The following is a 123,414-nucleotide window of genomic DNA, read 5'->3' as shown; positions in this document are numbered from 1 at the left end:
AGATTGAATACTGTGCAATGGCAACTTTTATTTAATATTTTTTAGGAGAGTCCATTCTGGGGGCAAAAAATGGATGCTTTCCATCGAGGGCAGAGTTCTCCTCCAATTGAGTGACCGTTGTGATTTCACTTCTGCTCTAGCCATGTATGATGCAGCCACTACATTGGAATTTATCCAGAGGTAAGCACTTATTTGTTTTTTATATAGTTTTGACTAGGAATGGGAACAAATATTTGAGTACTCATTCTTTAACCAACTACCCGATAAGTAAAATACTTTTTAAAGTGTTTATTTTTGTTTATCAACTGTTGTGCTATTGTTAAACATCAAACGTTTAATTTAACTCACCATGCAAATGGTAGAAAAGCAGCACAGCTAGTCTAATGCAGTGGCGGCCGGTGACTTCTTTTTTCGAGGGCGCACGATGCAAAGTTTGTCACAACATGTATGTAGCCCGTCATGTGTGTGGTTCGTCATTTCAAAATATGTGTTTGGCGCGTCGAGTGAAACAATACTTTTCCATTCACAAATCAACAAATATTTACCATAAATTTCACTGTTGTATCACTAACTGTAAACATGGTATTGTGGCAGAAATGTGGGATATTTATGTATAATTTTATAATAGTATTAAAGGCGGAGTGCACAATGTTTGAAAGCCATTGTTGATATTTGAAATCACCTAAACAAACACGCCCCTACCCCAATAGAATCTGGACCTTCTTTGAAAAGACCCGCCTCACACATACGCAACCCAGCAAGGATGTCGGTTAGTAGACACGCTCCTTACTGCTGATTGGCTTTAAGTGTGTTTTGGTAGTCGGCCCGTCTCCTTTTCCAAAGGGTTTTTCAAACATTATGCACTCCGCCTTTAATGTAGACAGTTATTAAATAATAAATATTAGATTTTACTCCACAAACCACCAACAGAGCATATAAAAAAATAAAAATTGTTTATTTAAAGGTGCAGTGTGTAAATTTTAGCGGCATCTAGTGGTGAAGTTGTGAATTGCAACCAACTGCTCAGTCCACTGCTCACCTCTTGCTTTTGAAACACATAGAGAAGCTACGGTAGCTGCCACCGGACAAACATGTCATAGTTGGAGACAACTTAGTAAAAAAGTTTGTCCGTTAAGGGCTTCTGTAGAAACATGGCTGCACAAAATGGCGGCTTCCATGTAAGGGGACCCTCTGTGTATGTAGTTAAAACGTCTCATTCTAAGGCAATAAACACATAACGGTTCATTATGAAAGGTCTTTATACACCCCTGATAATTAAGTTTTGTATATTATTTTGCATTTCTGTCAAGAGATCCTTCTTGAAATTACACACCGCACCTTTAAAACACTGTGAAGTAAACTTTTATGTATATGTCATCAACCCATCTGTCTTGCTTATAAACTTTTACATTAATAGTCAATTTCTTTCACTACAGGGTAGAGTCCAGCCCAGGAAGTCAACTAGTTCAGGTCCAGTTTTAAAAGAATAATAGTTCTGAAAAAAAAAACGTCTTGGAGAAAAACAATATTCAGGTTTGAAATCCTGCTGTAAATGTAAATCATTTAATTTTTATGCATTTGTAATTTACCAGAAACATTTTAATACATATTGATTGTTTTGTGTGTTCAGAAAAGTGTTTTTGTATGAAGTGTTGAAATTAAATGAAATATTCACAGAAAAATGTTAACATATTAAAAAAAATGTATGTGTTCAAAATAGTTTTGAGATGTTCACAGAAAAAATTTAACATGTTGAAAAAAATGTATGCTATGCTATTTTTAATTTATGAATTTTTGTAATTTAAAGTGAGAAAATAAATGGCATTTTTGTGACAAACAGTGTCTTCATTTTACAGTACACAAAATAAATGCAGTAATCCCTATTACAGTAGTAGTTATGAAATACAGTACTGTGATTATTACTGTAAAAGAGTTCACAGTAATTTTAATTTTACTGCAGTTACATTTACAGTAAGAATACTGTGAAATGAAATACAGCAACTTACTAGCTAATTGCTGCCAGCAAGTTACTGTATTTTTCACAGTATTCTTTTTACAGTGTGGGTTTACTAAATACGTTTGAATGTTATTGCATTAATGGAAAGCCTGCAACATATTACAACTTAGAAAAAAGCGTGAGCTCCGATTAGCATTGAGGGACGCCCTATAAAGCACAAAATATAAATTAGGGGGGGGGGGGGTCTCCTGGTTTTTATTAAAATTTAAATACTACATGAATTTAAAATGCTTCTGTTCGCTGCCACAAAGCGATACTGTACATTTTTTACCCAATTTCGCAATAAACTAATCCAAATTATTGGGGTGCTGATACATTTTTAAGTGCTGCCTTCTTGGCCATGGATCAATTGAAAAAGAGACTATAAGTCTCAGAATGACTTTCCATGGTTAAATAAATAAATAATAAAAAAATAAAATAAAAGATTTATTTCTGAAAAAAAAAAATGCAAACTTTCAAGTGCGGCTCACCCTGTTTTCTGGAGGAATTGACAAATTGTTAGATTTAGGATTGGGTTAGGACTTTTAAAAAAATCTCAAACTATTATTTCACACTAAAGTTTGAGTTAAAGGTAATTTGTGGTTTCTTTAATTAAAACGTTAATCCAGGACCAACCAAAATGTTGATCCCGGATAACATCTTACTTTGTGAAATCACAGTGACCCGTCATTATAAGGTACCCCATAATTTTTGACATATTTCGAACATTGGAGATGACCACAACTTTCTGCCGCTTTCAGGTGATGTCATCATTTGCCACCCAATGGAGATCGCCCATTCATGTCTAACTGTTTAGGCTACTGTTAAAGGGCACATTTCACAAGACTTTTTTAAGATTTCAAATTAATCTCTTGTGTCCTCAGAGTACGTATGTGAAGTTTTAGCTCAAAATACCAATATTAATTAATTAATTTATTATAGCATGTTAAAATTGCCACTTTGTAGGTGTGAACAAAAAGGTGCTGTTTTTGGGTGTGTCCTTTAAAATGCAAATGAGCTGACGGCAGTGCCGTGGTTGGATAGTCCAGAATAAGGGGCGATATTATCCCCTTCTGACATCACAAGGGGAGCCAAATTTAAATGACCTATTTTTTTCACATGCTTGCAGAGTATGGTTTACTAAAACTTAAGTTGCTGGGTTGATCTTTTTCACATTTCTAGGTTGATAAAAGCACTGGGGACCCAATTATAGCACTTGGAAAAAGTCAGATTTTCATGAAATGTTCCCTTTAAAAACAAACACTAAATAGTCTAGTACATTCAGAATACAGATATGTTTATGAAGGACTAAAATAACTAGATTTTGATTTTGATAATTAAAAAAGACAAGTTATAATTTAATTAGTGACTTAAATATATTTTTAATCTTATTTATTTGTACTGTTTCTATGTTTTTACATGCATTTAAAATGCATTTATTTATATCTTTATTATTTATGTTCTTCTTCACTAATTTCTATGTATGTGTTTCTGCGTTTATTTATAAGTCATTTTAAGTCCATCATAGACTTTAATTTACTTTAGGCCTACATTATTCTTTAATCAATATCAATAGGCTATATATTATCACCAATATGGATTTCCATTTAGCTATTGACTTTACGCGAGTACGGGACACGTTTTCCTGATGTGTCTAAACAGAAACTGTAAAGACTAAATATTCAGTAGCCTAAAAATATGTGTGACTCTATCCCATGTTTCCTGCTCTCACCTGTCTCGATTCAAAGACGTGAGTTATGCTTCGTTTTCATCAAGCACTTAAGATGCAGTTTATGGGCGGAGACTCGAATGAGTGAAAGCGCGCTCCGCTGTATCACACTCGCTCTCACTCACTGCACGCGCTCTGTCCAGCACACGCGCATCGATTGCGTCTCGTTTTTAAAACACACCAGGATTATCTATCTCACCGCTTTTCACGCACGAGTGACAGGAGCCAATAACAGACTTCAAAAGACCTCGACAAAGGACAGGACAACTGAAGGAATTTAGGGCTTGTTTTCTGTTCGCATGCGCTCACCGTTCAGCGGACAAACTTTATCATTTCTCGGTCCGGTGAAGCCAGAGCTGAATTTGCATTGAGACATCACCCACAACGTATCGTGGTAAGTTATTAATTATGCACGATATTTCTGTTATGGTGACATGGATTACATGACTCTCCTGTAGTTTGCAGGGTGTTTTTCAGTGACTAAAATAGATAATCAGATTGTTTATGCTTTGGTTGATGAATTTCTTTTATTTTCCAGTACCTTTTAGTAGTATGATGTGCGTGTAGGATATGTAAGAACCCCTTGCTACCTTTTTCAAAGTCTAGAGTGATGTGCGCTTTTTAGGATCCGTTCACACATGCGCGTTCTTTTCATCAGCGCTGTCTCGCGCTTGGGACCCTGCGCTCATTTGTTTCATTATGCAACGGTCCATATAAACTTTTTTTACTTGGTTTACATAACCATCTGTGTAATTTGCAATAGTATGTGTTAGATTTTAGGTCCCTTCTCTAAATCAAACTCATTTTTGGAGACTTTGCACTTAAGTATACAACAAACACTAATAAATGCATATTTATAAATCAACATACATCTTAATATTATAAACCTAATATTTTTTAAAGGTTTATCAGTGTTGCTGATTCAGGTGACAGTTCTGTTTCTTTGACAGGTGACGCAGAACCATGGTGAAGATTTTATGGAGATAGACATCCTATGTCCAATCAGGGAAAGGGAATTATTTTGTGACACCTTTGTTTGTCATCCACCTTTCTGGAAGTGATATTTATGAACATTTCTCCAGCATGGCATCAAGTCTTACGTGTACAGGGATGATCTGGGCTCTGGTGTCCCTGCTGAGTGCAGCTGCCTCATGTGTGGGCTTCTTCATGCCTTACTGGCTCCTGGGATCACAGATGGATAAGCCGGTGTCTTTCGGAACTTTCCGACGCTGCTCGTATCCCATCAGGGATGAGGAGAGGCAGGCCACGGTCATGCTGGAGCAGTGCGGGCGCTACGCGAGCTTCCAGGGCATCCCGAGCGTGGAGTGGCGGATCTGTACGGTGGTTACAGGGATTGGATGTGGGCTGCTGCTGCTGGTGGCTCTGACGGCGATCATGGGCTGCTGCATATCAGACCTCATCTCCAGAACCATTGGACGCGCAGCTGGAGGGATGCAGTTTGTTGGGGGTGAGTAATAGACGGTCGAGATGAAAGTATTAGATTTGTATGCAAGTCTGGAGCTTTTATAACCACACACATAAACACACACACACACGTGCCAGTTGTCGTTACCGCTGAACTCCTATGTTGGTTTATTTTATTCCTGTTACTCTTAATGCAGATTCTCATTAGATTCAACAAGTACTACCACACCTTTACCCTTTGAACATTATGTATTTACTTTAAACGGTAATGAGGTTGTGGCACAGTAATGAGTGGTGGGGGGCACAATGTAAGTTAAAGAGGCCATATAACAGAGCTTCCTTGTTTGAATGCCAATCCCGATCGCCAGCAACAGTGATGCTGATCGAGTTGACAGATTAAGTCCTGGCTACAGTGGTGCCATGACCCGGATGGATGTGAAGTTCAAGAGGCTGAGTATGATGGAGACCAGCTGCTGTTTAATGCACCTCCACAATCTTACAAGAGGCATTATGAACACACAAAATGTATATCTTGTAATACACGTCCGCCCAATGCATAACCATTAGCAAAGAGGTCATGAGTTCAAACCTCTTTTTTCATTTTCATTGTAGTTCAGCAATTTCAGCCAGTGTAATTCAGGGTGCCTTTGCCTCAGAACCTGATTGAGTTTAGGCTGAAAGCTCGGGGCTGTAATTCCAAACGCAGCTTGTTTAGGCACCCACAAGGTGCCTTTTATTCGCTGATCTGATAGCCTTGCGGGCTTTCGACACACAACAGAGAGGACGAAACAAATACTTCAGGGGCATTTGAGAGAAATTAAGTTTATTTTCTCTTTCAGTGCAAGTCTAGGTCAAGTCTTGGATTTGTGGTGTAAGGATACTTTATCTTCATTAACTCAACCCATTTATCTCCATCCTGCTGTGGAGACACTGGCTCATCTTCATTCTCATTAGCTCAGCGTGCTACAAACATACAAACTGTGAATCAAGTTATATTTATATCCGTTTAAAAGTTCGGCCTCATAACTGTCCTGACAACAGTTTTGCACTAAAGCCAAAAGTGTCAGGGTAAATCTTACCTGATCTCAGGTGTGTCATTATTTGTGTGGGTCAGACGGCTGAGGTGTCCACAGTTCCATCTCAATGAGAGAGATGGAGAGAGACAGAGAAAGAGGAATGGCTTTAGTGAGAGAGACACAAGGAGGTTACAGGACTTCAGGACTGCTGAACGCATCACTTCCTGTTACGCTGCCCATAGCAGAGAGAGTGGAGAAGACACTTAATGTTGTGTAGTTTGTGGCTGATGTAAACAAACGTTATGATCCTTATCAGCAGTTTTATGATTACAATTAACAGCAAGTCGACGATTAGTCACTTGTTGTTATCCTGAACCTGACAAAGCATTTTTTGTAGTGCTTACAATAATTAAGAACAACTAAAGAATATATATATATTTTTTTTTTAGTCTATTTGATTGATTTTTTGCTTTTAGTTTTTCACACACATGCACACACACACTGCATCTTATTTGTTATTCTAACACAGAAACGAGTGCTGATTCGAGTGCAAAAATCTTACAGCTGGATTTACCTGTGATTCAATAAATGTTTGTATGGCGCCAGTCCCATCGGAAAAATAATCGGACGTCAATGTCATGGCTGATGACAATCGTCATTTAAATATTACATTCTTGTTCATGGTTAAAACTTTGCCCCTAGAGTTTACTAAAATGAGAAACGTAACCCATCCAAGATTGGAGATTGAGGGCCCTATCTTGCACCCAGCGCAATTGACTTTGTCAGTGACGCATGTATCATTCGTATTTTGCGCCGGCGCACAGCGGGGTTTTTCCCTCCACAGATGCACGTCAGCAAACTAGGGAATAAACTTGTGCTCCCTGGGCGGTTCAGCGCAAAAAGGAGGCGTGTTGCGGCGCAAACCATCTCTTATGCTATTTTGCAGTTTCAAAAAACAATTGCGCTACTAACCAAAAAAAACTAGTCTAAAGTCAGTGGCGCGTTGCGCGTGGTTCATTATGCTATTTTAAGGGCGCATGCTTGACCATAATGTATAGCGTGAACAACGCGCATACACTTTGCTTATCTAATCTACACAGATGCAACAGTTATTTTTGCAAATCATAAATTGTTACACTTAAAAATATTAATACACGAGATAAGGGGAATCATAGTGGTGAGCATGTGGTGATCGTTTTTATTTATTCTCATGCAAATAACGATTAAAATATTTTCATAACTTTGTTGTGTGGCTGTATTACGTTTATTTTATGTAAATAATAGTTAAAATGTTTTCATAAGAAACCTTAATGTATATGAACTTGATTTGTAAGAGTACTTTGGGGTTGGACCTTGCTTGCGTTTCTTGGGTCCGATTTCAAAGCCCCCAAACCCTTTCAGCGGTGAGGGTGGACGCAGCGATGTCCTCTGCTGGCGTCAAGTCCTGAGGCAGATCCACCTCCCGTAAGACGGTGTGCCCGATTTATGCTGGCAAGCGTGGGATTCCCCCGTACAAGGACGTCGGTCTCCTCGGCTGTGAACCGCTCCTGGCGTGCGCCTGGTAAATCCGTCATAATAATAGCAACCCGCCATGGAACTTGCGCCCTTGCGTTTAAAGGGAATGTTGGCTAGCGTTCTGATTGGTTTATTTGACGTTACGCCCAAACCACACCTATGAATAATGAACCTACTTCAGACCAACCCCTTATTGATTTGCGCCCGGCGCAAGAGTTATTTCTCACGCCGGGAAAATAGCAACAGCGCCCAAGATCCGCCCACAAACTCACTTGCGCGTTGCGCTTCGCACTTGCGTTTCAGATCGTTAAAATAGAGCCCTGAATCTTGTAAATTCAAATTTACGAATTTAAGAATTTAAAGAGCAACTATTGTCTGATTCACGATTTTACATTTCCTTTGGTGTGTAAGTGTGTGTTATTACATGTTAACAATATGCAAAAGGTACAAACCCCAAAGTAATCAATGACACGATTTATCGTCTCCACCGTAAATCTCTTTTCTTGGACTACAACAAACACACAGATTGTAGGCAACAGTTTACTTCCTGGGATTGGTGATGTAGACAAGACCGACATTATCATAAATCCTTCCGCTTTGACTCACAGCCTGTAAGTTTTTAATTCCTGTTAGCATTGCATTGTGAGCGAATCTTTCAAACATGGTAAAAAGCGTCACAATTCCAGCTGACATCATAGGTATTCAAGCCAATCACAATGAGACCTCTTTAAAGACGGTACTTTTTCAAACGATCTCTGTAGCAGTTTGTTTGTGGTGAGAACACAGCAGCAGCGGGTGATGTGCAGCCAAAAAGTGTACTAATGACTAAACCGAGCATCGCTGTGCAAATTACTTTAGTCACTGTAAAACTAAAGTGTTAAGGAGTTGTGTTATATACGGAAAACACTGCCACCTTAATGCGTGACGTAGAGGCGAAGAACCACCCGACGCGTAGCGTCTGCAAAGTGCATTAAAACCCTTTAATGCATGGCTAGCCGTGGATTATCCCGCTTATACCTTGGTTATTTGCCAAGTTAAAGCTGTAATTAATGTTCACAGTGTAATTTTTTAACAGACGGGAAAAATGACGGTAATTTTATTAAGTTAAGGCTCGCACTCCGTCTAGTGCCATTGTATTGCCTTTATTTAAATGAATTATCACATTTATTTAAATTCATTATTAAAAGAGAGAGACAGAAAACTGTATGAGAGAGAGAGAGAGAGAGAGAGAGAGAGAGAGAGATGTGGCTGTGTGCGTCTCTTCTTAAAAGTCTATACCCTCGTTGCTTAAGCATATAGCTAACTTAATGATTCTTTAATTGATTTATTAAAATAATTTATGAATGACAGGCAACACTGACAGTGACAAAGCAATCTTTATTTGAACTAATCATGTAATTTATTTAAATGAATTATGTAAAGTGTGAATTAAAACTGGTGTCTCTAACCACGATTAGTATATAAGGACACATTGAAATGCATTACATTAAATGAAAACAAAAATCTAAAAGTTGGAAATTTCGAAGCGATGTTTTAAAAGAGATAGACAGAGAACTGTTTATAGTAGCGGATTAATTTCTAACTGTAATCAAACTGACTGGAACTACCTGTGCATTAAACGGTTTTAATGCACACCTTCCAGCCAATCAGAATTGAGTATTTAAACAGACCATGGTATAAGTAACACTATAATAGATAGATCCACACATTCATCCACCCATGATCCTTCACCTAACCATCCTTGTACTATGCATCAATACATATAAATAGATTTTTCAAAGGGCTGCACAGTTAAGATAATTTATATCATGGGTCTGTTGAATGCTGTCATCTGATTGGCTGAGTAATGTTCTGTGGGTATGCATTAATATCTGATAACCGCACACCTAACTTGTCAAATGTCTTAAAAATAGGCACCAGAGCAATGTTTGTGGTAACCGTGGTATAAGAGGAATAATTGACTCCGGTCCTTTGAATTATTTGAAAATAATAGCCACTCCGCTTCGCATCGTGCTGCATTGCACCTTGGGTGTGCATTATTTTCTTATACTGTAATTCAATGGCCCATCATCAATTATTCCTTACAAAATGATGATAGTTGTGAGTTATTTCACTTGATATTGTATTAACAGTTATTACTTTGATGAATAGTATTTAAATTGTTTTCATTTCATTATCATTGTATACTGGAGGCTTAATTGTAACACCGTGTGACAACTAACCCCGCTGTGTAAAAATGTTTTCAATCCCAGCTATCAATTACTAAGAGTTGCTGACATGTTTCAAAATGGTTTAGGTGACAAGAAAGTGATTAAAATAATATAAGGTTGGATTTGGTGACTTACAAACCCAAGTCAGCAATTGAAATATAAACTAAGATGAAAAATTTTATAATAATCTTTTAACAGTTAGAGAAAAAGACCAAAAGCACAGATTGCTCGGCCCTGTAGAAATATGTAAAGTAGCCGTGTTACAATTAACCTTGCGTTAATTTGTGCCCACTCACCCCTACTATGTGGCATTTGAACCTAAGCAATAAATGGGTGCAGTTCAGGTGAAGCTAGGTGACGTTCAAATCTATTCGGGTGTTAATGAGAATTAACAAGGAGTGATTTAGGGTCCAAAATTAACTTGGTTTTCATTTAGATAGTAATGAAAGTAAAATGGTATACATATGTGTATATAGTATATATACTTGGTACATATTAGGACCTTTTTAAAGGGTACTGCCCCAGTGGCAGCTTTTGTAACTTTATTTCCAAGAGTGTACTTTTGAGGGAGAGAGCGGTCAGGGTTCAAAAATATTGTGTGCATGTTAAGAGTTTTAGGAAGTTAATAGAGCATGTGAGAGCGGGGCTTTAACTCTTCACACTGAAATAGCTGCATGGGTTGAAGCGTAACTTTAAATTGAAATACGCGGGACAGAACAAAAGTGAAAAAAGAGACCATTGAAAAGCCCCAGACGGAGGTTAATAGAAAAAAATGCCATGGACCCAAAGAGAGAGCGAGGAAAAGGAGAGGAACATTACACTGATGTTAAATCACTGGACCGCGGCTGTCCCCGCCTATTGAGTCCCTTTCATTTCTATTGTGGTGTGTTAATGAGAGCTGTCTGGCAGCGAGGTCTGTGAGGAACGGGGCTTTGGCACAGGCGGCACCTCCCCGTGGTTCACATTGACTCATCTGCTGCCCATTTCACTGATAACGAGACAGATAAGCCCTTTATGTGTCACCAAGACATCTTTCATTAGAAACTCTTGTTCTGAAGCCTGTCTTTGTTCTTTCAAACGTGAATGATGTTTCGCTTTGTCTTGAAGCCCCTAGCAGAGTTATGAATGTAATCTCAACCTTTCATTAAAAATTAATCAAAGGATCCTTGGTGGTTAGAAAATGTGATGCTATTTATAAACGGAAAATGTACTCAAACATAAGATTCAAATGGGGAGAAGGGTCATTGTAAAGTAGTCAGATAATCAATTATCAGTTTATATTAATGGCGTGTTCAAAAGGCGTCTCCTAAAAGTTGTTGAAAGTTTATTACCTGCTTTCATGTGTCAGATTTGTGTGATTGATTCATAGTCATTCTTTATAATGTCTTTGGATTATGACTGTACCAGCAATGTGTTTTTTTTTTTTTGTACGAGGCAAAGAGAATCAGCCACAAATAATTGCATTGTTCAGTCTAGGGGTGCTAAACAATTAATTGCGATTAATCGTTAGCAGAATAAAAGTTTTTGTTTACATTACATATGTGTGTAAACTGTGTATAATAAATATATATATATAAATATGAACACATTCATGTATAATTTTAAGAAAAAAATATGTATATATTAAGTATTTATATTTATATATAATATAAATTATACATAAATATACAAATGTATATACACATGTAAACATTTCTAAAACATATACATGCATGTGTGTACATTTATTTATACAAAGTTATTATACACAGTTCACACACACATATATGATGTAAACAAAAACTTTTATTCTGCTAACGATTAATCGCGATTAATCGTTAAGCATCCCTAGTTGGGTGTGTTAATATGTTTACATGTGTGTACTGTTATAAATTAAGATTGATTTATATTTCACTTACCATGATTGCAGCACCGTATACAGAACAGGTTTGTCCTGCTCTGTTGTTCAGTCAGAAGTTAAAATACTTTTCTATGACAGATGAATCATTGGGATCCTAATCTTTTATGTTCCTCTTAAAGATTTGTCTGGACTATACATTTAACATCACGTTTTGACATTCTCGGTCATCATGCTGAATAACATCAAGTGATTCATTGTTGAGTGCTTTCAAGATTGGTAAATGATGAATTGCTTATTGTGTACAGTATGAATAATGCTGAATAACTTCTATTGAATGGCTGATTTGTTTGGTGTAATGGTTGATTCATATAGTGTTTCACACTGGAAGAAAATGTTTTTGAATGTGATAGTTTTGTTTTTAAGAAGGCTGTTTTGTTAGGTGGAAATTTAAGCCCACGATTTTGGGTCTCAAAAAAAAAATGATTTTTTTTTGTGTTTGCCTAAGGAGTCCTGAAAGATGTCTTTGTTCAAACTTCCACTAATAGAGTTTTGCCATTGAAACAAACATACAAAAAACTTTGCCTCTCTATTGCCATCTGTGTTTGAAACATGAAATTACTGTTTACTTGCTTTTTACGTTTGTCACAATTACATTCAACTTGACAGCTCAACGTATAATCATTATTATAAGCTTATTGTTGTGAATCAGTGCCCGGTTGCATGAAAGTCCTTAAGCTAAGAAATCCCTTAAATATAAGGTTAAGGGTACCCTTCATAAAAAAATGGGTTTCAAGAAAAACCCTTAAGTGAACCATAAGGCTGTCAATAAGTATTTACCCTTAAATGCTAAAGTATTACCTTAAGTTCTGCTATGCGTTGCAACAAAGTCCCTAAGTCCCTTTTTCACTTAAAAACTTAAGGGACTATAACAGGTCCCTTAACGTCACACACGATGGCTGATTTTATGGTTATTTAAGAAAACTAAGTACCAACGCGCATTTCTAACGATCAAAATAATCCCTAGAGAAAAGTGATGCGCATTTATTAGGAGAATAGCGGTTTAATTGTCCGTCAAACTAAAGTGCCTCAAGTTTTAATTACTTTGAGGTTTTATAATTCGGTTCTTTACAGTTTGTTATTTGCGATGTTTCATTGCGTTGATTTGTTTACGCTGTGAGATTTTGTAACTATAGCAACCGCTTCTCCTGCTGTGTTTTGGCAGAGACTACCGTAAAATACTCAGTATAAACACCTACGGTACATTCACACGGGCGTAAGCATTAACGCTTAACGGAAGGCTTGTCTGAAGCGTGGCCAACAGCCAATCACAGTGGCCGCAACACATTCTCCGGTCTTGAATAAATGTAATTAGCTGACTCTGCACTAGGTTATTTGAATAAGGTGGTTTGATTGGCTGACGCCTGCATTGGCGCTTGAAAAGTTGAGAAATGTTCAACTTCTACCACGAGCAATGCCAGTGACGAGACACAGACGGATCAACAATTCAGTTCGGCAATGCATGACATCACCCATTCAAAGTAAATGAGAAACGCTTACACCCCGTGTGTATGTACCGTCAGGAAACCACACATCTGATTCAAACATCAGATCCCTGGCCATCATGGCATTCATCATCTTCAAAAAATGACGAACTTGATGCCATGCGAAGCTTACCAAGAGGTGGATGCAACAAGACAATGACGAAAAGCACAGATGCTTCAACAGAAAAAAATAAATGCTTTTAAGAGTGAACCAGTGACTTAAATCCAGTTAAGATGCTTTAAATGACCTCAAGAGAGAGATTAACACCTGAAATCTCAAGAATCCAGCTGATCTGTGAAGAGGAATGCTTGGTGCAAAATTCCACATTGTCTGCAAAAACAGGAAGCGTCTGAAAACGAGTTCATTGCTGCCAAAACTAAGCCAAACAGTTATGAAATCCAAAGGTTTACATAGAAAACCCATAAAGGTGCAAAGATTAAGGTCTCAAACCCAAAGAGAAATAGTTTTTTAAAATCAAGGCTCAACCACACCTTCCTAAAATGCCTCATCCACATATATCCCCACATATCTACGTCACTGTGTGGGAAGATTTGCACAACATGTTCTTTTTAGAACCCCTTTAATCTCAAGATTTACTCTCAAAATTACGGTTTAAATTATAGACCAGTGTTACACAGAACTCATAGTAAATCTTGGGTCTTCCTGCAACTGTAATCCAACAGTGTTTGGTCACCCATAAGAATAGATATAAAGGAAGAGCTTTTGAGACCAATGAGAGAGAGAGAGAGGAATAACCCGAGCTTGTGGTTGAATGTTCAGCTTCAGCAGAGATTTGCTTTAGTCAACCAGGAAGTCTGGGCTGCTGAAGGAAAGACAGGAAGTGTTATTTCAGCACTGTGGCTTGTTAAGTCCTTGTTTTCAGCAACGTGGGGCCGAACACGTCGCACCACTGTACCACCATACACTCAGCACTCCACAAAAAATGAAGCACGCTGACATAAGGGATTTGTTATTGCACAGCCAACCTTAAAATGAAAGAAGCAGCAGTGGAGAAAATTTGTTTCGTAGTTGATTTATGGACCGTGGTTTCACGTTTTTCTCTTGTGGAAGTAAAGCGTTAGAGGAAATGAGAATATTTAAGGTTAAGCTGAATCATTAAAACAATTCCAAGCTCTTTAAGATGAATTAAATAGAAAGATTTACCTTTTAATAGTAAATATGTCGATGAAATCACAGCGGGCAGAGCAATTCGGGACCAGTGGGAATCTAGGCAGTAGCAATAAGTGGCTGTACACTATACTGATTTTACCATAGTTTACACATAGCTTTGCATGCCTAATTGCTTTTAATAATTGCAACTCATCATTTTTGGCATCCCTTTGTGCCCCCCCAAAGAAAATTCATGACATAAAAAATAAACAAAACAAACATATTATACAATGTAGTACTGTTGGTTAGTAGCATTAGTTTTCTGAGGTTTTATTGCAGAGAATTTATGATAAAAATGACCCTGTAACAGACTACTAGATAAGAATTCTACAGTATAAAACTTAGGGCAGAGGTTCTCAAACTGCCCCCCCCGCCCTATAAATAATATAGTCTTTCTTAGTCTGTTATCTACTTCTTGACTCACCTTTGGTGGGACAAATTCAGATTAATTTGCATCATTTCTGAGTTGAATTTGATAAAATTGGTTTGACTGAGTCCCTCAATTTTTTATGTAAAAAGATTACATAAAATGTCACAACAACATTGAGTGTTTTTTTAGTATTGTCTTCGTGTGTTATGCTGTTCTTTTAAACATTACAAAAGTGAAAGGATTTGCAGAACTTTGAAAAATACACTGAAAAAACAAACTTTTTGGTTTACTAAAATATATTAAATTAACCCTCATAATTTCTACATAGTAATATTAACTCTTTCCAGCGTTTTTCATGATTTTCACCAAAGTTTAATGCCTTCCAGAAAATGTTCTTCTTTAAATATATAAACATACAGTATCCCAAATGAAAGAACAGACCCTCTGCTTTCAAAAAAAAAAAAAAAACATTTAATCCTATGAATGCGTTTGAAGAAGGCAGGATATCTGGAGCTACAAAAATGTACGGTATGTGGAAAATAATGTTTGTATTGATCATAATACAAAAAAATTACGTAGTTTTAGCAATTAAATATATGCACTTTAAACTAATAATCCATTAACTAAAACATTCAAGTGAAATGAACTTAAAATTACGATTGAAGAAAATAAATTGTAAGGAATATCCACAATCCTTTGTGCTAGAATATTTGGATTATTTGTGCTTTTTTACAGAATAAGAACTGATGACAACTTCAACTGCTTAAATATTTGTTAATAAAATGTCATAGAGGTTTAAGCTATTATATATATGTTATAGGACTGGGCAAAAAAATTAATTTTTCGATTAATAATTTTTTTAAAGTAGTCGATTCAAAAATCGATTCTCAAAGAGCAGAATCGATTTTTTTCTTATTTATTTCCGCAAACATTGAACGTAAGATTATCGTTTATCTTATTACTAGTCTTCTTCACTAGATGTCACCCTCTTTTTTGCCTTGCACGATGTTACCAAGGAGCGAGAGGCAAGCCTGTCATTCATTCATTCAGTGCTTAAAATGGCGGTTTCTGGTTCTTCATTGACGTTGATGCCACCTTCACATAAAAAGTAAGAAGTATGGAAGCATTTTAGATTTCGCAAGCAAGACGACGACGAGTGTTATGGCATTTCATTTCTTTTAATTAATTACCCACTTCACTTGTAAACTGCTGTTCAATGTTCTTTTTTATTAATGTAGTATTTGTATTAAATCTATATTCATTGAGTTGAATTGAGAATCGAGTATAAAAACCGACCCGAGAACTGGAATCGAAAATTTAACCAAGAATCGAAATCGAACCGACAGCTTGAGAATCGAAATCGAATCGATCTGGAACATCTGAATCGATACCCAGCCCTAATAGAGAATCGAGTAAAAAAACCGACCCGAGAACTGGAATCGAAAATTGAACCGAGAATCGAATCGATTTGATAGCTTGTGAATCGAAATCGAATCGATCTGGAACATTTGAATCGATAACCAGCCCTAATATGTAATATTGTTTTATTGTAAATGATAATTTTATGAAGTCAGCGTTCAGGTGATCAGTGTTTACATGAACCCATTTTATTGTATTTCTCTCCACAGTACTGATAATGCATGTCAAAAATGCACTTTTTTGTGGAGAATCAAGTACTGACTTATAGTACAATTTACCATAAAACAGTAAATAAGATTTATTTAATATTTTAAGGACAGCAATGCTTCAGTATTTAAACAAGTAAAATAATTAAGTGACGTTTACTTGAATACCTATTAAGTATATTTTATTTACTTAAATTTTACAAGTTGTGTTTATGTGCAACTGTATGACTGAAGTGATATAAAATATCAATATTAGGGCTGGGTATCGATTCAAACAGTGAACATAAGTTTACAAGTGGCCCACTTGTGAAGGTGGCATCAACGTCGATGAAGCACCTGGAACCGCCATTTTAAGCACTGAACAATGAATGACAGGCTCGCCTCTCACTCCTTGGTAACATAGCGCAAGGCAAAAAAGAGGGTGAGTGGAGAAGACTAGTAATTAGATTAACGTTAATCTTACGTTCAATGTTTGCAGAAATAAATATGAAAAAAAAAAGATTTGTGGCCTTTGAGAATCGATTTTGATTTGACCACGTAAAAAAAATTGATTATTTGAAAAATCTGTTTTTTTTTGCCCAGCCCTAATCAATATGATATAATTTTTTTTTACCAAATTTTACAATTCTTATGAACTAAAAATCTTGTGTTAGGTTGGCCATAAAAGACAATCAGTCACAATCGTCATTGCCATGTTTAGCCTGTTTATGGGTTCAAATGCTATGGAATATAATCATATACTGCTGTTTTTTATCATTGTAAAAGGTTGACAGCCCCAGTCCCCATTAACTTTCATTGTATGGAAAACAACTTCTCATTTTTGTGTTCAACTGAATAAAATCCATCTAGTTACATATACATTAATCTGTCCCTTTAATTTTAACTTACCATACTTGAAAATGACAAACTGCAGAATGACATTAAGTAAATACAGTAGATTATGTAAACTGACAGACGCTACAGTACACACAGCTCTAGTGAAATACAGTCCTGTCAGCAACCATCCGGAGATCCCCACGGTTCAGTCATCTGTCACAGCACAGAGGGAGGAAGAGACTTTTCCCACAACAATACCTCTCTCTATTTATTTACTCTCTCTGTCTCTTCACCACAGCCCCCTCATCCAAACATCCTAACAGTCCCTTAAACAACCCAGTGTTGGACTGAAAAGTTTGGAGTGGCATACATAGCTGAAGAAAATATTGGTCATGTAATCACAATATATGGACCCGAAAGGCATTTCTCTATAGAGGCATGCAAAATTAGCTTTTGCCTTTGACATCACAGCTTAGATCATTGTCACTGTTTGAATTCTGCACTTTCTTGAGGTGTAATGACAACATTTATATGTCACTTTAGATCATTATGGGGCGGTTTCACAGACAGGAATTAGACTAGTCCTAGACTAAAGTAATTGTAAGGGCTGTCCAAACTGAAAACAACCGTCACTGACATATCTTAAAATACATCAATGCCCTTTGTTTTGCCTCAAAATGCACACAAGTAATGTTTTTAGTAAGACATGTTTGTTCAAACTTGTTATATTTCCTAATTAAACTAAGGACTAGTCCTGGCTTAAGCTAATCCCTGTCCAGGAAACCACCCCTAAGTCACAGGTAGGGATGCACCGATACCACTTTTTTGGAATACGAGTACGAGTACTTGCATTTCAGCACTTGCCGATACCAATACCGAGTACTTAATAAAAAACATGATTTAAATTTACAGGTAACAGCTTTAGTCATATAATTTAACAAAAAAACAAAGGACTAGTTTTCCAGTTTGTTGTAAACTCTGCCTCTTTGGACAACACAAGAGGCATTAACCCCTTACACGCCGCTCAAACATAGACATTTCTCAGACCGTGGTATCGATCCCTGGTATCGGGGGACTTTTAACGAGTACGAGTACTTTAGAAAATGTAGTATCGAGGCCGATACCCCATACCAGTATCGGTGCATCCCTAGTCACAGGCATTTAGGCCTCAGTTGATTATTCAAAATGTTTAGTGGTCCCAAGAGCAATTATGGTAGATATCAAATAGTATATTTTTATGTGTTGATACAGTCCTGAGCAATGAAAATTATACATGAAATCTCTTTAATAACTAGACAGCAATTAAATTAAATGGAGTTAAGACAAATTATTAACATCTTCTCCAAAATAAAACTTCTTAATTTTTTTTCAAAAACAAAATGGTTAATCTCATGACACTTCTAGAATATCAAAAGTAAACTCAACAATATGTCAAGCATCAGATAAAAGTCAGTGATCTTAATATGGACTCAAATATTTCTCATTAAATTCTTCCAAAAAACAAATGATTTGAGTTATGAGAACCACATAAGAACTGTTTTCTAACTGTATGTGAATACAGTTTCCTCACTGTCGGTTTTCAGTCTAAATAATTTATGAGAGACATCTGAAACAAAGACGTAAGCAAAGACTCTACACTGTAAAAAATCCAATTAATGAAATGTTGGACGGGCAAAAATATATAAGTTAAACCAATTTTTTTGTTTGAGCTAGTTGAGAAGACATATTATTTTAAGTCTAGATAAATCTGTGTTTAAAACATTAAATGAATGGTTATTTTCAAATCCAGTCAACATTCAGAATGGCTAGTGTTGACTGAACTAATTAATACAAATCAGGCAAATATGTGGAGTTATGACAGCTATTTTTCCAGACAACAAAATGCTCAAAATATTACTGTTATTTGGTCACAAAATGTAATTGTAAGAGTTGTTCAGGCGTGAATGTATGTGGTTAAAGTTTAAATATGCGGTCAGTTAATAAAGATAGCGTCTTTTAGAAAGTGTGCTCGGACACTTTCGGACGAAGATGAGCTCCAGAAGAGCTCCAGAAAATCACCGGCGCTTAAGCGCTCACACCCCGCCCAGCGCAGCCTCGCCTCGGCAAGCGCATCAGAAATCGACTGCTGGCTCTGATATCTCTGGGGCGTTTAAAAGTGATTTAATTCATTTTAATTTCTCATACTTAACAATGAAAGGGTTATGTTTTAAATCATATTTTAGGATTGCACTTAATTGATATGGCTGTTGAGTGATGTTTCATATCTTTTACATTTGTTATAACCGGACAGCATGCGAATTTGAACTTCAGAGCTGAAGGAGCGGATGGAGAAATAGTCCCAATATCATAACAATCTTAAATAAAACTTCTAAATATACCCGTGTGTGTACCCGTGTGCGCGCGACCCGCTCGCGCGCGCGTGTGTATGTATGTACAGTATGTGCGTGAGTTTTTAATTTAAAATGTCTTAACTCGGAAGGATCTGGATCACAGGTCATTTCATCTGAGATCAATCCGCACGCAACAGCTGGAATCACTTACTGATTCACAGGACACAAGTCATCAGCCGTTTCCTCAAGTTCACGTCAGGTAAGTGTTTGTAATTAAATGTTAATTTTAGAATATATTAATCGGCAAAAGACGCAAATACTCAACGTTTTTGTAATGATATTTTTGTAAAGATATATTTAAAAGTGTGTTATGTTATGTGTCCGAAGTAAAGTGGAGCTATTTTAGTAAAGATAGCCTGGATATAGGTGGTTTACCGGAAAGCGTTTAGAACTCGGTCTTTATTATAATTGGGACAGTTTTACAAACACATCCTTATAAAATACAATACTGGCGTGCATTTTGAGACAAAACAATAGTACGTTACTCATATGTTAAGTGATGTCAGTTATTTTAGTCAGTGATAAGCCCTGTCCGAGAAAACCGCCCAATAGTGTTTAATTATGTGTGATGTCTGAGGGAAATTTGGCCTAACGTTAACGTTATTTTAGGGAATAAAGTATTTCACAATCAAGCTTTATTATATTAAACATGTTATTTATGTATGTGTGTGTGTTTATATTCCTCTGTTTATCAAACCAGAGCGGTGATGAGGCGGAGAGGCAGACCAGAGGGCTGAAGAAAGTCTCCTAAATGGCCCTGGAGATGTTCTGACTGACTTTGGAGGCTTTTTGGACTGTTTTATGCCCTCTATTTAGAGAAGACTTAATTCTGTATGTTCAGTTTGTATGATAAGTGAAAAAAGCTTTTGTTTTCATGTGACTAAAGTTAATTATTTTGTTAACAACACCAGCATAAATTATTTGATAAATAATTTTAAAAGGTTATAAAAAAAATCCCAAATAATAAATATTAATTGAAGTAACACATAAAACATTGAGTGAATACTTAAATTTTAATTGACAGAGTATTTGCTGTAAGTTTTTAAAGATTCAACTGATTAAAACATTTTAGTTGAATGAACTATAAAGCTAGTTGAGCAAACATACTTTTTTATATTTGAGTCAAGTTTGGGCCAACTAAAAAACATCAATCCAGGTAACACTTTGGAGACAGAAATTGAGTGAACGTAAAATTTCTGTGGAACTAGTTACTAAAAAATAATTCATTGAGCCAACAATTTATTTTTTACAGTGTAAACTGTTTTGAGTAATAAGAATGAACAATAAAATGTAAAAACCGGGAGAAGCCATTTTGGCAGCAAATCCTATGAAGTTTGGCCAGAGCCCAGCGATATGTTGAGGAATAAACTCTGCTTGTGTTATTATCCATTTTTTCTCTTTCCTTATAATGGAGCGTGTAGCGTGCTGTTCTAGTATGCTGGAGAATGATCTCAGCTTCAGAGTGATATTTGACGAACTCCCTGATCTCTGCTTCAGTCCAGTTTGCAGACATTTCTCACTGTGAATGTTATGTTGATGTGCATTTAAAACACCAGTTTAAAAGAGCTGAATGATCTTGTTGCGATGACGTGTGTGCATTTTTGTTTATGAAAAAGATCATAAAGAGCGCGTGATGCGCTGTTCTGTCATGCTGGTGAATGATCTCAGCTTCAGCGCTGATAGCGACCAACTCCAGTCCAGTTCGCTGAAATTTCTCATCATGAATGTTAATCTGCATCTAAATCCCTCGTTTTAAAAAGCTGAACCATAACTTCATGTTGCCATGACTTCACATCCTCACCACTGCACGCTCCTTGCCGCATTGTTTCTGCGTCTTGTTCACACAGAGTGCTTTCCGGGAATGTTGCGAGGTCCTCGATCCCAGAACATTTACGGGATGCGTTTGTGTCCAGCCTCTATGCCAATTTTACGGACATTTTCTGGGACCAAAGTGCTGTGTGAATGAGGTTTTAGTATATAATACTGAAGTGTTGTAAAGCATGCACAATACACACATATTTTCAAAAGAAATAACTGCACACTCACTGTTTGCCTGTGAAAGCATCATTCAGTGCCGAGTGGGATGCTAAACTTATTGAACCTCACCCTCACATCTACAGCACCCCATACAGTATCTATTATAAAACCTGTGTTTGGAGATTGAGTGTAATCAGTTCAAATGTATTATGTATTCATGGATTGGGGGTGGTATAACATTCAGTCATCATCTATGTGGAAGAAAGTCTGTTTATAGCTCACCTTTGATGACAGAGGTGTGTTGCAAAGAGGAGGGGTTTAGAGCTAGCTGCCACTGAATGTATAAATATAAAAATGTATTGCTTGAATGCTCTGTAAGTCACATAAGATGGGTTAATTTGAAAGTCTTATCGTCTTAGATGCACAGCATATAGTAGTTGACTGCAGCTTGTGTGAGATATTGCATACTTGGGCTGCATAACGATTAATCGCGATTAATAATTTGCAATAAAAAAGTTTTTATGTATATATAAATATAGACACATGCATGTAGAACTTTAAGAAAAAAATCTATATTTATATATTTAGTATTTATATATAATATACATGTACAAATGTATATACACATGTAAACATTTCATAAATATGCATGCATATGTGCAGGGGCGCTGCCAAGGATTTTGGGCCCCATGAAAAGAATCTTGACAGGGCCCCCAACACAGCTGAGACATTTTTCATATTAAGTTACATAAAATCATGCGCTTTTATGGTATGTTGATTACCCTTGGGGTGAGAAAATTTTACTTGAATTAATTGTTTAAGAAAAAAAATCTTATTTCAAAAAAAAAATCTCACCCCATTGGCAGATAATTTAGCTTGTTTTAAGGACAATTTCACTTAAATTGTATATTCATGACTTATTTTCTTAGGTCATTTTGCTCATCAAGAAAAAAGCATCTTAATTTAAGAATTTATAGATATTTCTTCTGAAAACAAGACAAAAATACGAAGTAAGAAGGTCATTTTTTTGCAGTGTTTTACTATTAAATATTTTTTAGCACCACAATTTTGGGGGCTTCTCTGGGCCCCCTCTTACTCGTGGGCCCCGAGAATCGTCATTGTTTACCCCCCCTTTAGAGCCCCCATGCATATGTATGTGTGTGTGTGTGTATTTATATATACATAATTATTATACACAGTACACAAACATATATGATGTAAACAAAAAACTTTTATTCTGCAAACGATTAATCGCGATTAATCGTTATGCAGCCCTGATGTTCTGACCCTTTAAGTATGCATATTGTAGACCACTGTATATAAAATGGTTAATTCCAGTCCGCGATTCTGATTGACTAATAGCTGTGTTTTATAAATGAGCGAGGTCAGGTCACCAATTGACATCTGGTCAATAAACACATACTTGTACATCATCAACATCACAACCCTTGTCAGTTTTCACTTAACACAAGAAAGATTTGATGTGTACTGGTGTAACAGATGTGCTTACTTGATGCTGCTCTTGTATGGGGGTAATTTTAGGCCAATATTATTGAAAATGGACAGAGTAAAAGTCATAAATAGATATTACAACTTGTAAACACAAAACGCAATCTACAAATAGATTAAAAATCCACAAACACAGTCCTTGTGATCCGCAAATGTAAAACAAGATCTACGAATCGTCTTTGTGATCCACAAATATAAAGCATGATTTACAAAAAGAAATCAGTGACTTGTACTTGAAAACCAGAATTTGAATGAATGTAAAGTGACTTCTTTGCAGATGAATATCATTTTCTATTTGTAGATTGTGTCACATTTGTTTTCAGAATTCTGACACTATTGTTTCGCTTTGGTGACAAAATAATGCCATAATCGTTGAAAATGAAGAGACTACAATTTGTAAACACGAAACAAATCTGCAAATAGGTTCCAAATCTGCAAACAAACTCCTCATGATCCGCAAATGTAAAACGAGATCTACAAATATATAAAAATCCACGAACAGACTCTTCATGACATACAAATATAAAATGCGATTTACAAATAGATTTAAAATCCGCAAACCAACTCTTTATGATTCACAAATAGAAATCATCGACTTGTACTTGACAAACAGAATTTAAATGAATGCAAAGTGATTTGTCTGCGCATGAGGGTCATTATTTGTTTGTAGATTGTGTTGCATTTGTTTTCAGAATTTTGGCACAACTGTTTCGCTGTTTTCCATTAAAAAAATCTACAAATGCCCTCCTCACAATTTGCAAACAAACACAGTCTAACTTGTATTTTCCAACCATTGTAAAAAGACATTCTTACACATTCTGTGCAAAGTTCAGCGTGCAAGTGTTGAATCTGTGTTTGCAGATCACAGGGCATTCACGAATCCTTCTGCACAAGTCTACAGATCTTTTTGGCACTATCTTTCCGCAGAGTTTGTCACTACGATCCACGCGTGTAGTCAGCCAATCAGGGGTATTGCTTCAAAGTAATGCCACGCCCCCTCAATAAGCTCTTTTCAAAATAAAAGCTGGGCTCACTGCCATTTACCGTTGCCGGTGTTACAGCGCTGAAAGGCGGCCAGACCGCGTTATCGATATTATATTAAGGATATTAAAGCATTTATGTATAGCATGGCAAATATGTAGCATTAACGTGAACTAGAACAACCCCTCGTTTAAGTTATTATCAGTGCCTGACAATTCAGCCGAGGTCATTAAATCGTTAAAAACACTGCATGAAGCGGTTTTATCATTAAAACATCAGTGTCTCTTCAACGAACATTTGCCGAATGTCAGCGAGCCAGCTGGATGGAGTGGAGCTGCTTAGGTGACGCAGCTAAAATAAAGCAAGCGGGTGCAACGATAATATTGGATGTAACTTGCCGTAATTAACAAAAACATGAGCCTTATTTGACAGCAGCACTAATTGAACTATTTGACCATATGCATTTGATATACATACCGTGACCGGAATGCACTTACAAATCGCGCTGTTATTAGAAACATTTAACTGTTTCCAGACTGAGCATGGAGACAAACAAGCCGTTTATAGAAGCAGCTGCCTGTCAGCGTGTACGGAATGAAGTCAAAACGGTCTCGGTTTTTAGACCGGCAGTCTGGCTGTGCCATTCCACCTTAATCCGGACTGCAAATTACATGTTAATATTATATCCACCATTTACAATCCTTCCTTTAAGGTCTGTTCTGCTTTTAACAGCTCAAAGCTATTACTCTCTGTAGCTTTCGAGTCCGTTGTAGGCTACAGGTAAATTTTGCAGTTGTTTTAGTTAACTTTGCAGAGCATTTTATTGTCGGAAATGGTCCTGGGCTGGGTTTTCCTATAACGATTGAACTTAGCACTCAAGAGTGCTTTCTACAAGGTAAAACGATCGCTCGCAGCTGGGTTTTAAGTGCTACTAACGAGTCGCTATCCCTTTGTCAAGTGCTGAAATGTCACTTACTGAATGACTCGTAATTGTAGCAGAAGCTTGTTTAGGCTAATGATCTTCAGCCGATGTGCACTAATATTTTTTAAAATATGATTAATTATTGTTCAATGACTTATTAAATGTTTTAATAATTTGTGCATCATGAAATATTCTTTTTTCATATTTAGTTAGGACTCGTCCCACTGCGCAATGCCTTCTGCATTTTATAATATAGTTTAGATTTTTCTTTTTATTTGTTGTTTATTATCTATGTTTATTTATTATTAAGGATTATTGCATTGTACCGTAAATATTTATTTGGTTTCTTTAATCAGATGCCATACCCTTCAAAAAAATATTTTTTTACTGTAGCCTAGATGAATTATAGCAGCAATTGGTAGGAACCATTTATCAATTTGCTAGTACCAACTTTTACCAAAATTGTACCAAATACGTTTTCCTTCTTAATTAATTTATGTTTAGTAATTTAAATTTCATTTCTCGTTTGAATTTTAAATATATTATATTAAAGTAATTTAAACAAATAAACAAAGAAAAAAAACCCAATAAATAAATATAGCCTACATTTAAAACATTACATTATCGTTATTGCAGGAGTGCAATTTGCTGGTTGTCCTGCAGGTGACCTTGTAACACTGCTGTCTTACGATGCACTTATAAATTAACGATTACTCCAGAGCACTCGTAGATCTACGATGATTTTCGAGTGCTACTTAAGCTACAAAGCTTTTGGGAAACGGCCCATAATTCTAAGATGAATTTTAAGATTGTTTTTACGATCTACTTACTTAGCGATGCTTTTGGGAAACCCAGCCCTGCTCGTTTGGAATTTGCCTGGCGCACAGCTCTAGTCAGAAAGATTAAAAGGCGGGCTTTGTTTTTAAAAAATGTAATGCATTTCTTGATACTACAATAATGAACAAGTCACCCATTTATCAAGTATCGATTCATTATTTTCACTTAATCCTTTTTGCTTTTTTCAAAAAGTAGAATAGGCACGCATATTCTGCATTTAGCCAAAATTATGACTGTGGCATGAAGAAACTTTCCTATTTTAGTGAAAAATAAATAAGTTCTTTTGCTATTATTACGTAGCATATATTGATGATTTTTAATAACAAATATGACCGTTTTAAACAAACTAAGTACACTGATAAAAATAATATGAAAAAAATTATACGCTGGATTTACTAAAAAAAAAAATACAGTGCATCATTTTTACATACACTTTTTAAAAGTAAGTTTTACATTGAATTTAAGCCTTTGCAATTTAAGCAATTGCAATGTTTAAGTAAGTTTTACATGGAGAAGCAATTAGGCCTACTAAAAATTCCATGTAAAATTTACTTTAAAAAGTGGATGCAAAAATGATGCACTATATTTTTAAGTTAATACAGCCTATTATTTTTTTTATAATTATTTAATTTCCTTCTCACAAATTTTACATGATAAAATTTAGGAATTAACTAAATAATGTGTTAATCTAGAATTACTCACATTTTTGCATTATTTTCTACTCAAAAATAGTTTTTCTTTTAACCTATTTTTTATATAATTGACTAATTTTATTTAGTTAAATTTACTAAGCCACAAAACATTTTTTACAGTGTAAAATAAGAAAAACGAAGTAGATAAAACCGCATACCCAGCTAGACACTCAAATCGAGCTAGGCACTCAAATCGAGTCAAAACAGTCTTGGCTTTTAGACCCGCAGTCTGCAATCCACCCTCACCCGGACTGCAGGTGACATGTTAAAATTATTCCACCCGTTACATCAAATTATTCCCCCCCTCCCCTTCATTGTCCCCCAACCCTACCACCAGTGAATAAATAAATACATTAAATAAAAACAAGCACTTTAAACAAAAAGCACACAGAATTCTTTTTTTGGTTTTTAACTGAATTCTAAACACTAAAGTTAATTCCTTAAAGTTAATTAATGGTTAATCCCTAGTCCTCCCCTCGCGAGTTGTTTTTTGTTCAGGGCCTAAATGTGCATTGAAATATAGTTGATGTATTTCATAAAATTAATAAAAGATATACAATTATAAATTATTGTTGAATTATCCCTTTTTCCAAGTATGTCATTATGCACAATGTATCAAACTTTGAAAATGAAACAAAAACAATAACTTAAAAGTCCTTTTAAAAGCAGTAGTTATTAATGACATAACTGTATATACACATTGTATATTTTGCACGTTTCTCATCCTCTTTTTAATCCTGCTTGACTGAAGGCTTCCGTTAGAACGTTTCTCGTTTGTCGTAAGGTTTTTGTACATTAAAGCTGTTGAGTTTCTCCCGCGGACTTTTCCCCCTCGCGCTCGGGCACGCTGTCTGCACGCTGTATATGAACTTGAACGCACCGCCTAAAGTCGAGGGCAGGGCGAACACTTCTAGTTCTAAACAGGTTAACTGAAAGCACAATGACATTAAATGAGCTGACGCCTATTTCGTTTTTTTTTTTTTGCAGACGCGCACAGCTCCAGTCAGGACATATTAGCCAGTTTTGTATATCAGTAGGTTCCAAACTATTGCAACCCCATACGTATTTACAAGACCTACATTTTTTTATAGAAATATAGGGAAAAACACATTTGTTCCCTTTTAGTAGTTTTTTAACAAGTTTACTTAAATAATATTAAAATATAGGGTTGCACAATTATGGCAAAATCATAATTGTTTAGGCTACTGTATTTGCACTGAATTGGAAATGATATATTAGAAAAATACAATGAATTTTCAAGGCTGCAGAGAACATTATAGCAGATATGGCTACTGAGGATTTAATTATATTATTTTAATAGTCAGCGAGTCCCACTCCGGCCCTCATTTTGAGTGTCTAGCTGGGTGCACATTTTTACCGACTTTCTTTTTCTTATTTTGGTAAAAAATTAACAAGTTCTATTATTATGTAGCATACATTGATTTTTTTTATAACAAATATGACTGACTTATTCATTGGCAAATGCAGAACAATGAGGAGAAAGCAAAGGTAGGCTACACGCCTTTCTCCCTTATATGATTAAAGGCTTAACTGTCATTTTTAAAACGAAAGCACATGCTTGTCAAATTTATGCTGGGCTGGATAAATGCAGAATCAACAATATCTTAATTTTTTTTCGATTTATTTGTTCGTATTTATTGACCCTTTTTTTTCTTGTGCCAATAGCACGGTTGTCTTTTTCCTGTCACTCAGCACGAATTTCTATAGCCTATATTGTTTGCCATGAACACAAATACATATATCAAATACTGCCTGACGAAATTTTTTGACCGAGCCAGCATAAATTTGACAAGCATAAACAGTCCGCTTTCGGTTAAAATTTGTTTTTAAATTAAATACATTTTAAAATTACATTTAGCTTATGTTCCCCATGATTAATCTTCTCATCGCAAGGTAGAGGCGTGTCGCCTATGTTCTACATGTTCCTTGTTGTTCTGCATTTGCCAATAAATAAATAAATAAATAGGCTACTTAGTTTGTTTAAAACTGTCATATTTGCTAGATAATAATAGCAAAATAACTTATTTATTTATCACTAAAGGAAGGTTCCTTCAACGCCACAGTCATAATTTTGATTAAATTCAGAATATGCCTGCCTATTCTACTTTTTGTAAAATGCAAAAGGGATTAAGTGAAAATAATTAATCAATACTTGATAAATGGATAGCCTAATCAGTCCTGACTAGAGCTGTGTGCCAGTCACATTCCAAACGAACAGGGCTGGGTTTCCCGATAACGATTAAACTTAGCACTTAAGAGCGCTTTCTACGAGCTACTTAACGAACATTCGTTGTTCATTTACGTGCGTTTCCCAAAGATACACGTATAACGATCGCTCGCAACTGGGTAATGCAATAATCCTTAATAATAAATAAACATAGATAATAAACAACAAATAAAAAGAAAAATCTAAACTATATTATAAAATGCAGAAAGCATTGCGCAGTGGGACGAGTCCTAACTAAATATGAAAAAAGAATATTTCATGATGCACAAATTATTAAAACATTTAATAAGTCATTGAACAATAATTAATCATATTTTAAAAAATATTAGTGCACATCGGCTGAAGATCATTAGCCTAAACAAGCTTCTGCTACAATTACGAGTCATTCAGTAAGTGACATTTCAGCACTTGACAAAGGGATAGCGACTCGTTAGTAGCACTTAAAACCCAGCTGCGAGCGATCGTTTTACCTTGTAGAAAGCACTCTTGAGTGCTAAGTTCAATCGTTATAGGAAAACCCAGCCCAGGACCATTTCCGACAATAAAATGCTCTGCAAAGTTAACTAAAACAACTGCAAAATTTACCTGTAGCCTACAACGGACTCGAAAGCTACAGAGAGTAATAGCTTTGAGCTGTTAAAAGCAGAACAGACCTTAAAGGAAGGATTGTAAATGGTGGATATAATATTAACATGTAATTTGCAGTCCGGATTAGGGTGGAATGGCACAGGCAGACTGCCGGTCTAAAAACCGAGACCGTTTTGACTTCATTCCGTACACGCTGACAGGCAGCTGCTTCTATAAACGGCTTGTTTGTCTCCATGCTCAGTCTGGAAACAGTTAAATGTTTCTAATAACAGCGCGATTTGTAAGTGCATTCCGGTCACGGTATGTATATCAAATGCATATGGTCAAATAGTTCAATTAGTGCTGCTGTCAAATAAGGCTCATGTTTTTGTTAATTACGGCAAGTTACATCCAATATTATCGTTGCACCCGCTTGCTATATTTTAGCTGCGTCACCTTAGCAGCTCCACTTCATCCAGCTGGCTCGCTGACATTCGGCAAATGTTCGTTGAAGAGACACTGATGTTTTAATGATAAAACCGCTTCATGCAGTGTTTTTAACGATTTAATGACCTCGGCTGAATTGTCAGGCACTGATAATAACCTAAACGAGGGGTTGTTCTAGTTCACGTTAATGCTACATATTTGCCATGCTATACATAAATGCTTTAATATCATTAATATAATATCGATAACGCGGTCTGGCCGCCTTTCAGCGCTGTAACACCGGCAACGGTAAATGGCAGTGAGCCCAGCTTTTATTTTGAAAAGAGCTTATTGAGGGGGCGTGGCATTACTTTGAAGCAATACCCCTGATTGGCTGACTACACGCGTGGATCGTAGTGACAAACTCTGCGGAAAGATAGTGCCAAAAAGATCTGTAGACTTGTGCAGAAGGATTCGTGAATGCCCTGTGATTTGCAAACACAGATTCAACACTTGCATGCTAAACTTTGCACAGAATGTGTAAGAATGTCTTTTTACAATGGTTGGAAAATACAAGTTAGACTGTGTTTGTTTGCTAATTGTGAGGAGGGCATTTGTAGATTTTTTTAATGGAAAACAGCGAAACAGTTGTGCCAAAATTCTGAAAACAAATGCAACACAATCTACAAACAAATAATGACCCTCATGCGCAGACAAATCACTTTGCATTCATTTAAATTCTGTTTGTCAAGTACAAGTCGATGATTTCTATTTGTGAATCATAAAGAGTTGGTTTGCGGATTTTAAATCTATTTGTAAATCGCATTTTATATTTGTATGTCATGAAGAGTCTGTTCGTGGATTTTTATATATTTGTAGATCTCGTTTTACATTTGCGGATCATGAGGAGTTTGTTTGCAGATTTGGAACCTATTTGCAGATTTGTTTCGTGTTTACAAATTGTAGTCTCTTCATTTTCAACGATTATGGCATTATTTTGTCACCAAAGCGAAACAATAGTGTCAGAATTCTGAAAACAAATGTGACACAATCTACAAATAGAAAATGATATTCATCTGCAAAGAAGTCACTTTACATTCATTCAAATTCTGGTTTTCAAGTACAAGTCACTGATTTCTTTTTGTAAATCATGCTTTATATTTGTGGATCACAAAGACGATTCGTAGATCTTGTTTTACATTTGCGGATCACAAGGACTGTGTTTGTGGATTTTTAATCTATTTGTAGATTGCGTTTTGTGTTTACAAGTTGTAATATCTATTTGTGACTTTTACTCTGTCCATTTTCAATAATATTGGCATCATATTACCCCCATACTCTTGAACGGCTACCTGCTTTCCATCGGCCTGCAGGAAGTCACGGCTGAAGGGCTTGCAGTTACTCCGCCTCGTGTTGTCCCTGACAACGCCCTTTAGCCAAGACTTATTCACGATACAGCACAGCATCTTGCACATGGCATACCTCTCAAATTGCTTATGTATAAAACCAAAAGTTTAATATAAGTGACTTACTCATATATGAATACAATATAATATCACTTAAAATCTCTCTGTGTGCGTAAAATTGTTAATAATTTGCTTTTAAATCCACAATTTGTGCAGTATTGGATCTCCAAATCAGCAGTTGGGTGGGCTTGTGATATTATGGGATCTTGTTTCCATGACAGCAGGACACAGATGTCTAGTGGGTGATCAACAGTTGGAGTGAACAGATATTTGATAATGTCCAGCAACCTGTCAATTCTTACATCAGAAGACTTTTTAAAATCTTTTAAAAATGTCATGATGCAAACCTTAAGCCTCTGCTTTGGTACTACCTACGTCGACACCAGCCTTGTAAAGTAAGGCGCCATCCAAACTGTGTTATAATGTAATGTAGGTTACTCAACTAAAATGCACTGATGCCCAATTCATGGACAACAACTCTCTTAATTAACTAAATTATCAGCTATTTCCAATCCTTTGCATATAGTAAATGATGGCAAAAATGTTTTAAAGAGCAACTATGGTCCGATTCACCATAAAAAACACTTTGGTGTATAAGTGTGTATTAGTACATGTTATTGATATGCAAAAGGTACAAACCCCAAAGTAAACAATGACGCGAGTAATCGTCTCTAATGCAAATCGCTTTTCTTGGACTACAACAAGCACACGAATTGTAGGCAACAGTTTACTTCCTGGGATTGGTGATGTGGACAAGACCGATATTATCATAATTCCTCCAGCCTGGACTCTCAGCCTGTAAGTTAACTCCTATTAGCATTGCATTGTGAGCGAATCTTTCAAACATGGTAAGGAGCACCCCATTCCGGCTGACGTAAGAGGTATTTAAGCCAATCACAACGTACAGATTAGCTGGCCAATAAGGGACACGGCGCTTTTCAGATCGATGAGCTTTGTACAAAATCAATGCGTTTGTGGAAGACAGGGATATCTGGAGCTACAAAAATGTACGGTATGTAGAAAATAATGTGTTTTTTAACCATACACCAAATACACAAAATAACCCTAACCCTGTATGGTGCAGGTGCACTTAGGGCAAGTCCACATCCACTTTTGCTAGTTTAACTCTTTCCCCGCCATTGACGAGTTATCTCGTCAATCCGCAATACCGCTATTATCCACCAGGCGCACTTCCGCAACTTATAAAACCCGGAAGTATCGCCCTAGGGAAAACAGCTGTATGTCCGTGTAAGTTTTAAGGATAGTTGTGTGAAATTGTGTGTTTTTGAAAAAAAAAACTATCCATATTTGAGAGGTGATAAAGGTAGGATGAAACATTTTTGTTTTTTTAAGCAGAGGGTCTGTTCTTTCATTTGATATATTGTATGTTTACATATTTAAAGAAGAGCATTTTTTGGGAGGCATTAAACGTTTGTGAAAATTATAAAAAATGCTTGCGGGGAAAGAGTTAATAATGTAAAAATGTTTCAAAAAGGTTGTACCTGTTCTCTTAATAAGTCATGGGTGTGTTTTGGGTGTAATATGCAATAAACCAATCACAGTCTCATTTTCAATTTTTTTGCGGATTTGCCATTTACATGGTGGAATTTTCAAGAGCAAAGACTGTACCTACCTCGCTTTCAGACCATGGGAAAACAGATGGGAACAAGTGCATTTAAAATTTAAACACTGTGGCGCTGCACGTGGCTAAAACTAGCAAGAAATAGGATAGATCCTTTAATCTTTAAAGTTTTATTTAGAATGAATCCTTACTGCCATCCTGAATGAATATTTTTCACTGAGATTGTTGCAGTGCATTCTAGGATTCTGGGATTGACAGATTGTCTTTACAATGAATACGAAATTTTGCTTAGAAAAAAGCACTTTTGCTTTGTTTTTCTCTTTACCCTGAGCTGACGATTTTTTTTCTTTTTCAATTCTTTTGGTAGGGAACAAATTGTATCTAAAATGCTCCCAATGTTCAATGTCCCAATGTGCATGTGCAAGGCAGTAGCTGGCCACAGAGCTGTCTTTCTGAGAAGACATGTACACGACTGATTTTCCAAGTAATACATGCTGAGGCTGTGACCCTGCCCTGACCACCCACAGCGGGTGAACATGATGATATTTAAAACCAACATCTGAACCCCAACCCTGCCTGAAATCCATGAATCTGTAATGCACTTATAGCATCCTCCATGAGGAGCTTCAGCTTTCTATTAATAGTGTACTGTTTACATTACTTGTTTATGTAACAAACTTGTTTAAACGAGATGATCTGTCGAATATTTGAGATTTATGATGGACTATGAAGTAGACCAAATTATCTGAACTTTAAGCTCAAGCTATTCATATTGGCAAATTGTCTCATTTGTGTTTATCTCACAGGGAACTTAAAAGAACAAAATGAGAGTTGGTAGTTAAATATAAATGTTAAAGTCAAGCTTTTCCTTCTGTGAGAGAAACAGGATATTTAATTGGAAAAAAAATGTAGGATGCGATTTGATTTTCTATTAGTAAATTAATTAGATTGTGTAAAGCGTTTTTTTTTTATTTGCATGGAGGTTATTAAATGAGCCAGCGTTTTGGTCCTGAAATTTGGAAATGGAGGCTTTGATTTCATTCGCTCATTGTCCTGGAGAGTGTTTTTGAAAGCTTTTATTAATAGTGTGAGTGGAAGACGAAACACAAGAACTTTGTCTTTCCTTTCCTTTCTTACAGGTCTAAACTGATAAGCACTGAATGTATCAGTTTCTGACCACGAGTAAACAGTAAATGAGAGGCATGTAGCAGGTACATTCACTGTCCATTTGAGAGCACTATTAGTAAACACTTCACCAGGTGCTTTTCAGTTTGGTTTATCCATGAACTGTCAATCAAATCTAATAACTGCCCCAAGATTGCTCTTGGCAACCAATGGTTATTGATTTATGACAATACCAAACTGCCAGTCATGTTTGATGCCCCAGAGACAGAAGATGTGTTTGTGACAGTGAAGTTTGTCACAAACAGACAGAAATGCACCCACTGCACATTTGTGTTAAACCCTGAGGAGTCATTCGGGGTTGTCTGTTTGTATGCTTGTAACTGCAGCGTTTTAAACCTGAATTGCTGAAATTGCTCATCGCTGTATTAGAGGTGTTTGTGAGAAACTGTAGCCCTTATTATCATGCACGTGTCTCAGATACATGCCAAAACATGTTGATTTCGCATTTTGTATTTGCAAATAAGAGATAAACCCTTTAGAAAGTGTTATAAGACCAAGTTGTACACTGCCTACATAGACATCTGCCATCTCACACGCTTAGTTTCATTATAAGTTTCAGCCCGTTTGTAGCAACTTGTATGTGACTTATGTTTGCCCATAAGTAATCCACTATGGAACCTATGGTCCAAATATGAGAGGGTTTAAGGACCAAATAATGTACAGTTGAATTGCCCACATGCTCCACCAATAGGCACACCCTTTATCGTTGACATTTTACGTTAACTTTACGTCTCATAAGCTATTGCTGGGCTCATCACATTTACTTTTATTCTCTTCAGGTCTTTGTATATACTGTGTTAACGCAGTTCTTCATTACAACACTTACTCCATAAAATGCACTGCACAAGTAGCAATCCTTTAAGTCGGCATAATTATTAGCATGATTATAGAACAGCTTTCATGTCAAAAGCGCATCTATAATGTTTTAAAATGCTATATAGTTATGCAGCTTACAAGTTTATGGACCAGAGCTCAAATGTCAAATTTTTGTGAAGGTTTCCGTGATTACAATGCAAATTTTAGATCAGGTTCAGAGTCTGATTTAACAAGCGACACTCAAGTGCTTTTTACTCGAGATAAAATGTTTTTGTCTGTCATAACTTGGTACTTGCGTTTTATGGTTCATGTGTTTATTGCACTTACTAACAGTTTATTGTCGCTGCTGAAACAAACCACTGCCATTTCTTCATCGTATCTTGCATTTTACATCTAAAGGCACTTTTGAAAATTACACATCTCATACTGTAGGAATCTTTGATATTAAATGAAACCTCTGATCTACTGTATAACTAAAAGATGTAACACTAAAAGCTTTCGGAAGTTGATGAATCAGCAAATGTTGGCTTCTGTAGGTATTATGGAAGTAAGTCATTAACAAAGCTGTCGTTATATGGTCTGGAGGAGTTTGAAGCTCTTATACTTTGGGTGAAGATATGATCATTAGCCAGTCTGTCACTCCAAAGAGAAATCCATTAGCCTTACTTTAACATGCTAACCTTTCTGCTTAAGTCTGCCAGACGGGTTACACCCATCTCAAACCTGAGACTAGCACTCATCTATCACTGACAAACAGCTTGACACTTCAGAATGGAAATCAGGTTTGAAATGGATGCTGGAAATGTGAAACGTACAACCTAGTTGTTCTGGACCAAAGAGGTCAAGACTGGTCAACAATAAATGGGAAATTCTTTGTTTTATTTCTGTTTTAATCTTTAAATTGTATTATAATTTTAAAATTAACAGCAGATATAATGATGTTAATGGGGTTGACATTTGGGTCAATGACGTGATGCTATTTTGTGCCATATGGTTCAATTAAATGTACAACGGTTAAAATTTCTAAATAAATTTGCAGATTACTTGCATACATTCTCTTCTTTGAGGACCAAGTCAAAAATTTCTGGTTTTATATTATTTTAAAAGAATATTTGGGGGATAATTGCAAAAATGTCAATGTGGTGTCTGTGTCAATTGGTCAACTAGTATTTTTTTAATTGAAATATAAATATTTTAAAAAATGTGGAATAAAATATAATCATCTAGTTTAGTGTAATATGTTTTTACATACATTTTTACATAATTTGTCAAAGATTATTTAGAAAACACAGCTGTTTTCAGCATATGTCAGGACAAATATTACAAAAACGCGGTAAAATTACATTTAGAAATAACTAATAAAATGATATTTAAAAATTTTTTTTATGATTACACTTACATGCCTTTAAGGTGGATAAAATATTTAATATTTCTCATTCTTTGGCGCAATTGGCAGTTACACCATTTGACATTTTCAGGTCCATTCAGTCTAAACTTTCATAAAAATGGTGCAAATGTAATTTTTTATTGCATAAAATTAATATAAATACACTATGTGCATTGAAATATACCTGATGCTACTTTTAAATCAAGTTTTTTAAAAAGATTTTTGAATTTCTCATCTTGCCAAACCATTTTTGTCACTGACCCATTTAAATAACCAAACTGTTTTAACATTATTTTTTATGTCCATTTAAATAATGCTGCTGTTAAATTTCAACTATCCATGACGTTCTTCCGCCATATTGGATTGAACAGAAAAACAACAAAAGATTTACAGGTCACAAATTTTGTCCGAACTTCACAAAACTGGACGTACATGACCCTTGGACCGAGCCTTACAAAAGTTACTAAAAGGATTTTTGATTTTCGGAAGCGTTTGTCCGTCACAGCCTAAACGAACTCTGCGCCGTAGCCGGCTAGCCGCCAAAACAGGAAGTCGTTCATATCTCAGAAACGCTTTTACTTATTGAAACCACACTTTGTACGTGAACTTGAGTCTCCAATGTGAGGATGCACAACATAATTTTTTTATTTATTTTACGCCGCCAAACAGGAAGTCATTTATATCTCAGGAATGCTTTCACGTATTGAAACCAAATTTTGTACATGAACTTGGGACTCCAATGTGAAGATGCACAAAATAAAAAACTAAATCTGTTTCACCAGAGCAAGCACACTTTCGCAGTTCCTCCGGAAATGCATTTTCTAGTTGGTCAGTATAATTCATTTCAGATGTGCTACAATACACAATATTAACAACTTTCATGTAAAACACTTATTTATTACTGTACAGCGTCCTTAGAGGCCAACTTATATCTGCCCATTATAACCCTTATCTTTTCCCCTACATATTATATCATTAGTAAACATAGCAAGCAATTTAACAAAGTTATTTCGTACGCATGCATAGTAAAGTTACTTTGTGCAAGTTTTCATATCTCTAACTTGTTGAAAAAAGTGAAAAGGATGCTTTTATATTTCAACTCCAACTGAGCAGATTTATACCAGATGCCAATAGCAACGACCCTTGTCCCGGCATAATAGGCATTTACACCGCTGCGCCTCTGGATTTGGCCTCGGTGATAATAGCTCTCTTCTCTGAGACAGAGAGATAACCATGAGGTGGGATGCAGTTGGGGAGGCTGGGGGTTCTTATAGAAGAACCATGATGCACTCAATCATCGTAGGCGACTGAAGCCTTAATAGGAAGTTTGGTGCTAAGGGACTGATAATAAGAAAAAGGACATTTGGGGCCTTAGAGCCCTCCATAATGCCTGGGGCTGGCCTCTCGGCCATTGTGAACACAGATCTCCAATCATTATGGGCTTTGCGATCCACTGAGCCATATTTCATTCATTTCCAGCCATTCAGTTTGCCCTATTGAGAGTGTTTGAGGAGGCCACAGCTTGGGTCAGTTTCTTTTGGGTTGGGGTGGGGGGTGAAAAATCACAACGGAAAATAGAGTTAATATTCATTCGGTATTAGCGTGCTGACGTAAACACTTCTGGCACACGCGTATCAATGTGTTTTAAATATGTTGATAGCGTTCGCTTGTCTGCATTATAGAGCCGAGCTTTGAGAATGAACAGCGGTTTGTACTTAGATATTTACTTGGTAACCAGGAGACATTCACAAGCCTTTCAGCAGGTCAGAAGACAAAAATCGCTGAAGTCGATCACAGAAGAGTTGAATTTATGTAGACCGGCACCCAGGCAAGGTCACCTTAAATTATCCCAACAGAGCGAAAAGGCACGGACCATGAAAGCCTGTAACAGTCACTGACCCTTTCTGGTACTCTCAAAGTTCTCCTTCATGATGTAGTCGACGTATATTCCTTTAAAAGATAGCTTGGAAGAGGAGTGAACAACAAAGAGTGTAAAACATGAATAATCACATACATTCCCAAGGCAAAGTTACTCTATAAATTGTATACAGCAGTCCTATTCATATTTCACTGTGACTGGCCTACATTAGAATTTACATAGATAAGATAAATGGAAGAGCAATGTTGAAGCAATGCTATGACCTTTCTCAGCTTTGAGATGTCGTGTCTAATGAGCGGGTAAGTCTTCAGCCACAAAGCCAAATGAAATGTCAAAGGCTTATGTGAAAGTCTGGCAGCTTATTACAGTACGTCGGCTTTGCCGTCTAGTCTGAGCTCCGCAAATGACTGTGTTTGGATTTAAGATTCCTGTCATTCTTAAGAGTTGAGAAAGTGTTTATATAATGAGCGCTGATGGACTCACAGAGAACTAAATATGCTCTGGCACGTGGGAAAGACATTCCCCCCTCTTGCTAAATTCTTGGGACACTTTGGCACACGTTAAGGTCTATTAAACACAGTGCATGCATAAGCTGTGCCAATATTAACAGGTTTGTGTGTAAGCAGTGATGTGCTGTGCACACAGATGCATAGATGCGAGTTCACAGCTGCTTCTGCTGTATGTAGCGCTTTAAAATCAGCAGGAAATTTTTAATGTGGATATTTGTAAAGTACACACAACATGTAATAAGTTTTGCAAGCAACAACAGTGGTCATAACTTATTTTTAAAGAGCACCTATTTCATTGATAAAAATGATGTTATTTTGTGTATTTGGTAAATACATCTAATCTGTACCTTGTGATTGGCCTACAACCCTTTGACGTCAGCCAGAAATGTGACGCTCTTTGCCATGTTTGAAAGATTCACCCACAATGCAATGCTAACAGGAGTTAACACTCTGGGATTGAACTCTTTATTTTTCAATCTCTCCGCAAAGAGACTTAGATTACTCTGCTGATTTTTGAACATACAGATATAATTTACAAATCATTTAAAACGTTAAAGTGTCTAGTTTTTTTGTATCCACTTTCAATAAAAACAAAATGTTGTGCTTTTCTCAAAATTATGAAATAAAACTGCATTATCTATAATGAGCCACGTCCGGATCCATTGAAGAGAAGAGCAGAGATCATCCATATTCATTCAACCCCACAGTCAAACGACTCCAAAAAACCAACGTTTAATGACAAAAAAGTGGGAACAGGCAACTTTTCATAGTACAACTATTATGAAATAAGATGCCAGAAATGACAAGGAGGCAGCCTCTCGCAATACAAAGTCAATGGAGACGATTGGATTGTTTTTCCCCACGGTGGGCGTGGTTTTCACATTTGCATAACTGTGCTCTGTCTCTATGGACACTCCATCTGATCTCTGCATTCAGTGCTGTGTTAATCCGAGTGTTGAAAACATCACATCTAAACCATTGTTTACTCGCTAAAACTTCTCTCCAGATGCAAATGTTTTCTTAAAACTCCTATCTGCGCTTCTGTCAGACAGTGTGGCGCGATCGACGGCCAAACGCACACACAAACACACGATGCCTCATATTTGACGCGTTTTGTGGTATTCTTATAAAAATGACTGCAAACATCTCATCTAAATACTTATTTACTTGCGCATGTAACTAAAAGTTATCTTCAGACGTGTTTGTGCTTTGTCAGACAGTGTGAAGCGATCGACGAACGATGCCTCATATTTGACGCGTTTTGTGGGATTCTTATAAAAGACGATTTCATACAGCGTATATTTCTGTACAGTAAGTTTATTTAATGCAGTATCATGCATGGGAAAGCATTTATTTAGTGTTGCTTTCACAAACAAACACGTGACGGAATAATGTCGTCTTCTTACAGTACATTCCTGCCTAAAGGCTCATTATGCAGCTCATTATGCAAGCCTTTTGTTTCCTAAGCTGTCAATCACAGATTATTCAAAAGCTTCCCACCCTCCTTGCATATTGCCTTCCTAACCAAAAAGTGACTTTGAAATTGTAAATCGATATATTGTTTTATGTGAATGCGTAGGCCAAATGGTTTTCGCATAATTTTAACGAAAAAACACTAGACTACAAGATCCTGTTTTGAAAATTCCTGCAAAACATGTTAAGAAAGAGTTTTGTGGACTTATATCAGTCATTTAAAAAAATAGTTTTTCAAAAACCACGCATAAACATTTTTCTCTCAAAAATACAAACATGTACATACATGTTGATCATATAATATTTTAGCCGTGTTTGTGCTGAACACAGTGGTATGAGACTTTTGCCATTATTATGTTTTTAAGCAACAGAAAAAAGCACAAATGTCAGTGCAGGTCAAAGTTTCTCCAGGGCCCTAAAACCCCTAAAATTACAGGCTGTGAGTCCGAAGCTGGAGGAATTATGATAATGTCGGTCTTGTCTACATCACCAATCCCAGGAAGTAAACTGTTGCCTACAATCCGTGTGTTTGTTGTAGTCCAAGAAAAGAGAGTTACGTTGGAGACGATAACTCACGTCATCGTTTACTTTGGGGTTTGTACCTTTTGCGTATCATTAACATGTACTTATACACACTTACATACCAAAGGAAAATAAAAACCGTGAATCGGACAATAGGTGCTCTTTAATGAAATACACTCAATATGCTTTTTTATTGAAATTTTGCATATGCAACACAACTCTTCAACAATTTGTCAGCTTAATTTTATTGCACACAAACTAACATTTTCGGTAAGGATGATGAAATTATTTCTAGTGTTCAAAATCTGGATTTCTGAATATTTAGATCCAGACAAACACAGACATCTTGGAACTTGGAAGTGACATTGGAAATCTTTGTTTCTTGTTGCCAAATAAAAGTTAATAATAGAAAAAGTATATTTATTTGAAATCAAGTGTGTAATAATTCTCTGTCTATCACTTCCAAAGAACAAATTTTAAGGAAATACTCAATTTTTGAGGAAATACTGTGGTAAGTGAACACAGACATCATGTATTTTACTGTATGGAGCCATACGTTTCAGTTACACAGCATAAGAGGCTGCTGTTGTGGTGTTTGCTGGTGTAATGGCATATATACACCTACACTTATAGGCTTTAATAGTCCATGACTTTGTTCAGACATTCTAGACTTGTTGTTAATAGTCATAAAAGCCAATATAAAAGAATAATCAAGAAGAGGAAGGAGAAGTGATGAAGGCATTGCGCTCTCACACGGTTTGTAAGGTAATATCCTCTCTTTCCACATCCTTGATGCACTTATATGATGCACTCAAGAGGAAATTGAGCAGATGTCTTTGTGAAGTCTTTACTTTAGACCTGCTTTCTCTGTTCCAAGAGATAAAGACATGCGTTTAGAGTCGGTCCGTGATGGATGGACTGCTTTCACCCAGTCAATAAATGTAAGAGGAAACCTAAAGTCTTATGATGAGCAAACCAGATGCATTATGGGTGGATACAGTGTGGGAATAGTTTTCCATCCGATTATTCCAGCTATGTGAGCTATGACCTGAAGCAGTGAAATAAAAATGTAACCTTATTTTAGGGTGAAATTGGAAAGTTATTTGTAGGTTTGTGGAGTCTGGTTTGGGTTTGTCAGGACTTTCACATTGGGCAGAACAAATGGTTGAGACGTATATTGGGTTATTTTCTGTTTGTTGGCTTTTTTGTGGACACATCACACTATAAAGTTTCGGCATAACAGTAGTAAATAGTCTACAACTAAATGGCTAATAGTGATTTAGGTTGTCAGTCATCGACATTTTAAGTAACATATTTTTGCAAACATTGAAAAAGTTTGGAATGATGCCACTGTATTTAACCATTTTCGTGAATAATCGCCTCAGAGCGTGCAGCCAGAGACGAAACGATATAGGTTACACCTGTTTTCGGATGTGGATTCCTGCGGTTTGAGTTGACAGTCCAGAAAGAATGAAATTTTAAAATTACAGAACCATTGAGATAAAAGTCTTAACCTGTTCATTTCAGAACTCCAAAATTGCAGTTTAGATGCTGTGCAATGACTTCTGTAATATGGTTTGTCCACTAATGCCGTTCAGTGTGCAAAGTCACATGACTTGTTTCCAGGGCTCCAGACTAACTTTTTTCACTAGGAGCACAGTGGCCCCCAACTGAAAATTTTAGGGGCGCAACCAGAAAATTTAGGGGCACACACCGTAAATCAACATGCTAACCAAATATTCACATTTCTACTAATTTCCACTGTATTACTAATAAATACTTTAATGATAGATGCAGAAAGTACAATGTGCTGTTTCAAATTCAGTGTCACATTTTATTGTGCACTTTTGGAAAAAAAGGTCAAATTTACTGGTTGCACATGTGCGACTGGATGTAAAATTCAGTGGCACACTCTCAAATTTTAGGGGCAAAATGCCACCATTTGGGGGCAGTCTGGAGCCCTGGTTTCAGTTAGAGTGTTTCTATCGTAGGTCATGTTTTCTTATCGGATAAGAAATTTATCCGACTCAATCGGGCATACACTTAAAAAAAATGCAGTTAAAGTGCAAACAACTTGGTTTTGCTAGTCAATCTACTATTTTAAGTTTTGGCTTAAAAAATTTGACATCATTTATAAATTCAAGTTTTAACTTAATAAAATTGTTGATTTGCCAAAAATCCTGCAATTTTTTACAGTGTAATGCTTTTATGCGCATTTTCATCATTTATGTGCATTTTGGCGTTTCCATCCTGCATATTTTTTTATGCACATCTCTAAAATGCACATAAAAATAAGTGGATGGAAACGTAGCTACAAGTACGTTGTCTATTGAGTATTAGCTAAAAGAGTAAATTTCATTCGAAGTGAGCGAGGTGAAAAGAAACCCTTTGACACAGAGATCAGAGACCTGAGGCTTTATAAGTGTTATCAAAGCTTAAATCTAAATCCCTGCGGAGGTCAACTCTATAGTTTCCCTTACAGATCACTGTGTTTCCCAGAATTCCCAGAGGTTTAAGACAATACTGATCTGTAAAAAAGAGCTACCTCTCTTTTTTTCTCTCCTGTCCATTAGTAGATTCAGGGATATCTTGTGTTTGTCACCGGTGAGATGTCTCTGGTGGTCCCTGAACAGTTACTGATATACAGAACCTGGTGGTGATGCACTTAACGCTCTGTTCAAAGAAACATTTAGGCTACATCCACATGGAGCCATTGCTTCCCCTTTCCAATTTTTTTTATGGGAAAAAGTTGTCCCAAGAGATGTGTAAGGTGTGAACAAATGGCAGAAACAATGCCTTAAGGGGCATGTTGTAGTTAGGGTGCGTGTGTCATCGCAACAAGTTACCTTACAGCTCTTTGACACAGGGGTTTTAAATACAGATCAAAGTTCATGACAAGAAATGCGTGCAAACTGTAAAAATGCAGACATCAGGGAGCTCCTCACAATTCATGCAATCACTTCATAGAACCGTGCATATGATATAATGCGCAAGTTCATGATTAGATCAGAAAATAAATGCACGCGTATGGTTTCTCCAGAGAGAAATAGCGGAAGATAAGCAAACATTTTTCCATGTATTTTCCATAATCTGGGTTAGAAAAGGGCTAAAGTATACTTTTTGGTTGTACACAGAAAGATGCAATGGTGTCAGTTTCAAATTTATTTATTCTGGGACCCGGTTTAAAAAAAAATAGCTGATTCAGGCTCCCAAAAAAATGCTGGATTAATTTGGCCGAAACACCAATTTGATTAAAAGTTTTTACATATACAGCTACACGCCTTTCTGTGTGTACAGGCTCTTAGTTTTACTGACATTCTGCTTATGAAGCAACTTAGCATCTTCAAAGCTTTGCATATTTAAGGCAGTCCTTAGAATTTTTTTTTTTTTTGCGTTTCTATGTGGCACGTTTGGTTAAGCTTAGAACCCTCTTTATGTCAAGAGCCATTTTTGACTGTTTAGATTTAAGTTGGTTGTATTTTTCTTCAAAGATTAAAATGGTTCTTGATGTTACATGGTGCATTGATCCAAAACTTTTATGTGAGACACCTTATGTACAAGGCCGCATTAATGCACAGGCTTACCTCGGCTTAAGGGCCTGGGATGGGAGGGCCCCAGTGATGCCGGAAAAATAACAACCGCATTTTATAAGAAGTTGATAATCCCTTTAAAATTACACTTTATTCCTTTGTTTTTTAATGTCCGTGCATGAATGCAGTTCCTGCACAAGAAACTTTCTCACTCACTGAAACCTGCAATCATTAATGAGCTTTATTTAAATTCCTGTCTGAAATCCAATAAAAATATACATTATTGTTTAAAGCAACACTATGTAGTTTCCATGTAAAAATGACTTACAGCTCCCCCATGTGGTTGAAAAGCGCAACAGTGCCGGGTATCAGACACTCTTCTGCAGGCAGGGGGAGGGGCGGGGCTGTGTTTCCTACCCTCCACTGCCACTTTCAGAGTGTGCTTGTAGCAGCTAGGAGGCTGCTCAGGTTGCAGCAACAGTACAATTTGTCCAGTTAAAAGTTGTTCTATCACTGAAATAATTTTAGAGACATTATTTAAAGGTAAAAAAAACTACATAGTGTTGCTTTAAAATATCTGAAGGCAGCACACAGAAACAACTTTCTGATAAAGTGACCACAAGTGCCTTTTAAGTGATGAATGAAGACAAAACTGATAATGCATTTTTTAGTTAAAATGTGTATAAACATTCGTTAAATGATTCCTTGTAACATTTTAAAGCCACGATGTATAGAACATCACACAGAGATATAACAAAAACATTTTTGATAACTAAACCTAATAAATAACAAATGTGATCCTACCTGGGAAGCCTAGGCTAAAGTTCAGCAATCTTATTTAATTTTGAGATTTAGCACGTCAAAGTAGTCATGACGACAAAAAAAAAACGACATTGCCATATAATTTGAAGAACTCAATGACATTAGGGCTATTGACCGAAAGTCACTGTAGTTGAATGTCAACATGTCCAAATCACCAGAATCTTGAATACTTGATTACAGTGGAGCATGTTTCTCAGCCGGGTGTAACCAGCAGTTCCATGCAGGCAAGCATCCCTCCAAGGGATGTCAACACTGATCCAGACTTAATCCACCAACCTGGTGTTCGGATCTCATGGGTAACCGAGAAACCCCAGACTGAACCTTATTACCACATATGTCCGCTGGAGAAACAAGCCAGAGAGCAGGCTGTTTACCAGACGGGTGATGAGGTTGGCCATGCGTGAAGCTGCGTAAGCATACTAAATGTGAATCGTCAGCAACATTTTAACAGCTCTTCAAGTAAATACACTGTAAAAAATGATGTGTTAATTTTTTACACATTGTGTGTTTCATGCCATTTAAGGCGTTATTTCATGTTAAAATAAATGAAAGGGACAACACAAGTTGTGTTAAAAACAGTGATGGGATTAACGTGTTACAAAGTAATTCTGTTACTGTATTTCCACTACTTTTAGCGGTAATAAGCATGTAACAAAGTAATTTTTTTAAATCAGGTAACGCAGTTACAATTACTGAAATTTAAATGATTTGTTACTGGTGTTACTCTATTTTGAGATAAATGAACACTTGCAGAAAAACATTTCTGATCTAATGTCGCAGGACCGTGGTGGGCGGCACAATGAATAATAACACAGAATGTGTGTTAGTATAGGGACAACACATTAAATTACGTGAAATAGTCACGAAATGTTTTGCTAATTTTTCTGTGTCATTGTCACGTATTGGTTACTAAACTGTTTTTCCTATTTTTAAACCATTGTCATTTCGGTTTGGGGTTAGATTTGCTGTTTGCGCTAGGATGTCACTTTAAGTATTGGTTAATACTATTTTTTCGTATATGCTTTTTTAACTATTGCCGGTAACTTACCGTAGATTTAAATGTATGTTATTTACTGGCAAGAGTTTGTTTAAAGTTAAATAAATTTTAAATATTAACAAGTTTATCTTTATAGAATAAAACTATACAATAACAGCCTCATGCAAAGCATTCTGGGAACCAGAAATTATCATCAACCTTTCTCTGCTTTTTGCTTCAGATTTTGTTTCCCAGAATGCTTTGCTTGATGCTGTTTTTTTAGTTTTACTCTGTAAAGACAAAGACTTGTTAATGTTTAATGTTCATTTAACTTTGAACAAAATGTTGCCAGTAAATCACATACATTTAAATCTACGGTAAATTACCGGCAACCAGCTGCAAGTAACACTGTAATTTCTACAGAATTTTTTTGTCGTTCTAACCCCAAACCAAAGCGATAATGGAAAGAAAATAGGAAAAATCGCTGAGTAACCAAAACATGAAACTGACACAAAATGAAAGTTGTGACACGGACACGTAAAATGGAGGAAATACGTGACAATGACTAAACATTTTGTGACTATTTCACGTAGTTCACGTAGTGAAATCAGGTTGATTAACCCTATATATACTTTGTGATTGGTTGACTTCGAGAGTTGAAAGGAAACGTTATATGTTTTAACATCTAATATGTTTCCTAATATACCCCATTTTCTCATAATAATTCTTATAACATTTCCTGGATCATGTACTTAACCACATATTGAGTTACCAGATATTTCTAATTTTCTGAAACTTGACTCTAAACTCTCAACACAGGCTATGTGGGTTTGTGTGTGTGTGTGTGTGTGTGTGTGTGTGTGTATACCGCTGACCTTATCAGTCTCTGAGACTTATTGTTGCAGTGATTAACATGAGTGTTTTCTGCTTTTTCAAGTCTCTATCTTTACATAAATTGAGCTCTGGCCAATCATTAATGAGCACAAAGAAATCGGATGGCTTGTTCTTTTGAAATAGATTGCAGTAAATTTATGAAACATTAAAACAAGGATCATCTTTTTCATTTTATATTTATTTATTGGCTGTGAAATGTTTGTGAGCTTCTGTATACATATTGTTTATATTCTACATAAGATTCCTAAAAGGTTTTTTGTCAGGCAGTATGGTTGTATAAAAAACCTTTAACGTCCCCAGAGCCTTTCTGTTGCACAAAAGCTTTGTAGTGGAAGAGAGTTCAGCAGACTATAAAAAGCTAAGATAAATGGGTTCTTTGAAAACCTTTGACTAAAAGGTAACTTTATTTTCAGTGTATGATATTTTATCATTTTGAGAGGCCTGAGTTTGGGGATTTGCAAGGCAGGCATTCCAGTCACAAATCAATAATATGACTGACTTGTAGCTTCAGATAGAGGATGTATAGTAGTTCATGATGTGTTTCAGATTTATGTGAACTGTGGGTGCAGAAGATACAATGTCAGATTGACATGAGAGCAACAGAAAGAAATGAAAACTCTAATTTTCTGTCATTGCTAAAAAACAACTTGGGTATAATTTGTCAATAAGAGTAGGTGTGACCAAAAATGTGCTGTTTTTGGGTGTGTCCTTTAAAGCAACACTATGTAGTTTTTTTACCTTTAAATTATGTCTCTAAAATTATTTCAGTGATAGAACAACTTTTAACTGGACAAATTGTACTGTTGCTGCAGCCTGAGCAGCCTCCTAGCTGCTACAAGCACACTCTGAAAGTGGAGGTGGAGGGTAGGAAACACAGCCCCGCCCCTCCCCCTGCCTGCAGAAGAGTGTCTGATACCAGGCACTGTTGCGCTTTTCAACCACATGGGGGAGCTGTAAGTCATTTTTACATGGAAACTACATAGTGTTGCTTTAATATGCAAATGAGCTGATCTCTGCACTAAATGGCAGTGCCGTGGTTGGATAGTGCAGATTAAGGGGCAGTACTATTATCCCCTTCTGACATCACAAGGGGAGCCAGATTTTAATTATTTATTTTTTTCAAATACTTGCAGAGAATGGTTTACCAAAACTAAGTTACTGGGTTGATCTTTTTCACATTTTTTAGGTTGATAGAAGCACTGGGAACTACGGTGGCCCTGAAGTGCAAACCACAACAACAAATTACTAAACAACAACAACAAATTAAAAAACACCACAACAAATTAAAAAACACTGCAACAAAATAAAAAACAGATACAAAATAAAAAACACAACAGCAAGTTAAAAAAACACTACGGCAAATTAAAAAACACAACTACAAATTTAAAAACACTACAACAATTTAAAAACACAACTACAAGTTAAAAAACACTACAACAAAATAAAAAACCAAAACAAAATAAAAAACACAACAGCAAGTTAAAAAAACACTACAACAAATTAAAAAACACTACAACAAAATAAAAACCATAACAAAATAAAAAACACAACAGCAAGTTAAAAAAACACTACAGGGAGCTACACTGCGACCAAAATGGTCGCATATGCGACCTTTTGAACTGCCGTTGCGACCCTAATTTTTAATGGGTCGCAAATGTGCTACCTAATGTTTTATACAAAATGCTATGATTTACTATGAGCATTTATTAAAACAGAAATGTGGATCTTAAGAATACGTTTTATAACGTGCTCTGAGCCATCAACACGTTGGCTTCATTTTGCGTGAAAGCACGTCGTGTCTCTCCCTATCAGTGTGCGTTTGCGTGCTCAGCTGTTTCTCAATGAATTGGGTGGGACGCGACGCAAGTGCAGTGTCTTCCTTGTTTCTGAACTTGAGCAGAGGTCTTTCTTCACTGAGGACGCGGGACTCGTATGGTTCCGGGTTTATATTTTAAATGGTCTGTCGGGTCCGGTTAGGTCCTAGTTTAATTACTTTGGGTCCCAAGTCTGATTAATGTTGTGTTTATAACCCGAGTCGATCGGAAAACGTCCATGAGCGCTACCGCGCTAAAGCTCGAGTGCAGTTTCAGCGTGCCTCCGGTTTCTATGGCGATTGTTCTTGTTACGACCACGCGCTGCTTTTTCTTTCTCACATTTTTTTAATAATCTTATTATTAATTAACCATATATTTTCTAAAACCATATCCATATTAAGTTTGGACAGAGATTGTAGCAAAAAGCAATGCTAATGTCAAGCCAATTGCACTGAACGAGCAAAGCAATGTAAAGTCTGTCAACGGGACAGCAAGTAGACTTTTAAATCTGAAATAATGAGTGGATTAAGCTTTTTAAATCGGCAAAGATAGAGCAGAAGCAGCAAAAGTGCCTTTCTAATAGAAATTATAACCATTATAACATCAGTCACATTTATAATCTATAGACCTGCACTGTCTATTAATATACTATACATAGTATTGTATTATATTGAGTTTGATAAAAGGGCTCTAATTGCTTCATATATCAGTGCAAAAACAGTAAGTGTTTTCTTGGTGCTTTGACAAACAGTGTCAGCTTTGTTAATGGCAAAGAAAGTTTGGGGTGGTTAGATTGATGAAATATAATGTGAAATTAATATTAATTTTCAATGAATCAAAGTATTGTGTTGTGTCACACATTATTAGTTCTACATCACATGTTTAGTAGACCATTATTTGTCAGTGGGTAATAATTGCCCTTTTCACCGGCTATCACCACCAAGTACATTTCAGATCTGTGGGAAACACTGCAACGTTTAAGAAAACAAGGCGGCATGTGGTTTAAAAGATGGCAAGTAAAATAAAAAGCATATCTGTATGCAATACAGTTTTATTATTGTTCATTATTATCCAGAGCGCCTTACTATAACTTGAAAAAAATATGTGCGACCAAATCATATTTTGCGCCAGTAACTGAAAAAGTTGGTAGCGCAAGTGCCACCAGTGGAAAAGGTTAGTGTAGTTCCCTGCACTACAAACAAATTAAAAAACACTACAACAAAATAAAAAACAACTACAAAATAAAAAACACTACAACAAATTAAAAAACACAACTACAAATTAAAAACACAACAACAAATAAAAACACAATTACATTAACCTACCGGAAGAGGTAGGTACCAGTGGGCATTAATTTGTTGTTGTGTTTTTGTTTGTTGTTGTTAATTTGTTGTTGTGTTTTTTTAATTTGTAGTTGTGTTTTTTAATTTGTTGTAGTGTTTTTTATTTTGTAGTTGTTTTTTATTTTGTTGTAATGTTTTTTAATTTGCTGTAGTGGTATTTAATTGGCTGTAGTGTTTTTTTATTTGTTGTAGTTTTTTTAATTTGTTGCAGTGTTTTTTCATTTGTTGTAGTGTTTTTTTAATTTGTTGTAGTGTTTTTTAATTTGCTGTAGTGTTTTTTTAATTTGCTGTAGTGTTTTTTAATTTGTTGTGGTGTTTTTTTAATTTGTTGTAGATTTTTTTAATTTGTTGTTTTTTAATTTGTTGTTGTTGTTTAGTAATTTGTTGTTGTGGTTTGCACTTCAGGGCCACCGTAGGGAACCCAATCGTAGCACTTGAACATAAAAAATTCAGATTTTCATGACATCACCTGCGGATAAACAATGGGTAAAGAGCTGAAGTGGCTGGTTTTTGAAACCATGCCTGCCTAGCTTGATGGTAGTGACAGCAGTGGCAGTTCACCCGTCACTCTAGCGGCCACACCCTTAAAAGCAGAGCTTTAAAGCAAAAAAAATTTTCCATCTTATAAACACCTTAGTGACGTACGTATAAGTATCTTATTATGTTTGGGTTTTTGTTTATGTAATTGTATAGATTAGCAAAGGTTTGAGCACAACTGAAAGTGTGTGTGCTCTACCACAGCCTATAGCCTTTGTGCAGCAAGGTAGCATAGCCTCTCTTTAATGTAGCGTGATGAATGTTAGCACGTTAGCAGGGTGGTTAATACATCACATTTCCCCTTGAGATCTAAACCCTCCCTTTTATTACCACTTGCCCTTTCAAATCTTAATTGATCCTCGAGTTCTCCTGTTTGCATCATTGCGACCAAGACCCATGGGGTGGCACCATAATCTTTACATGAAAAACTAGCCTTTCTCTGAAAGACCGTGGCATCTGATAAGGGATGATAAGCGAGCATCCGGACCACCCCGATTCTACGTTCAATCCCCCATCTGTCAGACGAACATAAATCTACCAAAGGGAAGGGGAATAAATCAGTTGCTGCTTGCTTTCTACATTATTATTGGAGAGTGGGGACAATGTATAACAATGAATTTGCATTTATAGAACATGAAATTTAATCATAGTTTGCTAAGCAAGACTGTAAATAATGTACAAGCTAAACTCCAGGCTGTTTTACTGCGGTAAAAGCAAAAATAAGAGGCGAGGGGGCGGCAGCATGCTTTCGTTCACTTTTTTCCAGCATATTTATAACCTTGTCGTCTGATTTAGATTCTCCATCTGGTCTGTCGCTGTGGGGATGTTTGTTGTCTGTCTTTCTTTATGGGAGCAGGCCAATTCTGCTCTTTACCCTTTTTATTTAAAGGGTAGAGGGTGATGGGGCAGTTTATTGTCCCTTTACGACACACAGGAGAAAACAAGCCGATTCTCGGGTTTGTTTATGTCTGCTGTGGTTGAGGTTTAACTTAAACTAAAGATGCAAACCAGTCAGACAGAGTTACGGCATGCGCAGGGATGAAAAAGGTATGTATGGACTAATCTAACTCTGGGGGATACGGCGAAATAAGCTAAATTCCCAAGATGTGGGCGTGTTCCTTTAAGCAGAACTCAGTGTCACAGCGGAGCATCGCAGACACACACCGAATGATGCTGCATGTGTATAGTACACTGGGTGTTTCTCAATGTCAAGGATACTTCCTTGTCAGGAATGGTCCTTTCAAGTCACTTCCTTCAGAGACTAGGCGAGGCTCCTCTTTAGCATTTGGAGAACACGTAAATGGAACAGGCTAGCAAGTGCACATCATTGTGTCATTACATCAGTGAAAAGGTGGGCTTTCAGTGCTGCGCGCATAGGATTGTGGGTGATTTAAGAGCGCAAAGGCTACACATATGCATCCTTTCCTTTATATGGGATATTTTTTAAACAAAGGACTCGGCATTGGAACAGTCCTCGACATTGGAACAGTCCTTCGATGGATGTTGATGATGTAGCATCCTCGAAATTCTGGCTTCCAAGGATCATTCCTTGACATTGAGAAACACCTACTGTCTATTTGTGCCGGTCAATGTTAATATTGTGGCGGGCCGCCACAAATAAATCAGTGTATGATTAAATCGGTTATTATAGTTTATAAAGCCCATTAAATGGGTTCTTTTTTTATGTGTTAAGCCACTTTTGTTCAAACAGGAATTGGGTGGCGGGACATATAGAAGGACTCATCCAAAGGCCAATGACATTTCGAGTCAGTGACATTTTAGATACAGTGTAAAAAAATGTTTTGTTGGTTCAACTTAAAGTTATTTTAAGTATTTTGAGGTAATTCAACTTAAAAATATTAATTAGCTCAAAAAAAGTTGTGTAAAAATGTTGTGTAAACTAATATTTTTAAGTTGAATTAACTAAGGCAACCAGGTAACTTCATTCTTTAAAGTTAAACTAACTTAGTTTTTTTACAGTGAATTTAACAGGCCCCTGTAAATCATCAACACTTTCCTGAAATAAATATGCTTGAATACCAAAAGTTGTTGTCAACTTTCTTAGAAGTACACAAGCTTATAAAAGCCTCAGAGACATCAAAATGCATGGACAAAACCTTTCAGTTTAAATAAAATTTTAAAGAGGTCTTCTAAATAAACACAGTATAACAGTTCAAATAAAGCTTAAAAGGATATCAAAAATTTTAATAATTGTCAAATACTTTAACACCTTATTTTTTCTTTATTCAGCACTCACCTGTGCAGAAGAAAATTTAACTCTACCAATATGTTATTTTAAAACCCATGGGGTAAATATTTACATTTTCTTTTTTAAATATTTTTTGGAGGGTTTCGTGATATTATTTATGTAGTCTTTACCATAAGGAGTTTTATCTTTTTGCTGTACATTGATATAAGGTTATTTCAGGTTGTTGTAAATGCATTACAATTCATGCAATCCATTTAAAAGAGAAAATTATGAATTAGTTTGATCCATCTGCGGGACTACATGAATAATTTTCACTGGCATCAACTAGCATATCTGAGCACGGCAGAGGATTTACAGTTCCCAGCATGCTTTGCATAGTACTGGATTGTGGCAGTAAATTAAAATGTTATTTTGCATTTTTGAACAGGATGAGTGCACAATTTTCTGTTATATTGGGATTTAAAAGAGTTTCTGTCATGATCATATTTCATCTGAGCATGAAAAAAATAATTAATTAGATTTAACAGAACAAAAGAAGCCCATCTGTAGGATCAGTAAAAAATGGTAACATAAATTAAATGAACATTTGGTTAATTGTTTATGTAATTATGCGATTTATGTAACCGTTAAAATAAAATATTAATATTTTGGGCATTATGATAATTTGTAGCAGGCATGGTAAAAATGGAACTGTAGCATTTATGATTAAATAAATGAAACCGATTAATATGTAAATTGTCTGGTAAGTATTTTTAAAGGGACTTTTGTGGAGAATATTATCCTAATTGTCATCAAGTTTTAAAGTTCCTTTTTTTTCTTTGGTTTTAGAGGTAATTAACATCCTATAATAAATTATCTAGATGGTATTTTGAACTAAAACTTCACATATGGGTGATTCTCACGAAATAGATTTAGAAGGTGTCCAACATCAGAATTTTTAAAAAGCCCTTGAAGCCAATTTTTTTTTTTGCACATATAAGATTAAGGTCTGAACTTACTATAACCATTATTTTTAGAGGATTTAAAACATATTTCCTATAGAATTATTTAGATTTTTTTAGATTATCATTATCAAAAATTATCATTACCGCAACATGATATTAGATTAAATATATGCATTTACAAACTCATGTTTCGGTAATGAGAACTAAAAAGTTGTCTAGGTACTATGACAAACAAAATGTTAACTTTTATCTGGAGAGAAAAAATAAGAACTGTTTACCTGGTAGCCATCTTGAGTGTCACAGTCAATTATGTCCCTTACAACAAACATTTCTTAAAATGTTAGTTCCTTGATGGCTTAAACAATGATTGAAAATTGAAAGTTGTCTTGGACACATTTATATTTCTTATTATTGTCTCTAAATTTACCAATGATCACCAAATACCACATGTTTCTTTACTGTAAATGATCATAGTATAACATGCACTGAAGCTTTTTATTTTTTAGATTTTTTAATTATAAATATTTCCATGTCAAAGAACCCAAATCCAGTAATGGACATGTTGCGGTAATGAAAATTTTCCCCTTAAATGTGGAAAAAAACCACAAAATTGGTTTGTATGATGTCATTCGAAATCATGTGCCAAATAGTACATGAAGAGATGTTTGTAACTGCATGCTTCTTATTTTGATAGCATTTACTTTTTTTATCAAAATGTTTCATGACACCTCATATAAGTCTTATTTCATGAGAATCACCCATATGTACCCTGGGGACACTAAAGACATTTATTTGTGAAATGTCCCTTTTTAGATCAACCAGCACAATCTCAAACCAGCTGTACCCATGTTATGAGGTCGTAAAATTATTCGTTTAATCTCAGTATGATCTACTTTCTCCCCTGTGACAAAAGGGTTAAAGCTTTTCAGACGTTTTTGAATAGTTTGAATAAATTCATAAGAAATAGCAACCTCATAAAATATTTACAAAGTGAGGTCAGGCTGGATGAATTGAAACTACAGTTCCCTTTAACATATTTATGAACATACATTTATTAGTTTCCATTCTTGTATGTAAACAGCAACGTCTGCAGTAAGTTCAAAGTGAAAATCTGTGAGTCGTAACACTAAGCAGCGGATCACAGTGCTGGGAGTCTTGTATATTTAAAATGACGAAAAACGTGAAAGAGCGAAACAACAACGAGAGACAACTCCCATATGTGATGGTCATGCTCGGGCTGCACCGTATGCTAAAACTGTTGAAGCCACACTGTTAACGATTTCCCTGTATTTTTACAGTACGGTACTGGCAGCACGGTTGCCAGTAAGTTACTGTATTTTGGTTTTACAGTACTGTACTGTAATAACATTTTACAGTACACAAACTAGTACTGTATAGTTACAAAGCAGTACTGTACTGTAATTTTACAATATTTTATTACAGTAGTCTATTTTTACAGTAATTTACTGTAATGTCCATATTGACCCATAAATACTATTTATTACTTATTACAGTTAATACAATAATATTATATATAATAGCTAGATATTTAGGTTTAAATCTATAGTTATTAATATGGTAAAAATGCTAAATTAAAACATAATGAATTAAAAGGCAATCCAAGCAATGTATGTATCAAAATTTTATTTTAAAAAAACATTTAATTGAAACAAAACATATTTAAAACAAGATTTTAAACAATAATAAACATATAAACAAGTTAAATAAAATAAAATCAATAAGTATAAACAAGTTTGGAGACCCCTGCTGTAACATATTTAACTCTGGCAAATAGAACACTGGTCCATAGTTTTCAGTTTTCAGTTTAAAGTCCATCATCGACTAAAAGGTAACATTTCACTGTGGTAAAAACAACACTGGCCCATAGTTTTAAATATTCTACTTGAATTTCATTTAACACTAAAAATAAATTAAAAATTAAACTGTGGCAGACAGACCACAGTGGCCTTTACTTTGAAGTCGTCCATTCGAACTCAATCAGGGACTGCATGAAGCTGTTCACATGGGGGTTAATGGCCACAGCTTTTCTCTGCACCAAGTTCCTTGTCTTTTTGCTTGCTCCTTGTCTGGATGTGCACTTTTTCCCATCTTTGGAATTAATTCTATCCAGAAACCTGTTAGAAATATCATAAACATTAAGTCAACAAATATAAGATAGAAAAATATTCTTAAAAAACTAAACTCAGCCTTGAATTTACTCCTATTCTGAAACCATTTGCTCTTATTCTACTGTTCCACACCTAATTACATAAAAATACAGAAGATTCACTTACCGCTGAACAAACTCTTTCCTCAATGGACAGCATCCACCTGGATCCTGTCATGATTGAATGTCCTGAACAGAAAGTACAATTGTTACTGATTTGGACACAACTTTTTATTCTGAAAACAAAATCTTTTGTCAATAAAGTCCAGGGACACCTCTGCTAAATAAATACAATTATTAAATTTCTTATAACCAAAGTCTGAATATTTCTGTTTGTATATTTCTACATGGCAAACAAAGACAATTGTGTACATGTTGTGTATGGTCGTGTTACAGTGTTGTGTGTGGGAATTGTGAATGAGTGTATACATGGGTATTTAAAGAAACTGTAGTGGTAAAGTACAAACTTACCGAACATAATGTGCTTGGTGTGTGTCTGGTATCACCCGTTGTGCCTCCACATCTGCCTTAACTCCTGAAAAGTGCCACTCAGGTAAACTACAAATAAAAAGTGATCAGCCACATTCCTGTGTACTTTTACATGTGACGTGAAAGCATTTAATATTGCAGTCGAAAAAATACATGACTTGTAACTGTACTTCATGTACTTGCCTGGTGCCTTTAAAGATGATCCATCTTACCCAATCCAGCTTACAAGCAATGGTAAGACTGTAAAAAAGACAAATGTTACAAAATCTGTTAGCCATAGAAATAAGTAGACATTGTGAAAGAAATGGTAAAAGAAAATTTAGTAACACTTTACTACAATAGTTTATTACTTAACATTTGGTAATGCCTTAGCTAATATGAACTAACAATGAACAATATATTTTACAACATTAATAATATTTGATAATGTTCATTGTGCAGAGACAAAGTGATTGATTTAAAAATGTATTAATTATCATGCTATGCTAACAAATAAAACCTTTCTGTAAGTGTTTAGTCAGTTGTAAAACAAATATATATATATATATATATATATATTATATATTATATATAAATATCTAAATAAGTCTTTTTTTATTATTATTCTATAACATCTTGTCTACAGAAAATCTCTGAAAATGTCTCGTTTAGTGCAGAAAATAGCGATTTATAGTGACAAGGTAAAAAGACTGCCCCTAATGTTTAACCCGGACCGGCTGCGGTGTAACACGCTATTTCACGCAAAGTTTTTTAACTAAGTAGCTAGCTGCTCACTTTAAAGATAAACATGATCGCCTAAATCTGAGCAATCCTGGTGATGCCAGTTTCCTACACGATGTTATTATGGATTATTTTACATCCAGAGATGAAGGATCAGATGACAGAGACGAGAAGACAAAGGTACGTAAATGCGGAGCCCATTCTCTTTCAAGTAGAGGTAACTGCAGGCTGGAGCAATGGGCGTGGCAAGAGGTCGGAAAGAAACGGGGCGTGCCACGAGGAATGGGGCGTGCCGTAAGGTCTTTTCAATTGGACGCGAAAAGCTTCCTGATCCGCATAAAAGCGAGCCATAAACTTAATCACTATATATTATGTTGCTTGCTGATGTATGTATATAAACAATTTTATCGTAACACACAGAGCAACACTCACACGCGGTTTGCTGATTCACTCACTTCTTTTACTGCTTTATTCAGTACAGAACTCACTCTAATATAGAACACTGTTGCCACCTAATGGCAACTCTTCATATAGCACAACATTTAGCTGCATATATAACACTATACAAAATACATTTCTTTCACTGTAAAAATAACAATAATGATATTGAGAATACATTCAAAAGTACGTTACCTTCGACACCTTCTGTATAACGCGGGTTACATGACGTCATCACCATCGCAACTTTTTTCAGGATCAATCATTAAAAACATTCATAATGTTTGTGATAATAAATGCACTTTTTGTAAAACATCACTTAAAGATATTAAACATTTATTTTTGTATTGCCCCTTTTCTATTTCATTTTGGACTGACTTTAAGATAGGTATTCCTAAAATAGAACTTCCCAGTATTAGAATTTAGAACCTCATGACATTTTACTTTGTTTCCAAAACCCATATTTTTCTGGAAAAAATTATATAATTAAATTATTTTGTCGACGTTTTATATGCATAATACACAAATAAAAGAAACCCTCCTTTATTAACTTTTATAAGACCTCGCAGTATACTTGGAACCCTTTCAAACATGAGATCACAAAACAAAAAGTTTTTGAAAATATCTATAACTACTTTGATTCATAAACTTTTATTTTTGTATTCATTTGTATTTTTCATGTTATACTTGTTATTCTCCGATTGACACATTTTGAGCTGTATTGCTTTGTATTCATCGTTTTTTATTGCATTATACTTGAAATGTCTGTATTTGAACTAAATAATAAAATAAAAAATCATTAAAAAACAAATTATTATTTTAAAGATAAAAATGTCTCTAAACTAAAAGTAATGTTATTTTTATAAAAATGGTACAGCAAATGTTTTGGCTGTATAAAGGCATATACGTGTTTGATCAAACACTCACCATATAATTATTAAATTATGTAAAAACGGTTTAATAAACTTCTTTTAAGTGACATTAATCAATTAAACATTTATTCAGTCATTTTTACAATACTTTTTTTTGAAACGTCAATTGAAGTTGTCATCAAAGGCTTGTGTTCTTGTGTTCAAAACTCATTCCTTCGAACAGAAGCCATCAAACTCTCTATCTAAATAGAACGCACAGTGACCCCCTTCATGGCGAACCGCGCGAAATCTGTGGCTTTGCAAATGGCTTTGTTTCTTGCGATATTCACAAGGTCTACTGAGAGCACAGAAGGGACATCGACATAAATCGCCGACTCGGATGTCTTCGATGCAAATGCAGTCATTAATTTTTCTCACTGTAACATGTATCTGTCAACAACAATTAAATAATCCCTGAAGCTGGAAAGACGTCAAGCAAAGAGACCATCAAATTATATCGCACATGTATTATATCCATGTTCTTCTTTCCTTCAAAAGAAAATTACGATTTCTTTTTAGCTAAAGGAATAACGTATAACTACGGTTACGGCTGATTGGCCAACGCAGTTGCCAGGAGGAAGCTCCTTTGACCAATGAGAAACCTCTTACAACGCCCCTACCTCCTGCCACGCCCCTACCTCTTGCCACGCCCATTGCTCCAAGCTGCAGCTACCCCTGTCTCTTCTCTTTTCGTGCATTGATTTGATGTGTTTTGGAAACTTATATATACTGCATGTAATGCATCTAAAGTGGTGGAAACAATATGTCATAAAAATGTATTGGACAACTTACTGGGAGTGTAAAACGCTTTAGAGAAGATATTCTCTGCTTTTGCTGATATAACGTTACCGTAATATAATAACAACAACAATAAGCGCGGCAATCCCTTTCGTTCATCTGATATTAAGATGAGCCGAGGTCTGAATGATATTTGGTCGAAGTTAAAGCTGCGATGAGTTCGATGCATGTATCCAGTTAAATATGAGGTTTCTTGTTTTCACTTCTGTGGAGGAGTTCAGTACTACAGTATGCTGTGTACGGCGTGTCAAGTCCTGTCTGTTTACAACCACGAGTCAGCCTTGCCAAACAGTCGAACTTAATACTTTTCTCTGACGCTAACTGAACGGATGAAACGCAGATATAAACGACCATTATGCCGGGACCGCAAGATTGCGCTGGCGGGTGGTCTTTGTCCATTTCGTTAAAAATAGTTTCATTGTCACCACACTTTCAACACAATATAAACTCACCAAAACCCTCATAATTTAGTTAAAACAACCCTATATTCATTAATAAAGGTATAAAGCGAGTTAAAGCAGCGGTAGACATCTGGGTGTAACGTTAGCTTACTTTCTGAGGGAGATTGAAACTTTTGTTGGCGACCGTTTTTCTCTCTCATTGCACGTTTAAAACAATATTGTGACAAAATATTGACAACATTCTTAAACTAAAAATTAAGTTTTCATGAAACAGAAATATTTCAATCTTACCGAACTGCCAGAAATCAATCGTCCTCCTTCAGCTGCAGCCAGGAGTTGTGCTGTCTGTGTGATTTGACTCTGGCGCACTTTCTCTGATTATTGCAAGTACACCTGGCACATTACAGCAATGGCTACAGCAAGGTTACATCAAGACCAAAATATACTGTAAAATTTTCCCGCTCAAACAAATTTACCCAGAATGCATTATGAACTGCAGTACTGTACTGTAATGTACACATACAGTATAGTACTGTGGATTTTTACAGTAATGTACTGCTAAATCTACAGCGACATCTAACAGTGCAGGGCTGATGAGTTTGTAGTCATCTGGTGACCGGGAATCCTTAGACCCAGTGCAGAAATCACGAGTGTGAGGGCAATTTAATGTGCATGGAGTTATTGACATGTATTTGCATGTAAAGTCTGCATTATTTTAATGCACAGTTAACTATGCAAATCTGGAAACGCAATTTTGATGACTTAATTGTAAGTCATGTAGGTTGTTTCAAAGCACAGGTGCCACAGGTGACACTTGAATCATCTTTTTAAGTGAATACAAATAATTTTTGCAAAACTTAAAATTCTTAACATGTCTTATTTTGCAGACATACACATTGTGAGCAGTTAGGGTGTGCGTAACGCAGTCAAGAACGACCTTTAGAGGGAATTAACATTAATGTTTCAATTGTTGACTGTCGGGCAGCATCGAAAGCCCCTGAAGCCCAACACGATGAGGATGTGACATTTCTCTCTTTTTATGAAATGTTTGGACAAAACATACCGATAACATATATTCCCCCTTGCCCAGAGAAGTCTGATTAAATTGACCCTGTCAATTACTTTGTATTTTTATGCTTTTGTGTGGTATAATCTTGCTTTAGAACTGAAGGGTTTGTTGCTTGTAAAGCCCCTTCGAGAGTCCGTCTTTGGGAAGAGATCTTGTGTGAATTATAGACCTTGGAGATGACGTAGAGGTTAGTGTATAGCGGGTGACCTTTGAATAGGACCCATAGGACTTCACTGCCATCTGTACCCGCTGGGCGTCTCTAAGCCCTCTGTCACCATCCTCAGCAGTAATTGGTACCCACGCTTTGGCACTGTGCCCAATCCATTACTTTTCTACAATCTCTTTCTCCCTCTTTGCCCATTGACAAAGTTTTGCATGTCTTTCCTCAGGGTCCATAATTAACATTTAAACCAAGTGAAACAAAATTATGCATGATTTAAATTCAATGTAAAAATGCTATTTTATGTATAACAATAAGATCGAGTTTAGCAATCAAGTCAAAGAGGTTTACATTAGGGCTGCACGACATTATGATATTGAGTTTCTCTTGACAAATGACATGGTTCAGATGGCTTCAAAAAGCTCTGTTTGAGAGGAATTAACTTGAGAAAATAGTTGCATGACGGTATGGATGGTAAGTTCTTGAACCATGCTTGGGTAGTTTAACACTGGCATCTGAAATAGTTTTCCCTCTCTGCATGTGCTGCGATGTGAATATTGCAGATGCGTACATTCCGGTGTCGATGCTAAAACAATATATTGTGCGGCCTTGGTTTAGAAACATTGTTGGTGTTCAGCATACAAATCATGTTTTTGTTAGAGAGTATTTCACTGAAAGACTGCTTGTGTATATGCTGCTACTGATACACACAGTGCCGGCCCGAGCCTTTTAGGGGCCCTAAGCAGAATTTGTTCTGGGGGGCCCCCTAACCAATTTTTTAATAAAAAAAATTAAGAAATTACAAACATTTATAAAAAGAAAAAAGTTGCACGTTAAGAGCGAGCCGAACTGTCACACCACTAGCTGCTGCTGCACAACTTAAACATACTGTAAATAATCATGCAAACATACCTTTATCTTGCTCTTTTTATCTTCCTCTGTCTTTTTCTTCTTTCTCTATTCAGCACCAGAGGGGTACATAGCCTACTTTTTTGTAACATGGCTTATCATTTATTACAGTTACGCGCACTTGCATACCGGCGCAAAGTGTCAATTCAGGCGAGGTGTCTATATTGCGCATGACTCAAACGCTAGCACTGCAGACACACATCAGTTGCCTGCAAATCAGATTTTTTTGTCTTGAATAATTCATTTATTCATTCGTATTCATTCATTCATTTATATTACTTGTTTAAGTTATTTAATAAAAAAACGATTGGGGGCCCCCTAGTGGCCACGGGGCCCCAAGCAGCTGCTTAGTTCGCTTATGCCTCGGGCTGGCCCTGGATACACATGCCAGAAATAAACAGTTGGTGTAAGGACAAAATTTGTTTTGTTTTTTTAAATCTAAAGTGTAATTATTGAGATTGTCCTTAGAAAATAACGAGTTTATAGTTTGTGCAAGCAGCTTATTATGACATACAGTTATGTGTTAGGGATAAACGCCCTCTAGTGGTCAGCAGCTTAATCTGTGGTTACGTTTCAAGGTTGTTTGCCTTTTGCGTCAAATTAGATGCATATATGGGGTTGAAAGATAATTTGGATAATCTAACCCCACCCCTACCCTAAAGCTATGTTTATACTCGCCGTGTCCGCACGGGCGCGTTGGTGCGCGCGGCAAAAATGACGTCAACACGGAGTGGGCGGTCGTGTGCGTTGGGTGTGTGAGACCCCATTTCGCGTGGAGGTGTGCACGGCATTTTTTGTAACTGTGCGCGTGGCTCCGCATCCGAAAATGACCGAACTCGAGGCGATTCTGTCAGAGCAGGCAAGCCTGTGACGTATCTCTTTGATCAATCCAAGCAAAACGATGTATATATTTATCTGACACTCTGGAAGTAAAGTATGGAAACTTTGGAATTATTTTACATGATTCCGAATGTTTGGCTTATATTTGTATTGAATGAACCACTGGACGAGCAATAAAATACAAACCTTAAGATATATGTACTGTTTGTTTAGTAAAAACGTTAATTAAATGATAATGTTTAATAAAGACATATTTAAGAGATTGTTGTTTTGTTCATGTTTATATATCAAGCTCTGATGTTAAAAGCACCAGGGTTGTTCCAGCGCACGACGACGTCTATTCTCTTCTTTGTGTTTGTTTTTGACTTGATTGCTCGTGTCGCCCCCTGGTGGTTCAAAAAATAGTGCAACAGCGAGCGGGTCAACTATAAACGCCTCATCCGCGGAGGCTTGCGTTGCGGACCAAAGCGCGAGTATAAACAGAGCTTAAACCATTTTTGCTAAAATAACTCGTGAGGTGTTTGATATTCCATCATGTGAACAAAGTAAACTGGGTGATAACAAGGCTTTTGGTTTCATTAATTAATTAATATTATTTTATTTATTATTAGGCTATGGTTTGATGTTGAATTTTCACAGACAGACCAAATTTTGCCTTGTTTTAGCCTAGACATCAGGGCTGTGTTGGGACGGCTATTAGACGTCATTTAAATGCAAAGTTGCCTGATGCACTGTAAAAATGCAGAATTTTTGTCAAATCAACATATATTTTTATGTTACATTAGCTTAAACAATTTCAACTTGTTTTTGTATGTTCTGTCAACTTATTACAGGTCAAAACTTAAAGGGGACATTTCACAAGACTTTTTAAGATTTCAAATAAGTGGTGTTACTGGGTTGATCTTTTTCACATTTTCTAGGTTGATAAAAGCACTGGGAACCCAAATATAGCACTAAAACATGAAAAAGTCCCCTTCGGAATAGTAGGTTTAATTGACTTGAAAACCAGATTGTTTTAACTTAATTCTGCATTTTTTTTTTACAATGTGGGTAGTGTACTAATTTTGCTTAATATTGTTTTTCAAACAGGTTAGCAGAACACTCCATTGGTAGGAAAAACAAATATTTTGAGCCTGTATTGCTATGTCAGGCTGCTATATGAGAAATAAACAAGCAAAGTAATGTTTTAATGCTTACATTTTTTAAACAATATGTTTATAATTGTTGTCACACATATTTAAGGAAGAAGATTTCAACTTTTTGTAGACTTCTGCATGTGTCGTACATTTTTGTTAAACTTTTGCCACACATTTAAAAAATGTAAGTTTGAAAAGTTCAGTGGTTGGATCAATCTCAAACTCTTGTCAGATTTGTTTGAAAGCCATTGTGGCCTTTAAGAGCTCACAGGCTTATAAAGAGCTGTCTAAAGCTGTTTGTTTTAACCACTGTGTTGCACTGCCATGCCTGGCATCATGCGTCGTCTGCTTTATAAAGCAACAGCCCCCTGCCGCAAGAATCCTATTAAACAGTTGACTGCACAACAAAGAGAAAGACGACCCAGATATGAAACCTCTGTAGGCAGATAAGAACAAATTACTGTCAGATTTATACCGATAACTAATCAAACTGTTTATTACCCGTCACTGTTGACCTCCGAGATAATGGGCACATCTGTGCGCTTTTAACTTTTCATGGCTTACGTTTTTTTCCCAGCTTATATTACACCCCGCGATATGTTCGGTTATATCTTTCAAGGCTGTCTCTAATTCTGTTCAGCATCCATCTTGATTTAAAGCGTTTGGCACCGCTTGCTCTGTGTTTATCCACAACAGTGTGCTGTCTATTCCAGGAGTGCTTTTCTTTCCGTGCTTGTCCTACTTTCGTCTTCCTTCTGCACTTCATTTTCTCCTTCAATCTCCTTCAGATGCGACGGATGGAAACCCCTCTTGCCCTCTCATGCTCCCGGCTGTAGAAAAGTTCCACCCGATGATCAAAGCCTTCTCTCCCACGTCCCGATGGTGGAAAGTAAAAGGCAAGCTGTGCTATATAACAGTAATGTCTCGGGGGAAGCGAGACAGCTCGCTGTTTCTTTTCATTCAGCCTAGACTGGAGGAAATTAAGCTTTATCGGTTACGAAAAATCTTCGCTGCTTACCTCCTTTGGTAAAATCAATAATGGTTAAAAACATTTATCATTGATGGTTTCTATGTGTCACCAGATGAACATTTAAAGCTCACCTTAATAGGTTAAACGGGTTAATCTCCTTAGATGGACTGCTTAGATATTAGGAAGTTAAGTAAACGTTGCTGGAGCTTTTTCTGCACAACATCAAAATGTCAACAGCCTTTCTCATATCAGTTCCTTCTGAATTTAATTAAAAACAAACCCCTTAATATTAAATATAATGTGTGATATATAGAGGATAATGTACATCCAGCTGGTTGTTATACCGAAATAAACCTTGACAGAATGATCAGGACCCAACATGAAACAGAAGATGAACAACCCTAAAGGGATGTAATTTCCAATAAGAACCGCCTGTATGTACACTAACCTGGCTTCTTGCCACATGAGTATATAATTGGATACGAAGTATTGATTTGATATATTTTATTACAAATTTACATCTAATAAAAACCCAACCTGAGAGTGATACATTAACATATACGGTATTTAGTGAAATAGTGATATAATGTTGAATTCATACATATCAAAAATATAAAAATTGTGTATAAGGGTTTCATGATATATCTGGTGTCTACAGATAAACAGGCCCAATTTCACGCAATTCAAATAAAGAGATATGTGCTTGTACATCTGAGTAGCAGCTGGATTTGGGCAATCCTACCAAGTTTGGTTTCTTTGCAATATAAAGTCACTGATGTCGAAAATGTTTTAAGGCACAAAAATGATAAAAGCAAGAAATAAAATCAGAACAAACACAATAGGGTTTCAGCAGCTTTGCTTCCCAATTACTGTTGGACTTCAAGTCGCCTGCTGTGAACAAAGTTTGGGTCTCTGGTTTTTGTGATGACTAGGATAGTTTTTGCTTAAAAACATGAGTTATTTTGGCTTATCTATTTAGGTTCAAATAAAGGCTGCGCATCCTACTTAGCAACCTATTTTACAACCGATAAGATTTTTTTTTGGTCGTTTGGCCATTTCACCAAATACGACCAATAGATGCATTAACTAAATTAGCGCCTCTACCGGCAGCAGTTAAAACTTAATATATTAGGGTATGAAAGTATATTTTGGGGATAATTTTGCTATGACGACATGTACTGGGATAAGACTTTCAATTTAGACCACCAGGATTAATTGTATTTTATTACACATTACACTATTCACGCATTTAGGGCAATACCCATTTATTTATTATATGATATAAACACAGTATACAAAACAGTCACAACTTTTTAAAAATTTACTTAAAATATTCTTAAAAGTGTATTCAGGTCAAACGATCGATTTATTTGAAGAAAAGATGCAGAAGTGATGATAATCTGCTGTACTGTAAATATCAGATCCGGTGTAGACTGATTCAAAAACTGCCGCCAGAAGAAGCGATGATACGTCATTTATGATTGTGAAAAGGCATTGGCTCTCGTGTGTCTCGTGAACGATTGCATCATTACGTCAGCTAAGAATGTGAAGCGCTATTGGCTCTTGTGACCGACTACGTCATGCTGGTTTATGTTTGAATGAGATCTGACTGTGCATTCTTCATATAAAGTAATCGTATAGCTTCACTTCGCAAGGTTTGCAATGCGAATGGTTTGTAATACTTTTATGCTGTTTATGCAATAAATATCTGACTGTACTTTTACTTGCGTGTTGTGTTTTATATGGTTAAGAAGTGGTTGGGTTTAGATGGTCCAGAATATCTTTAAAACCATAAATGTTTATGAAACCGTTTCTACATTTACAAATTCATCAAATGAAATGTGTCTAATCTGATGTATAAGGCAAAAACCTTAAAACGTAACAACAGGTTGTATAAGATACTCCTGCTAGAGGATACTAATCCCTTATACGTCACTTTATGTCGTATGAGGTCGTTATTTTTGGAGGACAGTCTCCTACTTAGTTATGCAGATAAAGCACCAACAAGTCATTTATGACGGTATGTAGTTATTATGTAGCAATATGTATTATGTATAATATGTGACAATTCCCTGACTAAAGCCTTTCCTATAGAATTGGAAATGCCAACCCACATGGAGGCTGTTTGATTTATAGGGGCGAGGTGTTGGTATGGGATGGGGTTTTTGGTGGAATTTATTAAACCGGCTCCATACAGAGTGATTCATTGCAAGTTACAGAGTAAGCAGTCCGGACTCGTGCCGTAATCCATGAATCATTATAGCAGCTATCAGGGTTTTCTAACAAGGTGTCTTCCAAAAGTTATACAGCCTTGTCTTTCGAGATGTTGGGTGGGATTGATCTGGAAGCTTGAAACGTGGATCCCACTTATTATTATTTTTATGGCTTACATGGAAAATGGGTTTATAACAGGGTGTCAGACATGTCAAGTATGACAGATTGCCACGGCGTTTCCCTGGGATTAAGAAAATAAATCAGTCGTGTTAAATACGATGCCTTTTTGGGATTTCAGTTTTTCCTATTCAGGTGCGATTCAATTTCTTGCAGTGCTTGAATTGCTATTTTACCTATGAAGTTGACAATAAGGTCTGAATAGTTGCACCAGGCAGTGCTAAAGTGTATTTAGTTTTTAGTTATAGTATTCAGCACAGGTCAAAATAAATGAGAACTCTTGTGAGAAAATAATATAACTCATTAACAACCATTTCTATCCAGATGGCATTTCTCATGCTGCGATTAGGCTGCGTTTACACCAACCGCGTTTCAGGCGTCACAATTGCGTCTACCGCGCCTAGTTAGCCGTATGAACAGTTTGAATGCATTCGCGCGTGTAGCAAGCATTTGACGAGCGTCAGAGGCAAAATATGCATCTTGTGGGAGGGGCAAGTGCTATGCGGTTGTCTGTTTGCAAGATGACTGATGTTGATTGTGCATTTATCGAGAGAGTTAGCGGTTTGTATTTAGTCACCTTTCTATAGGGGAAAATAAACGGCGTGGGTCAATAAGCATCACATGACTCAAAAGTGAAATATGTATTTTCAACATACCAGGTTGCCCAATGTCCTCACTGACACTCTTCCAAGCCCCCATCCGCGCCGCGAGACCTCCAGACACGCGTCAACGCGTCTTTCACATTGACTTAACATTCACGCCTCTTCACGCCTCTGCCGCAGCTGGTGTAATGCTGCGTTTACACCAGCGGCAAGCGTGGATGATTTACATGTTAAGTCAATGCAAAGACGCGATTAGGCATCCTGCGGCGTGGTACGCACGGATGGCGCGAATTGAGCGTTGCCGCGGGAAATGCGTAAGTTCAAAAATCTGAACTTCGGCGGATTTCCGCGCCGCGTTAACCAATCAGGACCTTGCTGTAGTAGAGACGTGATTACAGGCAGCGAGCAGAGTGGGGGAGTCTCCGTGGAGTCCCAGAAGCCCCTCCCATGACGCGAATTTACGCGTTAATTTCTCAAATGACTAGAATTTCACGCGTGGCTTTCACGTGAGAATGAAGAGAGTGAACTGAAATGTTCAAGCGTCTAAGTACGTGCGAATAGCGCGTTTTTGCCGTCTCTACTGCAGCTGGTGTAAACGCATAGTAAGAGGACCCTGGAGGTAGCTAAAAAATGTAAGCGGTACAGGCGGCAAAAACGCGCTATTGGTTAAAATATTCATGTTAATAGTTCGGTTCTTTAACCATATCATACAATACTATAAGTATTGAGATCCAGTTTATTGCTTTGTTTTATCAAACAGACACTGATTTTTTTTTTTCAAAACCATTACAACACTCAACTGGAAAACACTTTAGAAATGGTATCTCACCCTTGTTATAATATAGACAGTTTGAATATAATGAATTTAGATGGAATAAGTAAAAGGTTGAATAATGACTCCTTTTATCGTCCCAGATCATACAGTCATTAATGGAGATGTGCTGGCTAGGATGTGTTGACATTGAGCTTTAGAGGACAGCGGTGGGTGGGTGGGTGTGATTATAGGACTGGGGTGGTTCCCATTGTTTCTGTTCATGTGAAAAGAGGCTGGTCTTGGTCTTTCCTGGTGGGTTTGGTAAGGTTGTGTGTGAACTCAAATGGATAGAATACTAATGAGCAGTCTGGGATGAAGGGGTGTTGGGCAGGGACACACACATCTGAATCAGTAAAGGAATGTGCATGACTTTCTTAAAGGTATAGTTCTTCTAAATATGAATTATTTATTATACTCACACTTAAGCCATTCCAGATAATTTCCTTCCTTAAAAGGATAGTTCACTTTCAAATGAAAATTCTGTCATCATTTACTCATCGTCATGTTGTTCTAAACCTGTATGAATTACTTTTTTTTTTGATGAACACAAAAGAAGATATTTTGAGAAATGATGGTAAACACACAGCAGTAAGTGAACATAGACTTCCATAGTAGGACTAAAAATATGATGGAATTTAATGGGTACCATCAACTGTGTGCTTACCATCATTTATCAAAATATTTTTTAGTCATTTATCACAATACTTCCAAAATATTTGTTTCCTATATGGAAGTCTATGGTCACTTACTGCTGTGTGTTTACCATCATTTCTTAAAATATCTTCTTTTGTGTTCATCAGATAAAAGAAATTCATACAGGTTTAGAACAACATGAGGACGAGTAAATGATGTGAGAATTTTCATTTTAAAGTGAACTAGACCTTTAAGCTGAACACAAACAAATCATTTTAAATTAAAATGCCATCATGTTGTCTTATATGGTGGTCAACAAGACGAGCAAGCACACAAATCCATCATTAAATTAATTCAAATGGCTCAATTGGGTTTTCTGAAGCAAACCAATATACATATGTGAGAAAAAAAATATTATGATATATTAAAGGATTAGTCAATTTTCTTAAAAAAAAATCCAAAATGTTGATGTCTTTCTTTGTTCAGCGGAGAAGAAATTATGTTTTTTGAGGAAAACATTCCAGATTTTTCTAATTTTAATGGGCGTTAATGGACCCCAACACTTAACAGTTTTAATGCAGTTTAAAATTGCAGTTTTAAAGGACTCTAAACGATCCCAAACGAGGCATAAGGGTCTTATCTAGCGAAACGATTGTCATTTTTGACAAGAAAAATAAAACATATGCACTTTTAAACCACAACTTCTCATCTTCCTCCGGTCCTGTGACGCACCAGTGTGACCTCACATAATTGCATAATGACGTGGAAAGGTCACGTGTTACATATATGAAACGCACATTTGCGGACCATTTTAAACAATAAACTGACACAAAGACATTAATTAGTATCATTCCACATACAACAATGTCGGAACGGTCCTCTTTCACAACACTTGTAAACACTGGGGCGGAGTTTCTATCTGTCATCCGTGACCTCTTGACTTGATGACGTATTACGTGAGGTCACACTGGTGCGTCACACGACCGGAGGACAACAAGAAGTTGTGATTTAAAAGTGCATATTTTTTATTTTTCTTACCAAAAATGACAATCGTTTCACTAGATAAGACCCTCATGCCTCGTTTGGGATCGTTTAGAGTTAAAACTGCAATTTTAAACTGCATTAAAAGTGTTGGGGTCCATTAAAGTCCATTAAAATGAGCAAAATCCTGGAATGTTTTCCTCAAAAAACATAATTTCTTCTCGACTGAACAAAGAAAGACATCAACATTTTGGATGACATGGTGGTGAGTAAATTATCTGGATTTTTTTAAAGAAACTTGACTAATCCTTTAAAATTGTGACTGTATTTAGTGATTAACACACAAGAACCAGATTCAAAGGTGTACTGTAGGTGTGGCATGAGGGTAAATAATTTGAGAAACGTTCATATGTTGGTTTATTAATAAATTATAGTGATTGATTGAGAATCACATTAATCTTTTAAAACAAGAATACTACAGTAAATGGTGATGCATGTAGCCAGGCTATATGTGAGCAGATCTGTATGATAATAAGATGCCATAAGGTTTTTGTCTAGACGCGAGATATTTTCTTTTCTTTTGAAAGCACTGGAACTGTTTTCATGGTCTAAATATCAGAGTCACACGCTAATCGGCTCAGCAACCGCACAGGATGACCCAAATCATGGTCACAGAGAAAATAACCCAAGGGGAATTACTGATTTATGTTCTCATGTGCGCACTTTGTTGATGTCTTGTGACCTCATCTCTGGAACCATAATACTACATTGCATACTTTGCCCTCTGATGCGATTCAATTCACTTAAATTTTCAATACTGATCAATCATATACCTAGTTTGAATCTGTCAAGCAGCATATTTTACCAAAACCTGTAGCTCAGGTAACATGAGACTAGCAGCACTAAGATCATAGATTTGATTCTCATACTCCTAAATTGTATAGCTTAAATGCATTGAAAGTCACTTAGCATTAAAACATCTGCAGAATGAATCAAATAAATGAGTAACAAAATAGGTTCGGTCTCACATCTGATCATCTGATAATATTAAGGCCCTATGCATTCATCTCCTACCATGTATCTGGATTGAGATGGACTGCATCCAGACATTTCAGATGAAATAGCTCTTTCAGTATGCGTAAATTACAGAGTAAGAACAAGACAACAGGTCTATATATACCGAGATCCTGAATTTCTGTCTGTGACTCAGTGTTACTGTATATGAGTCAATGTGAGTAAAGACAGCTGTGCTGTTCAGCAGTCCATGTGTGGAAAGGTTTACATGAACCTGGAGCCACTTGATGACTGATGGTGATTACACAGTAACAGTATCACATAGAGACGCCGAGTCTATAGGAACATAAAAACAGTGACCTTACTGAGGTGGCATTCAGTTTCAATCCTACAAGTTCAAGCATCAAATTATCTGAAGAGGGTTTTAAAATGCATACAACAACACTCTAAGGGCCAGATTTACTAAGAGCTTTTGCTGTCAGTAAGACAAGCAGTGAGAAATCAGCGCTGGAAAGGCGTAGACACTGTTGTTTTTGTGACTGATCTTATTGCATATACATTTCCAGGAGTTTCCCTTTTAGACAGAAAACATATGGAAGGAAAGAATATAAAAAAAATCATGCAACGCAATTTACTAAGGTTTGCACTCATCGGTTTACTGGTATTTACGCCATAATTTAAAGGGTCACTCCACTTTTTTTGAAAATATGCTCATTTTCCAGTAGGGCTGCACGATTAATCGTATTTTTATCATGATAATGATATGCGTGCCCCACGATTAATTAATGACAATCGTCGCGATTAATGTGTAAAGACCAAGCTCAAAACAGACGGTCTAGAATCAAGCAAAGTGTTTGTTATGGGCGGAGTCAGAGTAAACGGAGTGTTTCTTTGCAAGTGCAGTCTGTGTTAAGGTAGAAATACGTTAGCATCACAATATTTACAGTCATTCGAACATAATGGCAGAGCAACAAGAAGAAAGTGCAGAAATATGTATGTTACATTCCCAAAAAGGGTCATATAGGCCTACTCCATTGTTTGGATATTTCGGATTTGAGGAATTTGAAGTATTGTGCAAACTGTGCTCGTGTTCCGTCCAAACGTGAAATATCAAAAGTTTCAAAAGTTGAAGACACAAGCCGCAACCATAAAAAATCTCCGACCATCCACGACACAGACAACAATAACGGATCACGTATCATGTAAGTTAGCCAAGGATATGTGTCCAATAAGCACTGTGAGCAGCAAGGGGTTTAAAATAATATTGCCACATAAAAGGCATATCTTGCCAGTGAAAAATGTTTTGTTTTTATTTTAGTTTTATTCTAATTTGATATAAATATATATTAGAGCCCTGCATTTCAGCCTTTTTACGCCCATTGGGTCGGGTTTCGGACCACTTTTAACATCACAGTTGATATTCGGCCAGGCCTCTGGATTTTTTAGGCTTCACCACCTTTATATATAATAATTTCATTAAAAGAAACATTGATACATTGATAAATGGTAAAATAAAGACGTTTAACCTATCGCACGAGTCCACTACGCACATTTACAATGCACCTGTTGAAACGGTGTTTAGCGTCTCCGCCAGCAGCAGGACCTTCAGCGCATCGAGAATATGGAGAACTGAATAAAACCTTAAATACTGTGCATAATCTATAAAAGACTTATTTCGGTAGTCATGTAAAAAATACCTTGAATTTTAATTGATGCATAGCGAATGTGTAAGGTAAGGCAACCTGCATTTTTATTTCGTTTAATGTTTTTTTTTTTTGATTCATTATTTTTTTGCACCCCTCCGCGACTGCGAGCAACAGAGCAGCCCCCCTCCGCTTTAAAAAAAAATAGTGTGTTGATAATAAACATTTATTAACTAACATTGTTATATGCTGAAAATATATATATTATATAGAAGTTATTGTAGGCAAGTGAATTGTTGATTTGAGAGGCTTATTTGATCAAACAAGTCGTCTAACATGACGTTAGCTGTCGGCCGCTAACCGCTTGGTCAATATCAAAAACCTTAATGTAACAAACAAAAAAGGTTCTAAAATAAATAAAAGATATTTTATAATTTTGCCAGGTAAAACTGAACTGCTTTAATTGCTGCAATAGTCGTACAGCTGTAAGGAATCTGTGTAAGGAGTAATTTTTGTTATTTCTGCGGATTTCTTTTGCAAAATCTATGTGGAATTTTGCGGAATTATTTTAAATGTTTTAAAAAGATCTAAGAGAATGGGAGCTGTGGATATTACAAAACAATAAAATATTTTATAATATAGGCCTATAAAATGTATATATTATATACATGGCTGTAAAGTGTAATAACAATACTGAAGTAAATAGAAGTTCTTCACTAAAAGAATGATCGTATTTTTAATTGTGATCAAAAGTTTGAGCAAAACAATCGTGATCATCATTTTTCCGGTAATCGTGCAGCCCTATTTTCCAGCTCCCCTAGAGTTAAACATTTGATTTTTACCGTTTTGGAATCCATTCAGCTGATCTCCGAGTCTGGCGATAGCACTTTTAGCATAGCTTAGCATAATCCATTGAATCTGATTAGACCATTAGCATTGCGCTAAAAAATAACCAAAGAGTTTCAATATTTTTCATATTTAAAACTTAACTCTTCTGTAGTTACATCGTGTACTAAGACAGAAGGAGAGGGCACAATGATATTACGTAGTGCCCAAAAATAGTCCCCAGCTATTGAAAGTTATAAAGGGACTATTTTCGGGCACTGCGTAATATCATTGCGCCTCCTGTAGCCATGTTACGGCAGCAAAGTCCTTGATTATTACGCCAGAATGAGAGTATAGTTCCTAGCCATATCTGCCTAGAAAGTCAACATTTTTCTTTTAATTTTCTGTCAGTGTTACTACACGATGTAACTACAGAAGAGTCAAGTTTTAAATAGGAAAAATATCGAAACTCTTTAGTAATTTTTGAAAGCGATGCTAATGGTCTAATCAGATTTAATGGGTTATGCTAAACTATGCTAAAAGTGCTATCGCCAGACCCAGAGATCAGCTGAATGGATTCCAAAACGGTAAAACTCAATTGTTTAATGCTAGGGGACTAAGGGGAGCTGGAAAATGTGCCTTTTTTTTTAAAGTGGAGTGTCCCTTTAATTAATGCCTGAAAAGTATGCCTACGTCAATTTGCACTGCACTTGGTAGATTGCATTGGGCGTTATAGAAATTTTTAAATCTGGCCCTAAATATCAAACCTTGTAAACTTGACTAAATTCAGTTATACATTATGTCCGTAAATCTCTTGGGGGACATTATAAACCACATTTTTGCCCTGACTCCTGGGGCCGGTTGCACCAGCTAAACGTAAAAAAGTTAGGTGTAAGCACAACGTCCGTCTTTGTGAAAATATTTTTCGCCTACTCAGCTACTCTTAGCGTAGACGAAGAGCGGCCTCTTCAATTTATTGGTGTGACCTTTCACTCTGTCATGCATGAAAGCCTTGTGCTCGCGTCTGCATTAGCCTCGTCAATTAAATTATTTTTATTTTGCCATAAAACAAGTCATTGTCAACATTTTATACTTACGCCTACCTTTGACTAGACATATGATTATGGCCCAATCCCATTTCTCTGTTTTACCCCCTACCCCTTACTTTTGCACGTTCACGTGAGAGTAAGAACTATCCCAATTGGCCCTTACCCTCATGTGAAAGTGCATAACTAAGGGGTAGGGGTAAGGGGAAGGGGTAAGACAGAGAAATGGGATTGGGCCTTAGTCTTGTACGTACGTTATGCCAGATGGTGCAACAGGTGTAAAATTCTACATAGAACGTAAAACGCATTTTACAGACTAGTCCTACGACTGGGTGTGCGCCCAGCTGGTGCAACCGGCCTCTGGAGGTTACATAAAGCCAGCCAATGCAATACAGACAAGAGAACAAAATGCATTAGGTTCTCCAACACGCGTTAGCTTTTTCAGGTGTGATTGGGGTTGGATCTATACCAATGCAGGAACACAGATCTCCAAGAACAGCATTTCCAGACTTTCTAGAAACTAGAACAACTAAAACATGGAGGAGGTTGTGAGTAGGTTTAAAAGTGTTGGTACTCTGATGTCCTGAAGCTTGATAAAGTGATTGAGGAACTCTGGGAGGCTGGAGTAATAGAACCCTGATCCCAGCTGAACCTCCTGACATAAGCTGAAAGCGGATCTGAGTTGAGCGGGATGAAGGCAAACCTCTATCAGGCCTCTATCTGCTATGCTGTGGGATTAATTAGTCACAGGACGGGAGGTCTTGAAAGTGTTGAGGCATCAGCAGGGAGAGAGCGAGTGATATGAAAGCTGCAAGAGATTGGTGATGCAGAGATACGGGTTTGGGAATGCGTATGTGTGTGTTGATTTGAAAAGATGTTGGAGTGCTAATGGTAGATAATATATAGTTGAGATTCAAATGCTGTGAGGTTTGCAAATATTAATGAAAGGAAAGATGCATTATAGCATAAGTGTCACAACTGTTCTTTGCCATACATTAGTGACCATGGCTGCCAAGAAAGATTGACACCCTGTGTGGTTGTGTTATATTTCAGTATGTTTGTAACCAGTGGCGGCTCGTGACTGCTCATCCGAGGGGAGCGAATTCAAAATAAGTGTTCGGGGTGTCATGTGTGTTTCTTGTGTTTTCAAAATATGTGTTTGTTGCGTCATGTGAACCATGTGCATCACGTGTTTTGTCAAAATAAGTGCCTGCTGCACATGCGTCAAAACCATTTATGATAAAAGAGACGCTCACGTTCACAAAATACACGCAAGACACTCACTTAACAGTAAACTCTGATTATGCATGAGATTATGCGAGTATCTGGCAAACGTGAGCGTCTCTTTTATCATAAACCCTTTAGACGCGTCTGCAGCAGGCACTTATTTTGACAAGACACGTGATGCACATAGGATCACTCGACACGCCGAACACATATTTTGAAATTACAAACCACACACATGACGGGCTACATACATGTTGTGACGAACTTCACATCGAGCGCTCTCGAAAAAAGAAGTCACCGACCGCCACTGTTTGTAACCTCTTTTAGACTCAAAAGGTCTTTGGGCACGGCCGATATATATGCATTGAATATGCATTTATAGAAACTAGATTTTAACATTTTATACAGAAAATACAAGTGCTTTTTCCGCTGTATGATTTCTGTGTGATTTATAGTGTGCTCTGGGTTAACAGATATTTTGGTCCTTGGATATACCGTATGTGTTTTATGCCCGCTCCTTCACTGAAATTCTGGGATTTTTATTGTCCAGTAGATAAAAAATGCAAAGTTGATCACTTAGAAAGATAATCTCACACTTCTCTGCACAAACGGTGTTTTTATTAATATCTGTAGCAAAAACAGTAAAGAAGAGGTGATAAGGGTTTAATACTTGGAGGTAGAGGTTTTAAGAAGCTCTTAGCAAGCATCATTAATTCAAAATAAGTCTAAGTAAAAGTGTGATTGTGAAGTTCAGTCAGGTTTTCATACTACACACATCATCTTAACATTCCGATCTAAGATGTTATTATTGTCATCCGACTTTGAAAGGAATCTCTGTTTGATCAGCATTTGGAAAAAGGGCTTACTTATAGTCCAGCACCCGTTACACCCGCTGTTGAAATGAACAGAGCAAAGCCGTTTCTCAAAACCAAGTACGCCGAACTCGGACTTGTGTCCTTCGTAGTTCGAACTTGCAGGTTCAGACTCGGAAGAACGAACTCCTGACACGAAATGCATTCTGGGAAACTTCTCTGTCATAAGTCCACACAAGTCTCCTCTGATGCATCCTCGATAAAATGGGTGGATCAAGAACAGATCCGGGGATTTTATGTGAACTTGGGCTTGATGCGAACTTTGAATTGGAACAGTACTTGGGCCGCGACTGATGACGTTTCACAAGTCCACAAGAACACAAGTACAGACAGAACGCATATTGAGAAACGGCTCAAAACGGCTTAACTCAGTTTGGAGGTCATTAATGTAACACGACCATGTGCAGCAGAAATTTTAAAAGTACATATTATACTGAAAAGCCCCTTTAGGGGTAAATAATTGCCCAAACACTTCTCAGTTGACTAAGGATACAAAACCTGCATTTTTCAATAGAAAAATAAACTGAATGCATAAATCATGTTCAGTCAGCCCTGCACCTCCGATAGTCATTTAGTGTTGGGTTTACCTGTATATTTCAGCTCACTGCAAAAGTCGCCGCAGAAATATTCTTCAGTGCAATTTTAATGACGTATCAAGACAAACCCGATAGTTTGTCCAAAAATGAAAATTACCTCATGATTTACTCACCCTCAAGCCATCCAAGATACATACCTGTATGTCCATTATTCTTATCTTTATTCTTTAACACTACATCATTACGCATTGTACACATACACTCACCTAAAGGATTATTAGGAACACCTGTTCAATTTCTTATTAATGCAATTATCTAATCAACCAATCACATGGCAGTTGTTTTAATGCATTTAGGGGTGTGGTCCTGGTCAAGACAATCTCCTGAACTCCAAACTGAATGTCAAAATGGGAAAGAAAGGTGATTTAAGCTATTTTAAGCGTGGCATGGTTGTTGGTGCCAGACTGAGTATTTCACAATCTGCTCAGTTACTGGGATTTTCACGCACAACCATTTCTAGGGTTTACAAAGAATGGTGTGAAAAAGGGAAAAACATCCAGTATGCGGCAGTCCTGTGGGTGAAAATGCCTTGTTGATGCTAGAGGTCAGAGGAGAATGGGTCGACTGATTCAAGCTGATAGAAGAGCAACTTTGACTGAAATAACCACTCGTTACAACTGAGGTATGCAGCAAAGCATTTGTGAAGCCACAACACGCACAACCTTGAGGCGGATGGGCTACAACAGCAGAAGACCCCACCGGGTACCACTCATCTCCACTTCAAATAGGAAAAAGAGGCTACAATTTACACAAGCTCACAAAAATTGGACAGTTGAAGACTGGAACAATGTTGCCTGGTCTGATGGGTCTCTATTTCTGTTTAGCATTCAGATGTGTAGAGTTTGGTGGATGCTTTTATCCAAAGTGACCTACAGTGCATTAAGTCTATAAATTTTTCATCTGTATGTGTGGTCTCTAAAGATCGAACACACAACCTTTGCGCTATTAATGGTATCCATAATTAAGCAGTAGCATCGCAACATTGCTATTGCATGTTGCCAGATCAGACTATAAACAGATATTTTTGCAAGCCAGTGTATTGTTAACATAACACCTAACTAGCTAGCAGCAAGTCAACAGTCAGCATGCTTTAAGATCATATGCCATACTGCGTTGTAATGTCCGCTTTTAAATTTCCCCAGCGCCACCCCAATCTGCTATACGGTTACCTAATTTAAATGGAAGCCAGAGAAGCATAGGGTGATGGGAACTGGATCCAGTGTAGCATGCATCCCAGCGGATGCATTGGGGAATATTTGAGACAGCATTACGGCATTTCAACAGAGTTGTGTACATTTATAGCGAAGTGTTTACTAAAAGATTGATTCAACACAGAAAGGTCGGCCCGCTCTCTCCACGGTAAGAGTGTCAATCAAAATCTTAAGGAACTTAATATATTCCTTTGAAAATCCTCTAGCATCCAAAAGCACGTCCCCATCCCCCCATTGGCTTAATAGCTTAGTCAGGCTCACTTTGTATGAGTTCACATGGACTTATTTGGTGTCTGAGCTGCATCGTGCAGGGGGTTTTAGCAGCAGTTTAGTAATGCTGACAGACTCACGTCTGCATTTTCAAAGGAGGGAGAAGTGGCACATTTCACATGCTGTAATGCATTCCTTAGACCTTTTTCAATGCGCCCTTATCTAAATCTGCATTATTCACGTGTATTATTCCTTAAAACACCCAAGGTTTAAATTCATAGTTAAATACTAACAATTTAAGAAGCAGTGTTGTCTCTTTTCCAAATAGTTCAGCAACCATCATAAAAGCAACATAAAAGTGGTAATGATTTGTGCACTGTATTTCAAGTCATACGATTGCTTGGTTTGAGGAATAGGCTCAAATCTAAATGATCTGCTTAAGTGAGCTGTTAAATTGAGATGACAATCGTTGCTTTTCCATTGTGTGGTACAAAGTGGCTAAGCACCTCACTTTGACTCGGTTTACTTTTCCATTGCAGTTTAGTGCAGCTTCAGGGTGGTTTTATAGACTTAAGGGGGTCGCACACCGGACGCGCAACTCAGCGCCACATGGTTTTAAGAGTCTAGGACAACTTGGAGGTATCATACACCGGAAGTGCACATTAAATAGCGCAAGCTTAATCAGATAGCGTCTACTTCAAAATGCAAAATATACGTTAGCAGACAATGTTAATCGTTAACTCTTTCACCGCCATTGACGAGATATCTCGTCAATTAAGAGAAAACGCTTCCCCGCCAATGACGAGATTTTCCGTCTTTCCGCAATACCGCTATTATCTTCCGCAACTTTTTAAACCCGGAAGTATTGCCCTATGGCAAGCGGCTGCATGTCCGTGTCTGTTTTAAAGATCGCTCTGAATGGGATCTCTATGAAAAGTCCGTCACAAAAATGGAATTATCTCTGCTTTTTGCTCAAAATGTGGTGTTTTTGCAGAAACCTACCCATATTCAAAAGCTGATTACAAAAGAACCACTGAAGGTAGGATAAAACGTTTTTTTTTTTTTTTTTGAAAGCAGAGCGTCTGTTCTTTCATTTGGTATATTGTATGTTTATATATTTAAAGAAGAACATTTTCTGGAAGGCATTAAACTTTGGTGAAAATCATGAAAAACGATGGTGCTGGCTGGCAACTTTTGAAGAGTTAATGATTTGGGAAAAATATGACGTTATTTAATGTTAAACTCTGAGTGGCGCTCTGTGGCTCGACAGGTATTTGAGCAACTTCCTGAGTAATAGCTGGGTGCTGCGGACAGGCGCCACCTGTTGGCACCTATGTGCGTATACTCATAAAAAACAATGTGTTACATTTTTTTAGAATGGCGCGGCGCTGCATGGCACAGAGCTGCGCGTCCTGTGTGCGACCCCCTTTAGGGACTTAGACTGCGGCAGGCGGCAAAAAACGCCATAAACACATTAGGTGTGATCGGACCCTAATCGTTACATTTGGGCCGCCTGTACTGCTGTGACATCATCGTAAATACGATACAAACAAAACACACAACAAGGGAGAAACAGAGCATATCGAAGAAATGATGTTCTTGATTTTGGCATCTGGGTGTTTTTCACGCCTAAAGGAGAGTTTGGGAACTCGTACAACAAACACAGGTGACGAAATCACTTTGTTTGCTCGACGGAACAGCTAATCTTGCATTTTACCAATGACGCTGGTACACTGTAAAAAATTATATCATGTTGTTTCTTTAACAATTTAAACTTGTTTAAAGAGCACCTATCTTCCGATTCACAATTTTACATTTCCTTCCCCAAAGTAAACGATGACGTGAGTTATCATCTCAAATGTAAATCTCTTTGCTCGGACTACAACAAACACACGGATTGTAGGCAACAGTTTACTTCCTGGGATTGGGGAGGTAGACAAGACCGACATCATCATAATTCCTCCCGCTTCTGACTCCTAACTCCTGTTAGCATTGCATTGTGAGTGAATCTTTCAAACATGGTAAGGAGCGTCACATTTCCCGCTGACATCAGAGGTAATTAGGCCAATCACAATGTACAAATTAGCTGGCCAATCAGGGACACAGCGCTTTTCAAATCAATGAGTTTTGTAAAAAATCAAAGCGTTTGAGGAAGGCAGGATATCTGGAGCTACCAAAATGTACGATATGTGGAAAATAATGTTTTTGAACCATAAAAGACACATTGTATTATACCAAATACACAAAATAACATTGTTTTTAGTAATGAATTAGATGCCCTTTAAGTTATGTCAACTTTTCACAAGTCGAAACTTAAAATAGTAGGTTTGAATTGACTTCCATAACCCAGTTGCTTAAACTTTAGGCTGCATTTCTCTCTGACCAATCAGTGATCAGGAGTGTTTACATGTCACGTTTAAATATCATTATGGGTCGCTTGGACCCTCAACCGAGGTGGTATTGAAAATTATCAGGGTACTGTACATACGAAAACCCATCAAGTGAGCAGGTAGTACTGTATACAGTGGAAAAGTGCCAATTGAGATGTCAGACATTGTGATAAACTCACAAAGGCTTTTGTTCGCAACTGATCCGGATCAGCCAAACTCTCAGGAAAGCTAGCGCAAATGTCAAGATTTAAGAATGAGAAAATAATGACATGAATTATTTCTTTATTGAGAGAGTGATTCAGAATTTCTTTACTTTGTTCTGCTTGGCTTCACATCATTGGTTTCCCTCATCTGAGGTCTGTTTATGAAATCTGAATTATGAGCTTTCAATATCAATCCTAAAGTCATTTACAGTGAGATTGCTTTATATTATTATTATCTCTGTACGTCCCACATGAACTGTTCTCAGCTTTCTTTAAAAAACAACAACTGAATAAAGCTCAAATTAAATTGCATTTAGCTCGACGAGTCTTCAGAAAGCAATGTAAACACTGCAATGTTTGTGTGTGCAAAACGCACAAGTCACTCACAAAATTGTGCTATGTGTGTGTTAAATGGATTTGTGTTTATTTCTCTTTAATCATCAGATTAATTTACTGTCTAATATAATCAACAGCTCCTGATTTACTGTACAGGTTGGATCAATCCAGCTATTGACTAAAGACCTCTGAGATGTTCAGTGGACAACAGATCAATGGAAATGAAGTGAAAATTGCTGAAAAGAGATGCAGGGCTGACACAGTAGCCATGCGAACACACATTTATTGAGATACTGTAACAGAAACTGTGAAGGTTTTTGTCACATAAATCAACACTGAGATTCCTCTCAAATGATTACCTATCTGACAGTCTTTCAGGGTTCCCACGGGTTCTTGAAATCCTTGAAAGTGTGTGAATCCGGGGGAAAAAATTTCAAGGCCCTTGGAAGTTTCTGAAAAATACATACATAGATACAGGTCATTGAAAGTGCTTGAATCTATTTTATGCAAGAAGTTTTCTGAAAAAAAAATCCATATTATTCCCTGTGTAGTGTAGGATAATATCATAAAAATTCTGGACTTTTTAAGCACACGTGCTAAATCTTCTGTATGCAAATGTTGATTCATACCAAAATGTTTTTTTGCATAGTTGTGTTTGACACATGAAAACGTCTCGGGTTACGTATGTAACTGTTGTTCCGTGAGAAGGGAACGAGACGCTGCGTCTCCCTTGCCATACTTCCTGCGTTCCTGTAACGCTGTCTTTGGCAATATTTTAGATGGCGATATATTTCCTGGCTCCCGCGTCACCCTGTCTTTGTCGTTAAGCCTTACTATTGGTTGAATTTGATATACACATTCAGACACACTTACCCCTGGAGGCGTCCCCAAAGTGTCACCGCAGTGACGCAGCGCGGGTTCCCTCGATAGGGAACTGTAACAATGTATCTGAAAAGGTAACACAATGTAACCTTGCTCTCAATTGAAATGTGTCCCAACATTTAGTCCTTGAATTTGAGGGTATTGGACCTCGGAAGTCCTTGAAAGGTCCTTGAATTTGAAGTTAACTAAGGTGTGGGAACCCTGGTCTTTGCATAAAATATCGCTGGGTGTTAATGTTACTGTTGTTTGCCAACTACGAATGGTTCAATTAAAATTCAGATATCTTGAATTGTGACTGCTTGTCAAGTTGATCTTCCTTTGATTGGAATTGGAATCGGTTGCCATATATTGGTGGTGATGGTGTGAGGATTTAAGGACTTTATGCTTAATGCTGGATTTCCACCGACTGCGGAACGGCTGCGGATCCGCTGCGGAACGGCGGCGGAGTCAATCGGTTTCCATTCAAGTCAATGTTTGTATTTCCACTGACTGCGTTCCGAATCCGTCACAGCTCCGGCCATCCACAGCCCACCGGAACAAATATGCAGAGCTTCTATTTTGGACAGATGCCGGACAGGCCTGCAGGGTGGAGCCATGACTATATTGTGTGATAATACCTGAATTTGCAAGATCTCGTATCATGACCTGAGCTTGTCCAGCAAAACGTCATAATTTAACGTCATAATGGGTGGAGACAGAACTAGATATCGCGCGATCATCACGTGAATTTGCGAGACCTCATGGGTCCTTGTCACTTCAGCACGCAGCTGCTCTGCAACAAATTCGGAACTGGTGGGTATTGGCGGAGTTTGGAACCGTAACGCAGCGGAGTGACCTGCAGCCGCTCCGCAGTTGATGGAAATCCAGCGTTAGTGGTTCTGTCATGAATCTATTCTGAAAATGTCTCTCTCCAATGGTCAGTACAAACAGGGTTTTTATATACCAAATATGTGGAACAACCAGGCGTTGAATATCATATGATGTTTTTTTTGTAGTTTTCTTACAAGTAATACGAAATTATAAACCCATCGAGCGTAACGTACAATAGGTTTTTTTTACCATAGAGAGCTCAAGCGCTGATGGATTTGCGAATGCACGGGACACAGTTTTATCTTTACACTTTGGGAAAGATAAAACAATTGCATGGAAGTGATGGCAGAGATTAATGTAGTTTGACCTTGACCTCTCCTTAATCCAAGAGAGACTTGTGTTCTCATGGGCTGACAAACATCACCCCCACCTCATAGGCCTGATTTCCTCTCAAATGTGTGAATTAATGATGACACTAATGATAAGCAATGGCTTATTTATAGTGATTTGACCTTTGACTCTCCACAGCACCCTACATGCCCTGATTCCCAGACTGCTTTAGACAGACGTAACCAGAATTAAATCACGTCAGCCATCTAATGGCACAAGAGCTTTACCTCTCCAGACTTATTTAAACCTCCACTTACTTCACACTCCACATCCAAACTTTCCCACCAAATCTTTGAGCCTCCTCTCTCTTTGAGCCGTGTATACATCCTTTTACTGGCCTACAAGAATCCATAGCACACTTTCAAAGGATTATGGGAAAGCTTTCTCTGTTGATAAGCTCAGCTACTCTTAAAAATTCTGTTCTGATCCCATTTGGAGCGTAAAGGAGATGAAATGTTATAGGAACGGTATGAGAAGTACCGAGGCACTTTTGCAATAAAGAAAATGAGACCACAACAAAATTGACTAAGAAGATGGTTCGCTCTTGAAAAATACGACTTTAATTGCATAGACTTTTACATATTACACATACCTGTTAGATTATTGCCAGCTTTATGTGACTATAACCATAAAAAAGCATAATGGTTTCCTTGAAATATAATGCGGTTTGCAGGTATGCATAATGTCTGTAAAAATGTCCTGGCTTAAACAAGTTGTTAGCCACTATACTTATATTATCTTATTTCTGTTCAATTTTTAATGTAACATAAATTGATAATGATTTTTTACATCCATCTTTATGTTTCTGTTAATTGGCTCTTGTAGTTTCTCTGCGCTCCTGTTTCCTGTGTATTCTTTTCTCCGTTCCCATCTACCCGTTCTTTTCTTCTTCCATCATCGGTCCTTGTGAAAGTGTTTGAGGGAGAGGCAGGTCCCGTCTATTCACCTCAATTTTCACCAAGCTGCCCTCGGCCCTCAGCGGGCAGTTTTTTCACCACCTCTCCTTTCTTTCAAACTTTCGTGACCTATTCACGGCCCCCTCTTTGCTTTCTCCCTATAACCTAACCGGGCTCATTTGTTTTGGTCCCTGCCTATTCTTTATTCTCGTCTGCCCTGAACGTGAACGCCATTGTGTGGGCCAGATAACGGGGCTCGAAATTCCTGGGGGCGCCATTGAAGAGGACCAGGGGAGGGTCTACAAAAAGTAAGAGTGATCAGAGCTTTGGCAGGCATATGAAAGGCAAAACCTTGTTCTTACTACAGAAGGGATTTTTAGGATAACAAACTCACCTTTCAGGCTTTATTACATGGATAAACACAGAATGACTTTTTATAAAACACGTATAGCGCGATAGCCAATATTCAGTCGTGTTGATGTTCCTGTGACATTCAGAAATAAGCTCTTGCGTTTTCTTTAAAATGGTAAACAGCTTTAATGTCTACTGGGTCTTGGGATGAGAAATGTTTGAGTCATGAATACACAAGGCAGAGTAAATATCACAAACCGCTTATGTTGTGATATCACTGAAACGCAGTACCACAGCAAAATGCAATTCATCATGCCTGTAAATATCACAGACCTCCAAAATACAGCTTTAACTAGGGGAAGGAAAAAACTAATTTTTATCCATTTATTATTATTTTATGTATTTTTTAATAATAGTAAAGTCAACTGATCCATTTAGACAAATATGTCTGACAAAACTAATTTCAAGAAACATAAGCCTTTAGTTTAAATGTTTAACCTTAAATGGTTAGGGTCATTCTTAGATGGGCCCTGTGATGAAGAAGCCCCACTAAACATGTCTATACAGTGATGGGTGTATGGAGGCTTGGGCCCACCGTTATAAATTTCACCCAGGCCCCATGGAATGTAGTTGTATGGCAAGTGTTTTAAACACTATATATACACAGATCAGCCATAACATTATGCCTTATATTGTGTAAGTCCCCCTTTTGCCACCAAAACAGCCCTGAGCCGTCAAGGCATGGACTCCACTAGCCCTAGTGATGGTTAGGCGACTGGGTCAGAGCATCTCCAAAACTGCAGCTCTTGTGGGATGTTCCCGGTCTGCAGTGATGAGTACCTATCAAAGTGATCCAAAGAAGGAAAAGCGGGGAACTGGTGACAGGGTCATGGGCGGCCAAGGCTCATTGATGCACATGGGAATGCGAGGACTGGCCTGTGTGGTCTGATCCAACAGACGAGCTCCTGTAGCTGAAATTGCTAAAAAAAGTGAATGATGGTTCTGATAGGAAGGTCTAGTGGAGTCCATGCCTCAACGGGTCAGGGCTGTTTTGGTGAAAAATGACAGGTGGTCATAATGTTATGGCCGGGTGTGCCTCAGACATCCTGAAAAGGGAAGCTGCTGGCTGGATGCAGTACAAGTCATAAACCCCGCCCTCTCCATGCAAATGAACTCGGGTCAAAATAAATTACACATCCAATAAAATTTCCGAAAGATGGTTATGGTCCTTTAAGGTAGTTGTTATCATGCTGATACAGTATATGTTCAACTTGATTTTAGCTAGTAATTTAATGCTATTGAAACGAGGCGTGTCGTTATGATTGACATTTGTGATTGACAGATTCTCTTGGAGCTTTGAGGGCTTCGAACTATTAATGTTTTATTTCTGTGTTATTTTACACTGACAAAATGAGTTGTATTTAACTTTACCTTCTTTACCTTAATTTAAATCACTGTACAACTGATCCACTAAGGCAGGGGGCTCAAACTAATTTTGCCAAGTGGTTGATGTCTTCAGGGCAACATATTGTGTTGACCCAAGGAAAACATTTTTCTAAATAAACCCTAAACCTACTCCAACCCTAACCATAACCAAACCCTAAAATCAGAAGGACATGATAAGTAAAAAACAATGGTCTAGAAACAGCTTATCCTGGTTTTAAGCTTAAACTTAAAACAAACTGTAAACTTATTTCTGAAATCTGATTGGTTGATTGAAATGTTGTCCCAGGGTCAACATAATGTAGCCCTGAGGACATAAACCACTTGGCAAAATCAGGAGAGCCAAGGCAGAGAGTCCAAAGTCGGCCCTGGATGGCCGGTGTCCTGCAGAGTTTAGCTAAAACTTCCCTCAACACACCTGCCTCAAAGTATCTAGTCTGCCTAGTAAGACCTTGATTAGATGGATCAGGTGTGTTTGATTAGGGTTGGAATAAAACTCTGCAGAGACACCGGCCCTCCAGGAGCAGGATTGGACACCCCTGCACTAAGGCATCCTCAATTGGGGGCTGGCCTGATCTTGACATTGACCTTTTAGTTAAAGTCTTCCTGTTTAGTATTCTGACCATGTGTCTTTAATCTTTAATTACCTGTAGTGATGTCAGTGGGGGGAGCTGTTCTTAGTTCTCAGGCCACACTGAATAAATAGCACTTAGAGAGATAATAATGTGTGCGTGTGCAGGCATTTACCGCAGACTCATTATGACCCACTCAGTAGTGGATATTGAATGCTTCTTTAATGGACGACACTAATGGCAACCTGTAATGGACTGATTTTGCACCGCCACAGATCGATGTCTTGCTAAACGTGAGCGTCTGATCCGAATAAATAGTGAGAGAGCGGGAAATTGGCTTTCCGAATGCGAGAAAGTTCATGTTGACTCTTAGATTCAACCAGTTTTTTATCTGGAAGGTGAAAAACAAAAGTCTGATCAAAAAAGTAATCAATCCTTAACCCTAAGCAAGCGTGCACACTATGTTTCCAATCGAAATGCAGCATTTTTCAAAAAAGCCAGCAGCTGGTGGGTTTTGTCTGCTCTGAGCGCCGAGAGTTGAAAAATATTCAACTTTGGGTGTAAAGCTCAGCTCATCATTGTCACTTCTCACTCGGCCGTCCAATCACAGTGGAGGAGGGCGGGACAAATATCACAACAACTAAGCGGCGCATCGTTCAACGACTGATAAACAAAGCAGAAGTATGACAGCAACCAAAGCGCTCAGCTGAAAAAAATGGCAAGTGCCTACAGTTGGCGTCCACCTAGTGTTTTTAGCTGCGTTTAAATGCTTTGGTGTGCACACACCCTTAAAGTGCGAGTAATAGATAGGGGACCCTCACATTTGAATGGGACACACGTAAGACCATATCATTGTGTTCAACTTTTAAATGTAATTTTAAATGTAAATGTATTTACTTGTTTTGCTTATTTATACAATTTGGTGTTCGATGCATTTATAAAACAATTCTGGAATGGTTTGATGCCATTAAAGGTGGGGTGCACGGTTTTTGAAAAACACTTTGGAAAAGGGAGTCAGGCCAAATACCAAAACACACTTGTAGCCAATCAGCATTAAGGGGCGTGTCTACTAACCGACATCGTTGCCTGGGTTGCGTATGTGTGGGGCGGGTCTATCAAAAATAAGGTCCAGATTCTATTGGGGTAGGGGCGTGTTTGTTTAGGTGATTTCAAATGTCAACATTGGCTTTTAGAGATCATGGACCCTGCCTTTAAGGAATAAAGACCACTTTACACAAGTGAATCTTAACAAGTATAACTAAAAACAATCTCTTTACAAAACAATTCAGAAATAAAGCTGGGAGATTTAGAGTAACTCATTTTCAATCCCATGACAAGAGTGCTTCTAAAAACTAAAAAAAAAATCGTGTTGCGTGGCAGAGGCTCTCGAAAAATAGATGGAATTCATTAAACCACATTTACGGTGATTTAGATTGTGCCGCTTTTCACCTTAAGCAAGTAATTGTGTGCACGTCTGGGACACTGATGAGTCAATTCAGTCATGAGTTTTCATGTGCATCTGTTTTTGACGGACTAAAGGTCACAAAGATTGATGTTTCTGGAAGCAATAAAATCAAGACACATCAACAATTGTTTTTTGGAGGATGACTTGTGGAAATTACTAGCTTGTGCCCACAATCTCCACCTCGCTGTGGTTTCTTGGCACATAAATAAAGTTGCTTTTTTGATTCTTGTTAATCTCCACCCACCCATGGTCGCCCCTCTGTTGATATCAGGGTTTCAGTAACCACGTAGGAAGTGTGAAGGATGGGATTAAACTTCTGAAAGGGAAAAACATTTAATGAAATGCAATCATATAAAGACAGAATAAGTGATGGGCTGCATAAGGTATAGGCGCTTCTTTTAACACACATGCCTCGGGGAGCTGTTTCTATAGGCTATTATCATTTAGATAAAGTGTCCTGCTGATTGCTTTATACCTTTTGAAAGCAGAGTCATGGCCCTTCAAGACTCATACCTGAGTATCTCTAATGTAAGATCCAGACCAATACCAGACCCTTTAACTCAAAAACCCAGTAACCCTAAGATCCATACCAATACACAACCTCCTAATCTAAAGACGTTTTGAGATCCAGAACTACAGTAGGTGTTTGCTTGGGCATGAGAGGTGTCAAGACTGTAAAGTTGACATGACCTGAATCTCAGTTGCTACAGTAGATTGAAAACAAACCTTCAGTTTAAGATGCATCATTACATTCCCTCTCATTGCTGTAAGATCTCGCCATGATGAGCAGATTTCCCTCATCTCCAGCTCTTGTGGAAATGATGTACATCATTTGCACATTCCCGTTTGAAGCCGTAAGTAATGCGTCTCATTTACATTTCTGCGATGGAAGAAAATTCCTGCAAGTGAAGTGCATGAACAAAGGCCAAAAATGAGAAGAGACGTAAGCAGCACTTTGGTCCGATGATCAGACGATGAAACCATTTCTCCATCTCTCCTTGTCATCCTGCTGCAACAGAGTAGCATGAAAACAATTTTCTTTTGTTATGTGCTTCTTGTTTTCTGTAGTTTTCAACTTCGAGTAATGTACTTAATTTTTTCCCATATGAATTGATAGTGGATCTGAATCATCATAATTAGATTGTTGCATTCTTTTATTTAGGTCACCCTTATATAAAATATGTTTTTGGGAAATATTCAAAAAGTTTTGAATTTACTACCCAATGAATCTTTACAGAGAACCAATTATCTGATTCACGGTTTTTCATTTCCTTTGGTGTGTAAGTGTGTATTAGTTAATGTTAACAATATGCAAAAGGTACAAACCCCAAAGTAAATGATGATACAAGTTATCGTCTCCAACGTAAATCTCTTTTCTTGGACTACAACAAACACACGGATTGTAGGCAACAGTTCACATCCTGGGATTGGTGATGTAGACAAGACCAACATTATCATAATTCCTCCCGCTTCGGACTCACAGCCTGTAAGTTAACTCCTGTTAGCGTTGCGACTTAATCTTTGGAAATCTTTTGGATCTTTGGAAGGTGCGCCACGTTTCCGGCTGATGTCAGAAATTTTCCGGCTGAAAATAATGTGTTTTTTGAACCATAAACCATGGAAACACATTGTATTATACCAAATAGCTTGGTTTAGCTTGAAGCTAACATGACTTAGCATGAAGCTAGCATGATTTAGCATGAAGATAGCATGATTTAGCATAAGGCTAACATGATTAGCATGAAGCTAGCATGATTTATCATGAAGCTAACATGAAGCTAGCAGGATTTAGCATAAAGCTAGCATGATTTAGCATGAGGTTAACATGATTTAACATAAAGCTAACATGAAGCTAGCATGATTTAGCATGAAGTTAGCATGATTTAACATGAAGCTAGCAGGATTTAGCATAAAGCTAGCAGGATTTAGCATAAAGCTAACATGATTTAACATGAAGCTAGCATTATTTATCATGGAGCTAGCATGATTTAGCATGAAGCTAGCATGATTTAGCATGAAGCTGACATGATTTAACATAAACCTAACATGAAGCTAACATGATTTATCATGGAGCTAGCATGATTTAGCAAGAAGCTAACAGGATTTAACATGAAGTTAACATGATTTAGCATGAAGCTCACATGATTTAGCAGGATTTAGCATAAAGCTAGCACGATTTAGCATGAGGCTAACATGATTTAACATGAATCTAACATGAAGCTAGCATGATTTAACATGAAGCTAGCAGGATTTAGCATAAATCTAGCATTATTTAGCATGAAGCTAGCATGATTTTACATGAAGCTAGCATGATTTAACATGAAGCTAACATGATTTAGCATGAAGTTAGCATGGCGCTAGCATGATTTACCATTAAGCTAGTATGATTTAGCATGAAGTTAGCATGAAGCTAACATGATTTATGAGCAATGAAATAGGTGCACTTTTACTAAATAAGGTATGGGTGGCAGAACCTATTTTTATTTGCAGTGTTTTTACCGCTAATAAGAAGTATGTCTCTCTGTGCTAAAATGAGGACAACACCCACTTTGTGATTAATGAAGACCAAAAAAACCCTTCATTGGTGTAATTCTTCAGGATAGAAGCTGCTGTACCCCTTTTGTTTTTACTTTTCATTGCTGCGGGGCATTTCAAGCTGATTACACGCCTCTTTATCTCCTGACATTACTGACGACATGAAAGAGAATTCATGAATTTGTTTAATATTCTGCATGAATACATTAACGTCACAACATGGCTGTGCTGCTGGCAAACACATTCACATCTCTGCCGCAGCAAACAAGTGAAGATTATATAAACGCCAACTTCCCAAAGAGCCTCGTAAAGTTTAAAGGCCTTTTAACCCAAACTATTGATGTTCTACTGACTTTTTGATGATTTAGTTAGCTCTTTGAGGTTGCTAAAGTAGGTGATTGATAACTGGCCGAAAGGAAATTAAAATATCTCTTAATCTTCACTATTTTCATTCCTGGGATATGCCATATGCCTTTATAATGATAGCTTTATGAAATTAACCATGGCTTTATAATAGTGAAAGTGTAGTATGCATGGTTTTACTACAATAATTGTTTTGGGTTACTATAGCAAAACAATGGTTATTTTGTGTTATGGTTTAACTATACACTCGGATGTGTTAAAAACAACACATAGGGGTGGTTTCCCGGACAAGGATTAGACTAGTGCTAGACTAAAATAAGTGCAAGAGGTGTCCAAACTGAAACTGACATATTTTAAAAACATCAGTGCCCTTTGTTTTGCCTCAAAATCCACACAAGTAATGTTTTAAGTAAGCCATGTTTGTTAAAACTAGTTATATTTCATAAATAAACTAAGGCCTAGTCCTGGTTTAAGATCATCCCTGTGCAACCACCCTAATCAGTGTCATTTTTGGTAGACACATATCTGTGTTATTGTTGAAACAACACATTTCGTTGTTGCATTTAACCAGCGTGATCTCACGAGAATCAAACATATTTTACAAGTTGGCTTTTTCGTGTGATTTCATACAAAGTTAATTGTGCAAAAACGTACAATTCTCATAAGAAAAAAACAATAACGAAACCTAAACCAACACCTAACCCCAAAGTCACATGGGTAACTGCAAATTGTACAAAAATCTACGAATGTGGTCGTATGAATTGATACGAATTAGCCAACTCGTAAAATATGTACGAATTCTTGTGAGATAGCAAGCATTGATATAACACAACTTGTGTTGTCACTTTTATTAATTCTAACACAAAATTACATAAAGTGCTCTATTTAACGATCAAAGTGCTAAATGGGCGTGTCCGAATTCACTTTTGCTAATTTAACGACGGGAGAAATGGTTTGTGCGCCGAGCGCATGGTCGAAAAGGGTTGGTCCTATTTTTTTAATGAGTAATGGGAGTATTTTGGGCTTAACGTGCACTAAACCTCCGCTCTCATCCCCTTTAAAAGCCAGTTGCGCTGGCGCTATGTCTAATCCCTATTTAGATGACGGACTTTGTAAACTGAAAAACTAAGCGGAGGAAGAAGATCCCCAGTTTAAGATTAATGTTAATTAATTGTGTTGTTTTTCACTTGTATTGAAATTGTTATTTTTTTATTAAACCCTTTAAAACCCGTTATCTTTTAGTCATGGAAGTAAAAAGCAGGCTTTTAATTGCTTTAAATGTATGGCTATCCAATATCATCAAAAAATAATTTACAAGCATGTAAGATAAGGTTTGTACTCTAAAAATACTTTATTTGTAACAAACAAGAGATAAAGAATTTACAAACAGCTCTCAAACGGTGTCAGCACTTGGACAGCGTCATGAGTTTTTTTTAAGCATTACTTAAAAATGTTTCTCATCTCACCATATCCACAGGTACAGAGTCATCATATACAATAAATCTGTGAGGTAGCATTTAAAAAAAATTAAAACGGATGCATTTGTTTAAAGCAAAGCATTTATTTACTTACCAGGCTGCAGGTGAAGCAGCTCTTTGTGCCTTCTAACGTCTCATAATTAGTCCTCATTTATGTCCAAGAGACTCAATAATAATCTTTTACATTCAATCCTTTAATCTTTCATATTTAAAAGCGTTTTTGTGCTGCTGCGCATTCATGTGTGTGATAAGCAAACCCGTGTTGTCGTCCCGTTTATAGGCGCATTTTACTAATGCACTCTTTAAATAACAAAAACATATCGCGCCATTGACTTTAGACTTTAGAGCAGGTTTTTGTTGGTCAATGGCGTAGTCTATTTTAGTTGCGCCTGAACACACCTCATTTTCAGACCAGAACGCCCATGGGCGCAAAAGGGGGCGCAAATGCATTTGCTATTTTAACAACGTAGCGCTAAACGTGAAAATTATTGCGCAGGGTGGAAACTAGCAAAATACACTTGCGTTGCGCATTGCGCTGGGTGTAAGATAGAACCCAATGTGTTAAATAGCATAACACAAAATAAATGTAAAAAATGAACACATTCTTTTTTTGGAGTGTTGTAATGTTTTTTTGTGGGGGTATTTGTAGTACGGTGGTTAAAGTCTGTGAAAAGTCATTTTAGAGAAATGTTTCTGAACACATTATAAATGTTTGAAATGGGAACTATAGACAACTGAATTGTGGAGTTACACCATTCAACAGTTTTCTCCACATTTCTGTGTTTAAGGTGGGCTTAAAATCATGAAGCCGAGAATGGCCCTGTACCTAACACATATGCGAACATCTATTAAAGTCACAATGAAATTGAAATGAAGAACTGTATTTTTTAGCCAATGAGCGGGGTCTGGGGAAAGAATGCGGCGATTAGTAAATAGCGACATGACCCAACTTCAAACGATCTAATCATTTCTCGATTGACTAATTCAAGTCCAGCCCTACTTTTTCAGAAGGCATTTCAGTCGGATATACGTCACCACGGGGAACATAAGACAATCGCTACTTGCGTATCATTGCGACTTTAAGATTGTTACGGTATTTGAAAGTTGAAAGAGATGGCAGGTTTCCATTTAATAACACATTTTTCTATGTTGTGACAAACTGAGACCACATATTTAATATCACCTAACACATACAGACTATAATGTTTGTAAGATAAGTTCCTGGGTTTTTTTTTTGCTGAAATTGTCAGACTTTGAAAAGGAATTTGTATAATTAAAAAAAAATGTAAATCATTAAAAATGTCTACTTAGAATAATATTAAGTGTCATTGATCTCTGTAACATATGCTGCAGCACAAATTGTGCAACATAGTTTAATACTTCGTAATAGTGTTACACAAAATATTCATCTTATTGACTTGCCCTCATTAGAAATGTACTAGATGTGAGAAGGTGTTACAAGCCATGTAGTCTCTCATTAATAAATTAAAAGTCTTTTTTTATTGTTGGTCTGTTAACAACTAAACAACAATAATTGATTTTTGAGGGCATAAAACTTCATTCACCACATGCCCTAAAAAACATTGGCATCAATAAAATGCATTAATAATTCACACTGGAAAATCTAAATGTGCACATGTGATATCCTAATTCAGACTCTTCAGAGGGCTTTTATCATCGCCTCTTTTCAAGTGCTGGTAATATCTCAAAAATCTGTACACATTTAAAAAAAATATGATAAGTATGCTTATTTACATCCCAGTGAGGGTGAATCCCACCTACGGCACATAAGTGAAAAAATAATTTCTATCCTGGCCATGTCAGTAAGTCTATGTGGTTTGACCGGGGGTAATCGACTTATATTAAAGTGCCCGACCCCTCTTTATCCAGTCCTGCTCAAAACTGATAGGCATGCGAGAGGCAAATTGGAAAGGATTAGGCTAATGTAATGGAAAAGCCCCTTAGTTGAGGGGGTTGATATCTGTCTGGAAAAAGCGCTGCTGGAGACGTCGAAAATTCATGTCAACACTTCAACTGTGAGGAGTCCTTTAACTGTGACACCATGGGTTCAAATGGGGTCTTAGTACAGGAATCAATTCCTGATTTTACTTCTGTATTTTCACTAAGAAGCTTTTCTAGAGTAACTGACCTCATTTATGGGTTGGGGTGAGAAAAAAATTATGTTGGATATTTTCTTTGTATCTTATTTTGTCAATTGTCTTATTGTCTTTTGTATAAATGTAGCAGACGTACTGTATGGTGCAGAATAATTTTCCGAAAGGATAAAAAAAATAACTAAATAAATAAATGCATATGTAAATAAAATAAATAAATCTGATCAAATGTATAACTTGAATGCACTGTAAGTCGCTTTGGATAAAAACACCTGCCAAATGCATAAACGTAAATTTTTATGTGGTTATTACGTGCCTGGAAAAGATCAAAAAGTCTATTATAATCTGGTCTGTTGTAATTCCTTTTTCAGTGTAAATCACCATAGCTAATACATACTCTAGGAAACATCCCTGATTAGTTTATCAAATATGTGATATTGTCTTATTTTTTTCTCCAGGTCTTCTCATTGGTTCAGGCTGTGCCCTGTACCCTCTCGGCTGGGACAGTGAAGAAGTCCAGCAGACGTGCAACAACAGCTCAGACCAGTATGAACTTGGTATGTCTTCATGTAGTGGCGGCTCATGACTGCTCGTCCGAGGGGCGCTAATTCAAAATAATAGTTCGGAGTGTTATGTGTTTTCAAATGATGTGTTTGTTGCGTCATGTAAACCATGTGCATCACGTGTTTTGTCAAAATAAGTGTGTGCTGCATACGCGTCAAAACCGTTTATGATAAAAGAGACGCTCACGTTCACAAAATACACACAAGAGACTCACTTAACAGTAAACTCTTGTTATGAGTATCTGGCAAACGCGAACGTCTCTTTTATCATAAACCCTTTAGACACATCTGCAGCAGGCTTTTATTTTGACATGTGATGCACATAGGCTCACTCGACGCGCAGAACACATATTTTGTAAAAAGGACTACATACATGTTGTGACGAACTTCGCATCGAGTGCCCTCGAAAAAAGGAGTCACCGGCCGCCACTGTCTTCATGTCACCTACACTCTTTAGTTCACATGTATCTACATCAACACAGTGACATCAGTGAACTTTTAAACTTTTAATCAATCCTATTGAATGCAAATAACCATTTCTTCTGATCCGAAATAATCAGTCACGTAAATTTTCAGCTCAAGAGTCCTGAAGAAACTGTTTTGCATTCAGTGCCAAAATGACTCCAATATCAGTGTGCTGCTCACACCACGGCAAATCCCAGATCTCGGCTTATTGTCAGAATGAATAACAATGGTAATAGGATAACAATAAGAGGGCCTGGCTCTACAGAATTGAGAAGAATTAAGATCTGAGCATGTCTTTAAAGGTGGGGTGCATGATCTCTGAAAGCCAATGTTGACATTTGAAATCACCTAAACAAACACGCCCCTACCCTAATAGAATCTGGACCTTGTTTTGATAGACCCACCCCACACATACGCAACCCAGGCAATGATGTCGGTTAGTAGACACGCCCCTTACTGCTGATTGGCTACAAGTGTGTTTTAGTATTCAGCCCGACTCCCTTTTCCAAAGCGTTTTTCAAAAATCATGCACCCCGCCTTTAATGGATGCACAAGGATTTGAAAGCAAAGAGCAAAACACTGTGATGACTGTTTTTGGCATTTATGTCATAATTAGTGATAGGACAGTATATTGCAGGGGCCGCTATTTAAAAGCATAACTAAACCCCTGGTCAGAGCCTGACTCCACCCACTGGCAATATTTGAAAAATGCAAGAAAAGTGGGCAGATCCCAACGGAGATAGAGAGGACAAACTAAGCTCGTACCAAGTGTGTGGTGAGATCGTAACAAGGGCGTGGTGAGCTCGAACCTGCTTACATCATGAGGCATTTTTTGGACCCAACATCCAATAGGAAAACTCAACTGCAGTAGCCACCGTTCAACCTGAAGAGGGCAGCACTCAGACGTTTTTACACCATATATTGTAGTATTGAAACACTTTATATCCAAATGTCAAAAAAGTTAATAAAATCAATGAACAGCACAAATAAAGCATCATTCGTACAGATCATTAACTTAAAAAAAGTTGGTTTAGGGTTTTGTCACGCTTTAAATTTGATGTTTGTAATAAAAAAGACACTCAGTGTCACTCAATATAAAGCCAATGTCTAACAGACAGTAAAATGACCGATCATTATTCACTTTTTAACATGACGTTATGTTGTGTCACACACACAACACCCCACTAGTTTAACACACTTATTCAAACAGTACCGTGAGATGTTAGATCCACATTAATTCCGTAAATATGTTTGAAGGACTTTAAAAGAGTATATTTATAAATGTTATGCATGGAAAATATATTTTACTTTCACCAATGTTCTGTTTGTCTCTTATTTACTGTAATTAAAGTTGTGTTATATCAGCCACACAGCTTTTTTAATATCACCATAAAAAAAACATATTGGTCGACCACTAGTCATAATGATCGAAGGAGCAATTGTTAAACACAAGTTTTGTATGTTTAGATAGGGGTTTTGTATTTTTAGGCATACCCATGTTTAATCAGTATGAACCAGTTTATAATGAATGTTTAACTAACATCTACTTTTTGTTCATTTTTTAATTTTAAGTCTGCTGGTCCACTTCCCATCACAGTACTTTTATATTCAGTTCAATCCCTAACAGGATGCCCTTGAACTGATATGAATGCACAACACACAGCAAATTTATGATTCGCTATTTACCTCATTTATCATCATTATGATCCCACAGTTTTTTCTTCACAATTAGAAGCTTTATTTGTCGGCTACTCATAAAATATTCAGCACGCCACTGATTTAAACAACTAGATAAATTGATCTGACATTGGCATGAACTACACATTTTAAAAGTTTTCTTTAAGTGTTGAATAGGTGTGGTATTACAGTATTAAGTCATCCATACTGTGTTCCTATTTATTATGCATGTCACAAATCAGTGAGATTTCAGGTTTTATTTTTTAAGAACTTGTTTTTTTTATTTTTTATTTCTCATATCTTTTTAGCTAAATTGTATTAAAGTTTATTTATTAGTTTGTTTATTGTTTATTTTTTTTACCAGGACAGTGCATATTAACAACAGTACACCTGTAACATGCCAGATTTAGCCAATGGCTAATTTTCATCTGTAATCCTGATTGCCAGTTGTACATTGGCACCCTAGGAAAAAGTACATTTAAAAAAAATATTTGCACTGTTAATGTTACAAGTTAAAATAAAAAGATAAAAACATTAAATGTTAAATTCGTCTAAAAATAAGTTGTAACATCTTCTTGGGAGATCTTAGTTAAATGGAAACCTACTTAAAAAGTTACACATTACTAAGTTATAGTTCTCATACAAAATAGGTATGACAAAATTTTGCATCATCTAAAAAAGCTATTTATGTCCTTTAACAATTTATATTTGTTGGATCTGAACAGAAATAATTGAACTATTATAAGATTTAGAGGGTTTTGACCATTTGAAGGCTTTTTAAGGATGGGAGACCTCTTGCGAAAACTAGGTTGCATGTCATTAGCATTTTAGCCGATCGCGATTGCCTCTGTTATTTCTGCCTGCTGTCTGAAAAGATCAACCCAGTAACTAAGTTTTGGTAAACCATTTTCTGCAAGCATTTAAAAAAATTTGACATTTTCAGATTATTTAAATATCATAGCATCCACACTTACAACTGTTGAGGGTAAAATAAACCCTGTGTATTGACTATACACTGTTGTCAACATCTGTTTCATTTCTCCTCAGGCTCTTGTCAGATCGGCTGGGCGTATTACTGCACAGGTGCAGGTGCAGCCTCCGCTATGTTACTGTGCACTTGGCTCGCCTGTTTCGCTGGGAAGAAGCAAAAGCAATACCCGTATTAAAAGAACCGATAACAGTCTAAAGACGGACAGATGCCTTAGACCCAGAAGAGATGTGACATCTTTCCTCCATTACTGCTACTCAAGTTCTTCAGTACTCTTCAGTCATTAAAACTCTTATTGCTCATGAACGTCTGTGAGCAATGAAACATGACTCTATACACTACATTCACTGCTTTGTTAAAAGTGTTAAACTCAGAAGGACCAAGTATCGTTTTTATGACCAATGTTGTGTACTTATTTCTTTTATGTCTCTTTTTCTTGAATTGATATTGTAATGGGAAGCTATTAGTCAGGGATAAAAAGACTGTGCTTGAAGTCTGTATATATGTAATGTTTTAACAGCTATTTTTAAAGCATTAAAGACCAGATTAAGCTTGCACCAGCACCTCTTTTGCCGTTAAAACTACTGTCAGGATTTAATAAAGACACAGTGAATAAAATAGCCTTATTATAACCTATATAAATAACCTTATTGCATATGCATTTGTAGGAGTTTCTCTTTTAGATAGCAAAATTTATGGGAGGAGATAATTTAAATGCATCACACAACGCGATTTACTAAGATTTGCGTAGTGTTTTTAACTCATTCCCCGCCAGCTTTTTAAAAAAAAAGTTTCACAAAATGCCTTCCAGGAAAATTTTCTTCTAAAAATATATAAACATACAAATATATCAAATGAAAGAACAGACCCTCTGCTTTCAAACAAACAAAACACGAAAAAAAAAAAAACTTTCATCCTATCTTTATTTGTTCTCATTTTGTAACCTCTTAAATATGGGTAGGTGTCTTCAAAAATACCACATTTGAGCAAAAAGCTGAAATAAAGTTTTGGGTTAGAACAACACGCCATTGGCAGGGAAATGTTTTCTCTTGAATTGAAGGGATAACTTGTCAATGGCAGGGAAAAAAGCATGTCTTAAGAGATTGTTTACCCAGAAGTGAAAATTCTGTCATCATTTACTCAAATCGTTACAAACCTGAATGAATTCTTTGTTCTGTTGAACACAAAGGAGGATATATGTGAAAAAAAAAAAAGGAAACGGGAGCGCCACTGACTTCCATAGTAGGGAAGAAAAATACTTTGGAAGTCAATGTTGGTTACAAACATTGATCAAAATATCTTCCTTTTTAGCTAAATAATGACAGATTTTTTTATTTTGGGGTGAACTATGCTTTTAATTTCTTATAATAACCTACATCCTACGATCTCTTTGGAAACATTTACCAATTTTCTGTGCCACTTAAAGAAGCACTGTAACAATAAAAATTATAAATATAAATACTATTATTTCTGTAAGAATAAAAGGCATTATAATATGTATTATAAGACATCAGGAATGCATTATATTTTTTATGTATAATGAGTAGCTTTGTAATTTATTATATTATTATATAACATCATATATCTACAGACTTCAAGTGAAGTATTTCCAAAAGGTTCTGTACCTTATGTTCTCAACACTATTGTGTAGTTGTTTATATATCCTATTCACAAAAACAAATGGTGCTAAATAGCACTAATATTGGCTGGTAATCATAAAGGGGAACCATTTAATTGCTAAACAGAATCGATGTGGAACCTGTGAAGAACCATATTGTGATATGTTGAACCATAGTGATAGTGTTTTAGCACCATTTACGGTTCTACAGAGGTGCTATGTGAGTTCTATATAGCGCTATGATAACAAGCTTTTAGTACTATTAAGCACCATTTTTATTTTTTTAAGTGTATACTTTGTAAAATGCAATAATATTCATGGATAATATCTCTATGTTGCTTATTTTGTTTGAAGCTTGATTCTTTTTACATGTATGCTATAAAGTACAATATATGTTCTGATGAAATATGTTTTTATTTTGTGTTTAAGAGACAATGAGGCATGTATTATTTGATTGATTTTGTGTTTGTAAATAAAATCTGTTTATTATTATGTTTTATGTACACTGGGCTATTAAGGCTAGATATAATTAAAACATCTTAACTGGATTGTATTTTGTATGCAGTCGTATCATAATCGTATTCCTAAAGACAATTATTTCCATTAAAGGTGGAAAAGTTAAACTGCCCTATGACCTGTACACCTGCATGTGTAGACACTCGTGATATACTACTAGCACTGGTGTGTGAGCTTAATCCATTACCATTAAAGTTTATATTACTCACAAGTTTAAACATGGAAAAACAGACTTTATTCTCACATTACAACTAAAAAAAAACATTATTGTACATTTCAAAAATCTAGTTAGAAAATGTCTGTCATTTCTTTAATCGTATTCAAATAAGGAAGTCATGTCTCTGCTTGTCACATACAGAAGCCATGCATATTTTTTTATTTTCCTCAAGCATCAAAATGACCCATTTACATTTAATTAGTGACAAATATAGCAGCGTTATTTAAAATTGGTTGACTTTGTTCATTTTATCTGTCTGCTCATTAACACCTGGATGACAACCTCTCTTCAGACAGAATTCATAAGTCTGCCCTGTGTAGACCAGAGGCACATTTTTGCATATTAAAATCAACATCAAACAACATCGGGAACTCATTTCACTTGTAATGTGACATATGGAGTAGAGAAACAGGATATTTGGAAAAAACAAACACAGCAAGGGATTTTGAATTGATTGGATCATAAAAAGTAGGGATTACATAGAGTCAGACTTGAATGATACATTCTAAAAAAGCTGGGTCAAGAAAAGTTGAGCCCAAACTGTTGGGTATGTTGTTGTATTTTGCCTACTGGGTTGTATAAACATTTTCTGGGTTTATTCAACCCATCGGTGTAAAGAGTAGTGTGCAATCTTAAATATAAAGGTTCCTAAAATTTTCTTTGACGGCAGTATGATTCCATACACACAGAACGTTCCTTAAAGGTTATTTGTAATGAAAAATATATTATTTAGACCTTGTCAGTCCAAATCCGATTTTGATGCATATCTAATCCAGTCACATTTAGAACGTGTGAAAAAGCGCATGAAATCTGTTTTTTTTTTCCTTTTCGAATCCGCTTCAAGCTACATCCAGAGGTGGTTTGAAATCCGTTTCAAATCACATTTCTGTTCCGGAAATCCATTTCAGTCTGACCGTTCTGGGGTGCGTTTCCCAAAAGCATCGTTAGCCGCAAGTTCCATCGTTTCAGCATAGTTCATCGATGCAGGTGTTTCCCGAAACTATCTTTCCAGCGGACATTCGCAAACTGCATCGCAAAGTTGTGTCGTTGGAACGACAGCTCTTCACCTGTCCTAACCCTAACCCTAAGCATCGTTCCTTGTATTGTAATATGTAGACTTACGTTGATCATGCTTTTGAACAAAATAAGCAAAAAACATGTAGTAGTCTATATCCATCATTTTTATTTTACATCTTTAAGTTTGTAAACAGAACTAAAGTGCTGCATTTGAAACTGCGCATGTGCGCAGACCTACGAGCTTTCAGACCCTGGGGAATCCCTGGGAGGAGTGACGTTAGATGGAACTTGAATTGAATATCTTGAAAATAAACAACAGATAACTAAATCACGATAACAAAATCAGTCTTCCGATGCAATATATGATATTTACAGCAGTAATCTGAAATTAAATCGATTTGCACAGATTAATTAGTACTTCACCTCCCACGTGACATCATCAACTATGTTGTTAAAACAACATCGTTCAAACGATGAATGTGCGACAAAGTTACTATGCTTTTGGGAAACAGTCAGGGGTGTGTTTCCCGAACAACGACGTAACTCGCTGCTGAACCAACATAGGACGATGCATCGTTGGAGAAACAAACTACCTTGTCACGACTGTTTCCCGAAAGCATAGGAACTTTGTCGCACATTCGTCGTTTGAACCATGTTGGTTTAACAACATAGTTGATGATGTCATGTGGGAGGTGCTAATTAATCTGTGCAAATCGATTTAATGTCAGATTACTGCTGTAAATAACGTATAATGCACCGGACGACTGATTTTGTTATCGTGATGTAGTTGTTTTTTTAAAGATATTTAATTCATGCAAAGTTTCTCCTTACGTCACTACTCCCAGGGATTCCCCAGGGTCTTAAAGTTCGTAGGCCTGCGCACATGCACAGTTTTCAAATGCAGCACTTTAATTCTGTTTACAAACTTAAAGATGTAAAATCAAATTTTTATATATTTAAAATGATATAGAATGCACTTCAAGTTTTTTGCTTATTTTGTTCAAAAGCATGATCAACGCAAGTCTACATATGATAATAACAAGGAATGATGCTTCTAACGACAGGTGAAGAGCTGTCGTTCAAACCAGACAAGTTTGCGAATGTTCGTTTGAACGATGGTTTCGGGAAACACCAAATCGTTGAACTTTGTCAGTAACGACAAAACTTACGACAGTAGTTGGCTAACAATGCTTTTGGGAAAATGCACCCCTGAACACATTTGTGTAGCTTTTTGGTTACGTCACGCTGTCACGTCATGTAAACGCAACCCCAGTGCGAACTTTGAAACAGTCCATTTTTGGCTAAATGATAGGGGTGTTTGGAAAAGTCCATGTATTGGGGAATATCGTTTCTACAAAGTGAGACGTCGACGCAGATTGTCGTGCCAGCGCTTCGTCATTAGAAACAGTGCAGATCAAATCGATTCATCAAAATATATATGGATATGGGCTGACAGTGTGAACAAGGTATTAGACTACTATGAAAGAAAAGCTTCTTTAAAGAACATTTGACTACAAGGTTCTTGTTTAGCAAACTTAAATCACTTCTTATGTGGCATCACTGCAAAAAAACAACACTTTTAGCACCTCATGTTTTGCAATTAGGAATGCAAAGGTTGTTGCAAATTAAAAAGGCTTTTTTCATCCATCTTTAGAGCTGTTTGCTTTCACTGAAAAGGTGCATCTGATTATACAATATCTACATACAATATCAAGCTGATTAAAAATCTGTCTACCGACTGTGACCCGTTGGGTCAGCTGGGAGGTGTAATGCAAAACAACAAATAGTGAAAAGAATTACAAACGTAAAACCCAATACCAAGTCAGAAAACACAACGAGAAGTTCAGTGGGTGAATAGTAAAGAGGATACGAACTAACATCACATTCCCACCTAAATTCACCTCCCTATAGTTCAAAACATTATGCAATATTGCTACCTTTGGTTGGGTGAAACTGTAAAAGCAAGAAGAAAAAGAAATATCTTCTTAAATTAAATGAAGTCGAACTCAAAGGCGATCTAAAATAGCAAAGAGCTGTTGCACGATGAATCGAAATAGGCTTTATACCTTCCTGACCTTCAGCCAGCTCTTTGTTTCCTGTCTTCCATTATTGGACAAACTGATTAATCCAGGTGTTCCTGACCTCAGTAGTCACAACAACAATAATCAGACACACCTGGATTAATCAGTTTGTCCAATAATGGAAGACAGGAAACAAGGAGCTGGCTGAAGTTCAGGAAGTAGTGCAGCTGGGCATAAAGCCTATTAACTGTAGTTTCTTGTTGAATCATTAGATTTGCAAACCCATGATCCCTTACTGAAGAAGACTCGTCTGTGTGTGCTTCTTCCTCACTTCTGAGGGAGCTCAATCTTTTATTGCTAAGTGTTTCAGTCGCATGTAAGATCTTATTCTCACGCTGATATTGCTCGGGATCGTCTGTAGTTTGAGGTGCGCGTCTGATCCGATGACACATTGGGGTCAAGTTAACAAGCTTTCTCTCTGCAATTTTCTCAGCCTGACATCCCATCGGCAGCAGATGAAAAGTTTTATATTGTTACATTCATTACTGGCAACAGTTTTTCACATTAATCTGTATTAGACAAGTCATCTCTGAAGCTAACATATGGATAATGCAATCCTCTTTACGTCTATGGAGTTTTTTCATTTTCTGCAGAAAAAAGTGAGTGATGCAAAAGTCAGTAGGGTGTCTATTTTTGGTGGTTGCTAAGATGTTCTGGGTGGTTGCTAGGGGGCTGCTAATGTCAAATTAGTCCATCAAAATGGTCCTTAGATATGACTTGATCAAACTGTTAGGTTAAAGGGATAATTCAGCCAAAAATGAAAATCCTGTCATCACTTACTCACCCTCATGATGTTTTTTCTTCTGCTTAACACAATCGATGATATTTTAATATATAATGTAAACACACAATTCACTGACTTCCATAATAGGAAAAACAAATACTGTGAAGGTCAATGCTGGTTACTGTCAACTGTGTGCTTACCACCATTTAGCAAAATATCTATATTTGTGCTCAACAGAATAAAGAAACTCATATAGGTTTAGAATAAGATAAGAGTGAAGAAATGATGACAACATTTTCCTTTTAGTGTGAACCATACCTTTAAATCCTTTAAATTGAATGGCTGCTCCTGTATCTCATTTGCATTCGTATCACAAAGGTTGAAATATGAAAATGAAATAGATACTGTAGCTTGAATGCCCCGTAAGTGATTTTAGACAAAACCATCTGGAAAATGTATAATGTCAACCTGATGTACTCAGATCATATGTATAAAGCTGCAGATGGTTTAAGTGCAATTCCTCTCGTCTATTGTCTACAAAAAGTGGTCACAGTTTCGTCAAATTTATACTTTCAATAATGTTTACCTCAACCTTCAGCTCACCACTGTTATATTCTGCAGACGTAGCCCTGACGGGTCATCACTATGAGATGTATATGGATATAAACCATGCACTGACTGACTTCAATATGCAAACACAGCTGCATGCGCAGAGCCCCTCTGAGAGGAGCGACTTTAATAGAACAAAATTTTATTGCTCAGAGGTTTCACTTTCATAGCTCAGGAGATTCAATGGGGTTTTATTCCAACTTACATATATGTATGCATATATATATATATATATATATATATATATATATATATATATATAACTCCTGAAGAAAAACAAAAAATACATATTTAAAACGTATTTAATTGGTTGTCTATAGTGAGCGCGGAAATGTTCGGTTGTTTGCTAATGCTGGGAACACACCAAAATATTTTGTACATCTTATAAGAATTTCAAAATGTGATCGATCACAAACATGAGGATAAAAATCCTAGATTCAACTATTTTGCTCCTATAGTGTGTGGTGTGCCATGATGTATCAAAGACAGCACACCACACTAGTGCTGGGTTTCGATTCAAATTTCAAGAATCGATTCGATTCCGATTCTCAAGATCTTGAATCGATTATCAGTATTCGATTCGATCCGATCCGATCTTTGAGATTTAGATTAGTGTTTTTGAAAAAAGCATTTTTTCAGCTGTTACCTGAATTACAGTTTTCAAAACAACCGCTTGTGGCTTGCTTAACATTACTGACCGCCATGTTCATGGTTTTAACTCTTTCGCCGCCATTGACGAGATTTTCCGTCTTCCCGCAATACCACTATTATCCACCAGGTTCCACAACTTTTTAAACCCAGAAGTATTGCCCTATGGCAAGCGCCTGCATGTCCGTGTCTGTTTTAAAGATCGCTCTGAATGGGATCTCTATGAAAATTGAAATATCTCTGCTTTTTGCACAAAATGTGGTGTTTTTGCAGAAACCCACCCATATTAAAAAACTGATTACAAAAAAGCCACTGAAGGTAGGATGAAACGTTTTTTTTTTTTTTTTTGAAAGCAGAGGGTCTGTTCTTTCATTTGGTATATTGTATGTTTATATATTTAAAGAAGAACATTTTCTGGAAGGCATTAAACTTTGGTGAAAATCATGAAAAGCGCTGGCTGGCAACTTTTTAAAAAAACGCTGGCGGTGAAAGAGTTAATGTCCTTCCACGCATGCATGAATTCAATGATGCAGTAAGTTTAAGTTATTAAAGAGTAACTAAACCCCAAACCAACTTTTTTTAGTTAATGATCTGTAAGAATGATGCTTTATTAGTGCTGTTCATTGATTTTAGTCAGTTTTTTGACATTTGGATATAAAGTGTTTCAATACTACAATATATAGTGTAAAAACGTCTGATTGCTGCCCTCTTGAGGTTGAACGGTGGCTACTGCAGTTGAATTTTCCTATTGGATGTTGGGTCCAAGAAATGACTCCTGATGTAAGCAGGTTCAAGATCACCACGCCCTTGTTACGATCTCACCACACACTTAGGCTATGTTCATACTGCAGGGCTTAATGCTCAATTCCGATTTTTTTTTTAAATTAGATTTTTTTGGAAGGCCGTTCACATTTCCAATAAAATGCGACCTTTTGTGATCTCCTGTGTGAACGTGAAATGACCCAGAAGTGACCCGCATGCCCATAAGAGTACTCCACGGTCAAGGACGTCACTTGTAAGCTAACGTTAAACATGGATGTCAACAACGGTGTAGTCAACAGTGGAGCTCTTTTTGCAATATTAAAGTTATTTTCCCAACGGAGCCAGCACAATTACAATCTTCTGTTTTTTATGTAAAATGAAAGGTAACATTTGTTTAATTATTCCCCATATCATTTTAAAGCCACGATCTACAGAACATCACACAAAAAAACATTTTGATAACTACACCTAAAAAAATAACAAAGGGGATCCTGCCTTGGAAACTCCGGCTACAATTCAGTGTTTTTATTTAATTTGGAGATTTAGCGCGTCAAAGCAGTCATGACCAAAAAAACCAGACAAATGAGAAATGACAAATAATTTGTGTTTGTTACTGTAAATGATAAAAACTAATCTTTATATACAATTCATTATTTATAACAAGAAAAACACTGAAATTAATGATTTTATAGACACTACGCGTTATTATTTAGCACAGAAATACCTGCTTCCTTGCTTTGACTTTGATCATCTCTGTACAGTATTCACTTTAGATACAGAAAGACCTGATGATATTATTTATTTCAGGAATCTCTTTGCTATCATTTGAAAGTGAACACCAAACTTAATATTAAATAACAAGAAAGACAGTCGTGTCAGGCATAAATATAGGTTTGGTGCAGATATTTTCCGTTTCAGCACCGAAATTTAAAGAAACGGCTTACCTGTTTTGTAGTTTAACTTTTGACAAAATAACCAGTCTTTTTTAAATACATTTTAAAAACTTATACCCGTCGAAAAACATCCGTTTTTTAATGTTTAGTTTGATGAACTCCTAAATATGAGACGCAGAGCACCTAGCCTGTTCGGCTAAATTGCATGCGCAAGCATGGCCAGCACGCAATAGCGCAACATCGATACAACAAAAAGCAATCCAAAATTTACAGACTTAAATTAGATCAGAATTTACGTTTATTATAAATACAATTTTTTTATAAAATAAGGTTAGAAGTAACAAAGTGCAGAACAAATGTGCAAAATGCCTCAAGTGCACGGAAACAAAACACAAGCCAAATAGATAAATCAGATAACCCAGAGTGATTTATAAATAAAATAAAGAAATTATTAAAAGAACGAAAGTATAGCCAGAATTGCCAGCTTTGTCTTTTAAATGTAGAAACAAAGAGGTAATGGTTTATAAACATAGAAACCTCGTATGGACGTGTCGACCGGTCACAGGGGTTGTTGGATTTATAAACGCATTATAAAAATATTTATTGAAAGCTGCTACTTCACATATTATTCGCAGCATTATAATAATATGCTATATATTAATATATTTGGAGAACGCTGTTATATGTGAAATCATATAACGTGTGCACCCATACGGCCAAAATGTAATGATGTGGAGCAGTGTTAGCAACGTCGGCCATGGTTGTTGTTTATCTTATCGTTCTTGCCTACTTCAATGCAGAATTATGATGTTTGTAGCGTATCAGTGACGTACGGGTCGGATCCATGTGGCCTGGCCGTTCAGACGAAGGTCGCATTTCAAAAGATCGGATATACGTATCGGATTCAGGACCACATACCCAAGTGGCCTGGGTCACATTTGAAAAGATCGGATCTGTGTCGTTCAGACTGTCATGAAAAGATCAGATAGGTCGCATAGGGGCAAAAAAATCAGAATTGGGTCGTTTCAGACTGCAGTATGAATGTAGCCTTAGTTCGTCCCCTCTATCTCCGTTGGGATCTGCCCACTTTTCTTGCATTTTTCAAATATTGCAGTGGGTGGAGTCAGGCTCTGACCAGGGGTTTAGTTACGCTTTAATTATTAAATTGATCATCTGAGTTATGGATCGATCTTTAGAAATTAATATGAAAATCGATTCAGAATTGGTGAATCAATTCTACACCAAACATGAACAGATTTTCAACCAGAGTCTCGACTGTGAACACAGAAAATCTTACAAAATCTTAACACACTGTTAACTCACTTTGTGTTAGCTGCGCTCATTTGTTTAGCGTAATTACGTTATGCACTTTCGGTAGCCATTGAGACTAAAGGATGCAAAATCATTAGAGTTTTTGTGATTGTTATTGGCGTTTTAATCAGGCTAGGCTTGTTGTCCGGTCAAGCAAGTAAAATTCACTTGGCCTTTTAAAAAATCCACCTGTCCCATAAGCGAACAATTGATGTCGAGCCCTGCGACATGTGTTCAGACTGCTTCAGTAAGCTAGGTCCAATCTTTACGACTCCTCCGTTGTATTGCATCAATGGAGAGGTAAGTCAGTTGTCCATTTAATTCATAATTTATGATAATATGCATTGCAGTGAGGTTGATCTAATTTGTGCCCCCCTGAAAAAATGAAATGCCCGTTCGTGAATTTGTGTCTGGCGCCGGGTCTGACCAAAGGATGTGTAAATCGGAAAAATACGTGCTCTTTAACTAAAACATTACTGTATGAACAACTTTATCATGGTGTAAATAATCAGATTGAGGGTACTAAAAAGGCTTTTTTGTAAAATATATTTTTATCTCTCATACTCTTTAACTGATGTGCACATGAAATCACTTACCTTCAGATTCATTCCACTGGGCCACTTCCGCTGGGTCTCCAGTAAAGCCCGTAAACTAATGGTTGGGTAATGACATTAATAGCCTGTGGTAATGACTACACATGCAGGAGCAGAACGAATATCTTACACCATAAAATAAATGGGTGGGTGGATGAGATTGAAAATTGGGGGTTAACTGAGGGATGCTGAGGTTTCATGGCAGAAATATTCCTTTATATTCACTGAGGGAGACGGGGTTCACTTTAAGTTAGATGTTTTTTTAATCAGACAGTAATAATCATTTTCTGCTGAAAGTCTTTTGGGTGTTTTATTGTTTACACTTAATTGCTATATTTTGAAGCTGTGTGTGTGTTTTCATTGTGTACAGATTTGAAAGGGAAGCACAACGGGTGTCACTGATGATATTGTTGATTTTTTTTTACCAATTTTTAAACATAAGATAGTTTTCTAAACATTTGTTTATTCATAATTTCATACCAGTTTTTTATAATATATGGATCACATAATATATCAGTTAGCATCTTCTAAAAAAGGTGAAAAGCATTTTTATGTACAAAGACTTATAATAATAATTACCAACCCACTTATTTGCAGCTGATCATTTTTAAAGCAAAAGGTGCAATTTTTGTGTGGAATAAACATTATATAATATGCCAATGTGTGCAAATGTAAAAACTACATATTTTATTATATTTAAATTATGTATTAAAATGAAAAAAGTGTTTTAATATTAGAAAAGAAAGAAGTAAAGCTGTGACATCAAGCATTTTTCAAACGACATGAAAGTGGCACCAGAGTCAGCGTAAATTACAAATATCTTTCCTGCCACCTAGTGGCTAAATGTGAGAACAGCTTGGAACAGAAGTGTACTTAGTTTGAACACAAAGTTAAATCTTTTAGCACTGTATTAGCTCTTATTTAATAAGCTATGAGCATTTGACAAAATGGATGGTTTGGGGTAAAAAAGTCTGAAAATAGTCACCTTGGCCCCCAAGTAGGATTCGTTTTATTAGAAGTCTCTTTCGTATTAAAAAACATTTTAGTGTAATATTGTAAAAGTTGGCCATGGTCACAAAGGTAAAATATGTTATATCCAAAAATCACTACCACAGTATATAATTATGTTGTTCACGTGTACTTCTAAACGATTCAGGGATATACAGTAGGATTTGAGGTAATATTAGGAGGAATTATGAATGGCTAAAAGTAGGAAAACAGAGTAAAAGAATATTTAGGAAATGTTATAAAATGTATTTAGTTGTTTTGGTGGAACATTATTTAAAAAAAATTTGTGTGCATATTTGGGTTAATGTGGTTGGTTTTATTTATTTAATGTATAATAATACAGTGTATAATTGTATAATCGAGAAGGAAATCACAAGAGTAAGGAAAATAGAGAGAATTATCGGATCCACAATCCAGAGCATTACTGCACCCTATGCTCCGGAGTGTGGATAAGCTGGATGCCAACCGCCGTTAAAATAGAAGAAAAAGGAAAAACAGCAACAATGGACAAAGGATTTAGATTTGGGGTATATATTATATTATAGGGTGTTAATGGAATTCATATATAGTACAGGAATAATATATAGTCGGTTTTAGGAGTAACCACATAAACAAGCGGCGTCCGTGGTCAACAGGTAACTTCCAGTAAACTCCGGCTAAGAATACATAACAACACAGTACTTTAAACGTAGTTTATTTATATAACAAGCAAAATAAACAACACATAGATTACCTAGGAAACTAAAACATTTGTTATTTTCGACGAGGTATTGTTCAAAGTTCAGTTTAGCCGCTGGTACAAAAAGTGTTTTTGGTCCGTATAGCTAATTTTGCCCTTCATTAAATTTTTTGGTAACGCATCCGTTTAATTATGTTGGCTTGACAAAGCCAACATACTGTTGTTGTATCTAAGCTTATTATTATTATTATTATTATTAGTGGTGCTTGCATTTATGCAAAGCATCACTATTATTATTGCTCAAAGATATTATTATTATTATTCTTTTTCTGGACACTTTTTCGGCGCGTAACTCGTCCCGCACGCTTTGTCGTAGACCCATAAATTAGGGCTCAAATCGACCGGCTTATTGAGGAGAGGTGTGCTATGACTTTTATAAGCGATCGGGTGCAGGATTTCCGAAAGGGGGGCGAAAAACCACCCAAAAAATCCCATTGACTTAACATTGCGCCCAACTTTGACGAGTCATAGCTCCGCTCGAGGATTTTGTAGAAACATGTGGGTTACAACATTTGAAGAGGGTGGTAGGCTCTGTAAGAACATGGATCACAATGGGGTGTAAGTTGTACCCCTGGGGTGTAAGAGGTGCCCAAAAGTGCCCCAATGAAAAGTCAATGGGGCAAAATCCCATAGACTTACATTGCAAAAATTTTGACGGGTCATAGGTCCGAGCCAGGATTTCATAGAAACATGTGGGTTACTAAATTTGAAGAGGGTGCTAGACTCTGTCAGGACGTCCCCCACAATGGGGTGTAAGGTTACCATAGCAACCATTTTGGGCACCCTAGCAACCTATACCATAGACTGCCATTATAAAATGCCCGGATGGATATCTTTGCACCACAGTGTCATAGAGACATGGGGGTGGGCTCATTTTACTCAGGCATCCAATCAGTCTCTCAGGATCCTTACAGACTTACTAAGCCACGCCCCTAGCAACCACTTTTGAGCACCCTAGCAACATAAAATACAAACAGTTATATCTCGGCATCAGAACATCGTAGAGACACGGGGGTTGGACCGTTTTACTTGTGACTAGGGGTGTAACAATTGGGCACATCATTGGCCACTCCCAAGCCACGCCCCTAGCAACCAAATTTGAGCACCCTAGCAACCGAATAAACAAAGCCTTATATCTCCGCATCAGAACATCGTAGAGACACGGGGTTTGGACCGTTTTACTTGTGACTCGGAGTGTAATCACTGGGCACATAATTGGCCACTCCCAAGCCACGCCCCTAGCAACCAAATACAGTACCCTAGCAACAGAGTAAACAAAGCCTTATATCTCCGCATCAGAACATCGTAGAGACACGGGGGTTGGACCGTTTTACTTGTGACTCGGAGTGTAATCACTGGGCACATCATTGGCCACTCCCAAGCCACGCCCCTAGCAACCAAATACAGTACCTTAGCAACAGAGTAAACAAAGCCTTATATCTCCACATCAGAACATCGTAGAGACACGGGGGTTGGACCGTTTGACTCATGACTCGGAGGGTAATCACTAGTGGATGCAATTTTTTTCCCTAGCAACCAAATACAGTACCCTAGCAACAGAGTAAACAAAGCCTTATATCTCCGCATCAGAACATCGTAGAGACACGGGGGTTGGACCGTTTGACTCGTGACTCGGAGGGTAATCACTAGTGGATGCCATTTTTTTCCCTAGCAACCAAATACAGTACCCTAGCAACAGAGTAAACAAAGCCTTATATCTCCGCATCAGAACATCGTAGAGACACGGGGTTTGGACCGTTTGACTCGTGACTCGGAGGGTAATCACTAGTGGATGCCATTTTTTTCCCTAGCAACCAAATACAGTACCCTAGCAACAGAGTAAACAAAGCCTTATATCTCCGCATCAGAACATCGTAGAGACACGGGGTTTGGACCGTTTGACTCGTGACTCGGAGGGTAATCACTAGTGGATGCCATTGTTTCCCCTAGCAACCAAATACAGTACCCTAGCAACAGAGTAAACAAAGCCTTATATCTCCGCATCAGAACATCGTAGAGACACGGGGTTTGGACCGTTTGACTCGTGACTCAAAGGGTAATCACTAGTGGATGCCATTTTTTTCCCTAGCAACCAAATACAGTACCCTAGCAACAGAGTAAACAAAGCCTTATATCTCTGCATCAGAACATCGTAGAGACATGGGGGTTGGACCGTTTGACTCGTGACTGGAAGTGTAATCACTAGTGGATGCCAATTTTTTCCCTAGCAACCATATACAGTACCCTAGCAACAGAGTAAACAAAGCCTTATATCTCCGCATCAGAACATCGTAGAGACACGGGGGTTGGATCGTTTGACTTTTGGCTTGGAGTATAATCATAAATTGTCCCTTGAAACATGCCACGGCAAGCACCACTCACATTTTCTTCAGGAAATGTACCTATCTAGTTATTATTATTATTATTATTCTTCTGGTACAAACTTTTTCTCACAGTAACTCCTCCTAGAGCTTTCAAGCTACACCCACAAAACTTTACAAAACTTTTAAGACTGGTATGTAGATTGTTGCTATGACTTTTCTAACTGATGGGACCTACCGAATTCCTAAACGGGGCGCTCAAACACCCCAAATTTTCCATTGACTTAACATTGCGACAAACTTTGACGGGTCATAGCTGCAAGCGAGAAATTTGTAGAAACTTGTGGGTTACCACATTTGAAGAGGCTGGCAGGCTCTGTAAGAACATACATCACAATGGGGTGTAAGCTGTACCCCTGGGGTGTAAGAGGCACCCAAATTTCCCCATTGACTTATAATGGGGCAGGAAACATGCCCATATAAGGGAATAAAAGTGTCCCAGATGGAATATCTTCACTTTAGAGTGTCATAGAGATATGGGGGTGGGCTCATTTTACTCAGGCATCCAATCAGTCTCTGAGGATTCTTATTGAGGTATTAAGCCACGCCCCTAGCAACCAAATATAAGCACCCTAGCAACATAATAAACAAAGCCTTATATCTCTGGATCCGAAAATCATAGAGACATGGGGGTTGGGTCTTTTGGTTGTGTTAGCTTCATGCTAGCTTCATGCTAAGTCATACTAGCTTCATGCTAGTTTCATGCTAGCTTTATGCTAATTTCATAATAAATCTGTCTAACTTCATGCTAAATCATGTTAGCATCATGCTAGCTTCACGTTAAATCATGTTAACATCATGCTATCTTCATGCTAATTCATGTTAGCATCATGCTAGCTTCAAGCTAATTCATGCTAGCTTCATGCTAATTCATGTTAGCATCATGCTAGCTTCATGCTAATTCATGTTAGCATCATGCTAGCTTCATGCTAATTCATGTTAGCATCATGCTAGTTTCATGCTAATTCATGTTAGCTTCATGCTAGCTTCATGCTAATTCATGTTAGCTTCATGTTAATTCATGTTAGCTTCATGCTAGCTTCATGCTAATTCATGTTAGCTTCATGCTAGCTTCATGCTAAGTCATACTAGCTTCATGCTAGTTTCATGCTAGCTTTATGCTAATTTCATAATAAATCTGTCTAACTTCATGCTAAATCATGTTAGCATCATGCTAGCTTCAAGTTAAATCATGTTAACATCATGCTAGCTTCATGCTAATTCATGTTAGCATCATTTTAGCTTCATGCTAATTCATGTTAGCATCATGCTAGCTTCATGCTAATTCATGTTAGCATCATGCTAGCTTCATGCTAATTCATGTTAGCATCATGCTAGCTTCATGCTAATTCATGTTAGCTTCATGCTAGCTTCATGCTAATTCATGTTAGCATCATGCTAGCTTCATGCTAATTCATGTCAGCATCATGCTAGCTTCATGCTAATTCATGTTAGCATCATGCTAGCTTCATGCTAATTCATGTTAGCATCATGCTAGCTTCATGCTAATTCATGTTAACATCATGCTAGCTTCATGCTAATTCATGTTAGCATCATGCTAGCTTCATGCTAATTCATGTTAGCATCATGCTAGCTTCATGCTAATTCATGTTAACATCATGCTAGCTTCATGCTAATTCATGTTAGCTTCATGCTAGCTTCATGTTAATTCATGTTAGCATCATGCTAGCTTCATGCTAATTCATGTTAGCATCATGCTAGCATCATGCTAATTCATGTTAGCATCATGCTAATTCATGTTAGCATCATGCTACCTTCATGCTAATTCATGTTAGCATCATGCTAACTTCATGCTAAATCATGTTAGCATCATGCTAATTCATGTTAGCATCATGCTAGCTTCATGCTAATTCATGTTAGCATCATGCTAGCTTCATGCTAATTCATGTTAGCATCATGCTAGCTTCATGCTAATTCATGTTAGCATCATGCTAACTTCATGCTAAATCATGTTAGCATCATGCTAATTCATGTTAGCATCATGCTAGCTTCATGCTAATTCATGTTAGCATCATGCTAGCTTCATGCTAATTCATGTTAGCATCATGCTAATCATGCTAACTTCGTGCTAACATCATGCTAATCATGCTAACATCATGCTAGCTCCATGCTAATCATGCTAGCTTCAGGCTAATCATGCTAACATCATGTTAAATCATGATGGTTTCATGTTAAATCATGTTAGCTTCATACTCAAACATACTAACAGCCAGATAGCCTACAAAACTAATCTTCTGTCAAACCGTTTTAAACGTTCAGTCTACGCTTTGTCAAGCCAACATAAAGTTTGTCCTCAAACTTTTATATCTAGTTTATATTAAGCCTTCTGCATAATTAAGGGCGTGGCCACTTGAGCGACGGGGTGAGCTGCCACTGCTAGAGTCCAGCTAGGCGGGCGTGGTTTCAGCAACCAGCCACCATAGCTTTACCCACGTCCCGCCTCTTTATCCATTTATTGACTGATGCGTGGTGACGCAAGATGCGACGGCAAGCTCCACCCACTATTGGCTTCAAAAACGATCTTCACAAACCTATGGATGACAAGCGCATAGATATGTATATAAAGGCTAGATGGCTCAAGGCGGAGTCAGCTGTGTCGTCACTTGGCGGCCATCTTAGGTCAGTGCTGCCATAGTGCTGCTCCCTGCTGCTGTGGACGGAAGGTGAGTGACATACGCCAACTAAAATGCTCGTAACTTGCTGAATTCTTGACGGATTTACAAACGGTTTGGTTTTTTACAAACGTTATTAACGTGGCTATAGTTCTGGATGCTTTAACATGTTTCATGAATTTTTTATTTATTTTTAGTATACGTATTCAGTGTCATAGGTACATCTTTGACGTTTATAACAAACCAATCCGTTTGAAAATCGGTAAAAAATTAAGCAAGTTATGGTCATTTAAAAGTACCTGCATCATTAAAACTCAATGCTACGAGTGAGCGAGCGCCCTGTCCTAAGATGGCCGCCAAAATGCGGACGTTCCACTCAATTGGCCATCAGCGCGGACGAGCCATCTAGCCTTTATATACATATCTATGGACAAGCGTGCCGCACAAGCCCTGAAAAGTGAAGCCAAAACATCTCGATCGCCCCCCAGTGACTGGTCCTAGTATTGAGAGTGAGGAGCTGTCGTCATAGTACAGAGCTCCTCCCCCTGTCCGCCATGTTGGCAGGATTCCGGTGTTGTGTGAAATTCTGTCCCCGTGAAAAACTGTCCCAATGGGCGGGGCATACATGCATATTCATAGGTTCGCTCCGCTTTGGAACCAGCGATTGGATTGCAAATTCTTGTGTGTTTCCAGCTCTTTTTTATATTTATATAAGGTAATAACGCCGAATGATCATATGCCTTGTTCATATGTACAATTGTTTACATTATGCTTTGTATGTGCGTTTTTAAGAACACTTTTTTATGGCAAAACAATATCGGTTTTGCTATTTAGCCTACATTTATAATGCTAAACACTACAGCACGAATCGAGCACATATTTCTCCTCATTGTTTTTGTTGTATCTTGTCCATAGTTAATGTTTTGTTTTGTAGTGTATTTTGCTGCATTTATTGCATGCACTGCAATAAAACTCAAATCCCTGCTGAAAAAACAAGAGAGACCATTACGCAATCTGTAATGGTTTTTACAGTTTTCATGGTTAATGGTTTGTAATGGTTTTGTAATGGAAACCCTTATAATTTCTGTAATGGTTTCTATTGGGTTTTTTTTTCGGCAGGGATATGGCTAACTGCATCTATAAATAAAAAAATGTAAACGTTCTCTGGTGTTATTTTGTTTCCTTTTTTAGTTGGACTTTATAGAGCCTTAACGAAAAGAGCATTGCAATCATTCAAAGGACATGATGCATGATTACTCTATTAAAGCAGGATTCCTGTAAATAAAAATTGCCTAACATTTTTTTAAAGGTTATTTACCTAATTGCAAGACCAACATTGTTCAGACCAGCTTAAATGTGTTTATGAGTGTTTTCCTGTGTTACTAAAAGGCAAAAATGGAAGAGAGACCAAAATATAAAAACAACATTTTAATTTTCTTCCCAAATGAGATAATGACATGTTTTTAAACAGAGTGATAAAGAGAAGATGAGAATGAAAAGAAACTGACCATGAGTGTCAAGTGGTTGTTCTCATTATTTGACCCAATCAGCACATCATACTCTCCTGGATCCAGCAGCAGTACAGATGCATATTGTAACAAGAGTTTATTTCACTAATTCATTACTAACATAAAATATCCATTTCAAGAATCCAGCATTTCTTAAAGCCTTTTCATTAAAATGGCACTGCCCTTCCAGAGGTTCAATGGCTGAAAGGATTTTTCAGTAAGTAATGTAAAACTTACCAGATAATGCATTGATAAGTTTTAGTCACCCTTCTATCTAAACAGAGGATTAATTTACACATAGAAAGCAATTGATTAAAAAAAAAAAAATACAACAAGTGCAATGTTTAGATGTATAAATATGAATGGGTTGCATCACCTAACTTACCTCACTTTTAACACTTTCCCCAAGTGTAAGGCACTTAACATCACATGTAAATACTCTGTGTGGGTCGATTTAGGTGCAGATTATGCCACATTTTTATCTGGCCCATATTACAATACATACAGATTGCACTACATACAGATTTGTCTAGAGAGGACGCTCGATGGTGACAGCTCAGACAGGAGGAGTGGTTGCATCACCCAGTTTTGACAGTAGCCTATATGTACAAAAGTTGGATAGTACATCTGTGTTACTTTAATCAGCTATGTTTATTTTGTAACATCTTGTGTATGTGCATAAACAAAGAACATATTACATATGCAATGTAATTCTTAATGTATTTGTCCAATAATTACAATGAGAAAAGTGGAGTCTCCATGTGTGTTGTGTGTGTTAGTGACTACAGCTTTTTTATGGCCTACATTCAAATCAAAATTACCTTTTTGTCTTGGTCCAAATTAGCCTCTTAGCACACAGGGAAACAACCACATTTTGCATTAGGCAAGGCTTGTATTTAGGTAAATAGCTTTTCAAATATGTTAGACCATTTTTATTTACAGAAATCCTGTAAATAGAGTAATGTTCACATACATGTGTATAATTTATAAGAAAATATGAGTATGCTTTAACTAGTGAGCACATTGTGCTATGTGCAGTTTATGTTATGTTTGATTGTGGTTGTTTATGGATGTTTGTATATTGTGTGAGCCTTTTATAGCTTATGGATGTTTGTTTATTGTGTGTTTTTTTTATATTTGGACTTCGACTCTGTCAATAAAGATAATTAACTTCATCATGATATGTGATTAATCTGGCCTTCGTGAGTGAGTTTCTTGTCTTTACTTTAACAGTAAGAAAATATGTTTTTGCAAATCGGAATAAATAAGAAATGTCATTTTCAATTATTGCAAGGCTTTTTCGTTAAGGCTCTATAAATTCCAACTGGGGTTAAAAACTGGCAAGAGGCAAAACAACACCAGGAAACATTACATAAAAATGTAATAAATAAATATAATATTAATAATAATAATAATAATAAGAAAACTCTTTATTTGAACATGCAGTTAGCTACATATATGATTTATTGCAGTGCATGCAAATAATGCAGCAAAATACACTACAAAACAAGAGAAGAACTATGGCAACAACAAAAAAACAATGAGGAGAAATACGTGCTCGTTCCGTGCTTTAGTTTGCTGTTTATCATTATAAACGTAGGCTAAATAGCAAAAATGATATTGTATAGCCATGAAAAAGTGTTCTTACAAAACGCACATGCAAAGCATTTTAGCCTATTATGTGAAGAATGTAAACAATTGTGCATCTAAACAAGGCATATGATCATTCGGCTTTATTACCTTATAGAAATAATATATCAAAAAAGAGCTGGAAAACACACAAGAATTTGCAATCCAATCGCTGGTTCCAAAGCGGAGCGAACCTATGAATATGCATGTGTGCCCCGCCCATTGGGACAGTTTTTCACGGGGACAGAATTTCACACAACACCGGCGGCAAAATATGATTGTTTACGTGTGTTGTTAGCTTGGTAGTAGAGGAGATTTTCGCGAATCCACACTGTTTTACCATGCCTGGAAGTCACTGCTGCGTAAAAAACTGTTCCAGTACATCACACGATGCATATGGAAAACATAGAAACAATGGTACACAGTTTTTTAGATTACCCAAATGGAGACAGCATCAGGGAGAGCAAATCTCTGACCTGACGAGGAGACGACGGATTGCTTGGTTGGCTGCAATAAGAAGAAAGGACCTTACTTTCGATTTCACCCCCCAGTCGATGAGAGTCTGTTCTTTGCATTTTCACTCAGGTAAGTTCTTTAAAAATGTCTTTATGTTGTTGTCTCTTAAAGCTACGAAGTGTAGGTTACCTAATGTTGTTGCAAACCCTGAAGTGATTCTGAACTTGCTGCCTAACGTTAGATAACTATCTAACAGACTGTTGCCTCTTCGAAAATGCTCAATGACCAACCATTAATGTTAAAGGGTTAGTTTACTTTAAAATGAAAATTCTGTCATCATTTACTCATCCTCATGTTGTTTTAAACCTGTATGAATTTATTTTTTCTGATGAACACAAAAGATGTTTTGAGAAATGATGGTAAACACAGCAGATAGTGTCCATTGACTTCCATAGTAGGAATTAAAAAAATATGATGGAATTTAATTGGTACCGTCAACTGTATTTCTCAAAATATCTTCTTTTGTGTTCATCAGAAAAAAGACATTCATACAGGCTTAGAACAACATTAGTCTGAGTAATTGATGACACAATTTTCATTTTTGGGTGAAATATCCCTTGAGCTAAAAAGTAGTTGAGATTCTGCTCATGACACTATGCTACCTTGTTGGTGGAATATTGTCACTGTAGTGTGATTGTCTCTTTGTTTTGTACACCAGTTTTTCCCAACCTTTTTTTTGTCTTGTGTACCCCTGAGCCCTTTTGTCATACCATGACTAGTGTTACCCTCTCAGGCTGTATCCTTATTTTACATGTGTTCTCCGATGGAATGCCAGTGGAAAGCATTAATTACATTTCTTTTATCATAATCTAATTATTCTGTTATAGGTAAACCATTATATGAGAATATGACATTACTAAATAGTTGAGATGTTGTGAGATGTCATAGGCACCTTGTTGCCAGTTTAAAGCATTGATTAAATAGATTTTTCATAATCTTATTATTCTGTTTGTAGGTAAACCATCATTTGAGATGTTGGAGAACCACCCTGACTGGACACCATCCCTGCGGTTAGGCCACAATGATGTTAAAGAAACAGATGAAGCAAGATATCAGCGGCAAGTGAAGCGCAGGACCCAGAAGCGGCCGCCAGAGCAGGACCACCAGCAGCCGCCACCGCCAGCCCAGGACTACCAGCAGCCGTCACCGCCAGACCAGGACCACCAGCAGCCGTCACCGCCAGACCAGGACCACCAGCAGCCGCCATCGCCAGCCCAGGGTCACCAGCAGCAGCAGCCGCCATCACCACCAACCCAGGAAATGGAATGTGGACTCTGCACATCTAGACGAGATGTTATCAACAGTCTTTTGGAAGAAAACAGAGAGCTGAAGCGGGAGCTTGATGAGTACCGGATGAATGAGAACTTTCTGGGTGGTGATGATAACACAGTGAAGTATTACACGGGGCTTCCAAACTTTGCATTGTTCCAGACACTTCTAATCACCCTCACTCCATATCTGCCTCAATGTAGGATGAAGAAGCTCTCATCCTTCCAGCTTGTCCTATTGACTTTAATGCGCCTCAGACTAGACCTTCCCATACAGCACCTCAGCCATCTGTTTAGAGTACATAGGACAACAGTTGCTGATGCCTTTCACCATACCCTTGGAGTGATGTACGCACAGCTGTGTCCATTGGTGCACTGGCCAAGCAGGGAATGCTTGTTGACCAGTATGCCACACCAGTTTGTGGAATCATTTGGGAACAATGTGGCTGCCATTGTGGACTGCTTCGAAGTGTTCATTGAGAAACCCTCAAATGTACTGGCAAGGGCGCAGACCTTCTCTCAATACAAACACGCATACACAATGAAATACCTAATTGTGATCACGCCCCAGGGTGTCATTTCCTTCATATCGAACGGGTGGGGTGGGCGCACAAGTGACAAGCATATAACTGAGCAAAGTGGTTTCCTGAACAAACTGTTACCAGGTGACATTGTGCTGGCAGATAGGGGCTTTAATATAAGAGAAAGTGTGGGTATGATGTGTGCAGAAGTCAAATTACCTACATTCACAAGGGGTCGTGCACAGCTGGAGGCGAAAGATGTTGAGGAGACTAGGGCCATAGCACATCTCAGAATTCACGTTGAGAGGGTGATCGGTGTTGTGCGCAACAAGTTCAAATTCTTACACTCAACTGTACCTGTGCACATGCTTGTCAAATGTGAGGGCGAAAACCTAATGCCTTTAGATAAGATTGTCACTGTTTGCAGTGCCTTAACGAACATGTGCAAAAGTGTTGTTTGAGTGCCTTGTTCACTATTTTTTGAAATAAATGCTTGAAACAAGTTGATATGGCTTAACAATATTTATTGAGAACTGTGTATATATATATATATATATATATATATATATATATATATATATATATATATATATATATATATATATATATATATATAATCTTTTTTTGGGTGGGTAATCTCTTGGAAAAGTTGCAAAAGAACACAAAAGTAGTGCAAAAGAACATGTGTGCATTCAAAGTATTTCCAGCATGTAAACAATGACAACATAATAATAAAAAATTGCACAACACTGTATGTCCCTTGAATCCATAGTCTGTCAAAACTGAATGATCAACATGGCAGCTCTTATCTTTATCACAGCTGTAACAAACCAGTAAACGACTTGATAAACACTCAAAAACCAAATCTGGAGATGTACCAGTAAAATGAAATAATATCAGCATATCACAGGAAGCACAAAATTTGTCTATAAGGCTTGTACTTTTAATTTTGTGTTTCAAGGAATATGTGTTCACAATGTATGGAAAAAAGTGTTTCACTTTCCCCAAACATACTTTTTATTTAATTTTAGGTAAACGTTTTTTATTTGGCAAAAACAGAAAAGGCACCTTTAGTTTATTTAACAATGTCCATATATGTGCATGGAGGCAAATGGTCCAGGTCTCTGTGCCATTCCGCTGCAGGGAGCTCATATGGATCATTATGTTGGATGCATGAGAGCTTCTCCAAGTACCGCCGTTTTGCGTTTGGTGTAAGTTTGTTTATATAAGGTCCCTTTTCTTTAACCTTATCTTTTTGCATTGCTTTTTATTCTTTCTCTCTCTTTATCGTATTTGTATATACGTTTCTGCTGCCGAAATAATAAATGCCCCAAAATTAAATAGCTCTGATAGTCGCGCCACTGTGAGGTTGCCTCTGGTAACCGATAGCGTCTCCTACCGTCATGGCCGACAGGCTCTGACCCCGCCCAAATCGGCACGTGACTCCTCATTCTCAATAGGTCATAAACCCCGCCTCCCCCATGTTATTCAATGGGACTTGTCGACCAACTAAATTTAATTACACTTCAATTATCGT

The 123,414-nt window shown here is 36.9% G+C and overlaps 2 protein-coding genes and 1 long non-coding RNA gene across 3 annotated transcripts; 2 read left to right on the top strand and 1 right to left on the bottom strand.

The window, feature by feature from the left end:
* The first annotated feature begins 3,820 nt into the window (after positions 1-3,820).
* LOC135771415 (LHFPL tetraspan subfamily member 6 protein) lies at positions 3,821-100,797 on the top strand. Its single transcript, XM_065281652.1, has 4 exons — positions 3,821-4,119; positions 4,676-5,193; positions 95,451-95,549; positions 98,745-100,797. Exons 2-4 carry the CDS (start codon positions 4,809-4,811, stop codon positions 98,861-98,863), a joined length of 603 nt encoding a protein of 200 aa, XP_065137724.1. The 5' UTR covers positions 3,821-4,119; positions 4,676-4,808; the 3' UTR covers positions 98,864-100,797.
* On the bottom strand, positions 55,527-60,194 carry LOC135770501 (uncharacterized). Its single transcript, XR_010542656.2, has 5 exons — positions 59,907-60,194; positions 56,531-56,587; positions 56,330-56,393; positions 55,986-56,047; positions 55,527-55,826 (listed from the first exon to the last, which is right to left on the bottom strand). It is a non-coding gene; the product is annotated as an uncharacterized lncRNA (long non-coding RNA).
* A 19,042-nt stretch (positions 100,798-119,839) lies between the features above and the next one.
* Positions 119,840-122,353, top strand: LOC135770500 (uncharacterized). Its single transcript, XM_065280179.1, has 2 exons — positions 119,840-120,157; positions 121,044-122,353. The coding sequence occupies exons 1-2, from the start codon at positions 119,914-119,916 to the stop codon at positions 122,336-122,338; spliced, it is 1,539 nt and encodes a 512-aa protein (XP_065136251.1). The 5' UTR covers positions 119,840-119,913; the 3' UTR covers positions 122,339-122,353.
* The last annotated feature ends 1,061 nt before the right edge of the window (positions 122,354-123,414 follow it).

Source organism: Paramisgurnus dabryanus, chromosome 8 (assembly GCF_030506205.2).
Source record: "Paramisgurnus dabryanus chromosome 8, PD_genome_1.1, whole genome shotgun sequence".
NCBI classification, from domain to species: Eukaryota; Metazoa; Chordata; class Actinopteri; order Cypriniformes; family Cobitidae; genus Paramisgurnus; species Paramisgurnus dabryanus.
Note: the sequence above shows the minus strand (reverse complement) of the source record. Positions and strands in the feature narration are given on the sequence as shown.

Coding starts and splice junctions, on each gene's coding strand:
- LOC135771415 (XM_065281652.1), top strand. CDS start 4,809: ATGGCATCAAGTCTTACGTGTACAGGGATGATCTGGGCTCTGGTGTCC. Junction 5,194..95,450: donor AGGGATGCAGTTTGTTGGGG/GTGAGTAATAGA, acceptor TTTTTTCTCCAG/GTCTTCTCATTGGTTCAGGC. Junction 95,550..98,744: donor CTCAGACCAGTATGAACTTG/GTATGTCTTCAT, acceptor ATTTCTCCTCAG/GCTCTTGTCAGATCGGCTGG.
- LOC135770500 (XM_065280179.1), top strand. CDS start 119,914: ATGCCTGGAAGTCACTGCTGCGTAAAAAACTGTTCCAGTACATCACAC. Junction 120,158..121,043: donor TTCTTTGCATTTTCACTCAG/GTAAGTTCTTTA, acceptor TTCTGTTTGTAG/GTAAACCATCATTTGAGATG.